This window comes from Chenopodium quinoa, unplaced genomic scaffold (genome assembly GCF_001683475.1).
Source record: "Chenopodium quinoa cultivar QQ74 unplaced genomic scaffold, ASM168347v1, whole genome shotgun sequence".
NCBI classification, from domain to species: Eukaryota; Viridiplantae; Streptophyta; class Magnoliopsida; order Caryophyllales; family Amaranthaceae; genus Chenopodium; species Chenopodium quinoa.
In genome coordinates this window covers 574,933-719,111 of record NW_018745120.1, presented here as the reverse complement: position 1 = coordinate 719,111, position 144,179 = coordinate 574,933, and the positions used below count along the sequence as shown (strand labels likewise).

General features: G+C 39.0%; 5 protein-coding genes and 1 long non-coding RNA gene across 15 annotated transcripts in view; 3 read left to right on the top strand and 3 right to left on the bottom strand.

Annotated features, from left to right (window-relative positions):
• The window catches only part of LOC110710089, a 5,233-nt gene extending 3,499 nt beyond the window's left edge, over positions 1–1,734 (bottom strand). The window contains exons 1-2 of one of the 4 annotated variants that reach the window (XR_002509118.1): positions 1,256–1,734; positions 1–89 (exon numbers count right to left, since the gene is read on the bottom strand). The exon at positions 1–89 is cut by the window's left edge and continues 86 nt beyond it. This is a non-coding gene — a long non-coding RNA (uncharacterized LOC110710089). The other 3 variants (XR_002509119.1, XR_002509120.1, XR_002509117.1) reach the window with 3 other exon arrangements.
• Positions 1,735–1,845: 111 nt separating this feature from the next.
• Positions 1,846–2,520, top strand: LOC110710091. Its single transcript, XM_021888357.1, has 2 exons — positions 1,846–2,041; positions 2,119–2,520. Exons 1-2 carry the CDS (start codon positions 1,967–1,969, stop codon positions 2,413–2,415), a joined length of 372 nt encoding a protein of 123 aa, XP_021744049.1. The 5' UTR covers positions 1,846–1,966; the 3' UTR covers positions 2,416–2,520.
• A 38,816-nt stretch (positions 2,521–41,336) lies between these two features.
• Positions 41,337–44,933, top strand: LOC110710077. The gene is made up of 4 exons (XM_021888332.1): positions 41,337–41,758; positions 41,846–42,312; positions 42,475–43,529; positions 44,673–44,933. Exons 1-4 carry the CDS (start codon positions 41,337–41,339, stop codon positions 44,931–44,933), a joined length of 2,205 nt encoding a protein of 734 aa, XP_021744024.1.
• Positions 44,934–49,544: 4,611 nt separating this feature from the next.
• On the top strand, positions 49,545–87,836 carry LOC110710078 (ATP-dependent DNA helicase SRS2-like protein At4g25120). 6 transcript variants are annotated; one of them, XM_021888334.1, is made up of 30 exons: positions 49,556–49,818; positions 50,560–51,238; positions 52,221–52,262; positions 52,383–52,546; positions 54,023–54,218; positions 56,229–56,285; positions 56,393–56,498; positions 56,582–56,715; positions 56,933–57,007; positions 57,143–57,268; positions 57,396–57,527; positions 57,616–57,699; positions 62,214–62,327; positions 62,465–62,565; positions 62,665–62,743; positions 63,051–63,101; positions 64,103–64,180; positions 64,303–64,512; positions 64,722–64,760; positions 70,383–70,454; positions 70,562–70,648; positions 70,726–70,782; positions 72,679–72,875; positions 73,110–73,203; positions 74,495–74,545; positions 76,803–76,865; positions 77,009–77,068; positions 80,730–80,792; positions 86,997–87,121; positions 87,266–87,836. In XM_021888334.1, the coding sequence occupies exons 1-29, from the start codon at positions 49,682–49,684 to the stop codon at positions 87,084–87,086; spliced, it is 3,438 nt and encodes a 1,145-aa protein (XP_021744026.1). In that variant the 5' UTR covers positions 49,556–49,681; the 3' UTR covers positions 87,087–87,121; positions 87,266–87,836. The 6 variants fall into 6 exon arrangements, 5 of the variants coding, with proteins under 5 accessions (XP_021744030.1, XP_021744029.1, XP_021744026.1 ...); XM_021888333.1 differs by having other exon boundaries at positions 86,997–87,836; XM_021888336.1 differs by having other exon boundaries at positions 49,557–49,818; positions 62,677–62,743; positions 86,997–87,835.
• Positions 87,837–89,686: 1,850 nt separating this feature from the next.
• On the bottom strand, positions 89,687–100,269 carry LOC110710092 (probable WRKY transcription factor 49). Its single transcript, XM_021888358.1, has 3 exons — positions 99,523–100,269; positions 93,545–93,685; positions 89,687–90,328 (listed from the first exon to the last, which is right to left on the bottom strand). The coding sequence occupies exons 1-3, from the start codon at positions 99,870–99,872 to the stop codon at positions 89,878–89,880; spliced, it is 942 nt and encodes a 313-aa protein (XP_021744050.1). The 5' UTR covers positions 99,873–100,269; the 3' UTR covers positions 89,687–89,877.
• Positions 100,270–105,911: 5,642 nt separating this feature from the next.
• On the bottom strand, positions 105,912–108,766 carry LOC110710087 (protein FAR-RED ELONGATED HYPOCOTYL 1-like). Of its 2 annotated transcripts, none has more exons than XM_021888352.1 (3): positions 108,539–108,766; positions 106,772–107,530; positions 105,912–106,439 (listed from the first exon to the last, which is right to left on the bottom strand). In XM_021888352.1, exons 2-3 carry the CDS (start codon positions 107,316–107,318, stop codon positions 106,366–106,368), a joined length of 621 nt encoding a protein of 206 aa, XP_021744044.1. In that variant the 5' UTR covers positions 107,319–107,530; positions 108,539–108,766; the 3' UTR covers positions 105,912–106,365. The 2 variants fall into 2 exon arrangements, with proteins under 2 accessions (XP_021744044.1, XP_021744045.1); XM_021888353.1 differs by having other exon boundaries at positions 106,772–107,338.
• Between the last annotated feature and the right edge of the window lie 35,413 nt (positions 108,767–144,179).

The following is a 144,179-nucleotide window of genomic DNA, read 5'->3' as shown; positions in this document are numbered from 1 at the left end:
CGAGTCTATTCCCCAATTCCCACCATTATTCTGTGTTATGTTAATTGAGTAGAAGTATAGATACAGTTCATATCATGACTTGTCGCTAGCTGCAGCGGCATTATGTTATAATGGCTGCATTATAATCTAATGACAACAATGAACTTTGAATAATGTATGCACTAGAAACTAACAAGATTGATCTTAATCTCTTTTCAGGTTTATTTTGTACTGTTCTTTGATAAAATATACAATGTTTGGTTGACTTCAGACATGTGCTTAGATAAGTTTGTATTGCTAGAGTTACTCTGAAGTTGACATTGAGCAAGTTGGCATTAAGCTGCTAAGAGGAAATATGTATAAGCAAGTGTTGAAAAGTCTTAAGTTGAACTTAATTTGTTAGCCAATAATAACATAGGTTCATCATTGTGTTATCTTGTATTTCTTCTTGCACCCTTCTGCTCTCTTTATATGAAATCAGTAATATGTAAGAATGTAACTGGTTTGAGGTATTGGATTTCAACAAACACAGTATAAGGCATTATACACATTCATTGACTTCTGTTCTAATCACTTTTAAACATAAAACTGCTATTTATTTACTTTGGTAAAGATTTAATCTACTTTTAAAAAGGTTTGGTTTACTTCTACCTAATTCAAGGTCAATTTGAATTTATAGGAATGATATTCTTAAGCAATATCTATTAAAGATATCAATCTACCAGAAACTACAACCAAAAGCCATTGTGCCTTAAACTCAAAATCCAATCACAACATCTTTACAAAAATCACAAGTATTTGAAGCTCCAAATTATTTCAATAATCATCATTTTAGGAATTTTGTATATAATTTTAAAAGCAACATAGCTACTACTCAACTGCCAATGAAAACTTAAAACTCTAAGCCTAATTGATTTACTTTTAGGAATTTTGTATATAATTTTAAAAGCAACATAGCTAAATTAAACAATGAGGCAAGCAATATTCAATAATCATCATCACACACAAAATTATCAGAATGTAGATAATTCTCATAGCAAATTACCACATACTCGTTTTATTGCAATATTCAATAATCATCATCATACACAAAATTTTCAGATTATAGATAAATCATCAAATATCGCGTATACATGAGCGGAAAAAAAAAATAAAAAAAAAAAAAAAAAAACCACAAATTTCATCAAACAAAACAAAATTTACAAGCATAAATTGCGATTTATTGTAGCGAACTGTTAAACAACATCAAATTATTAGCTGAATATTACTTTAATACCTGAGAAATTTCAAGAGTAGCTTTTGAATCTCCAATTAAATCGTACCGGAATCCAAAATTGAAGCAAAAAAAACTGCAAACTACAACTATTATTGAAAAATTATACCTAATTCAAGCACAATAAACTTCAAACATTATCAAATTTTATAAATCCAGATAAAAAGAACCCTAAATTGACAAAAACAATTAACGATAAAAACAATGAAAGTGTAATTTTTTAAGAAAAATAAAGAAAAAAACAAACATCTTACCTCAGAAGCTGCTTCATTGGAGTAGAGAAAGCTCGAAAGCCGCTTCAATGGAGAATTCAGAGGACTCGTTGCAATGGAGGAGAGAGAAAATGTTTGAGGAGAGAGAAAGTGCGCTAGTTGGTTGGGAAATGAATGGAATATGTTTGAATTAATCTGGGCCGCTAATCAAGCGCGTATCTAAGTTAGATCCAACGGCCCTAATTAGTTCCTAGTTACTATTATACAAGAGGTTCTCATTATAACTCGATCATATATATATATATATATATATGTATATATATATATATATATATTAGTCAAATTGCATTATCTTAACATTTCATTGTTTCATACGTAAATAGCTATTTAAAGCATTTACCTATAAAAAACCTTTGCCTATATATAGAGCTTGTGTCTATCTATACTTATTGTTCTTCTTCAAAAAAAGAAAAAAAAAAAAAAAAAAACCTTCCTCTTTGAAATGGAGAATGAGAATTTTTATGAAAACATGGAAATCTGCACTGTGAAATGGAGATCGACTTGCAGGATTTCGCTTGTAAGATTATATTTTTATCTAATATAATAGTGTTTATATCTTACTAGTAATTGGTTTTTTTGTTAATGTGTTTTTAGCTTCTTCCTGCCAAATGGAAGTTATTACTGCTTTCATTTAAAGATACATCAAGAGTGTATCAAGGGAACAATGGACGTGCTTGGAACGTCAAGGTGTTGAGTGTGGAGGAGATACAGGCAATTCTGGAGGATTTTTCATTGATCAAGAGTGGCAGGACTTTGTGGATAGAAATAATTTGGTTGTTGGTGAAAATCTGCATGTGTATTATAAGAATAAAACTTTTTACAATAGAGTTTTTGATAATGATGGTAATGAAAGGCTTCCTACCGAAGCCGAAAATGGTATTTAAGATGTAGTACTATTAGTTTGTTTCGGTCTTGAAATGTTATGTATTATGTATTATTATCACTACTTTATTAATATAATAAAATAAATAAAATGATGTATTATGTATTTTATAACCTGCTTTATCAGAAATATCATATCCTCATCATATCCGCAAACTAATATATCATATCCTCAAAAATACATATCATATCCACAAACTAATATATGATATCCTCAATTGAGAAAAAAATACTCCTATCATTAAAAGGCTAGTATATCATATCCTCAAACAAATATATATCATATCCTCAAACAAATATATCATATCCTCAAAGACACATATGATATCCTCAAACAAATATATCATATCCTCAAAGACACATATGATATCCTCAAACAAATATATCATATCCTCAAACACACTTATGATATCCTCAAACAAATACATCATATCCTCAAACAAATATATGATATCCTCAAACACACATATGATATCCTCAAACACACATATCATATCCTCAAACAAATACATCATATCCTCAATGAAGAAAAACAAATCCTCAAAAACATACTTCCTCCGTTCTTTTTTACTTGACCCGCTTTGACTTTGACACTATTCACCACCCCTCCTTTTACCGTCTTTAGTGAATAATATGTAAGGAAAAAAATATTCATGTAGGATCTTTTTGAATTCGTCTCAATAAGTACTATCATAATATATAATTTTTACTTTTGGAGAATTAAAGTTATTGATCGTTAAAGTTTTGCATTGGCAAGCGTGATAAAAGAAACAAGTCAAGTAAAAAAATAGAGGAAGTATATGACATCCTGAATGAGGAAAAAAATTCTCAAACACACATATCATATCCTCAAACACACATATTGTTTCGGGGGTTTTTGATGTGTCCTACGGGAGAGTTACAATCCCTAGTATGTGCAACCGACGCCTGTACCTGCAAAACCACGAAGACTCCGGTTGGTGGGAGCTCCGCCTCCGACGATCAAGTCAGTAATGTACAGGAGGTAATAAGTGCGGAAACAGTAAATACTCCTCGCTAATACAGGAGGATTCTGCAATTAATATTTCTCGGGATTCGTGTTTGTATTTATGGAAGTTTGTGAATGCCCAATAAATGAGGTCTGACCCACTATTTATAGTGGGGAGACCAGTACCCCATCTATGGTTCAAAGGACACGTGTCAACAAGGGATTGGTATCCTGTTGACCTATGGCTGGCTGCCACGTGTCGCGAGGCCATTGGGCCACGTGTCTAGGGTAATTTTTACCCTAAATATTTGCCCCACTCAGGTGCTTACGTGGCGGTGCCACGTGGAGCCTGAGACATTTTTTTTTGTATTTTTTTTTGAATTCGAATTTTGGAAGTGCATAGGGCAGAAGGTGAAAAGGCGCGAGGGTGAAAAGGCGCAAAGGCCTGAGACGTTTTATTTTGTTTTTTTTTTTTTGAATTCGAATTTTGGAAGTGCTAAGGGAAGAAGGTGAAAACTTCTCCAAAAATCTTCCGAGTGCACATCCGGTATTTTCCGCCTCCTTCAAAGAATTTTCTGCCATCTGTGTGTCTTGTGAACAGCATCGCAAATTTGCAGCTGCTACTCAGAGAACACATCCAGCTACTCAGTCAAGCGGTTTTTTCTCCTTCTCAATTAACTTAGGTACCGCCTCTGCTCTTTTTAGCTCTTGCATGTATTTACGTTTGTGCTTTTGTCTTTATTAGTTCCATAAGTAGATGGACCCTTTATACCCACACCCGGAACATAGCTTTGAGACCAACCGGTCCCTCAGTATGGCTGAGTCTAGGACCGGGGATGCCGCCTCTGGGCATTGGAATCTTTCTTGTTCATCTCCCAATCCGACCGTCTCCGTGTCTGTGCATGACACAATGGCCAGAACCAGGAAGACGACTGTGGATCCCAATTATAGAGGCGGAAGCTCAGAAGAGTTGCCGCCTGAGGAGAGGATCCCGGATGAGATGACAAAGGGATCTCCAAGAGGCACCCCAAGCACCCCTAGCGATGGAATTCTAGGGTCCTACAGTGAAGACGGTGAGGAAGCCGCCTCTGCTTCTAGAGCTGAGGATCAAGAAACCTCAGCAAGAAACAAGAACCCCGCTTCCAGTTCCGGCTCTGAGTCCGGCTCTGATGGGGGCGACAGCAGCAGCAGCTATCTCACGACGTCTGTGGATAGCGAGGAATAGGAGAGGCCTACATGGAACACTAAAGGCGACCCTCTCATGATCTCCGTCTCTGCAAAAGACAGGGCTAGCATGCAGAGAAACTTAGCCAATTTCATACTCAAGCGGCCCTTAGGAGAAGGGTACAAATTAGTCGTCCCGCGTGAGATGGGGACCATTGCCTGGGAAGACAACCAGCGCAATGCAGACGGCTTCTTTGGCTGCTATGAGGCGGCTTTTTTAACGGGGCTCCGCTTCCCCCTTCATAACACAATAAAGGCCATACTCAGGGGTTATGGCCTAGGCGTCTGACAACTTACCCCCAATTCTTGGGTAAATATTCTGGGGTACATTGCCGCCTGCGAAATGCAGAACCTGAACCCCGGCTGGGAGGCTTTCGCCCACATGCACTGTCTGAGCCGGAGTCCAGGCGGTTGGAGGGCCTGGTATAAGTTAACAACATATCCCAAGTACTTAATGATGCTTGACAAGCCGTCAAAGTGGTCAGATCGGAAAAACCGCTTCTACTTGGTTAAAGCTCCAACCAATGAAGAAAATCGGGAGCTTCGGAGGTACAACCGGAAGCCTGAGCTGCTTGGGCAAAAATGTAAAATGCCCCCGATACCGGATGGGGATTACGAAGCAATCATAGAGTCTGGATTCTTCGAGCTCACCACTTCCACCATCTCAACCGGTGAAGTTATTAGTGTACCCAAGAATTGGGTACCTAAACATGAGTTCCTAAGGGATGAGGCGTTCTTGTCCGCCTGCGGGTTAAGCACCATGTTCAAAAATAAATGTAGGTTGAGAGCCTCAGCCGGCCAACTTGTGCCGGATGTATAATTTTGCTTTGCTCAGATGTGTTTTTGAACCTTTTCTAACCAGGCGTCTCTTGTTATTTTGCAGCTGAAGCCCAAGGTATGTTGCCAACATACAAGACGCTTGCTAAGAAGGCCTCGGATATCCGCAAGGAGAATGCCGAGAAGAAGGCTGCCCTTTCGGCCAAGAAAGTAAGTCCGCCTGACCTTATTGCGTATTGCTTGCCTGCTTTCTCTTCTATTCCCAGTTGTTTCAGATTTATCCGTCTGACCGCTTTTTGCCTTGTTTCAGGATGGGAGCAAGGTTCCTCGCTCTCTTTCCAAACAACCCCGGCCAAAGCCGGCTGGGGAGGAGCCTGCTCCTAAGGTCCAAAAGACCTCTCACGTTGACCGGTTGACTGTCGGCGACAAATCAGTGAAGAACACTGGGATAGGATTCGACCTTTCCCATGGAAGGACGGATGTCCCTCCTTCCCTACAAACTACAGGCGATACATCCGCCGGGAAAGGCCCACGCGGCACACAAGAGACCCAAGGTACGAATGACCCCTTCAATCTCACTCTACTTGGCCTGCCCATGCGGGTCAAGTCTTACTCCCAACTCCAGCCGGAGGATTCGTCATCCAGCCGACAATCTATTAGAGGGGCGTATGCTCCTTTCTCACCGTCTGTTTCTGGTGCAGATAAATCTTCTTGCTAGCCGGACGTGACACAATACGCTCGGGCCATGCTGAAAGCCGTCCCTAAGGACGAGAAGGAAGTGATCCCTGGGATCAACGCCTTCAATGTTGCCCGTGTGATGGTCAGCCTGGCTGAGGGAATACCTCCGTCTCTTCTTTACACTATAATCTCATACTCATCAGATATTTTCTAACACCGGCTGTGTCTTCGCAGTCCTTGCTTCGCATGGTAGGGCTAAAGAGAGCCTATGCACGCAAACAAGAGGAGGTAAGGAGAGCCAAACGGGACGCCAATGACGCCCATAATGTAGCTCAGTATTCAATGATTGTGCATGACTTAGAAACTAAATCTATAATCATGCAACAGGCGGACGAGATTAAGACCCTTCAAAAGGCCCTCAATGAGTCGAAGGTCAAGGCTGACAACCTTCAGGTGGCGCTGGACAACGCCAAGACGGAGCTGAAGAGCCATGAGGATTCTCTCGAGACCTTGAAGAAGGTACAGACGGAGAACTCCTCCCTGAAGAAGGAGAATGACCGCCTGAAGAAGGAGGCTGCCACTTCTTAGAAAAACTTCGAGGCAACCCTTCAGGCGAAGCAGAGCCGACTCATTGAGGAGAATGAGCAAGACTGCAAGAACCGCATGAGGATAGCGTTCTCCCTTATTCATCCAGATGCAGACTATACCGCCTGGGAGATCACCTATCGATACGCAGATCTTGTCATTTTGGCACAAGAGGAGGGTCAGCCGACACTAGAGCCCTATGAGCAATGGGCCAAAAAGGAGATTGAGAAGCTGCGGGCTGAGGCGGCTGAAGAGGAGGAGGATCATGCGGAAGTTGAGGAAACCGCCAACCTCCCTGGCCCTGAAGCTGATGCCAACCAGACCCAGCCGCAGCAGACTCAGGCACCCAATGCTCAAACACCAACAACCCAGCTGACCGTCGAAATTGAATGAGTGTAATTTTCGGCCTGCGTGCCGTGTATCTTTGTATCTATTTTCACCGGACGGGGGTCCCGTTAACAATTTCAACATTTTCAATTTTATTTTTATTGAATATATTTCGCCGACTACGTCTGCTTTGCCTTGATTCGATTCTCAGTTTATTTTTGCTTAGCGTTTTTCTAATTTTCGCAAATTTTTGCCAAGTATAATGACGTCTGACTTCCCATATATACTGGGTGGGGTTACTGAGTTTGACCCTGGATGGCTGGTTGTTAACTTCAAAAGGTTAACAGGCAGACGTCCACATGTGTACCCGATTAGACAGACAAGCGGTGCTTGATTGTTTGAAGGAAACTGATCGCATTACTAATCGGCTGGGGTGTGCTCGTAAAGCACCCCATTTTGCCATGTTTATATGCAGTCGGTTATTTGGCCGGCTGAGGTCAGTCATTTGTTACATGCCAAGGTTTGGACCTTGCTAGGTTCAGTGGCATAACTGTTTGAGGTGCCTTTGTATAAAAGCTGGTTATGGAATGACCAAGATTCCGTATGTCGTCTGTACTGTTTAGTAGTACGGGCGGCTGTATTTTCCTACTTGGGTACCGGCTGTATTACTTTGAAGTAAAGCCCTAGGGTACCACATTGCAGAAATGACCGGTTGTACTATTTGCAGTGAAGACTGGTCGCATCTTGGTTACAAAGGATCATTCAAACAGCCGGTTAGAGCCGTTTGATTCATGATCGCTAGAACAATATACCAACCGGAAGGGAGATGTTCTCTTCGACGAATTCACCCCAAAGGGCATCGCCGGATGTCTGCTCTGTTGGAGCAGACAATTTTTTTTTTTAGCTGGCCGATTGGCCCTTAATTTTATAGCTGCCGCCTGCGTGTTGCACATGACATGGAAAATGTATGCAAAAAGGGAAAATTTGAAAATAAAGCATTCTCATTAATACACTATTTACAAAAATTTACAAATTCTCATAAGTAGTACTTTTTCAAGTTGTCTACATTCCAAGTTCTGGCTAGCTGCCTACCGTCCGGGGTCTCCAGGCTGTAGGTGCCGCCTCTGACTTCTTCAAAAATCCGGTAGGGGCCCTCCCAATTATGAGTTAGCTTCCCTTGCTCATTTGCCCTACCGGTTGCCTCCATTTTTCGCAGCACAAAGTCCCCCACTTTGAGGGGCCGTTTGTGTACTCTTTTGTTGTAGGCCCTCGTCATTCTTAGACGGTATATCTCATGACGCAAGGTGGCGTTGCCACTGCGCTCCGGGAGTGAATCCAATGCTAGACGCATGGCCTCCCAATTAGCCTCTTCATCATATAGCATGACTCGGAGTGTTGGCTCATAAAGTTCAATGGGCAGGACGGCTTCAGTGCCATATGTCATGAGAAACGGGGTTTCGCCAGTTGCCCCTTTTCAGTTGTTTTGATGGCCTAAAGGACATGAGGTAACTCATCCGCCCAAAGACCGCCAGCTCTCTTAACTTTCTTTTTTATGCCGTCTGAGATGAGTTTGTTGAAGGCTTCAACTTGGCCGTTTGCCTGGGGCCGGCCAATGGACGCAAAACCGCCTGCTATAGTGAAGACTCTTGAGGGCAGGCGTTTCAAACTGAGGACCATTGTCAAAGACCATGGACATGGGAACCCCAAACCGGGTGACTATGTTTCTCCAGATGAAGGAAATCACATCCTTAGTCTTTATGCCTTTGACCGCCTCTGCTTCAACCCATTTGGTGAAATAATCCACAGCAACCAAGATGCAACGACGACCGCCTGAAGCAGGCGTGTATGGTCCCCAAATGTCCATGCCCCACTTTGCAAAGGGAACAGGACTGTGAATGGCTGTTAGGTCTATGGCCGGTCGGTGTATCAGCCGGTCAAACCGTTGACATTTGTCACATCTCTTCACCAAATTCATGGCATCTGCCTCAAGAGTGGGCCAAAAGAAGCCCTTCCGCCTGGCTCTCTTAGCCAGGGATATGTCGCCTATATGTGATGCACAAAAACCCGCATGCAGATCCTCTAGAATTTCTCTCCCCTTTTCTGGGATAACACATTTCAAAAACGGCTGCAGGTACCCCTTTTGGAGGAGTTCCCCTTGATGCATTACAAAGCTCATAGATCGTTTCTTTAGAGCAGCCGCTTCTAAAGGGACATCCGGCAGAGTGCCGTTTGTCAGATAAGCCCGAATGGGGTCCATCCAGGTAGAGCTTCGGTCAAGAACTCCAATGGGGTCATGTTCAATACTTCTTTTTTCCATGACCTCCCAAAATACTGACCTAGGAACATCACAGGAGGCGGATGATGCCAACTTGGAGAGTGAATTCCGCCTGATTGTTCTCGGACCGTGGCACTTGACGTATATTGAATTCGTCAAGTGTCGCAGCCTCTTCTCCGATCGCTTGCAGAAATTTGATCATAGCCGGATGGGTGGCTTCATAGTCCCCATGGAATTGGCTGAAGATCAATTGAGAATTAGAGTAGGCATCAACTTTTCATGCCCCTGCCGCCTTACACATGCGTATACCAGCCAGCAGGGCCTCGTACTCCGCCTCATTGTTTGAGGCTTGGAACTTAAACCGTAGTGCATATTCATATTTATGCCCTTCTGGAGAATGACAGATTACGCCTGCACCACAGCCGTTCATAGTAGAGCTTCCGTCTACAAATTACTTCCAAACCTGATCCGGATTTGTCGGCTATACCGGCCTAGTCATTTCGACAATGAAGTCGGCAAACGCCTGACCTTTCACTGCCCGCCTGGGTTCGAAAGTTATTTCCAGGCTTTGTTTTCAACAGCCCATTTGATCATTTTGCCAGATGACTCTATTGTAGTCATTGGCCGCTTGAGTGGCTGATCAGTATACACAATCACCGGATGTGCCAAAAACTAGGCTTCAACCGCTTGACTGCTTTGTAAAGAGCCAGCCCAAAATTTTCAACCGGAGTTCTGCATTTCTGAGAATGTGGCTGATGAAGTACACCAGGAGCTGATTGCCGTCTCTCTCAGCAAGGAGAACAGCATTAAGGGAGTGATCTGAGACGACTAGGTACATGTAGAGAACCTCCTGGGGCAGGGGGCTCACTAGCCTAGGCAAAGAGTGTAGATGTTTTTTTTAGCCTCTGAAATGCCGCCTCAGCCTCTTCACCCCACTCGAATCTTGACCTCTTCCTGATTGCTTGGAAGAAATAGAGGCATTTGTCGCCTGACCGGCTGAGGAACCTCCCCAATGCCACCAGGAAACCGATAAGTTTCTAGACTTCCTTGACAATGCGGGGTGACTGCATGTCAATAACCGCCTTTACTTTTTCCGGATTAGCCTCTATGCCTCTTTGATCAATCAGAAATCCGAGAAACATCCAAGACGCAACACTAAAGACACACTTCTTGGGGTTAAGCATGACCTTGTGCCACCTGAGGGTGGTGAAGGTTTCTCGGAGGTCAGCAAGGTAATCCGTCTGTAGCTTGGATTTGACTATCATGTCATCAATATACGCCACTACATTCTTTTCGATTTTATTGATGAAAACTGTGTTTATCATTCGTTGGAAAGTAGCAGGTGCATTCTTCAATCCAAACGGCATCACTGTGTAACAATATAACCCCTGATCAGTGACGAATGCCGTGTTCTCTTGATCTTTTTTCCACAGGGATATTTGATGGAAACCTGAGAAGGCGTCCATGAAACTCATCAGAGCATGACCGGCTGTAGAGTCGACTAGGCTGTTGATCTTTAACTATCCTTCGAACATGCCCTGTTCAAATTTGTGTAGTCTACACACATCCGCCAGGTGCCATTCGGCTTTTTAACAAGGACAACGTTTGCTACCCAATCCGGGTAGTAGCATTGCCGGATGAACCCAGCATCTAGCAAATTTTTGACCTCAGCGGCTGCCGCCTGAGATCTTTCCTCTCCGTGATTCCTCTTCTTTTGCCTAACTGGCTTCTTTTTGGGATCAACGACGAGTTTGTGGACAGCAAGATCCGGGCTGACGTCTGACATCTCTTCCACTTCAAAGGCAAAAATGTCTTTGAACTCTCTCAGTAGTTAGAGCGAGTCTGGCCCCTATTTCTTAAGAGCGACCGTCCAAACCTTCACGGTTTTGTCGGGCTGGCTGTCGTCCAGGACAACATCAACGCTCTCACCAGCCGGCTGGGGTCGGAGGTCATCCGACCGTTCACCGGTCAGTGATTGTTATTGTTTTTCTTTTTAAACGGATGCCAGTTGGTCCGCCTTTCTCTTTTTACTGGTTTCCCTTGGAGCCGCCACTGCATGATCGCAGTTATCCAGTTCTATGGGTTCTTTGCCATGACCGGCTGAAGTCATAGTTGGTTTGACGTCTGAGAGGTAACACTCTCTAGTCGTCTTTTGGTCCCCATTTAGGGCACCGACTGCCCCATCATCCTTCTGAAACTTGATCAGCATGGGAGAAGGGATGATGATAGCCTTGGACTCGTTGAGGGTGGGGTGACCAAAAATCATATTGTAGGCGGTCAGCTCCTCAACAACAAGGAACTTGACGACCATGTGCCGCCCTTGCCCCTTTTCTCCCAGCCGGATGGGTAGGTCAATCCTTCCCATCGGATGCACCACCCCTCCCCAAAACCGACTAAGGGGTGAGGAGCCTCATGCATGTTGCTGGGCTTGTACTTGAGCTTTATCAAGCACTGATAGCTTATCAGATCAGATGAGCTCCCGGTATCAATTAAGATCCGGCCAACTCGTTGGTTGGCAACCTTACATTCGATGACGATGGGGTCATCGTGAGGCCGTCTGACCTGGCCTCAGTCCTTTTAAAAAATAAGGACCTTAGGAAAGGTGTCTTTCGACGCCTGGCCCTCATCTACTGAGTTGACCAGCTTCCTGATATTGTCCTTGATACCCCAAATGGTAGGACCTCCACCCGCAAAACCGCCTGCTATAGTGAAGACTGTTTCTTTGTCTATTTCAGAGTTAGCAGCCATTTGTTTGGACAGGTGTCCCTTGTTTGTCTTGGGGGTACCCTTGGACTTGGGTAAGTAGGACTTCAGAGCCCCCTCCTCAGCTAGACGGTCCAACAGCCGCCTGAGGCTATAGCAACCGTTGGTGTCATGGATAACATCCTCATGGAATTGGCAGTATTTGCTCTTGTCCTGGCTGCTGACGGGACTTTTCATTGATGCCGGTTTTTCAAGAGACAACCGGTCTTTGATCTCCATGAGAATAGAGGAGCAATCCTTGGTGAACTCGTACTTTGGGACGTACGGTTCTGATTTTCTTCTGTTCTTCTACGCCGGCTGGCCAGATCGGTCTGCCGCCCAGACTTCTTTTCTTTTCCTTTCTTCTTTCTTTGCCGGCTGGGATGGCCGGCTCTCTCTCCGTCCGGACTTTTTGGGGTCCGACGGGTGCCTCACGGCACAAAACTCCGTCGCCTGTATATAGGCTTCAGCTTCCATTAATGCCTCTTGGAGGGTGGTGATGGGCGTTAGAACGGTCGTACATTCCACACTCAATCAAACACATTTATTAACAAACACCTTACAAACCAAGCATAATGACAAGTAAGAGTTCGGTCCACAAGGAACGGGATATGATTGCCAAAGATCTTTACACTTAAGCTAACTCGAAGTCAATTGGTGAATTGGGGTTCGTCAAGAAGACAAACAAACTATGGTTCTAAATCAATGAATTAAAGATACTAGGGAATGAGATCCACTCAACCAAGGCAAATAGGCAAACGGGGAGTAAAATAGACAAGATATAGCAAGGACTATATGTAAAATCAACCTCATGCAATTAGAAAACAACTCACACTACTAAACTTAGATTCCTCATTAGTTTAGCAATAGATGATACATAATCAAATTACAATAAGTAATGACGTACTCAATATACACTTCCATGTCAAATTAGGCATATCATACTATCAAGCTCCTTAGTCAAGGGTAGCTAAACCTATCATAAGGAACTAACAAGCAATCTCATATAATCAATTTAATTGCAATACAAACATCAATGCTTCTCCCACATTTGCATAGTTAACCCAAAAGGTCGAGCTTCACCCAACCCCTAACAAGAAGACTACTCACAACTCATGTTTATCAACATGCAATCAAGAATTAGGGTTCTAAATACTTCAATAATTTGGGAAAAGTGGTTAACAATTGAAATAACTATCATCCAATAACAAATTACCAAGAACTAAGAAGATTTAAATAACATGGAAATACCAAATAAAATCTGAAATTAAAAGGAAGAAGGTTGGAGAAATTACTAATTGAAGCTTCAAATGTTGAATACAAATTGCCAAACTTTGAGAATAATTCTTGAATTTCACTAATACAATGATTTGATTTGATGAAAACTAAGCTAAATTAATCCTAAGGAATGTTTCAAACTAAGAGAGGTTTCTGAAAACTAGGCTACTGTACCCCCTTTCTAAATGAGCTAAAGGGGAAGTATTTATACTCCCCGAAACACATAGGGAAATCCGTCAAAAGAAAACGGATTCCCAGCAAGGAGCGCCCGCTCCACAATGAGGAGCGCCCGCTCCTTTCGGCTGCACGCCCTCTCCAGAATGCTTCAATGAAGGATCAGATTTGAAAGTGTCAGGGAGGAGCGCCCGCTCCTCACATGATGCACGCCCGCTCCCCTGTTCCAGCAGCATGGGCAGATTCAATCTTCAAAGGGAGTAGCGCCCCCTCCTGGTGAGGAGCACACCCGCTCCTAACAGCACCTGAACTTGGGCAGAATATGGCTAGAGTCGAGGAGCGCCCGCTCCATGAGAGGTGCACGCTCGCTCCTAACAGCACCTGAACTTGGGCAGAATGTGGCTAGAGTCGAGGAGCGCCCGCTCCATGAGAGGTGCACGCCCGCTCCCCTGGAGCGCCCTCTCCAATCTTCAATCCTCTTGTCTTAAACACGATTCATGCACCGAAAGCCTGCCTAATTGAGTCCATAGACCTGCAAAACATGGACAAACACAAACCAAGAGGGGGGGAAAGCCGGGACAAAACATTTTCATTCAAAATTGGGTTAGAAAGAGGGGAAATGATCGCAAAATCGGGTTTAAATTTACACAATAAGTGGTCAAATAAACCACTTATCAAATCCCCCCAAGCTAGCCAAATGCTTGTCCTCAAGCAATTCACATTGCCCAAAAACAAACCCAAAGTTCAATTTTCTCAAAGAAAAGCACATGCATAGATATGAGAATCCTTAAGCAATAAAACTCGAGCATGAGGTATATGCCTAAGATCAACCACGGTCATGACTAGCCAAGGCCTAGCTAACCTTCCCGAATGTACTCAACTTTGGTCCATTCAACCAATCTTACCGCGTCCCCAACACAAAGTTCAAATTCCCCTTAATGGTAATGTCTCATGACTCCTCGAAGGAGCCGAAAGAAAAATAGACCAAAGAAGGTTTAGAGCACTCGACATCTCAATGATAAATACCCTCTCCATATGCTTGTGAACCAACTCCCTCCACCGTCTATGGCTTCAACTATTCTACTAACATTACAAGACTCAAGGAATATGGCACAAAGTTAAGGCATAGAGAAAACTAGAAGTGCTTTGCAATTAAAGTCAAGCTAAGATATATAGCACTAAGAGCAAACCTAAAGAGGTTTCTAACTTTGACCCAAAATACAAACTATGAATAAACTTGAAACAAAAACGCACCCCCAAGCTTGTTTAATCGCTAGGGTGGTGGCTATTCATCACTTCTTTCCTTTTTTTTTTTTTTTTTTTTTTTTTTTTGGACTTGGGCATTTACATCACAAACTATTATTTATAACAACTTAAAGATTGAACTAAGGAAACAAGAATGACATGCCTTAACTTTGTGCGAATGAACAATACATAACAACTTCATATTACTAAGAGTAGTTTAGGCCGCGATCTTGGGAGTCAGGACTCAAGTTCTCGATCTAGGTACTAAATCAAAGAGGATCCTCGCCACTCATTCAAAATGTAGTAGGCTTGAAAAAAAATATTACAACCTCACTTTTGGGAACAATGTGGGATCAATTACTACCTTTCGAGGTTCAAATTCCTTTGATATGGGCGACTCCATCTTATCACAAACCTAGACTTTAAGTTTCGCACATTCGGGAAAGTTATTCTCACACTAGCCTAAACTAACCAATTCTATGTTCCACCAAGGGCATCTAAACCATGCTCGAAGTTTTATTACGAAAAGAAAACAAACATCCACCACATACAATTCAATATCATCATTGCAAACCGATCAAAGGCAAACAAAATCCCTTTTTTTTTCTTTTTTTTTTGGAAAAAGGTTGAAAATGGGGGAAAGAGAAACTAATTAAAGAATTTGGATATTAGGGATTTGGATATTAGGGAATTTGGATATTAGGGAATCTGGATGTTAGAGGGGTTAGAGGATAAGAAAAAGAAATTTGGATATTAAGGGAAATCATCATCAAAATTCATCATCAAGCAAGACCAAGAACAATGCCAATCAACCATGATACCAACCAACAATCAAACCAACCAAAGCATGATCATATCAAAGCCATAGATAAGATGCTCCAAATAGCACACTCATAAAGAGAAGTGAGACAAAAACATCAATATGCAATTGTTCTAGCCTAGGCATGCCATAAAAACGTGAAAAGGGTAACAACCAACCTAATATAGGCATGCAAACTAGAACATAGTACCTTATGAATCCTACCACAAGCCCCAAAGGCTAGACTAAGCCTTTCATGCCAAACATTCCACATACAATCTCAAATTTCTCCATACATAGCACAAAAGGCATCACAAGAAAGCACATTTCCTATCAAAACCGAAAACTACCCTAGACACAAAGACCCCAAGACTTCCCCCAAGCTAGACATTTTATTACCGTTCCCACGATAGATGGACACAATGAGAAACATCTCCCCCCCAAGCCAGAACTCGACACGGGCCTCGGTGTTACACATGATGGGAAAAGAAGAGAAGGGAACGGTAAAAACAAATGTCTAAAGGCTACTCCCGATCATCCTCCCTAGGCGGTGATGGCATGTAGTTATAGTTGAGGTCTACATCGCCAGAAAAGGAAGGTTGATCCATGAATGGAGGAAGATCATAGTTGGGGCTACTACGATAGTGACCGTAGTCCGGTGCATTACTAATGCCCCACCCACCATCATACCCGGGTGGAAACCCGAAGTATCCCCTTAAGGGGTGATTATCGATTTCCTCGGGAGTCATATTACCACATGTCTCGGGGACGTGGTAATAAGAAGGGTCCCCCCTAAAATCACAACCCCCGGGTTGTGTATAATCGTAGGTAGGAAAGGATCGTAGCTCCGAAATGGAGCTACAAGGTCCTTGCCAATAAGAGTAGGTGGGTTGGTTGTTGTTCCAACCCGCAACCGGCCCCTCTTGAACGGGGCGGTTAGGATAGTTGACATAGGGGAGAAAGTCTCCCCTCTCAACTTGGCTTTGATATGTCATTTGAGACACATAACTTTGATATTCATTTTCTTGGAGGATTCTTTGGTTGGAAAGATTTAGGCGGTGAAAAGCCGATTCAAGGTCGAAGGAGGAAGAAGAAGAAGAAGAGGAGCCGCCGAAAAACCTAGGAGCGGTAGAAATACTATGGCGACGAGGTTGAGATGGTTGGTCAGGGTTGGGAACATTCGCGGGGAGTGGCTCAATTGACACTTGCCAAGTGTTCCCCACGGTGTTCATTACCGCCGCATTAGGGAGAAAGCAACGGTGCTTACCCTTGACCAACCAAGAGTATGTGGTGACATTTCCACAGATCTCTACAAGCATTTGCATTGAGGCAAGTCCGGCAAGGTCAAGGACATTGGACCCGTTCACCGGGGTTAATTGCTCAACCCAATTAGCGAAACCCAAAGCCTTGGCAATTATTGTGATCATGCCACCACATTTTATCTCCCCTCTAAACTCCGTACTTCTCTTAATCTCAAGGCACCTTTGGATAAACAAGTATCCCATGTTCACATTACCCTCAAGGTCCCCCTCAAATCGGGAAGCTATAAAGAGGCATTTGATCTCCTCTTTTGTTAGCTTCCCGAGATCTTGTTTCGAGAAACAAGCGTACCCCATAATTCTCATGAATATACGGAGTACGGGGTGGACAATGTGGCTAGCGTGGCTAGACCGGGTGGTGAAATTAGGATACTCCGCGATAGTATTCCACCAATTTTGCTCTTCGTAGCTAGAAAGGTAGAGACTATCGGGGTTGTCTATTTGATTATACACGGGCCACTCAAATATTTCATAGAGACGAGTTAAGGTTAGAGTCTTTTCTTGATTGAAAAGTCTAAACTTAATTTCGCACTCAAGAGGCTCTCCCTCACCATTGATTCGGCGCATGGTTAAGGTTGAAAGGAACTCGAGAGTGATCGATTCGTAGGTTAGCTCCCTCTTCTTGAGGTAGTTTAACCATCCGAAATTATCGGCCACTCGCCGAATTCCTTCATATATCCCTAAAAGATGGCAAGTTGATTGGTCGTAAAATCTTGTTGGAAGGATTTTTCGTTTTGAAAGCTCGGAGTGATACTTTTTAAATTTTTCGGGGATTCTAATGGGAGGAGGAGCATTGTCTTGGTTTTGAGTTTGGTTTTGGTTTTGGTTTTTGGATATTTGGATGCTGGAAGTCTTTCTTTTCTTTCCTCCCGCACCTCCAAATAATCTTAGCACCATCTTGACAAAATTTGGAAAAAGGAGTAAAAAGGGTTCACTCAAAACTCCTCACATAAGCACCAAAATTCAACAAACACAACCTCCTTAACTTCAAATCCCCCAAATTAAACCAAGGTACCTGCTCACAATTCAATAATAATTCCACACAACCAACCAACAATCTTAACACAACAATTCTCACACAAAAATTCACAAATTCACAAATTATAATTAATTTTTCATGCACAAGCCATTCCCTTACTCCACAATTATCCACAAAAACCAACAATTTAATTATCAAAGGCAAGAAAATTTGTTTAAATCACCTAATCATGAAACTAATTACACAACAATCATGAAATAAACAAATTGAGAGAAATATTGAAGAAAAACCCTTAGGTTTAAGAGGGAAAGTGAAGTAAGGAAGAAAATTATACCACTTTGAGTATGAAAATACTCTAAAATCCTCCAATTTCCTCAAATTCCTCCTTTACTAGCAAGCTTGCCCCTTTCCCTATTGATTTTCTTCAATTCCCACTTGTGGGTCTTCGAAATTTTGCCCAAATTTTTATGAAATTATGGTTTTTGGAGAGAGAATTTGATGTAGATTAAGAATTTGTGAATTTCGGTTGAAGAAAGTTGAGATTTGATAATGAAAATGAAGAGAGAAGTTGGAGAATATGAGGTTTTTAGAGAGGGAAGTAGATGGGAAGGAGGAGAGAGAGTATGAATGTTTTAATGAGAGGTGAGAAATGATGGGTAAAGTGATTAAAAGAGAGATAAGTTCCTCTTTTTTTTTTTTACCCGGACAGGTAGGAACGGGCGTGCAGAAGGGTAGGAGCGCCCGCTTCTAACTGAGAAAGAGATTCTTCCTGTTTTGAAACCGTGTTGGAGCGGGCGTGCAGAGATGTTGGAGCGCCCGCTCCAAGCCGAAGTTGAGAATCTGACTTTCTGACCCAGCAAGGAGCGGGCGTGCAGGTGAGTTGGAGCGCCCGCTCCTGAAATCAATTTTGGCTACGGCATTTGACAGGAGCGGGCGTGCAATAATAGTGGAGCGCCCGCTCTAATGCTATGTTGGAAACCTGTTTGCTAACCCAGACAGGAGCGGGCGTGCAGTTGAGTTGGAGCGCCCGCTCCTACCAGTCTTGAAGCCTACTGTTTCGTACATTGAGCTTGGAGCGGGCTTGCAGTTGTGTTGGAGCGCCCGCTCCTAGCTGTTGACAGCTTCCTGTTTTGTTTTCTTCGGCTCTTTTTGCTTCAAGTACCTATATCAAAACCACAAGAACAAAATTCAACAATATTGGCCAAAATCAGATATTCCCAACACTCATATTCTTTTCTTCTCTCATTCATTGTTTTATTTTTCACTCCTTTTATTTTCTTGACTCTCTCTTCTCTCTCTCTTTTTTTTTCTTTTTTTTTTTACTCGGGTTGCCTCCCGGAAGCGCTTCTTTAACGTCAATAGCTTGACAACCTCCACACTCAGGAGGTAAGATTACATTGAGTTGATTCTAAAACACCCACATGAGCACCCTCGTAGTAAAGCTTGAGGCGATGCCCATTCACCTTGAAAGATCTCTTGCCGTCCATATCCCAAACTTCCACGGCTCCATGAGGAAACAGTTCCTTGACAACAAAGGGTCCACTCCACCTTGATAAAAGTTTCCCGGGAAACAATTTCATCCTAGAATTGTAGAGGAGTACCTTATCGCCTTTTAGAAATGCTTTCTTTTCAATGTTCCGGTCGTGGCAATCCTTAGTGCGATTCTTATAGTTGCTAGCACACTCATAGGCTTCCAACCTTAGCTCTTCAAGCTCATGCAAATCAAGCCATCTTTGCTCTCCCGCGCTAGCCAAGTCGAAATTAATCTTCTTGGTCGCCCATTGGGTCCGGTGCTCAAGCTCCACCGGTAGATGACAAGATTTTCCATACACTAGAAGATATGGAGTTGTGCCTATTGGGGTCTTGTACGCCGTTCTATATGCCCATAGAGCGTCATCAAGATTTTCTGACCAATCCTTCCTGTTCTTAGCAACCGTCTTCTCGAGGATTAGCTTTATTTGACGGTTAGACACTTCCGCTTGTCCACTTGTTTGTGGATGATAGGTAAGGCCGAATCTTTGGTGGACCCCGTGCTTTCTTAGCATCTTTTGAAAAGCACTATGAACAAAATGTGAACCATTGTCACTCACCACCGCCCTTGGAATACCGAATCTTGGAAATATGACTTTTTTGAACATCTTCATGACAACCTTGTGGTCATTAGTTGGGGAGGCAATGGCTTCCACCCATTTTGATACATAGTCGACCGCCACAAGGATGTATTGATTCCCATGAGAATTTGGGAATGGCCCCATGAAATCCATACCCCATACATCAAATACCTCAAGCTCAAGAATCGGTTGTTGGGGCATCTCATTGCGCTTGGATATGTTGTTGGTTCGTTGACACCGGTCACAAGTCTTCACAAATCCCCAAGCGTCCTTGAAGATGTGAGGCCACCACAAACCGCTATGCAAGATTTTCAATGAAGTTTTGTTGGCTCCCATATGCCCTCCACATGGATCGGAATGGCACATCTTGAGCACTCCTTGCACTTGTTCATCCGGGACACACCTACGGAGCAAACCATCTACTCCTCGTTTGTAGAGAATGGGATCATCCCATACATAATGTCTTGCTTCCCTTTTTAGCTTCTTCCTTTGATTCTTGGAGAAATCGGGTGGGCATTCTCCACAAGCCAAGTAGTTTACCAAGTCGGCGAACCAAGGAAGCTCCTTTTCATTCAAGATGTAAAGCATATCATCTCTCAATTCATCACATATAGGGATTTCATCATCACTAGCTTGCACATTCTCTAGTCGGGAAAGATGGTCCGCAACCACATTCTCGGCCCCTTTTTTATCACGGATTTCAACATCAAATTGTTGGAGAGATAGGACCCAACGAAGAAGACGTGGCTTGGATTCTTTCTTTGCAATAAGGTACCTAATGGCTGCGTGATCGGTATAAACAATAGTTTTGGAACCAATGAGGTAGTTCCAAAACTTCTCAAAAGCATGAACCACGGCAAGAAACTCTTTCTCCGTTGTGGTGTAGTTCCGTTGAGCTTCATTCAAGGTCTTAGACATGTAGTAAATCACGTGAAGCCTCTTCTCTACCCTTTGCCCCAATACTCCTCCAATCGCAACATCACTTGCATCGCACATAAGTTCAAATGGAAAATCCCATCTTGGCCCTTGCACAATTGGAGTTAAGATTAAAGCCTCCTTTAATTTGTTGAAAGCTTGGAGACACTCTTCATCAAAAATAAAGATGGCATCTTTTTGAAGAAGAGCATTTAGGGGTCTAGCAATTTGTGAGAAATCCTTGATGAATCTCCTATAGAACCCGGCATGCCCCAAAAATGACCTTACTCCTCTCACATTGATTGGTGGCGGAAGCTTTTCTATCACTTCAACTTTGGCCTTGTTAACCTCAATCCCTTTGCTTGAAATCTTGTGACCAAGGACAATTCCCTCTTCCACCATAAAGTGGCGTTTCTCCCAATTCAAAACCAAATTGACCTTCTCACATCTTGTCAAGCACTTGCCCAAGTTGGACAAACAATCCTCGAACGAAAGTCCCCCTACCGAGAAATCATCCATGAAAACTTCCATTTCGGCTTCAAGCATGTCCCCAAAAATACTCATCATGCATCTTTGGAAGGTTGCCGGTGCGTTGCAAAGCCCGAAGGGCATCCTCCTATATGCAAAAGTTCCATAGGGACAAGTAAAAGTTGTTTTCTCTTGGTCATCCGGGTTTATAGGGATTTGAAAGAAACCCGAATAACCATCAAGAAAGCAATAATACTTGTGCTTGGTTAGTCTTTCAAGCATTTGGTCGATAAAAGGGAGAGGAAAATGATCCTTGTTGGTGGATGCATTTAGACGTCTATAGTCTATGCACATCCTCCAACCGGTCACCGTTCTAGTTGAAATGAGATTACCATTCTCATTTTCAACTACGGTCATTCCTCCCTTTTTAGGGACCACATGAACGGGGGAAACCCATATAGAACTCGAAATGGGGAAGATGATGCCGGCATCAAGGAGTTTGGTGATTTCTTTCTTCACCACCTCCCCCATTTGAGGATTGAGTTTCCTTTGCCTCTCAATGGAAGGCTTAGCACCCTCCTCAAGTGTTATGTGGTGCATACATAAAGCGGGGCTAATACCTTTGAGGTTATCTATGGTATATCCTAAAGCACCTTGGTGATCTCTCAAAACACCACATAACATTTGAGTTTGGCACTCGTTCAAAGAAGAATTCACAATAACCGGAAAAGTTGAATTGGGGCCCAAAAACTCATACCTTAGGTGTGATGGTAGAGGTTTCAACTCTACCATTGGAACACCCTTACCTTCTCTTGAGGTAGCTACTTCTAATGCATCATGTGTTGTGATTCCCATGCACACTTGCTCATTGCTTGATTCCGTACTTCCTTCAAGCATCTCTTCATACAATGCCATCTCTTTGCTTTGGTCACCTATCTTTTCCTTGTTCAAAAGGACATTCTCAAGGGCATCGTTAGTAGTGATCAAGTGCTCATGCATAGAAGTTACAATAGAATCAATAGTATCAATCATCATGCAATTATCAAGACTAGAGGTTGGATATTTCATGCTCTCATTCAAATCAAATTCTATCACCTCATCTCCTACTTTTAGTGAAATTTTAGCACTTTGAACATCTATTAAAGCACCCGAAGTAGCAAGAAAAGGTCTTCCTAGAATTATTGGAATGTTAACATCTTCATCCATCTCTAACACAACAAAATCCACCGGGATTACAAACTTCCCCACCCTTAGAGGAACATCCTCTACCTTACCCTTTGGGAATTTAATAGAGCGATCGGCCAATTGTAGGGTGATGTTGGTGGGTAGAAGTTCCCCTATCCCAAGTCTTTGGTATACCGAGTATGGCATTAGGCTAACACTAGCCCCTAGGTCACACAAAGCATTATCAATTTGCATCTTGTATATTGCACATGGGATAGAAAAGTTACCGGGGTCTTTTAATTTGGGTGGCATCTTGTTCATGATAATTGCACTACAATTCTCGGTGAGACTCACCATTTCAACCAATTCACACTTTCTCCTTCCACTCAAAATATCTTTCAAAAACCTAGCATAGTTAGGCATTTGCTTGATAGCATCGGTAAAAGGAATTGAAAGGTGAATTTGTTTCAATGTTTCAAGAAATTTTCCAAATTGCACATCTAATTTGTTTCTAACAAATTTGTGAGGATATGGTAGTTTTTGCAATTGTTTTGTTTCTCTCTCTTTTTCTCTTCTCTCTTCACTCTCTTTTTCAAAATCTTTCTCTTTCTCAAATTCTTTTTCTTTCTCACATTCTTTTTCTTTCTCACATTCTTTCTCCTTTTCATTCTCATGGTTTTGCTCTCTCTCTTGTTCAAAATCACTTTTAAAGGGAGGCTCACTCATGTTCATTCTCTCATTGCTTTTTTTAGGAACACTTTTCTTCCAAAACTTTACCACTCCTTGTTGATATAACATTTACGGGCCTCTTAGGATCTAGTCCTTGGGGTGGTAGTTTAGAAGTGCTAGTCCCTTCCTTCAAAGCATTGGCCAATTGTGAAATTTGTGTCTCTAGCATTTTATTATGGGTCATCACTTCACTAAATTTCTTTTCACTTGAGGCCATGAAAGAATTGAACATTTTAGTTTGATTTTCCATCATTTCCTCCAAGCTAGACCTACTATGTGGTGCTTGTGCATAGTGGTTGTCTTGGGAAGCCCTATTACCTCTAACATTCGAATTGGACGTATTTTGATTAGAAGAACCTCTATTATTATTGTTGTTCCAATTGTTCCGATTATTAGAGTTTCCCCCTTGGTGAAATTGCCCTTGATTCCCATAGTTTCCTTGATTATTATGATTATGGTTACCATAACCACCTTGTTGGTTGTAGTTACCTTGGGGATTTTGGTCCCTTTGGTTCCTACTTCCCCATTGATTTTGATTATGGTAATCGTAATCATTTCCTCTTTGGTTATAGGAATTCCCCCCTTGTTCTCTTCTATTTGGTGGTAAGTATCTTTGATTGTCATTCCTATGTCTATTATCATAAGACAAGGCATTGACTTGTTCATTTTCATTTTCATTACCATCTTCGTATTGGGGTTGGGGTTGGAAATCATAATTACAAGAAGAGGTATCATGGTCATAAGACCCACAATTTTCACAAAACAAACATCCATGAGGCATGTTATTAGAAGTAGAGGGAGAAGAGTTAGAATTCATACCTCTCCCCTTAGATTGGGAGGGATGCTCTTGTGTTGAACTAGAGGTCTCTAGTTTTGCCTTAATGGACGTCATCTCCTTTCCAAGGTTGGCGATTTGGGAGGTCAAATTGTTGATGGCATTAAGGTGATCAACGGAGTAAACCGCATTTCCTCCCTTGTTTAGAGAATCTCTCTCTCCTTCTTGCCAATCCATGTGGTGCCTCACCACATCCTCAATTATCTCTATGACTTGCTCCTCCGTCTTGTTCATAATCGGGCCACCCGCTCCTGCATCCAAGCTAGTCTTTCCTTGTGGGCTCAAGCCCCCATAGAAAATTTGAAGCACTTGATATGACGGAATGCCATGATGAAGGCACTCCCTTTGATATTCCTTGTATCGTTCCCATGCTTCATAAATGGTTTCACTAGCTTTTTGACGGAAACCTTGGATCAAAGCTCTTGCCTCGGCCGTCTTCTTTTGGGAATAGAATCTTCCTAAGAAAGCCGTGGTGACCTCGTCCCAAGTTCTCAAGGAGTTAGGCCTCACCTCCTTCTCAAGCCATTCAAAAGCTCTTCCTATCAAAGAAAAAGGAAACAACTTTAGTCTCACAAACTCTTGAGTTACCCCGTTTACCTTGATCGTGTTACAATATTTTTCGAACTCGTTCAAGTGTGCAAGAGGGCTCTCATGTTTTGCTCCACTATATTGCCTCCTTTCAATCAAATTAATCATTGCGGGCCGAATCTCGAAGTCATTGGCTTGAGTAACGGGTGGAGCAATGCCGCTTGAAGCTCTATAAGCTCCCGGAGTTCCCAACTCCTTTAAAGGTCTTTGAGGTGGTGGTTCCGCGTCACCCATTTGATCTCGACCCTCCTCGAAATTGGTCTCCCTAGCTGGGGGAGTTGTAAACGGCCTAGAACCGGCTCTTTTTCTCCTTCTATAAGTTTGCTCAATCTCGGGATCGTAAGGTACCAAGATCCTGTTATGAGTTCTGCGCATACACTCTCAACAAACGCAATTAGTACCAAGGCTACAAGTGTAGCCAAAAAGAAACAATCTTTTTGAAATTTTTTTTATGGTGAACTAGACTCAAGTAATCAATTAGCTATCAACAACACCGTTCCCCGGCAACGGCACCATTTTGATGGGCGTTAGAACGGTCGTACATTCCACACTCAATCAAACACATTTATTAACAAACACCTTACAAACCAAGCATAATGACAAGTAAGAGTTCGGTCCACAAGGAACGGGATATGATTGCCAAAGATCTTTACACTTAAGCTAACTCGAAGTCAATTGGTGAATTGGGGTTCGTCAAGAAGACAAACAAACTATGGTTCTAAATCAATGAATTAAAGATAATAGGGAATGAGATCCACTCAACCAAGGCAAATAGGCAAACGGGGAGTAAAATAGACAAGATATAGCAAGGACTATATGTAAAATCAACCTCATGCAATTAGAAAACAACTCACACTACTAAACTTAGATTCCTCATTAGTTTAGCAATAGATGATACATAATCAAATTACAATAAGTAATGACGTACTCAATTTACACTTCCATGTCAAATTAGGCATATCATACTATCAAGCTCCTTAGTCAAGGGTAGCTAAACCTATCATGAGGAACTAACAAGCAATCTCATATAATCAATTTAATTGCAATACAAACATCAATGCTTCTCCCACATTTGCATAGTTAACCCAAAAGGTCGAGCTTCACCCAACCCCTAGCAAGAAGACTACTCACAACTCATGTTTATCAACATGCAATCAAGAATTAGGGTTCTAAATACTTCAATAATTTGGGAAAAGTGGTTAACAATTGAAATAACTATCATCCAATAACAAATTACCAAGAACTAAGAAGATTTAAATAACATGCAAATACCAAATAAAATCTGAAATTAAAAGGAAGAAGGTTGGAGAAATTACTAATTGAAGCTTCAAATGTTGAATACAAATTGCCAAACTTTGAGAATAATTCTTGAATTTCACTAATACAATGATTTGATTTGATGAAAACTAAGCTAAATTAATCCTAAGGAATGTTTCAAACTAAGTGAGGTTTCTGAAAACTAGGCTACTGTACCCCCTTTCTAAATGAGCTAAAGGGGAAGTATTTATACTCCCCGAAACACATAGGGAAATCCGTCAAAAGAAAACGGATTCCCAGCGAGGAGTGCCCGCTCCACAATGAGGAGCGCCCGCTCCTAAGCTGGGAGCGCCCGCTCCTTTCGGCTGCACGCCCTCTCCAGAATGCTTCAATGAAGGATCAGATTTGAAAGTGTCAGGGAGGAGCGCCCGCTCCTCACATGATGCACGCCCGCTCCCCTGTTCCAGCAGCATGGGCAGATTCAATCTTCAAAGGGAGTAGCGCCCCCTCCTGGTGAGGAGCACGCCCGCTCCTAACAGCACCTGAACTTGGGCAGAATGTGGCTAGAGTCGAGGAGCGCCCGCTCCATGAGAGGTGCACGCCCGCTCCCCTGGAGCGCCCTCTCCAATCTTCAATCCTCTTGTCTTAAACACGATTCATGCACCGAAAGCCTGCCTAATTGAGTCCATAGACCTGCAAAACATGGACAAATACAAACCAAGAGGGGGGGAAAGCCGGGACAAAACATTTTCGTTCAAAATTGGGTTAGAAAGAGGGGAAATGATCGCAAAATCGGGTTTAAATTTACACAATAAGTGGTCAAATAAACCACTTATCAGGTGGCAACCCTCTTTCTGAACAAGTCGAACTTGAAGGTCGACCCGTCCTTCAGACCCTTGAAGAAGTCTGTGTAGGCAACGTCGTCAGACAGCCCTTGAATCTGAATTCTCATCATATTGAACCGCCTGACGTAGGACCTAAGTACTTCCTTCTCTCCCTGCTGTATGGCTCCAAGATCGAGGCTTGTTTTCTTGGCAGGGATGTTCATTGAGAAGTTTGACATAAACAAGTACGCCAAAGTTCTGAAGTTGTTGATGCATCCGGCTGGCAGGTTGCCAATCCATCGTTGAGTTATGCTCTTTAATGTGGCCGAGAAGCACCGACACAAGGCGGCATCGTCCAACCCCTGTATGTACATGAGGTTGGTATAGGCCATTAGGTGATCTTCTGGGTTGGCGGTACCGGCATAGGCACCGACCAACACGTTTTTCACCTTAGCTGGCTCTGCCGCCTTGATAATTTCCCTAGAGAATGTCGTTGGTTGTTCCCTAAGGTTAAGCAGCCGGAGCTGCCAGTCCATAGGCTGGACCAGTTGAGCCGCCTGGCCCCCGAAGAGGGCCGGCTGCATGTATGGAGATCCATATGGTATGTACGGTGACCCGTACTGTACCGGCTAGATAATTTTGGGACCAGAACGTGCGGACGGACCGCACGACTGAGTTCCTGCATTTGATTCCGAATGCTTTATGGAAGAATTTCGGAAGCTGTCTGGGTAGGTCGACGTTGAAGCCGACACGGACAGCTGTAAACCTCTCTTTTCCTGGATGAGCATCCGGGCATCAGAGTAAGTCTTCTTTGATTCATCCAGCTGCACTTGCCCGATGGGCTTCCTTTGCCCTGTCTCAGGGAAATGAAGCTTTGAGACGTCGATCGTGGACCCACCCGCCACCTTTGGTTTAGGGTGAGGGGTAGGCACACGGTCTTTGAGTTGCTTCTTCCGGGAGGGAGAAGGCTTCTTTGTCGTCTGACCCTTGTGAGGGTCGTTGGACTTGTTTAGAAGGCTCTTGATCTCGCCCTTGAAACTTGTCATGAATTTCATGAGTTCGTCTCTCGTGACGGGAGCAGCACCTTCTGCCGCCCGAGTTGTCCCAGTCGGTCTGCCGTTTAGGCTGACTGGAGTAGCCTGACTTTCGCCCCGCTCCTTTATTTCTTTGGAGCGGATGTGTTTTGTCTTGAAGGACCCATCTAGGGCCACATAGGTGTCGATTTCGTAATCGTCACCACTTTCTTGGTCCGTATGGACCTCAGGCTCGACCGTAGGCCGTTTGCCTTCATTAGTTGGTACAGTTTCAGAAGCCATTTAGGAAGTACTCTCCCCATAGACGGCGCCAAATGTTTCGGGGGGTTTTTTATGTGTCCTACGGGAGAGTTACAATCCCTAGTATGTGCAATCGACGCCTGTACCTGCAAAACCACGAAGACTCCGGTTGGTGGGAGCTCCGCCTCCGACGATCAAGTCAGTAACGTACAGGAGGTAATAAGTGCGGAAACAGTAAATACACCTCACTAATACAGGAGAATTCTGCAATTAATATTGCTCGGGATTCGTGTTTGTATTTATGGAAGTTTGTGAATGCCCAAAATCCTCTAGAACCTTTGTATCCTCAAACAATAACTATATATCCTCTATCGCTTTACCTATATCAGCTATTCTAGAGATGATTTCATCAACCAAACATAACATAACCAAATAATACATAATAATAAATCTAAGAAAATTAATCAATAATTGTTACCCAACAATAAGATCTAAAGAATTAAATGAACTTACCACAATCTAGGATAATTACATGTGAAATGACGGCTTTGAGTGACATGTCTTTTCTTCTTCCAAGACATTGCATATTTTCGCGTGCTGGAAACCCCTCCTCTTCTTCTCTGAATCTTATTTATTCAAGCAAAAAAAAAAAGAGGACATCATCAAGAGAATAGAGGACATCAGACAAAGCGTTAGAGGATATCATGTACAGCAATAGAGGACATCATCAAAGCAATATAGGATATCATCAAAACAATAAAAAAAATTCATTACAAAGTGAGACATCAATAAACAATAGAGGATATTATATACATAATACAACATATAATGAATTGAATACAGGATATCTATTAAAACAAAAATAAGATATTGTAGCATAATATTAATCAGGAAACAAAATATGATATCAAATAACCTAATAAATAATATTCTTTGACAAAGCATACATATCAACAAACAAAGCGTTTATATCCTCAATAATAAAATATGAATCATCTATTCCGGCAGAGAAATAACAAACCTAGTTTTGGTGTTTAATTTTCTCTTCGACGCTTGCTTCAGAGATTTTCTGCCAATTAATCAACAATCAAATTTTCAATACAAATTTTCAAACACAAGTTGTAATTGAATTAGAAAATGGAAAATTAACCTAAATAAGGTAAAATAAACACAGAAATTAAATTCAACAATAATAATCTACAATCGAAGAAGAAAATTGAAGTAAAACAAAAAAAAAACATAAAATAACTTCATCAATAAATACTTCATCAACAATCATCAATAATAACTTCATCAACAGAAAAATCAAAAAGCATTTTAGCAACAGAAAATTAAATTAAACAAAAACTGGAAAACCTAAAAAAAACAGAAATTCAAAAACAAAAAAGTTCAAATGTATACCTAGAAGTAGAATTGGACTTAACAGGAACATTATCATCGGAAGATAACGGAGGAAGAGTCGCGTTCTTCGACCTCATCGTTATTGATTTGCGACGATAATAAGTATGAACACTAGGCGAAAAACATAAATAGGCACCGGTTGAAACCACCCTATGGGCACCGGTTTTGAACCGTTGTGTATTTGAGGGATGCCAAAAGCTAAGTAAATTAGCACCGGTTCAAAACCGGTGGTAATATTTGTCAATAGCACCGGTTAACCGATGCCAATTTGTTGTTATTAGCACCGGTTAACCGGTGCTCATCATGCCATTAAAAAATAAAAAATAAAAATGGATTTTTTTCAATTCAGAACCAGCCACCACAACTTAACCCAAATGTCCAAACCCAACTGCCTTCCCCCAACCTTACTTAGCCACCGCCGTCATCCAACCAACACCACCACCACCTATGTCATCTAGCCACCATCGTACACCACCACCACCGTCATCCAACAAAAAAGGCAAAAACTCAGAATATTCAAAATTAGAAAATTAAAATTAAAAATCTAGATCTTTATACAATTTACAAAATAATTTACATAATTTACTCAAAAAATTACAATCTAAAATTACAAGTATAACATAAAAAACAACCTAAAATAGTTAAACAAACAAAAACCTAGATCTAAATTATAAACTAAATCAAAATCAAAAATTCAAAAAATAAAACCTTTTTCTTTGAACTCTAAAGAATCTCGTACACTACTTGCTTGAACTCGAACAAGATTCGAACAAAGACATCTTGCTTGAACTCCAAAGAATCCCGTTCACCACTTGCTTTAACTCGAACAAGATACGAATGAAATTCGAACGAAAATCGAAGATCTCACACTTTATATAACGTCTGACCGTACTGCGGCTCGGTGCTCGGCTGCTCGGAAAGAGATGGGAACGAAAGAGGAAGGAGAGATGAGAGCAGATAGAGATGGGAACGAAAGAGGAAGGAGAGATGAGAGCAGAACCATAGATGAGAGAGAAGGAGAGCAGAACCAGAGAGGGAGAGAAGAAAATAAGGAGGCGGCTGTCAGAGAGAGAGAGGGGGGGTAAAGGGTTTATAATTAAAATTGCAATTGGAACCGGTTAACCGGTGCCATTTTTTTTTTTTGGTTTTCCTTTTCTAAAACAAATAGCATCGGTTTTTAATAACCGGTGCTATTTCTTCGGTGCTAATTTCTATTTTTCTCCTAGTGGAATAAAATCATTCATAAAACAACAAAATCCAAGAAATAGAAAGAGAAACAAAGATGACGAAGAGTAAGTAAGAATGCAGAGAAGAAAAAACAAAGTGCGAGTGAAGAGAAGAAGAAGAAAAATGGAGGAAACTTGAAATTGAAGATGAATAAATGGCGGTTTATTTTGGAAAATGAAAAGGAAGAATAAACGTTGAGGGAGTTTGTTGGGCTAGAGTAATAGGCGAGGCATTGTTAGGCTGGACAAAGTTCTATTAAAAAGAAGTCGGGCCAACAAAATTTCCTTAAAAAAGAAGGCGGACCAAAAAACCCGCTGGACTGACGAAACGGTTGGTCAGGCTTGACTGACCCTATAGTTTGTGTTTCCTAAAACTCATCGGCAACTCTCTATTGGTTTCTAATAAAAAGGGTAATGATAGACACAATTCTAATTCAAAGTCCCCCAAATACACCTTAAAAAGTGTAAAGTCCTAGACTTTTAAAGGGTAATGAGTATAGAGGAAGTGGGATCCCCAACGACGGACTACCCTCCTCACAATGAACAATTTGTTTTTTTTTTTTTAAAAAAAAAATTCTGATATAAATGTGCATGGAGAATAACAAATAGATTTAAACTTAAAATTTTAAAGTTTTAAAATTTCATTTGAATTCAAATACAAAATTGAATTTTGGTGACATGACTGCCATGTTACGTTGTATTTAATTGATCTTCTACTTACGAATTTTCCAATTGTGTAAATAATTAATTAAGAAATTACAACGTTCGACTTATCTAATTTATTCCTTGAAATTGATATACTCATGTTTACTTTATTTCCCTCCAACTAAACAATATTTCAGTTTAATATTTTCTAGAACATTCTATTTCCATGGAAATTGACCTCCAAACAAACAACATCAGTTTTGGAAAAATTGTTATATACACCTGGGTGCACGGTGCACCTAAGGGTATTTATTTGCTCATTTGATAATAATATACTATAGAAATTGATTAGGGGATTTTTACCCTGCCACGTGGACCAATCCGATTCTTCCATGTGTCCTCCATATGGACCAGTCAGGACCCTCCACGTGTCGTCCACGTGGACCAACGTGTCACTCAGCGAAGAGTCCAAAGTGGACTAATCAGGGCATGACACGTGGCAGATAAATTGCCAACTTGGACAAGCAGCCTTCCAAGGCCCATACTCCAAGGAAGCCCAGTCAAACTAGGTTTCCCGTAAACCTAAGTCTGACACACGTTACGAGACCCTATAAAAGGGAGATGTTCCCCCTGAGGAACATCATTGAGAAATTATTAAACACACGTGTATATTAATTGTTGAGCATTAACTCTAGCTTTAATTTCACTTCTTGAGAGTTAAGGCTCGAATCTCGAGGCTATCTAAGATAGCCGGAAGATCACTCCTCTCCTAAGAGGAGCCTGATCCCATCTACATTCCGCACTTTTTTACATCCGAACACGTTCTAACTTGATCGTTGGAGGCGGAACTCCCACCCCCAGGAGTCTCCTTTGTTTTGTAGGTACAGGCACGTGGATCTAGTCTTGGTGTTGTAACTCTCCCGCAGGACACATAAAAAACCCCAAAACATTTGGCGCCGTCTGTGGGGAGAGTACTTCTAAGATGGCTTCACAAGAACCTGTACCGCCCTTTAATGAGAAACGGCCTATGGCCGACGCACAAGTCTATACTGACCAAGATACAGATGACGACCTTGAGGTCGACACATACGTGGCCCCTGATGGGTCACTAAGAACTAGGCGCATAAGTCCCGCCGAAAGGATGGAATGGGGAGACGAGCAGGCGGGTACAAGCGAACCAGCCGGCCAGCCGATTGGTCAACCCCAGGCGGCCGAAGGCTCCTCCTCTATCACCAGAAACGAGCTCTTGACACTCATGACAAGTTTCAAAGGGGAGATTAAGGACCAGATTGATAAACGGACGGCTGTCTCCACCAAGGAACAGTCGGCCAAAAAGCCCTCCTAGTCGGGGACCGAGAGGCTACTCCTTACCCTAAACCTAGGGAGGGACAGAGGCGATTGATTGATTTAGCCAAATTACGATTCCCTGAGCCAGAGAAGAGGAAGGCCATCTGGCATGTTCAGCCAGATGGTACAAAGAAAACTTATTCTGATGCCCAGATGTTAACCCAGCAGAAGAAGAACATGCAACTGTCAGAGTCGGCTTCAACGTCGAACTTTCAAGACAGCTTTCAGAATACCTCAATGAGGTATTCACAATCAAACCGACAGAACCAGACAGGCGGTATGTCCGCTCACTCTAGTCCTCAGATGCTCCATGCGGCCCCGTATGCGTCTCAACAGCCATACATGTCGTACGGACAACCTTACATGCAACCAACCCTCTTTGGGGGGCAGGCGACACATAACGTCCAACCTTTGGACTGGCAGCTCTAACTACTAAGACTGGGGGAACAGCCCTATGCGTTCTCCAAGGAAATAATTGAGGTCGCACAGCCGGCCAAGGTGAAAAATGTATTGGTAGGTACCTATGATGGTACCACCAATCCAGAAGATCACCTTATGGCATACACCAACCTCATGTATCTACAAGGGTTGGATGATACCGCATGGTGTCGATGCTTCCCGGCCACATTGAAGGGCGTCGCCCAACAATGGTTCGGCAACCTAACAGCCGGATGCATCAATAATTTCAAGACGCTTGCATACTTGTTTGCGTCCAACTTCTCAATGAACATCCCTGCTAAGAAAACAAGTCTCGACTTTGGTGCAATTCAGCAGGGAGAGAGAGAAGGCCTTCGGTCATATATTAGGCGGTTCAATCTGATGAAAATTCAGATTCAAGGGCTGTCTGATGAAGTGGCCTACACAGACTTTTTCAAAGTTCTAAAGGACGGTCGCCTTTAAGTTCGACCTTGTCAGAAAGAGGGTTGCTACCCTCCAAGAAGCACTGATGGAGGCGGACGCCTATATACAAGCGACCGAACTATGCAACATCAGTAAACAGTCGGACTCCAAGAAGTCTGACAAAAGTGAAAGTCGGTCATCACAACCAGCTAAGAAAGAAGAAAAGAAAAGAAAAGAAGTATGGGTGGCTGATACATCCGAACAACCGTCCCAGAAGAAAAAGAAAGAAACTAAAACGTACTCCCCAAAGTACGAGTTCAATAAAGACTGTTACTCCATCCTCATGGAGATAAAAGACCGGATGACTATTGAAAAGCCGGCTGCTATGAAAGGTTCTGCCAAAAATTGGAACAAAAATAAGTAATGTCATTTCCATGAGGACGTTGGCTATGATACCAACGACTGCAATAGTCTCAGGCGGCTGTTGGACCGCCTGACTAACAAAGGGGTGCTCAAGTCCTAAATTCTAAGGTTCAAAGTTACCCTGCAAACCAACCCTAGGCAGTCGTCCAAGAAAAAGTCTCAACCTGCTAATAGTTCTAATACTGATGAAGAACAGATCTATACAATAGCAGGTGGCTATGCTGGAGGCGGCCCTACCATTCGGGGAACTAAAGATTACATCAGGCAGTTAGATGTAAGCTCAGTTGATGAGGGGCAGGTGCCTAAGGACACTTTCCATGAAGTTTTCATCTCTGTGGGAGACAGGGGCAATGTCAGAGGGTCGCATGATGACCCCATTGTCATCGAATGCAAAGTGGCCAACCAAAAGGTGGGCCGAATCCTCATAGACACCGACAGTTCCTCTGATCTCATCAACCACAAGTGCTTGACCAAGCTCAAGTACAAGCCCGAGAGCATGCACAAGGTCTCTCATCCCTTAGTGGGATTTGGGGGCGGAGTTGTGCATCCGATAGGTCGAATAGACTTACCCATTCGGCTGGGAGAAAAGGGAGAGGGACGCCACTTGGTGGTCCGGTTCTTAGTTGTTGAAGAGCTGATCGCCTATAACATGATTTTGGGTCGTCCCACCCTAAATGAATCCAAAGCTATTATCATTCCTTCCCTTATGCTTCTCAAGTTTGAAAGGGATGATGGAACAGTCGGCTCCCTACGGGGAGACCAAAAGACGGCTAGGGAGTGCTATCTCTCTAACGTCAAACCCACTGCGGTCGCATCCGGCCTTAGTGGAGAAACTATAGACCTTGACAAAATCAAGGAAGCAGCGCTTGCTCCATAGCAAGCGGCAAAAAGAGAAAGGTCGACCAGTTGGTGGCCGTGAAAAAAGACAAGCAATAGCAATCACTGACTGGAGAACTGCCGGATGAACTCCGTCCCCAGCCGATTGGTGAGCACATTGATATTGTTCTAGATGACACTCGTCCAGAACGTACTATTAAGGTCGGGACGGCTGCTTTTGCTAAATTGGGTGCAGACCTGCACAACCTATTGAAAGAGTTCAAAGACATCTTTGCCTTTGAAGTGGACGAGATGTCAGGTATCAGCCCGGATCTAGCCGTCCACAACTTGCTGTGGATCCGAAAAAGAAGCCGGTTAGGCAAAAAAAAAAGGAACCATGGTGAAGAAAGAAGCTAGGCGGTAGCCGCCGAGGTGAAAAAACTGTTAGATGCTGGGTTCATTCGACAATGCTACTTCCCAGATTAGGTTGCCAATGTTGTGCTTGTGAAAAAGCCGAATGGTACCTGGCGCATGTGTGTTAACTACATAGACCTGAACAAGGCATGTCCGAAGGATAGTTATCCTCTTCCAAAGATCGACAGTCTGGTCAATTCTACTGTCGGCCATGCGTTGATGAGCTTTATGGACACCTATTCAGGCTTTCACCAGATACCCTTTTGGAAAAAAGATCAAGAAAAGACAGCATTTGTCACTGATCAGGGGTTATTCTGCTATACTGTGATGCCGTTTGGTTTGAAGAATGCGCCTGCTACCTTCCAGCGAATGATTAATAGTCTCTATTAATCAAATTGGAAGGAATGTGGAGGCATATATTGAAGACATGATAGTAAAATCCAAACTTCAGACGGATCATCTTACAGACCTCTGAGAAACATTCGCCACACTTAGGCGGCACCAGGTCATGCTCAATCCTAAAAAGTGTGTCTTTGGTGTTGAGTCTGGGAAGTTTCTCGGATTTTTAATTGATCAAAGGGGGATATAGGCTAACCCAGAAAAAATACAGGTGGTCATAACATGTAGAGGCCCTGCACTATAAAAGAAGTTCAGAAGTTGAGAGGTTGTTTGGCGGCATTGGGGAGGTTCCCCAGTCGCTCAGGCGACAAGTGCCTCTAATTCTTCCAAACCATTAAAAAGAAGACAATTTTTGAATGAGGGGCGGATGCAGAAGCGACCTTTCAAAAGTTGAAACAACACTTGCACTCTTTGCCAAGGCTGGTTAGTCCTTTGCCAAAGGAAGTTCTATACATGTACCTAGCCGTCTCTAACCATGCGCTCAGTGCTGTTCTCCTTGCTAAAAGAGGCGGCACCCAACTCCCGGTCTATTTCATCAGTCATGTTCTACGGAATGCAGAGTTGAGGTACCCCCTGGTTGAAAATTTTGGACTTGCCCTCTTTATGGTAGTCAAGAAGTTAAAACCTTACTTCCTGGCACATCCGGTAGTGGTTTACACAAACCAACCAATCAAGCGGCCAATGACAACCATGGAATCATCCGACCAAATGATCAAATGGGCGATTGAAATTCAAAGCCTTGAAATTTCTTTGAACCAAGAAAGGCAGTGAAGGAACAGGCGTTTGCCGACTTCATTGTCGAAATGACAAGGCCAGCTGATCATGAGAACCTTGAGCAGGTTTGGAAGGTATATGTGGACGGGAGCTCCACCCTGAACGGTTGAGGTGCAGGCGTCATATGTCAGTCTCCTGAAGGAGACAAGTATGAATATGCACTACGATTCAAGTTCCAAGCCTCAAATAATGAGGTAGAATATGAAGCCCTACTAGCTGGCATCCGCATGTGTAAGGCGGCTGGGGCAAGCAAAGTGGACGCCTGCTCTGATTTGCAGTTGATTGTAAGCCAATATCATGGGGACTATGAGGCCACCCATCCGGCTATGATTAAATATTTGAAGGCGGTCAAAGAAGAGGTTGGGACACTTGATGAATTTCATCTAAGTCAGGTGCCCAGGTCAGAGAACAATCAGGCGGATGCTCTTTCCAAACTTGAGTCATCCGCGTCCTGTGATACACCTAGGTCAGTCTTCTGGGAAGTTATGGAAAAAAGAAGCATTGAAGAAGATCCCATTGGAGTACTAGACCGAAGCTCAACCTGGATGGATGGCATCCAGGCTTACATAACAGACGGCACCCTGCCGGATACTTACTCAGAGATGGTTGCAATGAAAAAACGTGCGGCCAGTTTTGAAATTCATAATGGAGAACTCTTCAAAAAGGGTTATCTCCAACCTTTACTGAAATGTGTCACCCTAGAGAAGGGGCGAGAGGTTTTAGAAGACTTGCACTTAGGCTTCTGCGCCTCCCATATAAGCGGCAAGACCCTAGCAAAGAGAGCCAGGCGGCAGGGCTACTTTGGGCCCACTCTTGAAGCAGACGCCATAGAAATGGTGAAGAAATGTGACAAGTGTCAAAGGTTTGGCAAACTCATCCACCGTTCGGCTACTGAACTAACGGACATCCATAGCCCAGTACCATTCGCCAAGTGGGGCATGGATATTCTGGGACCTTATACTCCTGCTACAAGCAGACGGAGGTATATCCTGGTTGCTGTCGACTACTTCACCAAATGGGTCGAAGTAGAGGCAGTCAAAGGCATTAAGACCAAAGATGTTATCTCTTTCATCTAGAGAAATGTCATCACTCGGTATGGGCCAGGTTGAAGCCTACAACAAGTTAATCTCTGATGGCATCAAAAAGAAAATTGAAAGAGCTGGCGGCCTATGGGTTGACGAGCTACCGCATATTCTGTGGGCCATCAAGACGAGTGAAAAAGGGGCGACTGGTGAAAATCCATTTCTCATGGTTTATGGGGCAGAAGTTGTTTTGCCTATTGAGCACTATGAGCTGACTCTTCGAGTTATGTTATATGATGAGAAGGCTAACTAGGAGGCCATGCGACTAGCACAGGACTCACTTCCAGAACGCAGGGGCAATGCTGCCTTGCTCCATGAGATCTACCGTCTAAGAATGACGAGAGCCTACAATAAAAGAGTGCACAAGCGGCCCCTGAAAGTGGGGGACTTTGTGTTGCGAAAAATGGAGGCAACCGGTGGGGCCAATGAGCAAAGAAAGCTGACTCCCAATTGGGAAGACCCCTACCGGATCTATGAAAAAGTACGAGGCGGCACCTTCCGCCTGGAAACACCAGACGACCGGCAGCTAGGAAGAACTTGGAATGTAAACAACTTGAAAAAGTACTACTTCTGAGACTTGTAAATTTTTTGTGAATGAAAACACATCAATAAAAAGTTGCTATTTGTTTTCAATACTTTGTATTTTACGCATCCTCCCAAAAGGGAGGGACGCCTGCCTAATAAGTAGACGTCCTTTTTATTATTTTCCTTCTAATCCAACATGAGTAGAAATAAGCTAAGTCTAGCAAACTTAGCAACTATGTGTTGTTCCACTCAGAACAAATGAGGCCTATGGCCGGATGATCTAAGTCAGGCCTATGGCCTAACTATCAAAATGAGGCCTATGGCCGGATATTCTTAATTTATAAAACATTATGTTTGTCCCTAACATGAGCAGGCGTCCGGAGACATCCATTTGGGTGAATTCGTCGCAGAGAGCATCCCCCATTTGGGTGGCACATTGCTCTATAAACAAAAACAAACGACCCTACCGGTTGTCCATAAAGACAAGCTCGCAGTCGTTTGCATCGATCAAATGAGACAAGGATAAAAAAGACTACCGACTGTTCTACAAAACAAGTGATAGTCTATAATATCTGAGTCAGATAACCGTCTGTTGATTTCTTAGGGGCAACTCAGTCGGCTAAATTTGAGGATATAAGCTAAGTTCGACTCTTAGCAGCTAAATTGCAAAACAAGCTAAGTCCAACACTTAGCAGCTAAGCATGCAAAGCAATCAAGCGCCCTTTTGTCGTCTGCTTCCTTTATACATTTTAAAACCAAGAGACAAAGACTAATTTAACCCTAAGGGTTACCTCACAGTCGTTCAACCTGAAAAACCTAAAATGGAACCTAAAAGGCTCGAATAAAACCGCATGTCTTATTGACAACAGTCGGTATTCGAACACTATTCCTACTTAGGATGGTGAAACTAAGATAGTTGAAGCTAACGCCGGCAACATAACAGGCAGCTGCTATCCTGGTTAGATATTCCGTTTGACGCCTGTTATTTTCCAGATATCATACAAACGACATATTTGAAATATAGAAAATAAGCTAAGTATAAAAACTTGGCAACTATGCATAGTTCGTCTTATGAACTATAAATGAGGTCAAGAACCGGATCATGCTGAGCGTATAACCGTCTGTCCAATGGCCTGCTGTTCTCCTGGTTTGGGGCAATCACCATAGTGATTGATTGACTTAGAAATCAGCCATACTCTTTATAGTATCAAAAATTTCCAAGTCAATCGATCAACCTTTAAAAACCAGGCGCACAGCTGCCCAGGGTCAAAAACAGTCGGTATACCAAAACAATCGGCATATTAAAAAGTATTCAAAGCATTCATACAAAAAGGCAAGCTATACTTAGCAAAATTTATGAAATGTAAAAATTCAAAGCAAAGTGCAAATTGGAAAATTCGACAAAACCGCCGGATGATTCATATTAACAGTCGGCCAGAAGACCGAAAAAAATGTTAAAATTGTCAATAAACCCCGAACCCTTGGTCGGGTAATGATATAAAGCAAGCAGCACGCAGGCCGAAGAAAGTTGATATAAAAACAAGAAAAGCTTAAGTAGCAGGAGGGGGCTGTTCCACTACTAGAAATAGGCTTATTTCCGAGGGAATTGTTCCGACGGAATATAATTCCCTCGGAAAATTCAAAAATTCCGGCGGAAATTGAAGTTGTAGGAATAATCCGTCGGAAAAGTCCTCTACCGACAAAATATTCCCTCAGAAACTTTCCGACGGATTTTTTTTTCCGTCGCTATGTTTCGCTTACGACGGAATATTCCCTTGGAAAGGCTTCCGACGGAATTTATTCCCTCGGAAGTATCAGGTTCCGACGGATTTTTTCGTCTGAACCGGATATTTTCGAGGGAATAAATTCCGTCGGAAGCTGAGAACAATTAAAAAAATGCAACTTTTCTGAACAGAACACAGAACCAAAAAAAAAGAGAAAGGGGAAGAGAGAGAAAGGGAAGGTGACACAGGAAGAGGAAGAGGAAGAGAGAGAAAGGGAGAAGGAGAAAGAGGAAGAGAGAGAAAGGGAGGGAGACACAGGAAGAGAGAGGAAGAGGACGAGAGAGAAAGGGCCACGCCCACCTGTCGCCGCCGCCACCACGCCCCCCTCCGCTGCTGCACCGCCGCCGGTAAGTTTCCTTATTTTTTTTTTTAATTTTTTCCGGAAAACCCTAACCACCACCTTTCACCTAGGGCGTACCGGAGTTGTTACTAACAACGACCAACCCCAAAGCCTCACTCGCCGGCAGGTCTGCAACCACCACGACCACCAGCCGCCGCCGCCGCCAGCAGGTAGTTTCCGTTTCCTTTTTTTTTGGTTTTTTTTTTTATTTTTTTACATAAGTACACATATTTTATTTTTATTTTTTTATACAAAATGCAAGCATAAACTTAAAAGCTTAAATCATAAATGTAGTTTATACTTTAATTTTTTGTTAATTTTTTGTTTGGAATTTGAATATTTGTAGGTTTTGTATATTGAATTGTTTCTTTGGCAATAACAAACTCAGATCTACAGGTTAGATAGTATTTTAAAGCTAAATTTATAAATTTAGTTTATACTTGGCATGTTAGTTCCTAATGGTGTGTAGATATATGTTAGTTTATTATTGTTTTTAGTTATTGTATTTACAATTTGTTGTATTTATATTTTAATTTGTTGAAATATTTGAAATGAATGTGTTTGTGTTATAATATGTTAGATTAGTTTAGTTTATTTAAGTTTACTTTTTAATTACTGTATTATAACACGTTAGTTTAGTTTGGTTTAGTTTAGGGTAATAATGTATGTTAGTTTAGTCTATTTTAGTTTAGTTTAGTTTAGTTTAGTTTATTTTAATTTAGTTTAGTTTATTTAGATTTGGTTTAGTTTTGGTTAATAAAGTGTATGTTAGTGTATTTAGTTTACTATTTATGTTTGATATAATGTTTAATATAATATTTAATAAGCGTGCTTATTTATTTGCTTAGTTTAGTTTAATTATGATATGTCTCTGTTTAGTTTAATGCATATGTTCTTCACTTTATATATATATAATAAATGAATCATTTGCATAATCATATGCCTAGATACCCGTTCAAGGCATACACATTAGGAGTATGTCTTGGATAGTCCCCGGTTGGGACTGTCCTTGTACGCTTATTCTCACTTAGGTGGTGAATGTAAGCCTTGTTTTTTATTCTAGGGAAAATCCTGCCTTTTCATGCATTTCTCTACTGTGTTCTCTGGGTACATATGTAGGTGTGTTTAATCGCCTACATCGTGTACTTGGAGAACTGTAGGGAAATGCTGGCGGATTTTCCATAGAATTGAAAACTCGGGTTACATTCACTAGTGAGAATAAACGTACAAGGATGGGTTAGGTTGGAGTGATAAGGACCCTTTGGAAGTATTTCAAATCTCATTTGCATTTCCATAACACTTTGGTGGATAATGACTGGGAAATACCGTTCATGACTAATGTGATTGTACATATGCGTGAGCTGTGTAGAAGTTGTAATCATGAAACGAATAGAACGTAGCTGGATGTATAAAAGGACGATTGGGCAAAGTATTAATCCAGATTTCGTGAAAGGAGTTGATGAATCCATTCAGTACGTCACAGATCATCCCGAGAGTAGTAATCCGGATGAGGTTAGGTGTCCATGTGTTAAATGTAAGAACAAACGCCTTTGGAATGCGGATACGGTTAAAATTCATCTGTATGGCAAGGGCTTCGTACCTAACTACTATGAGTGGATGTGTCAAGGGGAAGGGTATCCGGGAGTTCCCGAACGGCGGTCCAATGAATATCGTGACATGGTTTTGGATGCTTTTGGTCATAGTCAAGATCAAGGGCACTCCGAGGAGGCTAGTGTTTCATCAGAAGAGGAGCCTAATGCAACTGCTAAGCATTTTCTGGATTTGTTGAAGGCTTCTGAAAGGCCATTATACGAAGGGAGTTCTTTGTCTTTGTTAGAGATGGCCGCTAGAATCACTAGTCTAAAATGTGAGTATAATTTGCCTCACAGATGTGTTGATGGGTTTGCTTCTTTGCTAAGTGAGGCGATTCCGAACAACAACCATATGGCCGACACTTTCTACGAGGTGAAGAAGATTGTGAAGGGGTTGGAACTGTCCCATCAAAAGATTCATGCATGCCCGAAAGGGTGTATGTTATTTTGGAAGGATGATGCTCAGTTGTCTGAATGTCGGGTTTGTGGCAGCGACCGATACAAGCAGACTTCCAAAGGTAGCCTTGTGCCTTTGAATGTTCTATTTTATTTCCCGATCACACCCAGGTTGCAAAGACTGTTTTCAACGAAGAACATTTTGGAGGAAATGACATGGCATTCGAAAAATCCCAGAGTTCAAGGCACAATGGCACACCCTAGTGACAGTGCAGCTTGGAAACACCTCGATTGTCGGTTTCCAGAGTTTGCTTCTGAGCCTCGTAATGTGAGACTTGGCTTGTGTACAGATGGTTTTGCTCCTCATGGTAAGTTTGGGGGACAATATTCTTGTTGGCCTGTCATTTTGACCCCTTATAACTTGCCTCCCTCAATGTGCATGAAAAGACAATTCATGTTCCTTTCGTTGCTCGTTCTTGGTCCTAAAAACCCTAAGGGCAACTTGGATGTTTACATGCAACCGCTGATAGAGGAGTTGAAACTATTGTGGGAAGTTGGCGCGACTACTTATGATATTTCGAAGAAACAGAATTTCAATCTTCGAGCAGCCATCCTATGGACCGTTAGTGACTTCCCGGCTTATGGCATGTTGTCTGGTTGGGCCACGGCTGGTAAGAAAGCGTGTCCACATTGCATGGAGAAGACCAAAGCATTTTGGCTTGAACATGGTGGTAAAGTTTCTTGGTTTGATTGCCACCGGCAATTCCTTCCGACAGATCACCCTTTTCGGAACAGTAAAACAACATTCTGTAAAAGCAAAGTAGAGAAAGGAGTCCCTCCACACATCATGTCAGGAGAGGAGCTGTGGGAATGTGTTAAGGACCTTCCGAAGGCTACAGATGGACCCGATTCCATTAAAAGGCTGAAAAATGAAAAGAAGGGGTGGTTCAAGAAAAGCACCTTGTGGGAGCTTTCATATTGGAAGCATCTCCTCATTCGTCACAACTTAGATGTCATGCACATTGAAAAGAACTTCTTTGATCAGTTAATTCACACTGTAATGGATGTGAAAAAGCATACGTGTGACACGCCTTCAGCTCGGAATGACATTGCTAAATATTGTAAACGTCCCCAGCTTCATCTTGAAAAGAATGATAGAGGAAAAGAGATAATTCCAAAGGCTCCATTCGCTCTTGACAAGGCTCAGAGAAACGTTTTGTGTGAGTGGGTTAAACAATTGCGGTTCCCTGATGGTTACGCCTCAAATTTGAGCAGATGCGTAGATTTCCAAGCGTATAAGCTCTATGGAATGAAAAGCCATGACTGTCACGTGTTCATGGAGAGGATGTTGCCCACAGCTTTGAGGGAATTGCTCCCTGGCCATATTTGGAATGCAATTATAGAGATCAGCCAATTCTTCCGCGACTTGTGTTGCTATACAACATCAGTTAGTGACATGGAGCGATTGGAGAAAAACATACCTGAGATCCTCTGTAAGCTTGAGAAGATCTTCCCCCCTACATTCTTTAAATCCATGGAGCATTTTCTTATACATTTGCCGTACGAGGGGAAGTTATGTGGTCCTGTACAATAATATTTCATATAGGCAAGTCTTTGTTCATTTTGGCTCCAAATGCATCCCAAAACGTAGGGAATTGTAGTTTTATGTGATTTCAAGTGTTATATCCCTTAGAATAACTACAATATACATGTTTAGAGAAAGAAATAGTTCATTTGGTAAAAAACTTAGAAAATGTGCAAATAATAGTTTATATAGGCAAGTCTTTGTTCATTTTGGCTCCAAATGCAACCCGAAACGTAGGGAGTTAGTTTTTTTTTTGGCATTTCAAGGCATGAACCCCTTAGAATACTTATAATATACATGTTTAGAAAAAGAAATAGTTCATTTGGTCGAAAACTTAGAAAATGGGCAAAGAATAAGTCATATAAGCCATAGTTGGTTCAATTTGGCTCAAAATGCGTCCCAAACCTTAGGGAGTTAGTTTTTTTTGGCATTTCAAGGCATGAACCCCTTAGAATACCTATAATAGACATGTTTAGAGAAAGAAATAGTTCATTTGGTCGAAAATGAAGAAAATGGGCAAAGAATAGGTCATATACGCCATACTTGGTTCATTTTGGCTCCAAATGCGACCCGAAACATAGGGAGTTATTTTTTTTGGCATTTCAAGGCATGAACCCCTTATAATACCTATATTAGACATGTTTAGAGAAAGAAATAGTTCATTTGGTCGAAAATGAAGAAAATGGGCAAAGAATAGGTCATATACGCCATACTTGGTTCAATTTGGCTCCAAATGCGACCCAAAACGTAGGGAGTTAGTTTTTTTTGGAATTTCAAGGCATGAACCCCTTAGAATACTTATAATACACATGTTTAGAAAAAGAAATAGTTCATTTGGTCGAAAACTTAGAAAATGGGCAAAGAATAGGTCATACAAGCCATAGTTGGTTCAATTTGGCTCAAAATGCGTCCCAAACCTTAGGAAGTTAGTTTTTTTTTTGGCATTTCAAGTCATTTACCCCTTAGAATACCTATAATATACATGTTTAGAAAAATAAATAGTTCATTTGGTCGAAAATGAAGAAAATGAAGTCACCTACGTCATATTACTTTGTTTATTTTTTCATGAATATGGTACCCTAAGCTTAGCTTATTTGTATACCTTACTAACTTGTTGTTCCTTTTCATATGTTTTTCTTATAGGAGGCCTACCGAAAGAGGGTTGAGGAGGCTAGCACTCAAAGGACTCAGAAGAGTCTGAATGAGCTGTACTGGGAGACCGTGGGTGGTCGAAACAAAAAAGGACGTGTGAAGGGACTTGGCGGAAGTGCTGACCTTTACTATGGCAGCCAGATGGGTCGAATTTCCACATTTTCCCTCCAATACACGCCCTCCCTTGTTTCTCAGATGCAGGATCAGGTGAAAACCAGGGTGCAGGCTCTTCGGCAAGAAATGGAACGCTAGATGGAAGCCCGAGTTCAAGCCTCAGTAAGATCCCAAATGGAAGAAATGGAGAAGAGGTTGGAAGAGAGGATGATGGGTCGTTACGCCAATGACCCATGTTCCACCGTGCGACCTCCATTTCGAGGTCCCAAAGACGACGACCCGGGTAGTGGTGGAGCTGGCCAGGGCACTCGCGCAGTTGATGCACATTGATTAACTTAGTGTTTGTTAGTTCTAATTTAAGATTAACTTAGTGTTTATTGTAGACATTGGAATTAGTATATATATATATATATATATAATTATTTTTGCACAAAAACCAATAATTTTATTCAATCGTTAATATAAGAAGCAGGAATTACAGGTGTGAAAGGGTATCCACGACCAAAAGAGGGAATAGTCAAACTAGTAAAAGCGCCCACGTTATTCCGTCGCAGCTTTCCGACGGAATTATATTCCGTCGCAATGGTGGAACCTTCCGACGAATTTTTACGTCGGTAGCTTGCGACGGATAATATTCCATAGGAACATTGCGACGGAAAAGTCCGTAGGAACATTGTGCGTTACCTACGGAAAAATCCGCCGGAAGATGGTAGCTACCGACGGAATATTCCGTCGGAAGGGGGCACGTATCGACGGAATATTCCGTCGGAAGGCGGGACAATTCCGAGGGGTTTATTTCCGTCGGAACCTTGCGACGGATTCCCAATTCTGGTCAAACGCAGGCTCCGACAAATTGTAATCCGTCGGAACTTCCGTCGGTAGGACATTTTCCGACGGAAAATCCCTCGTATGTGCCAAAATTCCTACAAAGGGTTTTCCGACAACGTGTTCCGACGGAAATCCGTCGGAAACAGCCTTTTTCGACGGATTTATAAGGAATACCGACGGATTTTTTCCGTCATAAATAAGGTGTTTTCTAGTAGTGTTCAGCATCAGCAGCCGCATCCTTTTGTTCCCCAGTCGGCTGCTGCTCTTTTTCGGCATCCGCTTCCTCCGCCTCCTGGTCCGACCCCCCGGATGCGGAATCAGACTACTCGCCCTCCCCCTACTTCTCCATCTTGGCCTTAGCCCATGATCTTCTCATTTTACTCTTGAGTAGAGGCGACAAACTGATTCTTCCAGCCCTCATAGCTGGCGTCCGGGAAAAGAGCCGCCCAGGTCATCTTCATGATGATGTTGCAGTCTTCCATCATGTCTTTGACCAAGGCTTGCTTTTCCTCCTCGACTCTAGAAGTGTATTTTTGGCGAGCTGGACTTCCTAGTTAGCCAACCGTTGTTTCAGTTTGTCAACGCGAGTACGAAGGTCGTCTGCTTCCCTCTCCGCCTCTTTGAGAGGCTCGAGCTTGGCCTTGAGGTCCTTGACCTGCTGCTCCAGCTCAGAGACCCGCTTCTGCGTAGCGTCCAAGTTAGCGTTGACCTGCAGGTTGGCAGTCGCCTGTGAATATAGTATGTCAGTTGTCAATATTTCATTTTGAGCTATTTGAAACATGGCCTTATCATGAGAAGAGGCGGAGCGAGCATTCGCAGCTTTTACCTCCTTGGTCTTCTCGTTGATGGGCCTGCGAAGACCGTGCACTCGCAGCATAGGCTGCATTCGGCAAAAGAGAACATTAGTAACAGACGGCTCTAAGAGTTGTGTAAAAAAAAAAAAAAGGAAGTAAAAAATTACAAGGATACCTCAGCTAAGAGGGCGAGGATGGCATCCAGGTTGAGGGTGCCGACTCCCTTGACCAACTTCCTGTCTTCAAGGGAGACGACTCTCATCATGGTCTTGCTCAGCTAGCTGTTGAAGATCTGGCCTTTGAGGGGTATCTGCAGAATCAACATTTTTTAAGTACTTGGTGTAAACTCGGCCAATAGACGGACTATTTTCAGAGGTACTAGACGACTGCTGATTGAACTTGACCCTATAGGGGTAAGGTAAGGGATTAAAATTTTTGATACCTTTAGCCACCACTTCCTTCTCCTTATGAGGCCGAAGGAGGACTGGAGACTTGGGAGGATGGCTTCTCCCTGGCCTACTAGCCACATGTTTCCTAGGTTTACCAGGAGTTGTCACGTCACCAGTCGTCTGTTTCCAAATCTTTGGATCCGGCTGTGAGTGAGGAGAGGGTTTGTTGGGGTCGCCCTGCAACAAAAACCACAGAGTGAGAAGCAGGCGACAACAAATCAATTTTGACTTAGACAAATGGAAGAGAAGTTCACCTTGGGCGCTTGTGAAGTAGGCGACTCTTCAGCAGGCCGCTTGCTCAGGATGGCCAAGCGGTATTGAGCAGCAACTTTCTTTGATGCCGAGAGCTTCTCCATAGCTTTATCTGCAAATGATGAATTAAAGGGTTAGTTCGACGCAAAATCAACCAAGTCTTACAAAATACTTGAACATGTGGTCAACTACCTCTCGGCATCTCTCCACTAAGGCCACAGGCGGCCAGATATGTCCCACCGTATAGCCAATTATACTTGGGAATATAATTTTGGGGAATGAACTCTCTCACCCCAGTCTCGGGGCTTGCTTGGATAACCACTTTGAAGAGGCCTTTGTCAAGGATATCCTCTCTAGCTCTACGAGGAACAAGCGGTAGCTCAGATCCGCCTGTTAGGAAAGGTGGGTTCCTGTTCCACCTGTTAAACTTTTTATTTCTGACTTTGTCAAGGCTGGAGACAATGTAGAAAGTGTTTCTCCAATCTTTCGATTTGTTCTCCTTCCCTAAAGTCATCATACTAGCCGGTCCCGCTTGTTTTTGAGGTTCGGTTGAGGTAGTGCATGTGGGCGAATGCTTCAAAGCTGGGGTCTACTTCGTGCATTTCGCAGTCGGCAACATAGCCTAAGATGTTGAACCAAGAGTTTGGGGTCAGTTGCCAGACACCCAGCTGGTATCCGTCCAAGATTTGCTCCACAGCCGGATGTAGAGGAAATCTTAGGCCAGCCTTAATAGCCGCCTCATAGCAGCCAAAAACATTCGTCCCCATAGCTGGACTCCTCTGCCCAGACTACAGTGTCCTCGGCATCCGGCGTGCATAAGATATAACCATGCCCCATGACATGGATAACTCTGAAGCTCCCTATTTTATCCACCATCATTTTCCGCCTGCCTGCGGGAACATGATGATAGTAGGCGGCATATTGCTCTCGGCGGGTAGCAGACGGCTCCGCCCAGTCTTCTCCCATTTCTACTAAAAAGGATTCTCTCGCTGTCTCCAGCCGAGAGTGCCTCTCTTCAAAGTCATTAGAGAATTTGCTTGAAGTACTTGGCTTAGAGTCACTGCCTGAGCTCTAGGACCTAGTGTCTGCCTAACGGGCTAGATCAACAAAGCCCGGAATGTCATTTTGAACCTCCTCCCATGATTCTTCCAAAATGGAATCGTTGGGGCACCAGGCGGCACGTTAGATATCTCACTGACAGGCGCATAGAAGGAGGAGCCATCTGAGTTTGTCACCCTTACAGTTCTTTTAGTTCTGGCCATGGTGTCCTGCACAGACACATAGACAGTCAGACTCGGGGCAGTTCGCAAAGGGTGGTCCAGCAAGGGGCAGTCGACACTCCTAGTTCTAGATTCAGCTGTCCCCGGTGACCGGCTGATCACTAACCTAGGCTGTGCCGTGTGCTTTTGGGATACCATTTTCAAAAAAGAAAACAAAGAGAAAGTACGAAAGAAAAACAGGTGGTTACCTTTAGACTGTAAAGTTGAAGGTGCTTGAAAAATCTTCGGCAGATGTAAGAGTAGGCGGTATGGTAGCAAGCGACAGTCGTTCTTTCTAGTTCTTAAATCAAGAGTTCTGTCTGAAATTTCTAGGAATTACCAACAAATGATTGGGACATCCCCTATTTATAAGGGGGTAATTCCAAGGGATACTTTAAAAAAAAAAAACGGTAAAAACTGTTAGCCAATCAGAGTGTGACATCTGTCACAGGCGCCACGTGGCAAGCCACGTCACCCCTGTGAGGGGCAGATGTTAGGGGATTTTTACCTCGCCATGTGGACCAATCCGTCTGCCACGTGTCCTCCATATGAACCAGTCAGGACCCTCCACGTGTCGTCCACGTGGACCGATGTGTCACTCAGCGAAGAGTCCAAAGTGGACCAATCATGGCATGACACGTGCCAGACAAATTGCCAACTTGGACAAGCAGCCTTCCAAGGCCCATACTCCAAGGAAACCTAGTCAAACCTAGGTTTCCCATAAACCTAGGAGTGACACACATTATGAGACCCTATAAAAGGGAGATGTTCCCCCTAGGAAAATCATTCAGAAATTATTACACACACGTGTACATTAATTGCTGAACATTAACTCCAACTTTAATTGCACTTCTTGAGAGCTAAGGCTCGGATTTCGAGACTGTCTGAGATAGCCGAAAGATCACTCCTCACTAAGAGAAGCCTGATCCCATCTACATTCCGCACTTTTTTACATCCGAACACGTTCTAACTTGATCGTCGGAGGCGGAACTCCCACCCCCGGGAGTCTCCGTTGTTTTGCAGGTATAGGCGCGTGGATCTATTCTTGATGTTGTAATTCTCCCGCAAGACACATAAAAAACCTCGAAATAGAAATAATCATCGAAATGATCAAATAATACCATTGGACACACCGTGTATTGGGTGAGCGAGTATATAACAATTTCTACCAGTTTTGGGAATGTCACATAGGTTGGCGTTGGCGCTATGTTTTTTTTTAAACTCTCAAACCAAACAAACCACCACCACCTTCCTCCATTGCCGATTTTTTCTCTTCCTCAGTGTTATGTTCTCAGACCATCGCCATGAACAAAGAAAACTCGCAAGAAGATTCACTAACACCCGAACAACGAGCTCGAATTTCTCTCAGGTTCAGAGCTGCCAAAGCCCTTCTTGCTCGCAAAAAGCCTCGCTTTTCCTCTCCTCTTTCTGTCCCACTCAAGTAAGCTTTTTCTTCCCTCTTTTTGCATCTTACCCTTTTTCTGTTTTCCGTCAATTGCTGTAATTCAGTTTTAATTTCATCATTTCTTTATTCTGTTAGGTTTTATAGTCGGTTTCGAAGAACAATTGTATTAATTTTAATTAATGGGATTAAGGTCATTACTCAGTGAATTTGATGACGACTTCTTAATTCACTTATATTAATTCAAAAGAGCCCATGTTAATTTGTTAATCGATTCTAATTGTTGTATCAATTCATAATTAGCGGTACGAGAGAGTGAGGGATAGCTCAAGTGGTTAGAGCTTTTCTCCCAGTTTCAGGAGATTCTCACCCCCGCCCTTGTGCCTCTCTAAACACCAACAAAAAAAAAAAAAAAAAAAAAAAACAAAAGAAAACAAATCATAATTAGCAGTATTTAAGTCGAGATATTAAAGTAGGAGGTTATGTATCTCGTTTATAATTGTGATTGGGGTCGGATGTATTTTATTTTGTGATACCGAGCAACACGAATGATGATGAATAGCATGATAAGGAAAATACTATGAATTGGTTGAGATTATAGGAAGCTTTTACTTTGCTATTGGTTTTCATTTAGTCCCTGTGGCATTGCAGTCTGAGCGTGCTGTATTTGTGATTTTTTGTTCCTGAGAAGAATGGTTCTATATACTTGTATGTGATAGTTGCCAGTTTAATGTGTATCAGTGTATATATCATACATGTGAATTTGTGCAATTCTTGTAGGACTACTACTAAACTTGGTAGTAGCTGTTCGACTTGGGTTCCTAAGACTGAGAGAGTCCCACTGAAGGAGTTGCAGAAACCTTTGGAGTCTTTATCTGCATCAAGGGTATCCAACCAAAGTGACAGCAGATATGTTGAGGTATCTTCGCCAATGCGTAGTTTTGCAGATAGGTTATTGGATAGTTCGACAAGTGAGAGCAATGGATGCTCCAGGGATGGGAGTCTATCTACTCCAATCAATGCACAAGTGCAACGATCTAAATCCTTTAGTATAAATCACTGCTCACCAGTTTCCAGTGTTCTTGATGAAGAGTTTGACTCGTCAATTTTTGAAGAAATCGATTTATTGCTTGATGGGACTCATGGGAGTTCAGCTAAACAATCTGAGAGGGAAGTAGATACCAGACAGGATCATATGCCAAAAACTGAACCTGATGATGGGAACCACTCCAATACGAGGACCTTCTTTCATACCGAGATTGATAATCTACATGATGTTCAAGGTGATGTTTCATCACCTCTCATTGGGAAAGTAAACATAACACTATCAAAAGAGTGTTCAGGCATGCCAGAATCTTATTCTAAGTATTTGGAGTCACTTAATGAGGATCAACTGGATGCTGCTTCTACTGATGCCTCAACCCCATTGATGGTTGTAGCTGGTCCAGGAAGTGGAAAGGTCAGCCACAATCTTCTACTTTTTACATCTTCAAAGTTATTAATTCTCTTTAGGTGTTCTTTCTTGCAGTTATGCTGATAATACACTATTATGTCTTATCCTACATATTATATAATCCCTCTTTTTTTTTTTTTTTTTTTTTTTTTTTTGAGTGACTATTATAAGTCTGAAGTGTGAGGAGTTTTGATGTTTAAGCTACAACGAAGAAATGCTTGAACTGTTATGTACCACAGATGAATAATTGATTGTCTATTCATCCCAAAAATAAAAAAAAAGAAAAAAAATCAGTTACTTTTAACTATATCATTCCTTGAGTAATGGCCATGTGGATCCAAAACCTATGTTACATGGACTCTTCATTTCACCTCAAGTACCCATGTCGGACCCTCGACACTCGGACACGGGTATGACACTTGGAAACTTCACTTTTGGTTCAAAACCATGGATTTTTTTTCACAAAATAGCTGAGTCGGACGCTTGGACACATACCCATGTCAGACATGGGTATTTGAGTCCATATAAGATAGTCCAAAACTGTAATGTGTTAGTGTCTACTCACCTACTTTTAATAGCTCTACTTTTTAAAATTGAACTATATGTTTATATGAACTAGACAGAGAATATGATTATGTTTTGTTGGCTCTTTGCAAATGGTCTGGTACTAATTTGATAAAGTAGAGGTTGTAGTTTTGATGATCTCTTTTATCTTCGCCATGTCGGAAGAAAAGTTTCCTATTGTTCAATGTTTTCTTGCCTATCATGTAATGTCTTGAAATGATACTCCCATAACTATTATCCTTTGTTGTCTTTAAACTTTCTTGATTTCGTTCTTTGAGAATAGGTTCCTTCAAATCCTCTTCCATCAAAGATGAGGACTTATATAGAATGTGGGAAGTGTAGTTTTGCATCCATGTTAGCTACACCGCATACACGCTTTGTCTTTACAAATTACTAGTAATTTTTTCCTGTTTTTATGTATCAGACATCGACAATGGTTGGGCGTATTTTGATGCTGTTAAATCAGGTAATGCTCTCTTATTCCTAATCTAATACTGATGACTTGTAACAGAACCAGGTCTCAGAGAACTGTTAGGCTGCTGAAAAAGTTTTTATTTCTTGCTTACTTCTTGGAGGATTTGTTTAGGGCATTGGTCCATCCCACATACTGGCAATGACTTTCACAACAGCAGCAGCTTCTGAAATGAGAGATCGGGTTGGAGTAGTAGCTGGAAAGGAAGTAGGCAAAGCATTAACCATCAGCACCTTCCATTCATTTTCTCTGCAACTCTGTCGTGCTCATGCAGATAAGTATGTCAGAACTGTGTTTTGCTTGCATATTTAAATTGAAGGATTTCAAAGTAATTGAATAAAGTTGACTGGTTATTGAGTTGGATACATGATAGAAATTGTTTGAATTTGAAACACTCAACTATCATTTGTTTTTGCAAAAAAGTGTTGTTGCAAGCATCTATAGTATCCTTACCATTTCATAATGATGGTTATTTTGGATTACTTATAACTTGAAAGGAAAATATTCATGCTTTATGAAAATTAAAATATTTTTGATAAGACATTGATCTTGTCCATACAGAAGCAGCCTGACTGACTTATTTTCATATGGTAAACTACTGTTGGTTTTACCTAGGTTTTTTTAACTACCTCCATGTCTCCATCTAATTTAGTTGTTACATTGCTAGTTCATATAAAAATTTATGCTGCCATAGTGATATATGACATCATAGGAGCTAGCCTAGTTTGTGGTTGAATAGTGACATGACATTTAACTTTGGAAATATGTGGCTGATTTGTAGGGTTTAGGAGCATTCAGGTTTATAGTATCCCCTAACTTGTTATTCTGGCGCATCTGGTAAATTTCTTGAAATTAGAAGAACCACTATTTGTAATATTGATTTTAAGTTCAATCAAGGAGCTTTAATTTGTGGTAGAAGTTTCAAGGGGATAAATTAATACTATTTTGGTGATTCTTGTTGTAATAGTATGTACTCCTACGTTCTTGAATGTTCAACTCACTTTCCAACGTTCCTGTTTCGGATGTTTCCATAAGTTTTATTCACTTTTCATTTATTCAATTTTGGCAAACCCTTTAACTATCTTACCCCTCTTGCTCCTGTCCCACACTATTTATACTTTTCCTCTCACTATCTCCCACTTTATTCACTTTTTTCTTGTACCACCTGCCTTTTTCTTTATCCAGCCTTTTCTTACACTCATTCATTTATCCATACATTCCTAGATACAAGAGTCAACCAACGTAAGTCAAACTTTGAGAATTAAGGTAGTAGCTAAAAAAAATGTATAGAACTTTCAAAAATTTGAAATTAAGTTACACAACAAATTTTTTTATGAGCTATAGTATTCAATCGCGTAAAAGGTTGAGTGCACAAAGTCAGATAAGTTTTCAAACTCCAAATGCTGATATTGACTTGTGAAGCTGTTAATTGGAATTGAAGTAATAGGGCTGAGTATTTTGTTTATTTTAAAATAAGATAGATTCAACAGTTATGTTTAAAGGTTAAATTGTGTGGTTAAAAATTTTGTCGCAGACTTTCTATATTTTTTAATCAATTTCAACTGCTAGTGATGTATCCTATGTCAAACTTGCTGTCTGTGAAGACTTAGTTTTTGTTGGCTTCTTAGGTTATTTGGCTGTCTTAATAAGATTGCTTTGACCTTATAATCATAACTCTAATTACCGTCGATAGTGCTTATATTTTAGTGTGCTCTCATTAGAATTTCTTCTCTATCCATGTGAAACAACTCTAGGTTGGGTCGAACATCAGAATTCTTGATTTATGGGCATGGGCAACAAAGGAGAGCAGTTATTGAGGCAGTCCGTTTAACTGAAAGCAATAGCGGAATACAAAGTCTTGATAATTGTGAGAAAAATATTTCTGCCGATGATATTAAGATCCAAGATTTCAAGGAGAAGTCCCAAAAATGGCAGAAATTTGTGACTAAGGTGTGTAAAATGTTAGCTTCTTCTTCCTTCCTTTCAATATTTAGCTACCTTGAAATTTTGAAAGCTTTAAAGCTTTGCATCATACTTAGTTTTGAAATGAGTATGGTGCAAATGGTCTTCGGAGCTTATGGGCATGACAAAGGTGCATGCTTTTTAGATATGAGATGCTCCTTAAGTGCCATAAACCCTATTAAACACATTAATAGTATGTTCTCAAATCAACTTATATACGAGATTATAAATTGACAGAAGGAAGCATAAGTGAATTTCATAACACATTATGCCTTTGGTGTCTTTTTTGCCTGTTAACTCCACCATATACTATTCTCTTTGCCACCATGTAAAGTTTTCATTTCTCTTAGGCACAATTTTATAGGAAAGAAAACTAATGGGGATTTATTGTTTAAAGGTGAATAAGAAAAGAGTTTTGTGGGTATAGTTTAATGTTTTATATGAGATTGATTTGTAGCCCAATGATTCCAATTATCTAGTAATTAATCTTACCTATCTATTTGTGACTTAAGGGCCTAGATTAATTGTTTATCAGGTAATAAATGGCCACATAGGCACTTATTCAAAAAGGCTTTGCTTGAAGAGAGCATTAGCTTTTGATGTATGAATATGTAAGATTTCGCTCTTTGGTTGAGTCCTTAGTGAACCTTCCATTGTAGTAAAGTACATTATTCGTGGAAACAATCATTTTTAAGACTTGGTATTTTGTTTAATGGCTAGTGCTTGGTTCAATAAAAACAACAACAAAGCCTTAGTCCCAAAATGATTTGGGGTCGGCTAACATGAATCGTCCGAAAAGAAAAGGACATAACAAGATAACCAATTGAAAAAGTTTGAGAAAAGGTATGTAAAGTGAGTAAAAGAAAGAGCATCCAAGTAGAATTTCAGAGTTTTAGAAGAGTACCAAGAATAAAATTTTATAAAAAGTTTTAAAGGAGCGGTAAAAATGTGTGAGTAAAAAACATAATGGTTTTAGAAAGCTTTAGCAAAGGAAGTCAATAAAGTTTATAAAACACCAATTAAGTAATATAATAAAAGTTGATGTTAAAATAAAATAAACAAAAGTATTCATATAATCATGACACGTTGTTGACGTGATTATTCTCCCTCCATATCACCCTATCCAACACCATATTTTCCTCAATTTCCAAAGCACTCATATCACTCTTGATCCCACTCGTCCAAGTTTTTTTAGGTCTTCCCCTACCCCTCGCGATCCCAACACTTTGCAACTCTTCAAGCTTCCTTATCGGAGCCTCACTTGGTCTCCTTCTTACATGGCTAAACTACCTTAAGCGATTCTCCATTATCTTGTATTCAGTGGATGTAACCCCTACTTTCTTCCTAATTATCTCATTCCTTAGCCACACATCCATCGCAACATACGCATCCCCTCCACATTCATCTTCTGCACGTGGCAATGCTTGTTTAACTGCTTTGTATCTTATATAAAACTTACAAAAAGCCTTACAAATCTGAAATTCAAGTTATTTCCTTACCATGTTCAATGGAAAATGAGGATGCAACATTAGAGTGTCCATAGGGGGTTTTGTATTGAAAATTGATAGTTTTGTCAATTAGAGAAGGGCATAAGCTAAAGAAAAGGCATGAAATGACTTTTGAAATTGCAAATGTTGAATGATGGATGATCTAAAATTCTAAATTATGATGACAACACAGAAAAATTCCTGTTTTTACTTGTTAGGGCTTGGGTTTTTGTAAGATAAGCAGCCATGTTCCATCAGTCAGCTATGATTAAAGGCATTAGATATTAACCTGCATACTCTGAATGATATGGTTATGAAGCTCTGTCTTTCATAAATGTTTGTTAATTGATTTTATCTTAAATTTAACTAATCATGCTATTTACTGAAGAGTAATACATGTATGCAAATGCCATAGTCTGCTATATTGGGAAGCCATTGAAACCATTTGTCCTAATCTATGTATGTAAAATTAGGTCATTGTACTTATTGTTTCCTTCAAATTTTGATGCAGGCTAAAGCATCTGGTAAGATGCCCGAAGAATGCCGTCAAATGGGTGATCAATTTGGAGTAGGTTCCCTCTTTTATCCTGAATTCGCATGATCATTTTCCTTTTACGTTTTCTCACGTCTTTCGTGTAAAATTTTCCTAAAACTTTTGTTCTGATTTTGCGTCAGGCTACAGTCTTGAGCAATTACAATGACATATTAAGATCTTGTAATGCTCTAGATTATTATGACTTGATCAGCTGCTCAGCGAAGCTGCTAACTGATTATCCTGAAGGTTCTCCTCTTGTCTACTAAAATGGGCAATATAATAAGAATTTCTTTTACAAACATAAATTCTTACTTTTGAACTTTTCTTAGTCCTGGAGGAATGTCAAGCATCATGGAAAGCTATCATTGTAGATGAGTTTCAGGACACAAGTTCTATGCAATATGACCTTTTAAGGCTGCTAGTATCCCATGGACATATAACTATTGTTGGTGATGATGATCAGGTTAATTCTCTGTAAACTCTTTTTGCATTTTGTCTTCCCCATTTATTTAGTGCTTTTTCCTTTGTGTGTGTGTGTGTGTGCATGTATTTCTGTATTTTAGTGTGAATTGATAGTAAAAATGGTGATGCTGTGAATAAGCTATGGTTCTCTGTAACTTTATCTTCCAATTTACTTCAGACAGAAATTGAATTGACACTTGTCAAATTTTCTACTGCAGTCCATATTCAGTTTTAATGGGGCAGACATATCTGGATTTGACTCATTTCGAAAAGATTTCCCCTGCCACAAAGAGGTTTGCCTTGCAATTTTGAATTTGTCTCATGTAGAGTGCATCTGCAGATAAGATTATAACTTCTACAAGATTTATTGATATTTCTGTTTCTCATCTTGGGATATACCTTACATAAGTATGCTGCTTTTACTTCAGGTACGGCTAAAGAAAAACTATCGATCTACTCGCTGTATCGTTGATGCTGCTGCTTCTTTAATTCGGCATAACGTAAAGCGAAGTCAATTGAAACAAGCATTTACGGATAATTCTTCTGGTTCTAAGGTAAATTATTCACCTAGTCACATTTGACATGGGCACGGTGAAGCCATTGCTTCACATCCTGTCTCTCTCTCTCTCTCTCTCTTTTTCCTGTTTCTGTTTAAACTCCTGAGGGTTTTCTTCTTTTCAGATAACATTAAAGGAGTGTTACACTGAGTATGCACAATGTGCATATGTCGTTGATAAAATACTGGAAACCGTGTCAAATTCCTCAGAAACTAATTGTTCGTTTGGCAATATTGCAATTCTTTACAGGAGGCAGGTTACGTTTATGCTATCCATAAATTTTTACTTATTTCACTATCTTCTTCGTTATCTATTGAGAAGCCTAACCCCATAAATTATAATAGGTGTCAGGCAGAGTTTTCCAAGCAACCTTCCGTGATAGGAAAATTCCTTTTAATGTCCATGGTGTGGCATTCTACAGAAAAAAGGTTCAACAAATTTATATATTAAATTACAGTTATTTTGGATGTTATCTTTTCTCCTTTTGTTAGTGTCGGAATTTACAACCTAAATGATATGGAAACATTGATGTCATCTTGAATATAAGTATTTTGGCCTCATGGATGTAAAAGTTAGGTTGTTGATGAGAAGGATAAAAAAAAAGCTAACACCTTTCCATGGTAGTTTTAGTGACATTATAACTGCTTGAACTCAACATAAGAAGCATGTCCTTATCATGCTGATGTCAGCATGGTATGACTTGAATTTGAATATGAACTCAGTTTATAGGTCAAATTTTAGAGAAAGAAACCAAATCAAACTTGACTCCTTTATCACACGAAGTTAATTTGAACCTCATTCCATTTATCTTATAAAAATGTGCACCAGCTTGACTTGACATGTTCACCAACACAACTTTGACAGTTGATGTAATTTTTCAAAGCAAACACCCCCCTATCCTTTGAGTGAGATGGGTCAATTCCACATTGGAATATGGAGAGACTTCTAGAACGTAGGATCTTAATTGATCAAGTGTGTCTTAGATTTTCATTATGGGTGGTTTACGTTATGTTCCCCCATTGTTATAATTTTCGTTATCAGCGGTGGTGGTTTTAGGTTTTGATTGTGATCTGGTGGTGTTTACTTGGGTGGCTGTGAGTTTGATGGGAAATAGGAGAAGGTTTGCTACTTGTGGTAAGGAGGAAGGTGGTAACAAAGGCTAGGCGGTGGTGGCTAAGTAGACTAAGGTTAGGGTGATAGCAGGGTGTGGCTAAGGAGAAGGGTATGTAGGATAAGGGTGGGTAAGGGTATATGTATTTCTTTTCCTTTCTCTTTCACCTCACCTTAATATACCTGCTATAGAATTGCATCAAGAGCAAGTATTTTTCTTTAGTAAAAATCAAGGGGTTTTCTCATGGTGGCCTTGTAGGTTTGTGTTTTAGTTTTGGTAGACAATTTCATATTATTCTATATATTTTTGAATTTAAATATCATTGGTGGCTGTGTTTATGACTTTACGTATTATGGACCTTAAAAACGTATATGTGGAGCTTTTAAAAACACCACTGTTGATTTAAATAATCCATGGTGTGTTTTTGAGAAATTCATTGGAGTATGCTTTTTATGGCACTCCCAATGGTGCTCCTTTGGTCTTCATTTTGCTCCTATATTTTAGAACTTTATTTCGCCCTAAAAGAAAGAAGGGAGGAAAAACAGAATATTGCGTGTGTAGAGCTCTTGTAGAAGCACACCCTTGTTTTTTGTTGATGAGAAGATAAGTTAGGTGAGAAAAGATCGACAATTTAGTTGCCAGGGTCACAAAAGGTAGTTTAATGCCATTAATCAACTCTTTGTAGAGGGTTCTTATAGATGGAGACTAGATTTCTAATATACTTCCTCCATTCTAAATGAGTTGACGTATTCCTTTTTGGGAAATTTCTTTTTAGTTAACAAGTTTCCATATAAGGTAAGTTTTATATGTTAAAATGTCAATTTAACCCTCATTGATTTTACTAACTCTTCTTCTCTCGCCGCCATTGTAGACCCATAGCTATCAATTCTCCTCACTCTATTACGACATTGATCTTCATCATCTTTCCCTCTCCATCTTCACCCTATCGCCATTGCTACTACCACCATCACCTAAAATTTGACAATAACCAACACTCTAATTGTTCCCCAACGATTATGTGACTCCCATTTTTCTTTTCTTATCTCTTAAAAAACAAGCAACCTTACTTTAGTGGCTAAAATCTTGAAAGATGCGAAGGATTTGTGCAAATTTATGGGTTGGAGTTCATTAACTTCATCACTTGCAAAGCTTCCGACAAGTTTCATTATTTGAGTCTTCGCATTAACTCGTGTTGCCGCTCTCATCTTCCTCAAATCTTTCTCTAGCATATATGGAGCTTTTTCGAAAAGAGATTTAGAAATCCCAGCCACCCCAAGATGACGGTAAAAAGGGAGTGGGTGGGTGGTGACCTAGGTGAAGGTGAGGTTGGGGTAGCTAAGGATTAGATGACAGTAGGGCGGTGCTGTTGATGGTTCTGTTAACCTGCAAAGTTGATTGGTGAAGGCTATGTTACATGGACTCGGGAACGAGTGTCGGACATGGACACGTGTCCAAGTATTCGATCCGCCAATTTTCAAAATTTTAGGACACGGGGACTCTGTCCGAAATTTGGACACGGGTGCAGGGACACGTCATTTTAATTTTTTTACAAATAATTTATTTATTACAAAATTGTAAATTTTCAGAATTTCATTAATATCCAAGTAAATTATGTTAAAAAGTACTCCTTCCGTCCCTTTATTAGATGCCTATTTCTAGCATTTATTTCTTACATAATAAAGAGAAGTAGGCATCTAATTAAGAGACGGAGGGAGTAATAACAAGTCCTTAATTAAAAAAACAATAACAAGGTGGAGAATGAGGTGTGGGTGGCCCAAAGAAGTAGATAGGAATAAAGGAGAAAATATCTCCTATCCTTCACGTGATATTATGGAGTATAATTTTTTTTTATAAAAAATGACACTAACAGCTATGACCCACACCCACCTACTATTCCTCCTTTCTCCTTCCTTTTTCTTTCACTTCCCCCATAAACCATAGCTCTGTACGCCATTTTTACTCATAATTCTCTACAAACATGGCATAAAACTTTAAATTTCAGGTCCGATTATGAGGGATTTTCCACGAATTAGTATCTGATTGGCAAGGTAGGACTTAATTTGTAGATTTATGGTCCTTTTCTTGTATTTTTTTTTTAAAAAAATTTAGATCTTTATCTTCTCTTTCACTCTCTTCTCTGAAGTGTCCGAGTGTAAAATGGAGGATCCGACACGGATTTCGTGTCGTGTCATGTCGTGTCGACACGGACACTCCACGATTTTTGCCGTGTCCGATTAACATAGTGTGAAGGGTTATTGATGAAGGGTAATTTTGTCATGACTTTTTCTCATACCTCGCCTAAATATGTGTGCCAAATCGAAATGTGTCAACTATTTTGAAACGGAGGAAGTATTTGCTTATATTAGAAATGTTTAAATTGATTTGATCACTTTATTTGCGTTTATTTATGGTTATATTGTTTTTATTTTGCGATTTAAGATTTTAAGAAACTTCATATTAGGTGAATTGAACATAGCCTCACTTATACTTCACATAAATTTTGCCAAACTCACTTTACTATCTTTACCTATCTTACCCCCACCATATTTAGACCTTTCTACACTCCTTTACCTACTCTTTTTTATTACACCTACACCACCCCTTTTTAACTCCATTTATCTTATTTTTGTAACCATTTTCTTTCACCTACTCACATTTTTAGAAGGTTTTTTATCAGTGTATTTAGAGTAAAATTTAGAGTAGATGAGTGGAACTAAAAAAGGAGGTAGTGTTACCATATTGATTAAATCTTGAAGAATACACTAATTTAAAACCCTTAATTTCAAATTCTAAATCATTTTAATCTTAACCTTTAAGTATTATATATTCACGGTTGTGTCCTTTTGCACAAGAAGTTAATGTGAGCCATTAATAATAAATAATAGGAAAAATGGTTTTTAATAATCCCAGCTTTGGTCGATTTTCTTTAAATAATTCCTACTTTTGATAATTTTGGAATAATCCCAACCTTTAAGGTGCATTTTCTTTGAGGTTAATATTTTTTAATAAAATATTATGCCACATTTCGAATGTTAATTGGTAAAAATAATAAATAAAAAAATACAAAAAAGAAAATAAAAAAAGCCACCCACCGCCACAGCCCCTCCCCACTCCCTCTCTTGCCCCACGAGAAACCACCACCCTTCCCCCAAAACTACCCGCAACCCCCTTAGTTGGCGGTTCGACCCCACCCATCCCTCACCCACCCCTAATTTTGAGCACAATTCAGCGAAAAACTAGAAAACCCACACTATCCCTCCTTAAAAACACTTAAAACCCCCCACCCCCGGTTTTTAGCTTCGGGGTGAACCAAGGGTTTAGTTTTTGGGGTTGAGTTTTGGGGTGGTAGGGTGGGGAGAGGTGGGTTTTGGGCTCTGGTTTCGGGGTGGGTTGAGGGGCGGCAACTGGTTAAGGGTCGGAGGGGCGGCAGGGGTGGGTTGGGGGAATGGGAAACGGCTAGGGAGGGGCTCTGTCTATTTCAGGCCCTGCCCATTAAAAGCCCTTTAAGCTTGGCCATGACCGATTATCATTGGCTACCCTACCCAATAACTAGGTCTACTGGCCACTAGATTCACGCTTGTTCCATTTGAATCAATTCATATGCTGTTTACTCTTATTTTGAAAGACCTGAATTGTAGATTCCTCTCTGTATACACGTGGCTATCAAGGCTGACCTAACAAGGTGGCATTAGTTTAATATCTCTGTATCCAAAAGATGTCTTTCATAGTCCTCAATGTAGGCTACGCCTGTATAAGCTTTATTATTTTGATAATTGTCAACTGATTGATTCCATTCAGTTTAGGAACTGAATATTTGTTGTTTTTGGATAGGTAATAAAAGCAATCTTAGCCATGGTTAAAACAGCTTTGCCTGGGTGTGATGATAACCCTTTTCGTCAAGCATTCAAAACTCTGTTGCTATATGAGAAGGAAGAAAAAAAGAAAGTAATGCTCTTCGTTTCTTTATTTAACATTTGTTGTTATTTTGAAGGACCTCACATAATTGTTGATTCTGATACTAGATATCTTGCCGTTATTATTGATACATGTTGTCCTTGATTGTTGCGGATATTCTTTTCTAGGTAATAGAACACATTGATAAAATATCAACCATAAGGAAGTGCAGCTTTATTTCAGCTGCGTCTGACATATTTAATGCAAAGATATCGGGTACCTTCAAGAGGTTATATTCACACCAACGCTCCATGCCTTTGTATCAAATTAGTTTGAAATCTACAAGTCCTTTCTATTACTTTATGCTATTTAACGCGATGGATTTTAGTTCTGTTTACAGAAGTCAACTCAGCCAAGGACGAAAAGTGCTTCAAACACTTGAGATGATATCAAAACTCGTCTGTCGGGTAATTCTATATCAGCAATGGAATGAGGATTATTCATTTTGCATAGAATATCAATGCAAAGTGGAATTTTGCAACCCATACAATATAATGACAGGATATGATCAAATTTGAACTTGATTTGTATAATACTCTCAATCCTTGTCACTGTAGTAAGAGGTCATATTGTATATATTTCTGTCACAAGTGTTAACCTTTTGTTTATGCAATAGCTTATGCTAAGCTTATCTTTTGGGAGAGTGTGTAGCCACTAGCACATTTTAAACTTATCGCTGCCCTCAATTCTTATTTGTTTGACCAATGCTTGCAGGAACAATCAATATCTTCTATCATTACATCTATTGCGAATCTCCTCCCTCAGGTTCTATGTTGTGAAACTTTTGGTTTATCTCTTGTGTTTATTTATTTATTAATTTTTCTTTGATAACTATCATATGCAAAGCTACAGCTAATATATCTTTGAGTAACTTATAATGAAAAACTAATGTTGGATGGAGTTTGGTGAAGTTGTCTTAAATTTTTTTGCAGCGGTTCTTGTTCTTGTATTAGTCTGCACACTTGTGCATTATTTTTGAGGCTTATGTTGTTGATATTAGTAACCATTGCTCCTTTGTTTTTCATTCGAAATAAGGGAATTAGCAAAAACTTGACTAAAACGTTGCAGAACTGCTAAATTTTCGTTTAATTATTGGCATTCCTTGTTTCTTGGAACATAAGTGTCAACGTTAGTATTTAGGCCATCCCATCAAAAGATTATTACTTTTCCATTTCATTGAACTTATTATGCACCAGTAAAGTTTTTATCTTAGGAATTACTAGCAAAATGTGAAAACAATTAGCATAGCAATAGCTTGAAGAGCTCTCCTTACATTTCCTAGCATGTTGAATAGATACAAATGAGAATTTCACCAATGTTAGGCATAACTACAAATATATTCTTTGTAATACGAGCTTTTGTTGGTCTAATGAGAGAAGAATTTAAGATCTTGTGACTTGCATTGCTTTATTGATATGTAATAACTCCGTTCTGTATTAATTGCACCAATTGGGTTGGGCTCAAAGATTAAGAAATCGGAAAAGGGTAGGCCCACCATATAGGTGGCCCAACCTTGTGGCCCAACTTTACTCTTGTGATTAGATAAAAAAAGAAGAGAGAGGCAAATAAACTAGGGCAAGGTCTAACTTTAGGTCTGAAATGCTTCCCATGAGAGGATTGTTACTATTAATGTGAATCTTCCATAAAGGCAATTGTTGTTATAAATAACGGAGGAAATATTATGTGTATTGACATGTAATTATGTATGAAAAGTATTTCCAAGCCTCACACTATTTGCTTATTGCTCTGATATTTTATTGTCACAGAAATACCTTCTTGAACAGCGGGCAGTAATTAGTGTTGATGGAGGGAAACTACTGAATGAAGACAATGATCTCAGATCTGTAAGCGTGTGCTTTATAAGGATCAGAGGAAACATATTGCATTTTAAACAGCAAACCTCTTTATACTTTGAAAATAGGTTACAAATATTAATTGCTGATTGTGTTTGTCTGCCATGTTGCAGGTGCTTCAATACTTACTAGATGATGTGAATGATTTTTTATCATCACAATCTGTTCCAAGAAAAACTGTACTGGATGATATTGTGAAAAACAAAGGTTGTATTCACGTACTTCAGGCTTTTGTGGACTATATATCTGAAAGGGAGAAGGAAAATTTTCGCTCAAGGAGACAAGATAATCTAGATTCAGTCACATTGACTACCATTCATCAGGTTATTTCCATGTTTTAATGATGAGAAAAGCACTCTGTTCTCTTTAAATTTCACACCGCCATTGGTGACAAAAGATGCAGATAAGAAAGAAGAATTTAGTTTGCATAGTCTGCTATCACCTCCTATATGTTTTGTGATTTGGTTCCATAGTGGTATATTGTGAAAACAGGAACCTCTTACAAATTATCTTATCCTTGTGTATTTTGCAGTCAAAAGGCTTGGAATGGGACATTGTGTTCATAGTCAAGGTAAGTTAGTATGTATATTTTGGCATAATCACCTACGGAGTGAGTGGTTGTATGTGCCTTCATTAAAAAGAATGTCTATGTTTAAATTATGAGTCTAGTCAGCTTCTTAGTATAGAATTTTGTCATTTGCAAAAGGTTATGCATATTATAGATTCACTTATGGTTTTGGAGCCCATCTATTAATTAAATTTTCTTTCCATTTTTTATAAGTGTTTTGCTTTCCTAAATCAGCTGTTTTTATTCAAGTGCATCACTTCCCCCCTTTTTTTCTTCATCTCTCTCCTTCGCATCACTGACCTATAAAGGTCATCAAGGGTTATCCATGTATCAGCTGACCCTTCACAAGGGTAATCCGCAATGTCCAGCAATGAGGATTATTTCCTCCTTTGCTCCAGACTCCACGTCTAGCATGGGTGCAACACACTAGTTGCTCGGATGCTTAATGCAGTCCCCTATATTCCAAGAGGTTCCCATGGTTCGATCGAGAACTATGACATTCAGATAGTCATGGTACAAACAACCAAGTGCCCAGCCGTTTGGGACTTGTGTTGCTTTACTTAGCTAGCTCCCCATGCGAAGCTAAGCGTGCAAAGTCAACACTTATGCTGTAAGGTAAGGTTCCATCGGGAAGGGTTTATTGCCTTTTATCAGCACAATTCCTTAGACATCCCCACTAAGCGCTTCAAGAACAAAATTCTCGAAATTTTGGTGTGATTCGCAAAAAACTATGCTTTAAGGACTTACGGCCCACATCCCGCATTATCACACTTGCATAGTTTTCAAGTCAGAATTATAAAGTGGAGTGGCACCTCATCGATAACCGTCGTCCACATATTCGGCTTAACTCGGCTTAAATTGGGTCGTTGATTAAGCTAGTAATTTAGTTATAACCAATGTTAAAAGGAACGTGGTACAGAGCCACGAATCGCGAACTGATTCGTGCGAACTGAAACGCAGAACAAACGCGACCTGGGTCGCTGGTGGTCGCGAACCAAAACGCTGAAGGAGGTGATCCCTAGTAACATTTTTTTAAAATTTGTGCACACTAGGGTGGCGGCTAGGGTTTTGTTTCAATGGGTGAATGGGCTTAAACCTCTATCAACAACTTTGGGCTTTTTTAAATGAACAACTTGGGCTTTTTATTTTATACTCTTTTTTTTAGCAATCCACTCACCTAGATATAAATTTTATGGAGTTAGTATATACTTGTATTTATTTTATTTTCCAATATAAAATCTATCAATAAAAATCACCTATATAATTTTTTTTATTAATTTACTTATTTTGTACCCAATCGTACCGGATTCACCACGGGTAGCGTTCCGCGTATTCGTTTCCGTACCACGTCTCGAATCGAATCCCGTCCCTTGTAACCTTGGTTATAACGCACTACGACTATGAAAACAAGCAATGTAATAAAATCAAAAGCTTAAATTCTCATTAATACAATATAATTTATAATGATGTGTATTCACAAAGAAGCAACAAATAAAACCCAGCGAAACATAAAAAAATAGATAAGCAACAACTAGACAATAAACATAAATCCACAAAGGATATCCTCAAACTTCAAGGGGCAAAGAAACCAAACTGAGGTTTCAGACGAGCATACTTTGGGGTAGTCGGGTTGTATTAAGGCGATGGAACCACCATGTTTCCCTCATAATCACTGAACAATAACCTTTCCAACTAGCCGAGTCAATCGAACATGAACATGGCCCCAGCAACACCCGCTCCTTCATCCTCAGAGTCGGAGAGGTTAATCACTTCCACAGCCTTGGTTGTTACCTTGATTACATTGATTGCCTTTGCCAACTCCCTTGTCCTCTTAACCGGCACCTCACTATCCCTGTTCACCTAGGAGACTCCTCGAGCCAACCACCTGCATTAGAAACGTTAGTATGGGTGCTTTGAGCGAAGGATTGGACAAAATGCTCCACTCCCACCCTAACGTGTGAGATGAAGTTGCTACTAACATCCTACACCCTATTGCACCACATTTCCATTACTTCGGCTTGTCAATCATCCAGCTCGAACATCTCGTCAGCCTTAACTTGGTTCCACGGTTCCACCACGAGGTCTAAGGGTCCTTAGGGTTGAACCTAAGTTTTCCACGGTTCTCCTTCACAATGGACTTCAAGTGGTTAAGAGACGACCAAGGATCATTGGAGTACATCACCTCACTAGCAAGATCCCCAAGGTAAGTCATCACCCTAACATACAAAGGATCATCATTAAGTAAATCTTCCAACTCCTTGGTAGGCTAAGGGGTGCTTGTCCTCGGAGGAGGCACGAAAGCACTTTGCTCACTAGCATTACAAGGGCGGGGAGGCTTGTTGGCACCGGCATTGCTCGACACTCCCTTAGGGATATCACGAGTGGACGTGAGCTTCCTAACAGTAGGGTTTGTAACAATCCATGACGACTTTCCTAAACGAGATGGTTGCCTCATCTTAGTGTGTAAACTTTGAGGGGATCTTTGCCTTTCTGGCAGGTCGGACCAAATTGTCACGGGATTTTTGTTGACTAACTTTTTTTTTTTTTTCTTTCTAAATTAGTGACCTTAGAGGTTCCCTTTATGGGGCCTAGACAAAGTCTAGACCAACCTAACAACACTCATAGAATAAGGAACGCGCACACAGGTAAGAGAGCACACAAACACAAGCACAAGTAGGATTACTTTTTTTAATGTATGGCACACCAATATAACAAGGAGTTTCTCTCTCTAAATTCTCTCTCTAAAGAGCTCCAAGAATTCTCTCTTTAGCAAATGAATGCCTTTGCCTATTTATTGGCACTGAAGTAGTCACTTAGAATAACTACCCACTACGCCCATTACACCCATGATCTAAGTAACTGCCCACTACTTGCATGGTTATTTGGATGCATCTTGACCTGTCCACGTACTAAGGGAAGTTATTCATGTTTAGCATGATTCCATAACCGTTAGGTAATCGTTGAGTCCCACTATGCCATGCTCCTACATTTTAGAAGGCATGTATCAGCTGTGCCTATGTGGCGCCAAGCTACTCAATCAGCATAACTACCCAATCCCCCTTAGTGCTCTTATTTTCTAGTTACACTAAGTGGCATAATTGCTAGATGTCGTGACATTCCTCCATCAAAATAACTACCCACGTTCTAGGCAATGCCCCACTACTTTGGTGCTCCTATTTTATAGGAAGCGCCTTAGTAATGGCTTAATCGTATTTCGAATTGACTTCGGTCAAGATTCTGATTAAGGTAACTGTTACTTAACCCACTAACATTATGACCCTATATATTTTAGGAACCATACTTAGTCACGTGCCACCTTAGCAAATCCGTACTTATATTTTAGGGAGTGTGGTGCAACGTGGGTGGTTACCATAACCGCCCACTATCCCCACACCTCGGCCCACCCTAGAATCAAGGCAACCGTTTGCTATTTCGATGCTTGAGGTAGCCATCAAGGAATCCCTACTATCGTGGTTTGCTAAAGTTGTTCATGGTTACACCATTCTATATTGCCAAGGCTCTTCTTTAGCAACCACCCCATGGCCACGTAAGTCCATGGTTCCACCATAGGGACCATAGTCATCGTTGACTAGGTCGTGCTTGCTCCTCCATGGGGGAGCCTCTGTAGTCTCCGCCATAGTAGTGACTGTAGAGACTTCCTTACATGATCCCAAACACATCCTTACATCAAAGCACGCTCGTCGAGCTAGCATGCATCGTACTAAGCCATTGGCTAGGCTAGTCCGCCCACGTGCCCCTTTGTCGAGACCATCAAGTCGGTTTGTCTTGTCGAGTGTTCACCTTAGCCATCCTTATGTGCTATAGTCCCCATAGGCCTTCCTATGTCCAAGACTATGCCTAAGACTCCTAGCCATAGGGCCACCCCTTGCTCAGCGTTTGAGTGAGCACTCGCCCCTATGGAGCTTTATTTTGTTTTGGCCTAGTAAACCTAGTGAACACCCAACTGACAATAACACAATAATGGGTTCCCGAGCCCAACCATGTATGATCTATTAGGGTCCTAATAAGTCCCTTCAATCTATACCAAAGGTTGTTATGGAGTTTTGCTCATCAAAACACTCTGAGGTTCCTTAAGTGCGCTCACGCGGGCTAGCCACAAGCCAAGGCCTAGTTGGCTAAGCACTTGCTAGCACCAAGATCTAAGCTCATGGGGTTATTCCTTATAACCTCACAAGCCTTAGACATGATTGTGAGTTGCTTTAGCCTCACTTGGCTTGTTCTTCTTGAATCGAGCATACACTTGCTCGCGTAGGCAAGTGAGTCCCAAAAGCCTTGCGTGCCTATGCGGGATGGTCATCGCCCTTGCTTAGGTCCACCAAAGTGACTGCGACATACCTCCCCCACTAAATGAGGTTGACGCCCTCGTCAACTATTAAGAAGGTAGATCCTCACTTGATCTATGTTTCCCCAAGCACAATGCCTTCACTTAATCCGGGCTCCACCGCTTTTCTCTTTAGCTTTGGACTATGATTTTCCATTACTCGGGAATTGTCGTGCCCATCACGACTTGCCTTATTGTCACGAAGTTGAGCCACCCCGTAGCTTCCAACGTGCACTAGGATGTCGAAGGAATTGTGCTGATAAAAGGCAATAAACCCTTCCCGATGGTACCCAACAGCACAAGCATTTGACTTTGCATGCTTAGCTTCGCATGGGGAGCAAGCTAAGTAAAGCAACACAAGTCTCATACGGCTGGGCACATTGTTGTTTGATACCATGACTATCTGAGTGTCATAGTTCTCGATTGAACTATGGGAACCTCTTGAGCTGGAAATTTGGTTGCTTCAAGCTTAACATTTGGTGCTAGCAAGTGTAACACTTATTTGTTTTTTTTATATATTATTAAATTAATCAAGTCAAAACCATTATTTGATAATGATAAAAGTCAAAGTGTAACACTTAATAAAACATGACGGAATATTAATTTTTTTATTCCCAACAAACTCCACTAATACAATGTTTTATTACATTTAAATGACCATACTAAAACTATTTCCCGGTCAAACTGATGCACAACAACAACACCACCACCTACAAAGCCTCAGTCCCAAGAAAAACCAATGCACTGAATTGGAAAAAAAAAAAACTGAAGGGAGTGCGAAATAAACTGATTCACTGATATTTCAAGAGACATGTACCTACAATCATCAAGCCCACATAACTTGGTGCTCTCCTGACTTTGACCATGAGCTCAACAACAGAATAGTGTTCAATTGAAGTCCAAGGAAGTTTTTTCACATATTAATGAAGTAACGAGCTATTAAATTGTAAAATCTTCAATGTTTGTGTTTTGTAAGCCTCAATATCATTAACAAGCATAAGTTGACATTTCTTAGATAATGTTATTGGCTTATTGCACTGGACTATTTAGAGAATAGTTTTATTTTCTACTTGAGCTTGAAATTTGGCTGCTTCAAGCTTAACTATATTAACAACCCGTTTGGCTGGATATTAAGGCTTCCGATCAATAGTTTGGCTCAACTGTTTAATTTAAAGTTTCTGTCAGTTCTTTGTTCTGCAAAATGTATTATATCTTGTATTTTTCCATATAGATATGCTATTTCTTTGGGAAAATCAGTATATAAATCTTGTTCTGCATTCCAGGCAAATGATTCGGAGATTCCACTGTTACATGAGCATAACGGTGTTGCTACGGAACGTGGAAATTCTCTTGAGGTGGGCACCCTTGTACTTCAAAGTTTTTGCAATGCTTATTGCCATGAATCAGTTGAGAACTATAAAATCCTAACTTGTAAGGTTCTGCTTTGATCTGCAAATTGCAGGAAGAACGGCGTCTATTGTATGTGGCTATGACTCGTGCTCGAAAAAAGCTTTTTATGTTGTATGTGACAATGGACTCAAACTGGCAGGTCATTATTTAGAAAAGTGCATTCTTACTTTGGAGTTTCATACTCCCAGATTTTGACAACATTGAAGTTAACTTCAGGTGCTTCACCCTTCTCGTTTTTTTCAAGAGATTCCAACGCATCTACTGGAGGTTCAGGTATATCAGTGTTTATTTCTGTGCTAGAGACAGATATGGAATGCTATATTAGTTCCTGCTGTTAGCTTGTTAAAATATCTAGTACCTCTGGTGGCTTGTGTGTTTGAAGGATGACAATATTACCAATGCTTAGCCCTCTAATGTGAGAGTTGTAAATAATACACTAGCAATGGTCTCTAATTCCACAGTCTGTTATACTGTTCTCCCCATTTTTAATTTTTTTTCGTTTTTCTTTTGTTGTAATTACTACCCTGTCCATCTGATGTTTCAATTACTCAATTAGCACAGCCCTTACAAAAGTATTATTATGTGGATACCTTCATTTCACAAAATTCCCATATTATGTTGTCTGTTTTGTCTATGATTTGATGCACGGTTCAGTTGAAACAGTAACTTAAAAAAATGCAGGGTGGTTTTGGCATGGGTATAAAGGTGCAAACTCATGTGATACACTGATATCCCTACCTTTTTAAAAGTATGAGATAACTCTTATGAATAGTGCTTAGACAATAATACCCTTTAAAATTGTTTACATATTTTCCCTCATTAATACTTCTAACAACTAAATTTGTGATGCAAAACTAAACCGAAAGAGCTTTCCGAATATTGCTAGCTATGGCGCGCGCATCGCGCGCGTTAGCTACCCTAGTATTTTAAAAGTTTTTAAACAGTCAAATTAGTCATTTTTATGAGATAGCAAGAGAGGGAGTCTATGTTATATTATTGTTTTTCGCTTCTTGATATGATTTTGTAATATATGATATGATGGAAGGTAGAGTCAGGAACAGCTTTTCTACTAAGCTGCAGGAGTTCCTAGTAGTGCCAACCCTTAAGAATAAATTGAGATACCAAGCTATCAATCGGGAGGCTTGAAATACTAAAGTTGTGTGTCCAGTCTCACGGTGTGATGATGTGATGTTATCTATGAAAGTGGCTTTTGTTTGTAAGGGAGTCAACTTTGTGGCTTTTGTTTGTGCAGCAGATTTCCTAAAAATTGTATAACTGGTATCATGGTGCTTTCTTGTATAAAATCTATAAACTGTGTCTTTTCCTCTGTGAGCATAGTTATTTGCTGTCCACCTATAGGATTTGGATGCCGCCTAGGAATTTTTTTTTTAGTCTTCAGCATGGGCATCACAAAGGGAAGGGCTTACAACTTCTGTTGGATCACCCTAAGATGATCATTTCATGGCTATTGAGAACTAATCAAATCAGATGGTTCTTTTTTTTCAATCTTCCTGACTTGCTCCTATGGAACCAAGACCGAAAAGATTGAAAAAATAAGTCATTCGCAACCACTGATGAAGGATTCCTCGAAAAGTTAAGGATTAGTAATCTTTTTTAGAAATTGAACAGATTCGGTCTTAAACATACGCTAGGAAGGGAAATCAAAAAAGAAAGAACTCATCTTCCTTCTCTTATCACTTAGGAGCCGAAGGGTCTGTGTTCAATAATTAAACTCTGCTACCTGTAGGAAATCTTCCTTTTAATTTGTCCAAAATATAGTGATAAGTGTTAAAGGTCCATACCCATTTTTGAGTATCAAATATTAATAATCTGACATGGGTAATTAAGGTGAAAGGAAGTGTCAGAGTAACTTGGCACACATTCATGGCTGCATGCCATTTGAACTAGAATAAATCAAGAACGTAAAGTATAATTTATTCTAATTTATTAATCAGCTCAACAATGTGACAGCTCTAGGAAAATAGAATAAGAAACAGTCAATAGCTGGTAACAAAAGCAAATTGTAATCACCAACAGGAACACAGTATATATCTCGGTTTATGTTTAAGCTTCTTGAAACTTACTATACTATTGCCGTGTTTCCAGTAACTTTTGCTTAATTGGAGATACGAAACTCAGAAGCTGCATGCAATGTTTCTGTTTTTGCAGGCAGACTTGAATTTATCTGTACATAAAGAACTATCTGTCAAAATCAAGTCTGAAGCTATGGAGCCATGGGAAGCTGTAATAGGAAATGATTCTCCTAGCTGCAAGATAGACAAAGCATCGGAAGATTCAAGAAATATAGAAGCCTCAGAAGATTTGATAAATATAGAAGCATTAAGTGGAAACAGTTTCTTGAAAAAGTAATTTCCCAATGGCACTTTTATGTCCCTTTTTCTATATCAGACGGTTTCTTATGACGATTCATGTTAGCTGATCCCAAATCATTTTGGGACTAAGGCTTTGTTATTGTTGTTGTTGTAGTAATTGTTCATATTATAATGGTGCATTTGATGTCTTGGTTTTTTTTTTTCTTTATTATTATTATTATTATTGAATTTATCTTTGTAATCTATTCTAATATTACTTGTTTACAGGTTCAATGTTGAAGACCGAGCACTGGTTTCACGAATATTTCATCAATGGGCCAAGAAAAAGGCTTTTCAAGATCCTAAGAGGCTACTTGACAAGGTAATGTTTTGAAACAAAGAATATTACTTTTTGGTCACTAGATATGACATCGACTAATTATAGCTCATCAAGGATAACAATCCTTGATACTTTGATAGTACACTTGGATGATTCAAGGTCCAAATTGTAAATTGGAACTAAATTGTGGGCTGTCTTCAAACATCAGTGTGCAATGAAAGGATCTGTTATTGCTGTTGCGTTTTTAATTTGTTTAGGTGTTTTTACCTCTATTTTCCCATTTATCATTACCCATTTATTGAAAATGTTTCCTTCCCAACTTTGCATAAGTGCTGGGATTTTGTTTAGGGTTTGTTGTTGTCATAGGATGTGCAATTTGTTGAGCTAAAAATACTTCAAAAAACAGCAACACTGGAAAATGGAAAATGTATGCAACGTTGTCAGCATCAATTTTGATTAAAAATGCGATATGTAATTTCATACAGTCTTTGTTATAGTGATTTGGTGTTGGAAATCACTGTGGGATAAATAATTTAGCTTGCCTAGTAAGATTCATTATATATGTGGATTCGGAATTAGTTCTCCTGTGTGCACATGACATGCCATGTCGACCTTTGGGATACAACCTTGCAAATTCATCAACCTGTTATATTCAATATATTTATTGGTTTTATACGAGATACCAATTTATAGAATAGCATTGATAAACTTTGTAAAATGAACATCCACATTTTTTTTTGTTGATGAATAATTTTGATGATAAAATAATTACATTTGCACCTTGAAGATATTTGTAGGTTGGGAAAGATACGCTAATACTAGGGAAGTTTCATCCAACACAATATATAAGCCTTTAATTTTGTACTTTGTACTCCTATACTTCAAGTTTCTCGTAATATTTTATTTTTTTTATGTATTTGGACTCTGGTAGATTGTGTTGTTTTTATATACGCAGTGATTTTTGTAAATAACCTAGTTCTTGAAAGTTATGTATGCCCTTAGTCTCCAAATAAAAGTCCCATTTCACCCAAAAAACCATTGTCTCTTAATGTCCCATTTCATCTTTTTTTTTTTTTATTTTTTTTTTTGACCAACCAAATCCCACTATCTTCTTTTTTTCAATACACTGTTAATCAATCAAACACCATTATCTTCCTTTCATCTTCACCAAACCCCACTATCTTATTTTATTTTGTCACTTTCCTAAAAAACTTGTGCTACAGACAAACGAGGCTTTTATTTGGGGACAACGTATTACATTTAATTTTTCTTCATTGAAAGTTGATATGCTAGCCTCAATGTTTATTGACTTAAGGTTTTTCATTGCTTGTAGGTGAACTTTGTTATCAATGAACGTTTGAATATCAAGAAAGGGAATAACAAGGTATGCTGATTATATAATCTTCTCATTTATTCCATGTAACCATCCTAAGATTGCCTTACTTTTCTTTTCCTTCAATTAAATTTCTATTCTAGCATTGTTGAGTGGCTTTTTTTGTCTGTATCTAGTTATGGCTGTTTAGAATTGGAGAATTAGGAAGCACCTATCATTGGGTAGTGAAGTTTAATGGCATCCAAGATGGAAAATGGGATTTCACTTTATTGAAGATAGAAATGTATGCCAGTTTGGTTGTAATGTGTATAAACTAATGGAAAATTTGCCTTTTGCTACTACTAAAATGCACCACTTTGATTTTTGCTACCCATCTAAAATTTTGTTTTATTTTACTACCACCCAAAACTTAAAAAAAAATAGGTTTTTCTACCACTTAACAGTTCCGTTACTATTTACGATTGTGGGGTCCCACTTATTCCTCCTTGCTGCTATCACCTTAACCTCCACCCCACATATTTATTAACCTTCACCACACCTTCACCCACACAAATCCACTAATAACTCCCTTGCTCCCTGCACACAGCCACCCCACAAACCTACAGCAGCATCATGTTGCAGCTCCCCCTACCAACTCTACCTTGCACCACCTATTCAAACCAAGCAGCAGCTAGTCACCGCAATCAGTGGCGCTGCCCCAATTCCAACCCCACAGCTCCGCTCCTCCCGCACATCCTCAAAAACAACACCACCCACATTGACCATGATCACCATCGCACCACATCTTATCGCTCAATCTCATTGCCGCCGGCAGCCATTAAACACCAACAATAATCGCCGAACCTCCAACACCAAGGAGCCAACAAGCCTTCATTTACAACTCAAAAATCCATTGGGATTTGAAACAAATGCTTCTTGTAATCAAGCGATCGCTCCACTATCATCGAATTATTTCAATTCGAGGCCGCGATTCCGTTAATTAATCTAATGGTTGAGATTACTTGGTGCTTGGTGAGGATGTTGCCCAATGATGGTAATGATTGGTGTTGATGATTGCGTGGTGGGGGTTGCCGGAGAGTGGGTGGTGTGGCCGGAGAATGGGTGGGAATTTGGGATGCTGTGTGGAGGTTCGTGGAGAGAGAAGAAGAAAATGGAAGGAGGTAAATGAGTGGGCCCCACAAATGGAAATAGTAACAAAATCGTTAAGTGGTAGCAAAACCTATATTTTTAGGTTTTGGTTGGTAGTAAATTAAAATAAAATTTTACTCCCTCCGTTTTTAAATACTTGCTCCATTTCTCCATGCGCGGAGTTTTAGGAGAAATTGGAGAAAATAATAAAATATGGAGGTAGTGGGGTTAGTTAAAGGTAAATTTGAGGAGAGAGAATCTAAAGGTAATAAAATATAATTATATTGGGTCCCACTAGTTGAGAGAAATGAATTGAATATTATAAAAACTTGTCAAATAAGGAAATGGAGCAACTATTTAAAAACGGCCGAAAATGGAAAGTGGAGCAAGTATGTTAAAACGGAGGAAGTAGATGGTTAGCAAAAATCAAAGTGGTGCATTTTAGTGGTAGCAAAAGTCAAATTTTTCTAAACTAATTATGAGGAATAAAATTCAGTGGCCAATATTTGCTTGTATTATCTTAAGTTTAGTATTCAATTAGTATGTGTTAGCTTTAATTTCTCGTGTGATTGGCCATAAGGGCTCCTATAATCATATTTAGGGAAGACACCCACTAGCTTGTGCCAAACAAAATATTTGTTGTGTTTAGATAGCCATTTTTTAATTTTTTTTTTTTTAAAAATCTTTGTACAAGATTTGTGCTATGACTCATCATTACTCTTCATTGAATAGTTATTGCATTAGTATTCTGTTAATCTATGCACAGTCATTAGCATACTTGAAATTTTTATTGACCCATTAGCAGATGACAATTGAATTTTGGATGCAGCTTATGTATGTTGAGTGTTAGTGTATGTGGGTGTGCATGATCATATTACAGCCTCAATTTACTGGTTTATTCTTATATATTTAAGTATCCTCTAATTCTCTATCCACAATTTATTGTTTCTTCTTGTGCTATTTATCATCTCAAAATTCTTGATCAATAGAAATTAATCTAATATATCCCTGTGTGCATTACTTGCCTGGTTTCTTATCCTGAAGAATTTCTGCATTTCCTAGCTCTTAATTTCCGTATGACAACTGCATGCCTTACTTGAATTACATGGGTGTTTGACTATGAATTGATCCACTATTGTTGGCCTTGGGGATCTGACTTTAAGTTTGTCACGTTTTGCAGGATATTTTGGTTGCATTGAAGTTGTTCCTGAAATGTGAAGAAGCATTTCAATTTGCTGACTATGTAAGCTCCTTTGTTTCTTTGTAGCTGGGTGGGGCTTCTGGGGGTATAAGAGGAGAGCTAAGCTGTTTTTATTTATAAAGATCCATTCTTTGTTACTTTGTTTTCTTTACACCTTTTTTTCTCTCTACAATGTTTGATACTAGGTTATAAAGTGGGAGCTGATACCATCTGAGAAACGTCTGCATTTGACAAGGGAAAGACAGGTAGAGCTTTCTTGTTGTAACTTTTATATGAGAGAACCTTTTCTGCATTTTGATTTAATCAATTGTAGCAATCGTTTGATGCTTTATGATGTGAACTAGGCTTGCTAAACCTGATCATTGTGACCAAGGTTCCATTATTGTGATAAATTGATCTAAACTGTAGATCACTACTAACCTAGATAAAGAATGACAGTGACTTTAGCGGATTGAACAGTTCACAAAGGAAGATTTTAACCTAGATATTTGATAGGCGGTCGCACACCTAGCAAAAATAACCTAACTATTCCTCCTAATTATGTAGCAGGGTAAGTCAGGGTCGATCCCACAGAGACTATGGTTCACCCAATTTATCTAGACTCAAGTAATTACCAAGCAAGAATCAATCAATGGTAGAATAACTAAGAGCTAAAGTATGGAAAACTAGAATAAATCAAACGAATATAATGAATCAATAAGCTAAAACATCCAAGATCAAGTATCACCACAATTACGATCGATGCAATTATATATCTACCCCTAACATACAATTCCAATTAACATGGGGAAAAGTAAACCCTAATCAATACCAAGGACCTCTCTCGAGTATCAATGGCTTCCCTAACCCACAATCAAGCCTATTCTCATGGTATCATGCAAATTAGAGACATTAAACACTTTACTTCACTTCCCAATTATCAATTCAACTACTCTCGTGATGAATTTCAAACCCTAAATTAATCTATTCCGTTAAAATCCAACTCTCGTTGTGATAGAAACAATGGAATAATAACAATACTAATTATCTCTAATATAGCATTGGCATAATCACAATCAATTTAGTATAAACAATTGCAATGGTTATTAGAGAATTTAAAGAATCAATTCATGCATCAATCATAATTGGGCTACCCTAGATCTTGGAATAAGAAAACTATTCACACATATTGAATGAAGCAATAACAATAATAATCAAGGAAAACATAATTGAAAACAAAAATAATTGAAAGAGAAAGGAATAGAGATGAATACCAATGATGCTTCAATTGAAATTACTCAAATTGTTAATCAACAATACTCAAATCTAACCTAAGAGTTAAATTGCTAAAAGGAATAAAACTGAAGTTCTAGAGAGAGAAAGAGGACTTAAGGAAAATCTGAATAATCCATTAATGAAAATTACACCGGGTATTTATACCCTTAATGACCTAAAAATAATAAAATTAGAATTCGGAGCTGCGCACAACTGTGCCCGGTTTGACCGGGATTGACATGCGCGATCGGGCACATGGTATAAACAACAGCGCTGCTTTCTTCTCTGAACTTCCTCTGCGCCTGATCCAACCGGGCAGGTAGCACCCGATCGGGCGCGAGTTACAACGTCTACCCTGGCTGCCTTGCTGATCTTCATAATCTTGAACGTCTCCAACCTCCACACGCCCGGTCCAACTGGGCGAGGACTGCCCGATCGGGCGCGTGGCATAAGAGCTTAGAATAGCTCCTTCGCTTCAACATTAGTGTCAGCCAACACTCCCTTCTGTGCCCGATCTGACCAGGCATGCTGAGCCCGATCGGGCACAGTTATAAAATCTGCTTTTCGCTTCTTGTTCTTCAAGGATCGATTCTTGTTCAGCTCGGTTTTACATCCTTGTTCACCAACATCTCCAATATCGCTTAAAACGTGTCCGAACGTAAAACTTATGAAAATGCACCGAACACACTAGAGGAGAATGTTAGCGGAAAGTGGCTCTAAAGAGCCTAAAAACTATACAAGAATGTAGTGAAAAGTCGGGAAAAACATATGTATAAAACGTGTATATCAATATTGTTTTTTGTATCCATCAATTTTATAATGTTTAGAATTATACTAATTTTGGACTTTTAGAAGAAACTCTGTTAGAAGAAGATTCATTTTGTTCTCGCATTGCCTTTCTACAATATGTAATGCTTCATTTTGGGAATTCTAAGTCAAAGGGTTTGATCTTTGTCAATGGAATCTTCACTTAAGGAATGCTTTGCTATGAAATTAGGTGAATTGACTAATCAATTATAGGTGATCCATAAGCTCTATTCTCTTTTAAAAATATCATATTTCTTGTAGCTTGCTGAATCCTAATTTTATTAGGGGTCGTTTGGTTCGCGCAGGGGAATCGGAATGGAATGAACAAAGGGAATGAAAGAGAATGGAATGAAAAACCATTCCATGTAGTGTGTTGTTTGTTTTAAAAATATAAATGAAATCACCCCCACCACAGCACCACCACCAACACCACCACAGCACCACCACCAACACCAACACACACGCCTTTTTCCTTCACTTTCTCACTTCTCCAACCACCCTACCGCCCAGCCATCACCTTGTCGGAATCCCCCGGAGCCCGTCGCACCACCCCTCCCTCGAAAATATCTCCCCCTCCCCGGAAAACCTTCCCCTAATCCCTTTCACCTTTCCTTCTCCTCTGAACCAGTCATTGCCGTCAATTCCAAGCTCATAAACCCTAATTATTCATCATCAATACCCTCCAAATCCCAGAAAACCCCAATTAAGAAATCCAACAAATTCTCGTTTTTCTTCTATTCGAACTTTGCTCAATCGAAACAGGGGATGCGATGGCCGACGAGTGGTCGGGGAAGGTTTTCGAGGGATGGGGGAGGTGCGACAACCTCCGACAAGGGGTGAGGGAGGTGCAAACAGGGGCAGTGAGTCCCGACGAGGGGTTGGGGAAGATTTTCGAGTGAGGTGCGAGCTTACTGGAGGTCGGCGAGTGGCGGAGAAGGGACGGCGTGGCCGGGGGAAAAGCGGTGAGGTGGTTGGGTGGTGGTTGTGCGGTGGGGGTAGGGTAGAAGGGTGGTGGCTGGTGTAGGCACGGTGGTGTAATGCTGGCTAAGGAAAGGGAATGGAAAAGGCTAGGGGGGTGGGGAATGAACTTAGAGGGATTTGGGGGAATGAAGAGGGTAAAGGGATTGGAAAAGTGGCCTAACAAACAACAACAAAGGGAATGATTCCCGTCGATTCCCATTCCCTTTGTTGAATACCCCCAACCAAACGGCCCCTTAATGTCTAGCTTGAGTTCAAAAAATTGGTTTTTTTGGCATGTTTGGCAAAAACTTATTGCAAAAAGGACCTGAACCAATGTTCTTTGTTCTTAATGGTTTCGTGTGTAGATCTTACTATTCTCAAGTATGTTGGTTTAGATGTGTTGGTGGTTAAGAGGAAAATCGTAGCTAGTATGCATGGGGTCGCTTGGTATTTAGATGGCAATATAAATCAACTCTTTTGAACTCTAAGGAGTATTAGTCAATGTAGGATTCCTCAGGGTCTCCTTCACACACCAACTTTTCACTGGATAAAGTATATAAGACAGATAGAACAGGATGGCTAAATAGGACCTGAGCCAAATCGCTTTTCTTGCAGTGCAAAGCCTGTGTGATTTTTTCTTGCAGTTCTTCTTTAGTTTTACAGCTATCGTCTACTTTTGTTTTAGACTTAGCACTGAGAGGAATAGAGGATTACCTGCTCCCCTTGCTTCACTAGCTCTTGATCTTTTGTGTCATCTTGTTTGGATATCTGAATCCCAGTGAGATATCTGGTTCTCTTGGGTTTTGTTGTATTAATTGTGCTTAGTTCTGCATCTTTTATTTTATAATTCCATCCTTTTCATTGATTTGTCCATTATTTAAACAGGAACATTTCCAGAAACAGCGGATGGAGACTGCAATGGGTTCATCATCCCCAACTTCTAAGCAGGTAAAAAATTATCGTGTTGACGCATAAGTTAGCTGTATAATGACATATACACCCTTAAATATATTTAGAACTTGCCTCCCACATTTTTACTAGGGGCTGAAGTGTGAGCCAAATAACATCTCTACTATAGTTGGATAGAAATATAGCTTTGATTTGTCATGTGAAGTGATGGGTATCATAGTAAAGATGTATTCTGCTCTTTTGGTCCTCCACCTTCTGATTGTTTTCTAGCATACTTTGATGCAATTCCAGCTTTGAATTCGACATATATTGTTATATAAATGTTGGATATTTAATTACTGTGCCAAGGGTAGTGCTTCTACTTTGGCAAGGAACACTACCTAAGCTTTGCCTAAGTGTCACGGTCCGAGTGGTTTGACACCAGATCGTGCGGCGCGCTCTTATCTTTTAGAAACAAGAACGCAAGCCTAGAGTGAGAGAGGTTCGTGGGCACACAGCAACACGGACCAAAGGTATCTCAATGAGGCAATCGTTAGTAACGAGTGCAGGGTCGGGGCTTGTGACGGCCGATACTTCGAAGCGGGCACAAGCGGAACCGACAAGGATGTAGGCGTCTTTGAGAGTCTCTTGGTTTGGTGGGGAGCTTTAAAACAAGGCAAGCACACTATCTATAAAGGCTTAAATCAACACACAAGTCTTAAAGCAAGGCAACCCGAATAGGAGCTTTTTCATTCATTCAACCATCGCTCCATATAGAGCTATATATTGTTTACATGGAGAAATACTAGTGAACACTGAAATGACAGTAACACAATAATCTCCTCTAGCGCCTAAACTACTTACACGAATACATTGAAAGTCTAACATAAACTAAGTAAAGACATAAGAAAGCAAAATACATAATGAAAGAGGTTGGATCCTAACATCCTCCCCCACTTAAGCTGTCGACGTCCTCGTCGACTTACAAAATATGACTAAGGAGACTAAAGTTCTTGATCCTTAGGTCTCTGTTGAAGAGGTGCTGCGCTGTCTGCTCCTGATGCTGGCTCGGTTGCTGATGTTGTGGCTTGAGTCTTCTTGATCTGGGTGGTAGGGCTTGAGGCGGCTGACGTGAAAGACTGGGTGTATCTTCATCCATGCTGGAGGTTCGACCTTGTACGCATTCTTCCCTATCCGTTTTATGATGCGGATGGGGCCTTCGTATTTTCTGATCAATCTTCGATCTCTTCCTCTCAAGAACTTCAGTTGTTCGGGTAACACTTTCACCATCACCATATCCCCAACATCAAACTCCAACGGTCTTCTGTTTTGATCAACCCACTTCTTCATTCTCCTAGCTGCTCGCTCCAAGTAGGCCCGAGCAATCTCTGTGTTTTGCTCCCACTCCCTTTTGAATTCTCGAGCTTAAGTACTTCGTCCGGCCTCGGTGTCTGCTACTGTGTGAGGCAAGAGAGGTTGTTGGCCCATGGTCAGCTCGAAAGGGCTCTTGTTTGATGGGGAGCTCTTTTGGGCGTTGAAACAAAGTTGAGCTACATCGAGGAGTCTCACCCAATCCTTCTGATTGGCACTGACGAAGTGGCGCAAATATTCTTCAAATAACCCATTGAATCTCTCCGTCTGTCCATCTGATTGTGGATGATGACTTGATGACATATTGAGTTCTAACCCCATCATCCGAAACAACTCTGACCAGAATATGCTTGTGAATCTCGTGTCTCTGTCGCTCACTATACTCTTGGGGAGTCCCTAATACTTCACAACGTGCTTGAAAAATAATGAGGCAGTTTCTTCAGCACCACATGCCTTTTGCATTGGAACGAAGGTAGCATATTTTGAGAATCTATCTACAACCACCATTACTGCGGAGAGCTGGTCCACCTTTGGGAGGCCACTGATGAAGTCCATGGATACACTCTCCCAAGGGCGAGTAGGGATTGGTAACGGTTCAAGGAGCCCATCGGATTTCTGTCGGTCGACCTTGTCTTGTTGACACACCAGACAAGTTCTTGTGTAGTTCATCACGTCCTCTTTCATCCCCAGCCAATAGTATCCTGTGCTCAGTAAGCTGAGTGTCCTTTGCCAACCCGGATGACCTGCCCATAGCGTGTCATGGCATTCCCTCAAGAGCATCTTTCTCAAACCACCTGCTCTAGGGATGAAGAGTTTCTTTCCTTTTGTGTAGATGAGTCCGTCTTCCATCCAGAAACGTCTAGTTTTCCCTTCTTCAATCAGTTTCTTGATGGTTCTTGTCATCGGATCATCTCCTAAGTAAGCTTTGACTTGATCACGCACAGAGGTAGCGACGTTGCTTGAAGTTAAAGGGGCTAATCTTTGTAGGTGTGCCAGGTCTGCTCGCCTGCTCAGCGCATCTGCTACCCTGTTGCTAGCCCCTGTCCTGTATGCAAACTCTACATCGAACTCAGCTAAGGATTCTTGCCATCGAGCCTGTCTTCCCGTCAACTTAGGCTGAGAGAGAAAGTGGGTTGCAGCAGTATTGTCGGTGCGGACGATGAACTTTGAGCCCAACAAGTAATGTCTCCAGCCCCTAAGGCAGTGCACAATAGCTAGGAGTTCCTTCTCTTGTGCTGCGTACTTCCTTTCCGCACTGTTCAACTTCCGACTCTCGAATGCAATGGGATGGCCATCTTGGAGTAATACTCCTCCCAAGGCAAAATCGGAAGCGTCTGTCTCTACTTCAAAGGGTTTGTTGGGGTTAGGGAGAGCGAGGACTGGCTCTCTCACTACTGAATCTTTCAATTTCTGAAAAGCTTTTTGTTGTTTCTCTGACCATTCCCAACGACGATCCTTCTGCAAGAGGTCGGTGAGGGGACTGGCTAACTCGGAGTATCCCTTGATAAATCTGCGGTAATAATTTGCCAAGCCTAGAAAGGACCGAAGCTCGGAAGTGTTCCTTGGATCTTTCCAATCCTGAATTGCTTGTATCTTCTTTGGATCCATCCTTATGCGGCCTTTACCTACAAAGTGTCCCAAGAACCCAACTTCTTCTTGGGCGAAAGCACATTTTTCTCGCTTGACGAACAGATGATGTTTTCGCAGCTTCTCAAACACCTTTCTCAAGTGGTCGAGGTGTTCTTCAAAGGTCTTGCTATAAATTACAATGTCATCCAGGTACACCACTACAAATTTGTCGAGAAATTCATGGAACACCTGATTCATTAAGGTGCAGAAGGTTGCGGGGGCATTGGTCAACCCAAACGGCATAACTAGCCACTCAAATGCTCCATATCTCGTCACACATGCGGTCTTCGGTTCATCTCCTTGAGCAATGCGAACCTGGTGGTAGCCAGATTTCAGATCCAACTTCGTGAAGAACACTGCATCCCCTAGTTGATCGAACAAGTCCGCCACCAACGGAATGGGGTAATGATTCCGCACTGTGACCTTGTTGAGGGCTCGGTAGTCTATGCACAATCGGAGGCTCCCATCTTGTTTCTTCTAGAAGAGCACGGGAGCTCCATAAGGAGCTTTCGAGGGGCGGATGAATCCTGACTCTAGTAAGTCTTCCAGTTGCTTTCTAAGTTCCGCTAGCTCGGGAGGGGCCATACGGTAAGGGCTTCGAGCAGGGGTCCTCGAACCAGGAACAAGTTCTATCTCGTGATCCACAACCCTCCTAGGAGGAAGCACCTTTAGGAGCTCCTTGGGGAGGAGGTCCTCAAATTCTGTGAGAAGCTTATCTAAAGCTGCGGGGATTTCCTGAGGGGCTTCATCTTCTTTCACTGATAGAGTAGCAAGGAATGTGGGTTCGTTCCTTTTCAACCCCTTTTTTAGTTGCATTGTCGAAAGGAGGGGGCCTTTAGACCCTTTTCTCATCTTGCAAGTCTTGAGGAGGCAAGGCTGTTGTCCAGCTACTAATACTGACCCCAGGTGGGGCATCGGGACAGCTTTACTTGCACGTAGGAAGTGCATACCGAGTACAAGGTTAAAGTCATCCATGGTGGCTACAGTGAAATCCAGGTTTCCGCTCCAGTCCCCCAGCTTTGTTGGGATGTTCCTTGCAACCCCATGAACTGGCTTGGCGGCTGAGTTAACAACTTTCATACTACCCCCTTCTTGAATCGGCTTCAGCCCCAATCTTCGAGCTTCTCCTTGGGATATGAAGTTATGGGTGGCCCCAGTGTCAATCATCGCATTGCCCCTCCTCCCATTCACCAACACTTCTACATACATCAACTCAGTGTTTTTGGACCTCTCCTCGGGCTCTTCCTTTCCCATGGCGTACAACATGTGCACCGCGCCCAGTCTTGAGGGCTCTTCCTCATCGGGCTCTACCTCGCATGCTTCTTCGGTCTGTTTTGACTCCACCGTCATCGCCGATAACCTCTTTTGGAGACTATCGATTTCTCCCTTATGACGGCATTCGAACCACTTGTGAGGGCCCCGACAGAGGATGCATGTTAGGGGTCTGTTCCCCGTTGAGAAGGTTGATGTGCTTCCCTTACTTGATGAAGAGGAAGCTCCACTCCTTCTAGAGTCGTCCCCCACAGTCTTGTTGTACCTACTCCCAACATTGTTTGAGCTAACTTGGGAGGCGGGGTGTTGGCTTCTAGGAGTGGTTGTTGCTTGTCCATTGTTCCCCTTCTTCTGATTAGGGCCCTTATCGGGTGAGTAATCCATTAACTTCTCAGCTGCTGCTATAGCACCAGCTAGAGTGTCTATCTTTTGGCGCCAAATCTCACGTTGCGCCCAATCCTTCAAACCTGGCACAAAGTTGAACAACCGATCCTTCTCTGACATATCTTGGATCTCTAACATGCACGCACAATATTCCTTCACATATTCTCGAATGGAAGTCTTGTGGTGTAGGGTGGTTAACTTTGTGCGAGCCACAAACTCGGTGTTATCCGGGCATAACTGGTTCTTGATCTCCTTCTTGAGATCCTCCCAACTATCAAGCGTGATTCCTTTTGCTTGAATGTCGGCATATTTGGTGCGCCACCACAACTTCGCGTCCTCCACTAAATACATGGTGGCAGTATCCACCTTGAAGGGATACTCTATTTGACAAATCCGGAAGTATTGTTCCATGTCAAAGATGAAGTTGTCGACTTGCTTCGAATCTCTTGCCCCATCAAAGGTTTGGGGCTTGGGCGGCTTTATCTTTGCACCCCCACTGCCCCCTTGAGGAGCATGCATAGTGGCACACTTGTCGAGTGCCTCATCAGCTAGTGCCTGGACACAATTCAGTTGCTCCAACAGTCCATCTACTGTCCATCTACTGTGGAACGTAGATTGCTGATTTCATTATCCTGCTTGATCACAATATCTTCGAGCTTGGGCACCCTTTCCTCTAGGAAGGCCCATTGTTCAGACTTGCCCTCAAGCCAGGCCAGCCGTTGTTCGAAGGTGTATTCGAGATTATCTTCCCTCACTGGCGTGCTACTTGAACACGAGTTTAGGCAACGATGCAGCGTTGGCTCTGATACCAACTGTCACGGTCCGAGTGGTTTGACACCAGATCGTGCGGCGCGCTCTTATCTTTTAGAAACAAGAACGCAAGCCTAGAGTGAGAGAGGTTCGTGGGCACACAGCAACACGGACCAAATGTATCTCAATGAGGCAATCGTTAGTAACGAGTGCAAGGTCGGGGCTTATGACGGCCGATACTTCGAAGCGGGCAGAAGCGGAACCGACAAGGATGTAGGCGTCTTTGAGAGTCTCTTGGTTTGGTGGGGAGCTTTAAAACAAGGCAAGCACACTATCTATAAAGGCTTAAATCAACACACAAGTCTTAAAGCAAGGCAACCCGAATAGGAGCTTTTTCATTCATTCAACCATCGCTCCATATAGAGTTTTATATTGTTTACATGGAGAAATACTAGTGAACACTGAAATGATAGTAACACAATAATCTCCTCTAGCGCCTAAACTACTTACACGAATACATTGAAAGTCTAACATAAACTAAGTAAAGACATAAGAAAGCAAAATACATGATGAAAGAGGTTGGATCCTAACACTAAGACTGGAGACATGCTTTTCAGTAATTGATTGATTTTATTTGTCATGCAAGTATTTGAGCTGCTGTGAATACATGATACCATAAACGCTATATTAAGGGAGACAAACGACATGGCTCACTTACCTTCTCATACTAGAAGTAATATGTCCTCTGCAAGTGCATCTTTGTTGATCCTAAACACTATTCTTTCTAATTATAGATTTGTTAAATTATTTGTTTCCTTGATTCTAAAATATTAATCATTTACTATAAACATATACCAGATTGGTTATCTGCGTAGCTTGGGCTGCACAATCGTCCCTGAATCAAAGCTGCATGCTTCTCGGTTAATAGAACAATACAAAACTCTTTAGGGACTATGAAAATTCACTCACTTATTTATTTACAGGTAAAAGTCCTAATCTTTGCAGCATTTACGTTTATTTATTTATTTATTTTTAATTTTTAATTAAATTGTTTTCTTTTAGTGCTAGGAAGTTTAGCAAGAATTTTTTGTAATCTTTGATAACCTATTTTTGTTTTGTATGGATAGCCAATTCATTCATGCCTGTTTCTCGGATGTATCTTTTTGACTGGGAACTTTTCTGAAAATAAATTTTGATGTTTGCTGAAACTCTAATATGTATAGGGTCAAAATATACTTAGATTAGTATTCAAACTCTATGTACTTTAGCAAAATCCATAATTATGTGGTATTAAGTATGATTTATCTATCTCTTGGCATCTGATTAACTATCACGTGGAGCTCATAAAAGGAGTTTCTTGCTTCTGAGATGTTGAACTTCCTGTAATTTGAAGTCATAGTATCCTGCATCAAGGTTACCTATGACTATGAGGCTATAATTCTGTTCAGAGCTTTCTCAGTCTCCTTTGTAGAACTTCTTAGTCTCTAGTATTGTGAGACATTTAATGACTAGTAAAACCTAGTTGGTATTAAATTATGCTTATTTGGTACTAATGTAAGCGTCAAAAATATGTGTATTGGCTCCAAATAAAGTTCAATTGTATTGGGACTGTAATTTTTTATAGTACCCATGTCAGTGAATCTGTGATCTTATGAAGATTGAATAAATTTGGGGTTGACATCTTTGTTAGGGTTATAGATGCTCATTTATGTTAGTAACAAAGTACAAGTGTTTCTGCTTGGAATGATTATTACCAATGAGGAAGTATAAGCAGCTACAAAGTGGGCAAAAAATACTACCAAGTAAAGGTGATCATCAATAGCCTGGCCCGCTAGCTCAATATGACCCGGCTTGAAAAAAGTGTTGGTTTGGACAAGGCTACAAAGAGTACACGTGTATTTTTAATTCGAAACCCGAGCCTAGCCCGAAAAAGGTCAAAAAGGTCGTTTTGACCCGATAAACCCGATGCTATTTTGTTAGTTTGGACACATTTTATGTATAGGCTTGGCCTTACCCGATTTTTTATCACTCTAGTACTAAGACTAAAATTTATACTAAATATGGAGTAAAAGAGATACAAGGTTTGGGCTAATAGGGCAGTTACACTGTAGAAAGTTATTTTTGTTATTTGAAGAAAAAAAAAAAAACTTTTTTCAATTTTTTTGTCTACTGTATCTCTAATAGAAATAAAAGAAATTCGTCTCTAAAGCTTTCCTCCTTGTCTTATTCAAAACTCAAGTTTCTATAATATGTTGCTTCGTAGATGACTTTTACGAACGAAGGAAAAGACCACTCATGAAAGGCATTTCGAAAAATACAAGGCAATGGATACCAATGATGCAAAGGTCTTGTCAATGCCTACAAGGATGGTGAGTTCAACTTAGAGGCAATCATTAATAATCTAACATGCTAACCCAAACTTTTCCATCCCAACAAAAGTGCGGGTTTAAGCAAGCCTAAAAAGCCGACCTGTCCTGAATAGCCCGCTTTGGCCTAACAAGCCTACTCTTTTTTGCGAGTTTGGGTATAATGATTCATGCTAAGGCCTAGCATGACCTGAATTTCGATCACCTTTAGTTCAACTAAGATGAGATGTGACAAGAAGATCCACATGAAGGTCAAATCCTCATGTGACTTAGAGATGGTCAACCAAAAAGTGACCTTGAAAACCGTGCCACTAATTATTGAGGAGGAGTCTATGATTTCAAATCTAACTGATAACATTGAAGAAGACTTGAACGCTGAGAATAGGAGTGAGGTTTCTGTGATTGAAAAATCAAACAGCGATTTAGTTGAATTGGAATTCGTAAATTCTATGTTCTATCGAGGATGATTCCATGAATCTTGAATTTAATCAAATGCACCCTATTCTTATGTCCACTACCTTTAATTTTTCATCCAAGTTACTCCCTCCGTTCCTTATTTATATGCCTACTTTTCTCTTTAGGGGTTTCAAAATTACATGTCTATTTCTATTTAAAGAATGTACTTTTTGACTATTATATTCTCTCTTTTTGATGAATTGTCATCAATTTTCTTTTATATTTTTTGTACTTTTGACATCATTTTCCAACACTTTCTCTCTATCTTTTCAATAGTTATCAACTACATTTTCTTTCTCTCTACCTCTCTTTAACCCCACATGCATATTTATACTTCCCAATCATGGGTTTTAAGGAATCTCTAAGTTTTTTAATTCCCGTGAAAAATAGGAAATAAACATGTAAATAAGGGACGGAGAGAGTAAAAAGTTATGGTCGGTTGCACATGTCAAAGAAGTGCAAAGGAGCAAGCCTCCATCATCTAAAATCATGTATCCACGAAGGAAATGATCAAACCCCCTTTGTGTACTAGTTAGCCGGTCATGAATGTTGTACCACCACTCCCTAATTAAGTACTTGTATAGGTCAAGAGAGTAAAGCTTAACCCCTCATAAAATAAAATAAAAAATAAATAAATTCTTTACATATGTACAATATCTTATCATAATTTAATAATTTTTAACAAAATATGTAATTTTCTTAAAGAAATAGGAATTTTAAGCCACATTTCATTGCGCGCACTAACATTGTAAACTCCTTGTATTAAAGGTGTGTATGAAAAACCTAATCCTTTAAAATTCATTCATGACTCTACTCAATTATGAATTGTTTGTAACTAGAGAGAAAGGTTGTATTACTATTATTTAGATACAAATGGAGTACTTAAATTAAGCGCAAAACTTCAATTGACAAAGTCCCTAAAGCAATGGAAAATAAGGAGGTGAGGTAAGAGAAGCGGATGAGGCAACCGCCGAAGGATAAAAACTAGAACAAGAAGAAGGAATATCAAACATGCTTCCATTCGACGGGTTCCGTACTTGTAGAGGCACAACATCTTCAAGCAAACCTTGAGATCGCCCAATCGTTTGTTGAGAATGACCTTTAGAACTTTGATGTGGATTCTTTGTTTCTCCATTTGCTTCAGGCACAACTTCATTCTTTATGTCTTGTTGATGAACATCTAACATTGTTTTCTTAGCCTTCTTTAAAGGAGGATATGCTTGTTCAATTTGAGTATTGCTAAAGTATGGGTATGCAAAATGAAGGTGAAGACCTTCGTATGTAATAATAAGTGTGTCTGGCTCATCTGTAGACTTCTCTACTTGCTTCTTTGCCCCACATCTTGGATTTGTGCACTTGTAGTAGCTTCTGCATTTTAAACAAAAGCATACATTAAACAGTAACACTTCTTTTGGTACTTTGAGGACAGAGGACACAACTATGTTAATAATTTTGTACCTTTATCACACGATATTTCAGAAAAATTATGATGAAATTTTGTGACAACTTGATTCAATTTGTAATAAAACTACAAAGGTTGATTTAATCTACTTTTGATTGTAGTTGGAACATCATTGTGAAATAGGGTAAACCAACTTCTTTGGGAGTCATCAGTGCTCATATACGAGTATTACAAATTTACATATTTGTCTTTACTTATTAATCACACCTTTTCAATCTGTAAATGATCTTGAATGGAATGTCAAAGAAGCGTTAAAAGAAGTATTCATCAATAATAATAATATTATTATTATTATTATTATTATTTTATATATATATATATATATATTTTTTTTTTTTTTTTTGCTGATGTTATAAATTTAAATATATATAGTTGATTATTGAGAAAGAAAAATAAAGTGCATGTAATAATTCGAGGTATCGCCCGAACCTAAAACTAGAAAGTAATTTAAAACATAAGAAACTATCACATAGAGTTAGAGATTACCTAAATCAATAAATTAAGCCTTGGAGCTGAGGAAGAGGAAGGCAATCTCTATTGTTACAAATTATTGCGTTATTGGTATTATTGGAATTAAAAATTGCTTATTTGGAACTCAGCTAATTAAACCATTACACTTCTTTAATTAGTGGTACTAGTTAGAGTTTAGAGGTTGTTGTTATTCACTAATACCAACTATAATACATACACTATCTAGTATTAAGAATCGTCGTCACTTTTGTCCTATTTAGACCCAATCCATTATTACATAATAGTATGGTTGGTAGTAAAACCTAATCCATCCATTTGAACAGGTTAAACCAATCCTCTGGCATATCTCTTTATGATCAACCACAATAAAAGCACAAAAAGGTGAGGAACTTCAAATATGAACAGCTTATTATTCAGTCGACCTCAAGTAGTGTTTTACTAAGGCATAAAGGACAACAACAATAATAAAAGAGCCTTCTTTATGACAATTAATATAGCTTCTTAGCATGGACTTCCTCCTTCCCCACCTCCCCTTCATTATATGTTTGATGGTTTCTTGTGAACTTATATAACTTGATGTACATAACACTTCGTGTCTTAAGTCTATCCATGCAACACTATTATTAATAACTGTATGTTCATCTTTTATTTAACATGGATGAGGGTCCCATTTGCCTCTTGGAAAAGAGTGTTAAATTTGAGTGAAAATTGGAAACGAGTCTTAGATAATTCAAAAAAATCAAGTTATATCTCAAAATCAGTTCAAGTGAAGAATGGAAACGAGTCTCCCTTAAATGTAGTTTACACATTTTCGTCTCTATCCTCTAATGTGGAATAACCCACAATCTGTATTATAGTGTATTCTGCTTATTCGTTAAAGTTTTCCCTAGGGAAAACAATGTGGGAAAGGAGGAATATACCTCGCATTGTTTCTCATTTATGACGGGTTTCTCCGCATTTGTTCCTCATTTCTACTTTGTTTTTTTATATTATTGTTTGTTATATTGTTTACTTTTTTGTATAAAAAATTAACTCAATCTCACAACGGCACAATTGTAATTGCCAAACAAATATCAAATGCACAATATTTTTATTTATTTAACCCACCTTCCTAACATAATTCTGATAAAAATAAAGGCTTAGATAAGATGGAGGTAGTAGTTATACCACATATATGAAGTATTTATTACCATGAATTCAAATGTTTTAAGGGAAGGAAAACTTTCATGGACCAATAAAAGAGTGGACAAGTGATTTAGGGAGAATAGTCAAGGGACCAAGTGATGGGCCAACGACGAACGAATGAAGCTAAGGAGCACATGAAATTATGAGTAGGTGGTGCTAGCGAGCAACATAAAATTATCGGGGCGTTTGGCAGGTGGAAATGAAAATTAGATGATAGCAATGGGGATTGAGAATTAAAAGTAATTCCCATGTTTGGCTAGTCATGGAATAAGTTGGAAATATATAACAAATTTACTGATATAGTCTTACAAATACTTTTTTTTTTCTTTCTTATCATTAAAAATAAATTTGTCATTTCATACTTAAAATCAATTCCCAACCTTAATACCTGGCCCCTGGTATTATTTTTTTGGGACGTAAAATCCCATTACCACCCAAAGTCCCTCCTACCAAAATAGTGAGCTTTTGTAAATTGGGATAAAAATTATCATTCCCACCCAAACTCCTCCTACCAAACGCCCCCTTTGGGAGTAAGTTGGGAAAACAAATAACGGTGGCCGTTATGTTAGATGAGCAATAAAAGCACTCTTGTAAACATTGATTTTATTTACTAACTAGTGTGTGATACGCGCTTTGCTCCGAGTGATAATTTGAATAATAAAATTTATTTTTAGGCGCTTTAAAGACTTATTAATTTTCTAACATGGGTAAATAAGAATACAATGACAACAATAACTTAGTGGATTAATAGAGCATGATTTAATTCTAACTAAGATGGTAATACATGTGGTTTCCATTGAATGAGGTTTGGGGTCCAAATCTCTTTGTATGCATTTTTATTTAAGATCATTGAATGAGGATGTGGCATGATGCTAAAGGTTGTTAAATGATGAAGTGACGTCATACTGGTGTAAGAAAGGATACATGTGGCACATACACGATTTTATAAACGCCTTTTAATATATAGTGTAGATTTTAAAAGCGATTTTCCTATATAAAGCTGTTTTTACCATATCTAGCTTGGTGCAATAGAAGAATAATCATTTTATGTATTTTCAGGGATCTCATCTCTTGCTAAGGCACGATTTTATAAACGCCTTTTAATATATAGTGTAGATTTTAAAAGCGATTTTCCTATATAAAGCTGTTTTTACCATATCTAGCTTGGTGCAATAGAAGAATAATCATTTTATGTATTTTCAGGGATCTCATCTCTTGCTAAGGGTGAGAATGAAATCGTTCAATCTCACTCTTTTTACAGACTTGGAAGGAGGGCTTTCAAGACTTAACCACTAAGTAATTTATATTTTGAATCCGATACCGATCAAATTGTAAATAAATTAATGTGATCTCTATACGTAATTTATTAAATAAAAATACGGAATATGACTTATATAAACATGTATATAATAGTAAAAAAACAAAAGAAAATTCACGGAATTGTAGATTGATTGAGAGTAACATACCTTGGATTAGGGCTGTTCTTAAAAAATTTTTGCCCATACTTTCTCCATTTGTAACCATCATCAGCCATTCCAGAGCTAGTGCTTTTGATTTTTAAGGTGTATTTATTCTCAGTTTTGCTCAACTCTTTCTCTAACACAATACTGTACAAAAATTAGACATTATCATGTTAATTATTGCTAACACAAAACTTAAAAGACTTTATCCAGACATGCATAATAATTTGTAAAAATTAATACATCATAAATAATAAAGAAATTAATTAATTGCATTGGTTAATTAATATTTCACCCTTCAAATGTTAAAGGGAATATTAAATTCTAATATTGATTTATGCACTATGAATTTCATTTCGTGGATAATCAACTAGATTAATTGAATATAATTTTACGATAGATAATCAAGAACTGAAATTTAATTTTATCTTCATCATTACGGTGGATAATCAACCTTGCATATGGTTGTTATATACTTCATATTACTGAACAAAGTTGTTGCTAGTGTTGAAATCCTCTTGATCACGCAATGTTAATGTAGGGTAGTCACGATAATATTTGATGTTAGGTCCTCGTCACAGTTAAGAAGAAAAAGGGGAAAGATTTTTCTATAGTTTTTGTCTTGAATACATTGTTTTAATGGTTAACTTTTTCAGATTGTAATAAGCTTTTGGTCCTACCATGTTAATTTATATGAATGGTTAGAAAATAGAACTAATTTATTATATATATATATATATATATATATATATATATATATATATATTTTGGTTGTTGTTGTTGTTGTTTAGAGAGCCACAAGGGCGAGGGTGAGAATCGATCCCAGGATATTTTGGAATCGGGAGAGAACTCTAACCACTTGAGCTATCTCTCACTCTCTATTGTAGCATATATAATTCTTCACGAGTCAACTTTTTCACTTCATTTTTAGCTCTTCCTTAAAATAAACACCTAATTGGAAATTTAGAAGTTGGCATAGAATGCATATTGATACACTTCCTTGCATTGGTTAAGGTTTGTTTTTGGTTTTTATTTTTATTTATTTTATATATATATATATATATATATATATATATATATATATATATATATATATATATACAAGAATATTTTTACACATACACGTATTAGATATCTTTACGTATCTTACGTATCTTGTTGCTTACTTGGTACAATGTATAATTACAAATTTCAAAGTTTCGTTGGGAAATCACTCCAATTTATATTAATTTATAACTTACACAATAAACATTGATATTGATTATGACGACAACAAGACATGCATGTTTTTGCAACTTATCATACAAATATTATCTCCATCCTAATTTGAAATAATTGCTACATATAGATGAAGTGTGTAAATTAATTAATTAAAAAGTCGAAACATTGTAAATAAGTAAAACGTTATGAATATCAAAACGTTTTACTTATGTAAATACCAATGGGAGTATTTTTTTAAAATGGTACTCCGTAATATATTTTATAAACAGAGTAATTTATCAATAAAAATTAAGATCACTTTATATTATTGTAAAAATAAATTTATACTCCCTCCGTCACATAATACTTGACACAGTTACTATTTTTCGTCCGTCCTAAAATACTTGACACGTTACTAAATATGGAATGAAATTACTAATAAAAAAAAATATTTTCCTATACTCTCTTTGGGACCACAAACCCCAAAACCCAATCAAATCTTACATTTTCTCTCTCCTCACAACCCCCACCTCCCTCACTTTTTGTTTTCTTACAATATAAAAATAGAAAAGAGAATCTTTTATGTAATAAACAAACGTTTTAAATGGATCCACTTGTAGTTTTTTTAAACTACGTGTCCACCATAACGTCCCAAGTATTATGGGACGGAGGGAGTACTACAATATTAATAAAACACCTGTCTTATTTTTTGCTTTTAAATACAAATTTTTATATGCGTTTGGCCACACAGTATGGTCGAGATTACTTATTCAGGATTACTCAGTCGGTGAGGAATTACTTGATCAAGGGTTAATATTTTATTCAAATCACGTCACATAGGTACTGAATAAAGGTTACTAATTAAAGAACTTTAAACAACAACAATAAGAGTGGTATATACTTGGTCAGGGGTGGACTTGTGGCTTGGTAAACCTAACAAATTCGAGAACATGTGTTGACTTTTTACTCTATTTAATACTCTGTACAAGAAGTGCCTATTAATTTTACAATTATAATCAATAACAGCAGTAAATATTGAATTTAGTAATGAATTAAATGTAGCTATCTTGTAGAAATTTAGTGCTACTTCCATCTGTAATTTTGTACTCCGTATGATTTTATTTTTATTTATTTATTTTTTTATTTTTTTTTATTTTTTGGACTTAAATGAGTTCAAAGACACTATAATTAAATTACAAATGAAGAATGGAGGTATGTGGATTCAAACTTGTTAGCTTTCTTATACATGCATGGCTCAATCTTTACTACCAAGCCAATGATACCTCTTTTGTATGTTTTCAAGAATATTTTGCAACGGAAAGAACTTTAACTTTGTTTCTCTGACTTGTTTACGCTTTACACATGCTTGCTAATGTAAAATTTCGACTATTAATATCTTTACTATAATTGTACTACCTCAATTCTCTTTTTTTTTTTGAACATAATTTCCATTTTAATGTATTTTATTTCTATTTTTTGCTTTTGTTTTAATTTTTTTTTAGCAAAGTATGTCACTTTTATTTCTCATAATCCATTACATGATCCACATTATAATATATTATACTTTGTACAATAATAAATAATACAGAGTATCAATGTTTCTAATTTTATTTTTCTTATAAAAAGTCATAACTTTAAGAATTCAAACTAAGGAGGTCGTAAAATAGAAAACAATAATCTGTATAATAGATATGGAAAAGTGATGTCTATTTTTACTTACTTACCATTTTCAATGTTGATATATACTTCACAGTTAAGTGGTAATCAAATGTATAATTGCAGATTCAACCTATAATTATGGCTATTGACGGAAATTGGTCAAAGAATGAATGTCGATTGTGAATTTCAGCGTTTTCAGACAAGTCGACAACAATTTTGTTTTTAGGCCTACGTACATGTGTTGACTTGTTGAGCTTTTATTCTCTCTGTCCTATTCCTGATTGTTGGTTAATCCGTACAGTTTCAATATTTGTTTAGGAAAAGTTTTGTTCCTACTTTAATTACCTCAAATGTATGCAATTTTTCCTTATTAAACAAACCCTACTTGCTCAATCTTATTGTTTTCTTACATATTTCCACATATAACAATTTCTGTTTTACCAATGTTTACATAATTGGCACACTATATTTACTTTCTTTTTTGGTTAATGATTCTAGAAATTAAAAAACAGTCATGAATAAATGACGAAATTAGAATAGCTTTGTTTAATTTTTCATGTACCTTTTCACCTTTAGCTATATATAAGTGCTTTTGTTCTACCATTTATAGAGTACATTTCTTCGATATTCAAAAACATCATTTATCTTATTAACCCTTTTTCGATCCTCACCATCCAAGTTCCATTTACTTTCTCTTCAAATATTTAACTTTAGAAGAGAAATTGTTATTTGATTGCTTAACCTATCAGGAGGGTAGTGAATGATTGGTAATGGTTACTCGTAAAAATAAAATAAAGTATATTCCTCTAAAAAGAGAAAGTAATGCACTTAAAAAAATTCATTCGATTATGAAAACTGGTATACTTTGTTAATAAAAAGTATGAGAAGTACATTTAATAAAACAAATGGGTATGTGTCATAGATGTTCTTATTTTATACTTCCACTTTCATATATTTGTAGTTTGTGTATCTACACTTTGTGAGGAGAGAGAAAAATTTAAGCAAAACAAAACAGAATAAAAGTGTATTTGCAACAAATTTGGAGAAAGAAAGTAAATAAATGTAAATCGATACCAAATCAATACCAAAAGTTGTGGACCTATTTTAAAATTGTATGTTCCATTGTGTTGATCAATAAACTGTGGTCCAATCGATATAAAAAATTCTGCATATATAATAAAATTGGCAAAATTTTGTTATAAATTAGATCACTATAGCAAATTCTACAAAACGTTTTCTTTTAAAAATGTAGGGTGACCCACAACCAGAGGGTTAATGGCACTATTTGATAGTAGTTGGGAGCTAACTAATAGAAGGCCGTTGGGATATATTAACCGAATGTTAAAAATAAATAAATTCATAAAGACATACGAAGTATATACAACCTTTCCCCCTTTTTAAATTTCTTCTAACTATTTATTTGGATTTAGAAATAATACAAGTGATTGAAATAAAACACTAGTTATATCGATCAATGTAACTTTTTCTTGCATTATTCCTAAAAAATAATTTAATTTAGAAAATATATTAATTATATACTTATAGTCTTAACAATTAAATGTTTGTTACCCTATTTTCTTTTCTTTTTTTTAACAGAGTATTGTTAAAAAAAATCTCCACACTGTACCATAAAATGAGGCTATTTTTTTTAATACAAAATAACATTATGGTTATACAATAAAACCACAACCATATACTTCCCCATTTCTTATTAGTTGATACTCCGTATATTTGATTTTAACATTATTTACATAAACTTAAATTGACTTTATATCGTGGTTATTAAATGAGAAAAAACATGGTCATATAGGCCATATTAATTAGTTTCAATATATTTTTTTAAATATCAATTTTTTATAATATTTGTTTTCTAATAAGGAGATATTGATGTTTAAAACATGCATTAGAAAATCTGGCTACAAAAATGTGTCTAACTAAAATGAAATGTATCAGAGTAATTATATTAACTATAATTGCAGTGGTAAAATTCTTTAGCACAAGTACATTGGTACCAAGCTCTATAAAGGGTTCTCTATACCTTTCTCTCTAGAAAAAACCAAATAATGCTAAGAGTTTCTCTTTACAGATACACACAATTGTGGGCCAGGTAATTTGAAAAGTCGTTGACACATATTATATTAGTAATGAAGAAAAAATGTTAAAGAAAATTGTGACATGGTTGTTGGTGTAGTGGTGATTGAGACTATACTTGATAGGGATTGTCGCGTGTTTGGTCCCCCCGTAACAATAGTTGGGAGGGGAATGGAACCTAACCACCCAAAATTGATTTCCAAATCCGAATTAGCTTAAAGGGTGAACCGGGTGGTAAAAAAAACATAAATAAAAAATAAAAAATAAAATAAAAAAATTATGACACTTGATCGTAACAAAGATCTTTCTAAAATGTCTTTACATGTTGAGTCATCCTAGATTAACCTAGGAAATCTGATCTAGTTGTCGCTAGAGTAGCACTAAACTAGCTCTTCAATAATGCCTCTCACCTTGGAGAACTCCTCCAATAAACCTATGCCCTTATGCTACTACATTAACAGATGACCATGACCACCACCTCAAGCGCGACCACGACACTTGCACTAGCCTTCAGTATTATACTTGGGATTCTAGTCCATAATTAGATTAATTACTATATAGCATGGCCAATCTTTGTTGGTGACATGGTAATCATATCATCGTGGTCGAGCTCTTAGTTAGCGCGCACAAGGTGAGCGTGGCTAGGGGAAATGGCTGCCTAGTGGTACCCCTCTCCCATGATTAGTCTCCTATATTAGACATAATAATAGTCACATATTACATATTATTATGTCTAACATCCTATTCAAACAGCATTAATTGAAAATAGACATAGTCGCTATTTCATATTAACATATTATGCTTGGTTTGGCTTCAAGTAATAATACAATCAACACACAAAAATTGGTGTAGTATTCACAAGGTGTAGTGCGACAAGGAGTACAGGGCCCATTTACTTGCTACTACAGCAAACAATAGTTTATCGTCATTTAATATTTCTCGTAGTTTCTTGCTTAAGCTCATATAAATAAATAAATAAACACACAAAAATGGTACGATCACATTTGAGTAAATAGCAAAACAGAAAATCGAACCTGGAATGTGAGAGATGGTTACGAAGGGAAGTAGCCGTGGTAATCGAAAGAGCTTTTTCAATATCAACAAGTGTAGGCCCGGAATAAACTTTAGAGACTTGATGTTGGTACACCGGAACTTGTTCATTATTATTATTACTTTGATCAGATGACGACGTTGACGACGATGAGTTGACGAATAGTGGTTCATCAGTTGACGGACTTACGGCGGTATCATCCAACGCTGGCGGCGGAGCAGGCAGCCAGTTGCTGGTTGTGGTTGGTTGGTCGGCGTGCTTTAAAACATCTTTGAGTAAATCAATATCTTCCCACGGGTGATTAGGCCATGTTAAGCAAACCTTATTATCCATTCTAAATTTGTATTATCAAATACAAGTATATGATATAAATATGCTGAAAGAATAAATAATGAATTTTAGTAGTTGATGAATGAATTGTGCTAATAACTTTTCACGTGGACATGAAATATAAAGTATATATTATGTGTAGCTGTATAGTTGAAGAGTAATAAGGGAAAGAGAGAGGAGTTAGTAGAGAGAATTAATAAGGGTAATGAAAGAGAAAGATATATAAGATCCGAAATGTGAAGTTCGTGGAGCAGATATATATGTGTTATTCAACTAGAATATATTGTGTTGATGGCTTTAAAACAAGGTTTTATTTCCATAACTATTCATCAATGATGAATCTATCCGGCCATTTGGTAGTAGTTAGCATTATTATTAATTAGTGCCGTAGTCAGTTTAAATGGTGTAGTCAACTTTTTTATTACGGAATAGAAGATAAAAAAATAAAAATAAAGATGAAAGCAGTCAACTTTGTTGGTTGTTAGTTTGTTGCATAGTAAGTTCAAATTTTGGGGAGGCTTTCCATTTTTTTTTATCAAAAATGTTTGATTTTTAATCCAGATAAAATTATGGTGATTAAATAACAAATATTTTTTAATTATTACTGTATTTATTATACTACTCCTACTTCCGATATGAAATTTGGACTCACTTTATATTTGTGAAATCTCCAATGTGTGCATCTTTGACCATTAATATTTTCAGCTATATAAGTGAAAATTATAAAAAGTTGATATTTGAAAAACTTACACTTAGAGGGAATCTAATAAGACAAAATGCTAATTTATTTCTATTATATAAACCATAAAATATTGTCAAAGTTATTTATTTTAATCATATAAATAATAAACTAAGTAAATCGAACTTTATAAACTGAGATATTAAATTATTTATTGATTTAAGTACTATGCCCCATGTATGAATATATACCAGTAATACCACTATGTCACATTATATCAAACAAAAAATGTAAAAATACTCCACCAACTTCATTTAATATTTTAAAAACTCAATACATATCCCTTATCATATCTTTCTAAAATCATTTTTTGTAAATAAAAAGATACACACATGTATTAAACTGTTCTCTCAAAACTATTAGTTAACTTATCAAGAAAAAAAAAATAATAAACTTTTTATGTACGTACAAATGGGTCAATATAGATTATGTCTTATGAGCTCAAATGTAGTGCCCTAACGAGACAATTTGTGTTAAATCATATACAACACCCTGAGTTGTGATTAATATGAGTTGGAGAGAGGGAAAAACTTGGGAGTTAATTAACGTAACCATTCTCTTAAGGACTTGAACTTTAATCAAAGTTCCATTTTTATTGTTTGAATAGTACGTAGTTGCCATTTACTTTATTGGACTTCAAAAGTTTAAGACCACTAATTTTAACCCTGTTACAATTTTCATTAAACATTATTATTGAAATGTTTTTGAACTAAATATTATTTAATATTGTAAGTGTAACTAATCCGGATCATAATCTTATCCGAACTTATTAAACTTGTACTGTAATATTTAACAACAATGTTTATATAAGCCAAATAAAACATAACCTGGCTCACAAGTTAAAACCCTTTTAATATTAAATTACCACATTAAAGTAAATTTAGTATAGGAATATGTCATTGGTAGTATATGCATTTGACTTTACATATGAGTACAAAAGCTGGAGTAATGTGTTAGATACCCGTACGCAATCAATCTATCTACCATAATAATGTTAATGTATATTGAGTATTTGAGTATTGACAAATGAGACAGTTGAATATATATGCGAGTTAGTGAGTAAGTGTGGATTTTTTTTTTTTTTTTTTTTTTTTTTTTTTTTTTTTTGACGAGAAGTGTGGATTTTGGGGTTAGTATTGTTGCAAAACAAATAAGAGTGGACGTCGTTGAACCTGCGCCTGACCATAATTTAATGGACTTTTGTGAAATGTCAACCCTTTAATTCATATTCCATATTTGGACCTTATCCAACATTGTCACGTGAGGATCATTTTCTAGAGTCACTTGGTTTCTCAAAATCTCAACACTCTCCCAATATTTTTAGACAGGCTTACGCGTAATCACAAGATTTTTAGACAGGTAGTGTTGTCTTCTAGTGCAATTTTTCATTTGGTGCAAGAATGGATATGTAAGAGTGTTTCGGCGCAAGGGTTCAGGTCCCTCATTTGCTCGTTAGGGAGACCTTCTCCCCCTACTTTGATAGCTTCTGATTCTTGCTATCTGTAGGGTGATTCCTCCTCTACATTTGATGTTTGTATTCTGTTTGATGGGGCATGGAGTGCTTTCGATCTCAGCGCGGGAGCAGGTTGGATTTTTAGGGATGTTTTTTCAGAATCTGTTTTGGGTGGATGCTCGAGAGCTTGTCACTCCTCTTCGGCCCTTCAGTGTGAGTTACAGGCTTGTTTGTGGGCTCTTCGGACTGCCGATCGTCGAGGCTTTCGTCGTCTCCTTATCTACTCCGAATGTTCCAATCTTTTTTCCCTTCTGAGGGATGGCCTTGATGACGATATTTTATCTCTGGTTGCTTCAGGATATTTGGCTGTCTCTCTTGTGGTTCTCTGTTTGCAAGCTTCGCAAGGTTCCTCGTTAGTGGATTGCCCCGGCTCACTGGTTGGCTGTTCAAGCTCGTCATCGACAATTGCTTTGTTGGTCCTTTTAATTTCATGTGTGTGTTTTTTTTTTGTTAGGGCTTCTTGTCACCTAAAAAAAAAAAAAAAAAAAACAATTGTTACTATTTATTAAGGAAAAAAAAAAGCAACTACTGTTACAATTTTATACCCCTATATATCTTCTTTATGTGTTACACTAGTCTAAATTATTCGGTTCTAATGATATTTATTTTAGCAAATTACTATAAAGTATTTTGTAAGGTTATATCTCTTTATTAATTTTCCTTTTTACACCTCTTAGTTTTCTATGAAATATTAATTTAATTATCATTTGTAACAATTTTTAAATATCTAAATGATGCATGAAATTGGATAATTTACGCAAGATTGTGGACGAAAGTTGTATGAACTAATTTGGATATTTTAAGTGACAGATTTTTGAGAAAATAAACGAAAAATTATACGATAGATAAACTCTAGGGTTTTGAGGATTTTTTGAAGTCACGGTTCTTGATGCACAAATGTCTCGATTTGTGTTTAGATTTATAACAAACCTAAATAGAAAAGCTCAAGATTTTTATAAAAACTCAAATCCAATTCTATTGAATAAGCGCGTGTGCCTTTTACAGGCATTACAAAGCATTGATGACTAATTCTTCTATGCCTTGAGTTATAAGAATTTAGGTTTCTTTATAAATCTGGAGTTATACTGTGGTAGGGTACATAAGGAATTCTTCTCATGTCTTTTCTACCTCAATGTCAATAGTGTTTACTATACCTTAATTGGTGTAATCTTCTTCTAAGGATCCTTATTCATATTTTTGAGCATTTACTACTCTTTTTCTTAAGGATGAATCTACCATTTCTACCACTTTGTCGCTAACTTTCCATCTTAATTGTATACGTCGACTTTAGACTTATTATGTTATAATTTTATAGTGTTCTCAATCTAGCTTTCATGGTACACCGGAGAGTTAGAGTCGTGATCCCTGGAGGTCAGTTGCTATGAGTCATGTTAGGAATCGGGGGAGAGACAAGGAGGAGAGAAAAGCCCACACATAAGCAGTGACGGAGCCAGAATTTTCAACTTGAGGGGATAAATTTGGGACGTTTAATAATCTGAAAAAAATCATTACAAAAATTGAATACATAAATTGTTTAATACTGAAAAAAAAGTAAAAACCTTATATGACAAATTATTGCTATGTACCAAGAGAAGAGTTGTACAAAAGTTGGTTACATTTTTAGCAAATTATCTAACAAAGAACTAAAGCCTATTTTGTAAAACCCAAATTTCGTGTTATGTAATCTACAAAATGACTAATATGAAACAATTTTTAAACCATGCGGTCAAGTAGTTGGCCGCTAAACAACTTATCATACAAAATTATGAAAAGTTTTGTATAACATTGGAAAAAGAAATTAAAAAAAGTCATAACTTTCTAACTAATCAAATTATTTTCTAAGAAAAAAGTTTAATCAAATTAAAGTATTACAATTCATTCCATATTAATAAAATTTGAAATATACTACTAGTCTACTACGTATAATATTTTTACAAAGAGTAATAATTTATGGATGCAAGCTAAAAAAGTACATTGATGCATGAAGGCAATTCATTAATTAATTTTATCAAGTAACCATTTATTTGATTCGAACCTGTGATCAAGGTGAAAGGAAGAAAGCACTATAAAAAACGCATTGCCTCAACCAGTGAGCCAAATGAATCTAATGGTTATTTCATTTATTTGTAACACTTATATTCTATTTTAAAGAAAAACCTGAATTTTTTTTTTTAAAAAAGGAGGGACACCTGTTCCCCCATGTTCCAACGTGGCTCCGCCACTTTACATAAGTCCAAGTGAGGTTCTATTCCAAAACCATATGGCAATGGTATCAGAGCCGATGGTTCGGCTGGGCCTCTCGCACCCGTTTCTTAAACGCCGTTGTGTAGGGTTTGTGAGGTCAAGACCTGTTTACTGGTGATCTCCTCAGAGGTTCTTGTCTACACCTCATTTTCCTCCATACAAGCTTCTCACTGGGAGTATTCTGAGGGTTTCGGTGCATGGTTTCCGCTCAAGATTGTTAGGTTGCAAGTGTGAGTTGTTGTTCCACATGGAAAAATTAAATAAAGAACCACTAGTTTATAAGCTAAGTGAGCTACTCTTTCTATTGCCATATAATTTTGAAATGGAACCTCACTTGGACTTATGTGTGGGCTTTTCTCTCCTCCTTGTCTCTCCCCCGATTCCTAACAAGTCCATGTGTAATGTGCGAGGTAAATTCAACTTTAGGGCAGTGATCTATTGTCACGCCACAACATTTTTCAAATAAGTCATTTAATTATTTTAATTGCTTTCCATCAATCTTAAGTCGAATTTGCCCCACACAGTACACAAGGGGACTCATAGCTACCGACCTCTAGGGATACACGACTCTAACTCTTTGATGCTCTAACTCTCCGGTATACTACGAAGAGCTAGATTGAGAACACTATGATATCTTTTTTGTGTGTCTTCATGAAATGGAGGAGAGTCAATATATAGTGCCATAGTGGAGCACTCAACCCCAAAGAAGCAACACTCTCATGTTTATTATGCAACCCCCAAAATCAAGGAGTATCAATAATCCATTACCTCCCTTAAAATGAGTGATCAAATCATCAAATATTATGAACCTAGACTACTCAATACTCACGGCAAACATGCATACCCCAAAGTCAAGGAGTATCAAATTACCTCCCTTTAATTATGCATGTCTATCAATTAGCTTCCAACTATGTAGAGTATCAATAAGCAAACGGTTAGTGAAGAAATGGTGATAACAAAAGTCAAGTAATTGATATGTGATACTAATTAAGGCAATCAACCAAATTTGAGTTTAGAATTTTTGAAGCAAATGTACCTAGACTTGGAGTTTTACTATGGGGAATATCTAAAAACTCCAACAAAGTCGACAACTTAAAAGCCAAAAACTTTGGAATATATAAATCTATATGTTTGATTGCATATGATACCACTAATTATTTGATCTAAAATTTCTCCAAAATACTTAACTGGGTGTGCACGGATTTCTACCGCATCACCGTGTTGATATTAGATTTAACCGAGAAAGAGAAGTATCTCAATACTCAAGCTATTGTATGCAATTGGATCAATCAACAATTGAGTTATCTCAAATTATTGCTACTTTTAATAAGTACTCCGTGATGACAATGTCCTCATCGCAGAGATACCCAACGCCAAGTTTAGGGAGATCGATTGATGTTAGAGATTAAATATATTTCAGTGTACACAAATTATAATAACTTTGGCAAATTTACGTAACATTGCAGACCTACTTTTAAATTTTCATTGTGTTAGTATTTGAATGTTTACTGGGGATTAATTCTCCCTTTTTTCAGCTGTCAAAAAAAAAAAACATAATTATATCCTTACATATTTACTTGTAAAAATTTGAAGTATGCATAAGTTTATCGATCTTGTATCTAATTGTATATCATTGATCCTTTTATCCACTAATACCCACCTCAATCCGCGGATTTACTCACTGCTATAAGTTCATACAAGTTTCTGTTACCAATCATCTACAGAGTAATAGCTAATCACCAGCAAGCACGACCAATATCCGAAAGTTAACGCATGTGAGGAAGGTGATAGGAAATTTTCATACGGACAAATACTTTATATGTAGTAGTAACTAGTAATCAATTTGAAATCCAGCACGGCAGCACGTAAGAGATGAGGTTTCGACCCAAAATAAAAGCAATTTGAAATGAGAAGTATATGAATGCATTATTGATATATACACAAGTTCAAGCACTTGTCACATACAACAGGAACGTGAACGTGAGGATGGAATACATCTCTTACAACATAAGCGTTGAAAAATACTGCTCGAATTCTTGATCAATTGTTGGCTTCTGTCTACCCCTATGCGCCTCTGCATCCAAACGAAATAATGTTGTTAGAAAGAAATTTCGATGTTCATCACACTAAAAGTAGTAACCAAACGTCTACCAGCTTTGAAATAAAATTCAGTTAGTTATAAGATTCCAGAACATCTATCATAAAGAGTAAAGGCTAAACAGCAAATATATTCTTTCTTCTGAACCCAGATAATATATTATGTTATTTTGGGTGGTGAGAAACCCAAATCAAAATTCTACTAAATTATGATCAAGGATTTAAGCACATATGTCAATTTACTAGGTGTTGAATAACGAACATGTGAAATCTTTCAAGTTTTTCTCTTAAAAAGCAGGACTACATTACCTCGATCAACAGTCCACCTATCCGACGATGGGATCCCGCTGGAGGAAAGTAACCCTTCAAGCTGTCCAGAAACATGTTGCATGCTGTCCATGTAGTAATGTGTGCCGATGCACTCCTCCAGACAGTCAACATCATGCCACGAAGTATTATTCAGATGAGGAAGATGGTATTCTTCCATACCTTCGCCTTTGGTATTGATAAGTGTACTCTCCAGTGAAATGGAATCATTTTCGGATGTGATTGGCCTTGAATTAACCCAGGAAGTAGAAGCCTCATCATACGAATCTGTCTTTTGAATACCTGCATCAATAATGACTTCTGTAGATGAATGTGAACCCCCAGCAAAACTATTGCTATCTTGAGTTGATTCAACTAGCATGTCAAGTACTTCTACATCTTCTTCATTCACAGTTTGTAATGATGATCCACATTCAGATCTGCTGTCAGCTACCTCACAACATACATGCTTCGGTGCAGGCAGCCCCAAGTCATCAGCAGCGACAGCTAACTGCTTTCTTTTCTTCAAATTGGAAGCAACAAGTTTCATTTTTTCAATTTAATAAAGCTCTGGATAAACAACCAAGAAAATTTAATAACCGAGCAGTATTTAGCTTTCCCGTCCTATTCTTCACACACACACACACACGCACACACAAAAGTGAGGAAAGAACCTGCTGCTAGCCTTAAAAACAGAACGGACTATGCTACTGTGAACGTCCATGACACCCTAACATGGGTATGAGGCTATGACTATGAGCCCTGGACAGTTCAACAGATATGTTAGGACAAAAAAAAAAGTTTTAAAAAGTTTTATGTCATCAAAATATAGCTGTGCTTGACACTTAGACACATAACAATGTCTGACATGAAGTTGCAAGTTCAGAATATAGTAATGGATGTATAGCATCCACCTACAAGGAGCATTATTTTTAGAAGTACACCAAGAAGCTTGATTCAAACTATTATTACATCAAACTTCACAAAAAAACTATTATGACATTAAACTTCACAAGATTAAATGCAAATTAACTTGCTAAAACTGGTTTTTACTCTTTTAGAATTTACAACTGGTTCAATAATTAGGACAAGTTCTAAGAAGAATTTGAAATTGGAGTATCTAAGATTTAAAATGAGGAATCTTTAATTGGTCATTTGAAATTGGAGTATCTAAGATTTTCAAAGTATTATAGTAAGAAAAGTTATTTTGAAACAGCAAAGCTAAAGCAGCTCCCTTAATAATAATTTATACATCAATCGTACCAGCCTACCAGGTAAAACCAATGGCAATCAGCCAGCATTAACCTGCAGCCAGGATGACATACCCACATCCTGCAGCAGCAAGCCGTGAGCGGGCATTCAGCCAGCTTGAATAATTCCATTATAGGGGTTATTCTAACAACTATGACTAAGTTTCTAAACTGCAATTCATGATAAAACTAGTCCATGACTTCTTATTTTTATCATTGGGACTTGTTACTTGTTAGAACAAAAACAATGAGTCACTGAAAAATATGATCTAACACTACAATAGGTCAGAGGGTATCTTCCAAATTCACAAAAGCATCCACAAATTATAGCAATTTTGATTGAAATGTTATTTTTTGCAACGGCAAGAATATTCTGAACCCATCAACTTAAACAATAATACAATACAAGTCAACAACAAAAACTACTCCGTATCAAATAAAAAAAAAATGAAGAAACAAGCAAACAGATATAAAATTAAAAACCCCAAATAAAGTAAAGTTTATTGAAAGTTTATTGAACCTGTATGACTTTGACTCTGCTTCCTCCGAACAAAATGACCAAAAGGTAGAGAAGAAAAGTTGCGATTTGATCTAGTAGCACACTGAAAAGGGGAAAATCAGAGAGGTGTGAGCTGGTTTGTTCATGGTTGGAGAAAATAGAAAGAAGTGTTAGCGAAGTGAGAGGAAAAAGGAAAGTGGGTATTTAAAGGATGAATATAATAATAATATAAGTTAAGTGTGACAGATAGACATAACTTCCATAAGACAACTCTATCATAGTAAGGGAAAGGGAATGTGACTTTTTCGGATGATTCCTTCAATACATCGGATTTTTTTAAGAAAGTAAGCTTAATTGACAAACAATTTACCAATCTAGACGCGTGGCTAAACTATTTACGAAACTTAACTTTTGACATAAAACGCTGCCTCGGTCAGCGTTTTACCTTTGGCTATTATTTTTTTTATAAAATTTCGTATTATGTGAAATACAAATTTAAAAAAAAAAATTGGAAATACAGTAAAACGCTGACTCAGTCAGCGTTTTTCTTGTATCCATAACAGAGAAAAACGCTGACTGAGTCAGCGTTTTACACCTAAGCATAAAACGCTGCCACAGTCAGCGTTTTATCTGCTGGCTGAAGTCAGCAACAGCAGGCCCCCAACAGCAGCCAGTGCAGCCCCCTTCCACATCCACCACCCTCTCCACATCCACCAACACCACCACCCACCTCCTCCACCACCCTCCTCCTCCACATCCACCACCACCATCACCCTCCTCCTCCACATCCACCACCACCACCCTCCTCCTCCACATCCACCACCACCATCACCCTCCTCCTCCACATCCTCCAACACCTCCACCACCCTCCTCCTCCACATCCACCACCTCCACCACCCATCCTCCTCCACATCCACCACCTCCACCACCCATCTTCCTCCACATCCACCACCTCCACATCCACAATTTATTTTGAACGAAATGAGTCAAACGTGGACAAATAAGGAATTTGAAATTCAAACAAGACATAAATTCATTCAAATAATTATTCAAATAATAATGTAATTTAAGTGTTATGTATAACAAACTAGAGAAGGTCATTACAGCAAATAAATCAGATAATTCTATCCTATTCTGACTCATCAATTTGGTGTAACGGCTCTCTATCCTGTATGTCCACTCTCGGCCTTTGACGACGGCTGTAGTGACGGACCGTGGTAAATGGGTTCGGGCGTACTGGCGGAGTCAGCTGGCTGGAAGATGGGTCATCAGGATGACGTAGGGGCGCGGAACTGCGAATGTCGTACTCCTCTACGCCCGTGAATGACGAAGGATCACCCCCACAGCTACTCTACTCTGGCCAGCCTCGAACTGTGAGTGACCTGAGTGGCCGCCATGATCGTCCCGGGGGTGGACGAGATAGGCGTGACCATATCTCTGCAAGGTAGCCATGCCCATATCTTGCACCCGCTCGACCTGTGCTCTGGGCGGCTCAGGTATGCCTGGAAGGACATCCGACAGTGCGTCAACCATCGCCGTCATATCCAACGCCTGCAGTAATTAAGGATGAGTTAGTTGAATGATATACAAATTTAAAATTGATAAAAATAAGTTAATCAAATACACTTACATATCCCCTGATCACGTCAAAGGATGGATGGTAATGTGCGGATAACACATAAAAAGTAACATAATAAACAGGTTAGTTCATATTAAATATGTTAATAGTATACATAATAAATAACAATTTCATAAACAAATTAAAGATTTCGCCTGCAAGTCAACGCTACGATGTGTGTCCTGTAGTGTAAGGACATAAGGGTCGGTGGGTCCGGGTGTCCTATCTCGGGTGTCCATGGTATCTGTTCATAAACAGTTATAATCCAACAATTAAAAAGTAAAAATTACATATAAGCAGTCTGCTGAAGGACCCCATCCCATATTCAGTTGATGGAATGTCTTGTGAGGGCATTCGGAAGGACTCTGTGTAACCGGAAAAATAGGTAGCTTGTTGATCTGGTCGAGTACTTTGTTGCGTACACGTAGACACTATTTCTACATATATCTCATGTGGATAACCCCTCATTAAAACAGCGCTCCTCAAAGCTTTCAAATGTCTATCGTTAGAACAAGGTAACACTTGAACCGCATTATTAGTCTCAAACCTCATTTGAATGTTAAGTTGTACATTCATTGGGTTTAAGTCAATAATGCTATGAACCTCGTTCATCAGATCGTTGAAAGTCATGTCCGGTCCAAGTGGCAATGGTTCCATATTTCCACCACTATACTGGACATTCGGTCCATCAGACACAAATTCACCCCCCCATCGGCATAACAAAGCTGAGTTTTGTGCAGCCATATTCTATACAACAACCAAAAGCACATCTTAATTGCATGCAATCTCCACCAATTCGCACAAAAACAACCAAGATATTCACACTATAAACATAATTAACCAACATTGTTCCAATTCACATTACAACCACAACAAAGTACACAACGAACATATTCACACTATAACAACCAACATATTCTACATAACAAAATTTTCGTAATTAAACAACAATGTAGGCTACTTTATCAAACTAAAACAACAATTTCATCAACATTATCAACAATTTCATCAACATTTTCAACAATTTTATCAAACATTTCCACAATTTCATCATAAACTTTCTTACTAAACTAACATCAATTTAGGGCTTTTATACTAGACAATTATCAAATTACAACAAACCAACTTAGAATTATCAACATAATTGTCAATTTACATCAAACTAACTTAGAATAAACAACAACATTATCAAACTAAAACAATGTAGTATATAATTATCAAACTAACCTAGGTTTTTAAATTTTAAAAACAAATAAGTGAGAAGTACTAACAATGTGATTATAAAGAAGAGGAGAGGCGCGGCGGCAGCAGGCATTAGGCGGCGGCGACGGCGGCGACGACAGAGCTTTGAGGAAGATAGGCTATTGCGTGAGGAAGAGTGAGTTTGAGTTTTTAGTTTTGAGGAAGAGTGAGTGCGCGAAAAATATACCAGGCAAAACCGCTGACTCAGTCAGCGTTTTAAGGGCTGTTACAGCCTGAGACAAAAACGCTGACTGAGGCAGCGTTTTTATGTATTTTCATATTTTTTTTTTTTAAAAAAATTTGTATTTCACTAAATAAGAAATTTAAAAAAAAATAATAACAGAGGTAAAACGCTGACCGAGGCAGCGTTTTACCTCAGAACCTCAATTTCGTAAATAGTTTGGCCACACGTCTATATTCGTAAATAGTTTGCTAATAGGGCTCAGTTTCGTAAAAAATCCTACATCATGGGAATACTGATACGGATAACTAGTCTATTCATCTCCCAATTTACGAGGATTTTTTTATTTTTTTTATTTTTTTATTTTTTTTGGGATTTATCTCATGGCTTGATGGGTGTCCCTATAATAAGTCTATTATAAGGTGGGTGTGCGTTAATTTTATTATAATACGGTCACTTTGAGGGTAACTTTAACTATTTTTATGGTAACTTTAACCACTTAAAGGGTAACTTTTAATTTGTCGTTGGTTAGAATTTAATTTTAATGTGTAATTTCTTATAGATTCATGATTACACACTATAACGGCTAATATGATTAATCTAAAACATTATAAGTTTTTTGTAAGATAAATTTATTATTAGAAAAATAATAACTTTTGTAGTATAAAGGGTAACTTTAAATACTTTTAACTTAACTTTAAACCGTCTTAAAATAAATTTGAAAGGAATGGTGTCCTTCAACAAGTGTATTATTCCGATAGAGGGTTCAAAATTAATTAGGAAAACTAATTATTCAGTGAGGTCAAGTGATCGGAATGCCTAGCTGGAGGCCTCTTCCGATTAGTATTATTAATGTATAATTAATATTACAGCTTGCTCTGAACTGAACCCTTCGGGTCACACCTACTCGGGTAACCGAACCAAAGTGACGAATTAATCCGAAGGATTAAATGAGTCAATAGAGATTTTACGAACTAAGGCGTCGGATTCCGAGCTTAGAGCGTCGAAAATCGAGTCGAATTTATGCAATCGACAAGACGGAAAAATTAGTCAACAACAAGTCACAACGTATAGCCCTAGCCTCGGAATGGCCTAGCCATGCGAGGCTAGGGCAATGCGGCTAGCAAGGGCTGCTAGCACGCAAGGCATAGCCGCATGCCCAGCAGCAGCTAGCATACGCGCGCTAGCTAGCAATCGTGCCATGCTAAGCTAGATAGCAGCGCTAACAAGGCCAGCAGCTAGCAAGCTTGCTGGGCCTTACTAGCTGCTACTAGCACCAGCCGCTTAGCAGCCCGCAAGCGCGCAATGCTTGCTGGGCGTGCGAGCAGCGCATGGGCCTTATTGGCTGGCCCACCCGAGCATAAGGGGCTGCCAACGTGGCGCACCTTGTTGCTCAAGGATGAGCGGCCAGCTGGCCGGTTTCTATTGGGGTCGGTCAAATGGTGAAGGTTGCCTTGGGGAGCAAAGGAAGGGTGGTCCTTACCTACTCCCTTACTCTCCTTGAAACACTTGTTGTTTGATGATTGTTTTGTCTTTTTAATTTAATTTAGAATTAAATTAATTTTTTCTTTTAGCATTTTACCAACTATCATACATTGAAATATGATGGGAATTCTTGGGAACAATTCCCTATAAATACCAATCATTGGGTTTTGGGATTTTCATTTGAGCTGGTGAACTCTAAGGGATCTCCAAAAGCGAGAAAATCTTAGTCCGTAAACTCTAAGTAATTTTGGTCTAGCCCCGTCTAAGCTACGGGGTAGGGGCCGATTCCGGTTCGGTGATCGAGGGTGTGAGCCGTTGAAGGTTTCGCACTTGCGGGGCTTAAAGTTTTCCAAGTCCGAGCTCGATAAGTGAGTGAAGCACGCATCTAGGGTGAGCTTCTTTCTCTCTTCTTCTCTTTATATGTTTGTGTTTTTGTTTATTTGCATGCTTTTGTTTATGTTGTAATTATTATGCATGCGATCCGGTTATTGGGTTTTGTTTCCGCGTGGTGTTGGGCACAACAAAACCCAACAGAGGTATAAGAGCCTCTTGCATTTAATTTTTACAACTAAAAAATTAATTAAGGTGATTTAAATGGATTTAAATTTCTGGTTTAGCATCCTAATTAGATTAGAACCTCGTTTTAAATTAGATTAAAATCGTATTTATGCTAATTTTTGGCCTACGAACCCCGATTTCGACTGAAAAATAGTGAATTTTGGGTGGAATCGACGTTCTAAATCATTCTTTACACACAAAGTATTTAAAAATGATCTTCCAGAAGCCAAAATCCACCCAGAAAGTGATTTTTCGAGGGGTTTTTCGTTTGGAACGAAATTTTTTAAATCTTTAAACCTTGATTAATTATGGCATGCAATTGTTGGATTATGTGTTTGATTGTACCAATATTCTGCAATTTTAACCCTTATTAGGCATGTTTATGAAGTCATATTGGTGCTTAATGTGGTGAGCTCTTAATTTCACATAAACTTGAAATTTCACATTCTTGCAAATAAATTGCTTGTAGTGTGAAAGTTTATGGTGAAGATGATTTTTGAAGCCCTTAAAATGTTAAAGATTCAATCTTTAATGGTTTAAATAGTTGAATCTTAACTTTCTAAAATCCATAATGAACTAATTTTTGGAAGTTGATTAAAATCTTAAATGTTCATACTTGTGCTTGAAATATTATTATTCTTCATATTGGAAGGTTACAATATTCAAATGTGCGTAAGTAAATATCGGATAAATTATGTCATTGGATGATTGATTATTTATTCAACTATTTTGTCAAATCTCATTATTAATTTATGTTAGTTAAATTAATTGTGAGAATAGCCCTTAATTTTTGTAACATCAAGTTGAGCCAAAAATAATATAAAGAATGGTTCTTGAATTAATTTTGGTTTGTGCACTAAAATTGAATTTATTTAAGTTGAACTTGTTTTATTTTTAATATTGCTCAATTTTAGTTCTAAAATCAATTTAAAATTAATTTTAAAGTCATACACAAAAATCGAAATGAAATTCCGAAGCATGAGTATGTGAAACGAGGCCCCGAGCCTCGAGCACCACCCTCGGCTAGCATGGCTACTTGCGCAACCCACATATTGCTGTCGAGGGAGTGCGGGTGTGCGAGCATGTGATGCGCGTTGCGTGAGTGCAAGTGCTAGGCAGCGCCCAGCCCGCAAGGCAAGGCTGCCTAGCAACGCTTACGACTAGCACACGCATGCGCACCAGCGAGCTGCTAGCACTAGTGACACGCAAGCATGCTGCAATGCTGCCAGTGCTGGCAGGCGCATGGCGCGTTGCTGTGGTTGTGCGAGCAGCACCCGCACGCACGGTTTTGTGGCTAGGGTGCCTAGCCATCCTAGCCCCTTGGCTTGGATGCTAGGCAGTCGGCCATTGAGGGGTTGCTATTTTGCTAAGTTTTGCGGTTTTGTTTATGAATTAAAACAAGGCTAGGAATCGGTTTTTCCCGGCACTTGCAAAATTATTTGGCAAAATTTTGGGTTAACCGGCTTAATTGACTTTAATTGGATTAATTTTAATTAAGTTGGATGTGGAATTTAGTGGGAGCTTTATTAATCGTTTGAGCTTAAATTAGCCTTGTTTGTGCTATTATTATTGCGTTATTTTACATAATCGGATAATTACTTTGATTAGTTTTAATTAGACGCGTTAATCGGATTAACCACCTAAGTTAGTAACTAGTTTTGCGCTCGTTTTGAATTGTTGCTTGAATTATTTGTAAAATGCATGGGTCATTCACTTTAGAAGTGAATAGATGAATGGAATAGATATTCTAATGCATGTTTTACAAAATGGTAACTAGTAGGGTACGACTAGGGTAGTTAATACGGACTGCGTTCTGTTTTGTATTTTTGTAAATCTAAATAGGGACTGCGTGCCGTTAAGTATTTTTGTATTTAAATTATTTAGATTAGTCCTATCTTTTCTATTAGCTGCGTAATTGGTGGTGATGTTGGGAAGACGGCGTTTCTAAGAAGATGAAGCCAAGAAGATGCAATGAAGGCCCTTGAAGATTTGAAGATTCAAGTTTCAAGGGGTCATGCTAGTTGCCAAATGCATCTTTATTTATGCCTTATATATTTTGCTTATATATAATTGCGATATTAGATGCATGTTTAGGATTTCGAATGTTGAATGGTTAATTTAGTTCACTTAAATCAACCAACATAGAAACCTTAAGTCCCTATAAAATTGAGTTAAAATTTTGCCATTCCAAAATGACAATTACCGAACTAATGAGAATAGTAATTGGCTATGCCAAAGCAAGGCATTACTACTTTCCTAGGGACGTAAGGTATACTAGGTATATGCGTTAGTTTTGGTTAAACTCAACGATATCGGTAAGGAGTCCTTAGATGTCGTGGCAATGGAGATTAACGTCAAGAAAGCATTAGATGTGACGTTTTATCGAACAAAGAATAGCTTAGAGCTATCAGCAATTGGATTGCTTACCTTAAACTATTAAGTGTTAAGACAAGGCAAAACATGCTTATTCACTTTTTAATTTTTGGGGTTTTGGAATCATTTTATTTCCGCTTAATAAGATTGAAAGTTTGCATGTACGCTTTAAATTTCAAACTTATTAGTTTTATGAATGGTTTTTCATTGCAAATTCTTTCATTTGTAATAACATGTTTGCAACTAACACCGACAACAACATGTGCCCGAAACTCCATGAGAAGTTGGCATTTTGCCTAAATTTTGGTTAACTTCAAGGAATGGGAGGAGGAACTCCGGAAAACTCTACGGAATTTTTCCATGGAGTACATTTTGGATACTCCCATTCCAAGCTTCTACTCGAAGGGACACATGAGTGATGAAACTCATGAAGCATGGTCTTCCAATTGCAAGAAGGTCTCACGACTAATGGCTAATTCCATCCCGGAAGAATGGAAGGAAAATTTCTCCTCCTATTTTTCAGACATGTTCCTCCAAGCCCTTGAGGACATTGTCAATGTGAGAGTCACCAAGAGTCTCAATGGAAACTATGATGGACTTGTGTTTGATGTGACTAGGTCACTCTCAAACATGAAGATATAGCCACCGGAAGAGGGTTGCCTTGCCAAGGAGAGGTATCGACTTTGGTTTAGGGTCTACAATACCAAATTGAGACCTGGTATACCCCTCCAACCTCATGTGCTTAGAATGACTAGGCTCTTCAAGCATATGAAGCTTATTGGATTCCCATTAGATAATGAGATGGCGGGCCATATCTTTCTTAGCTCACTACACTCGGGTTATGATGCACTTAAGGTGCACATTGTAGCTAGGAAGGAGTCACACTCATTGAGTGAGGTAGTGCAATTGCTACGCAAGGCCGAGTCCTATGGAACAACCAAGATGCCCTTGAGAGTTTAGTAGAAGGCGAAGATACGAAGCTTCTATTGTGGTGGGCAAGGCTACTACAAGAGGGAATGCAACGTCTTTCAAGAAGATGAGGAAAAGGGGAATGTACCTTCCACCTCAGGTATCTTCATTATAACCTAACACTTGGGTATAAGAAACTCATAGGTATTGGATACCAAATATGACTCACTCTATGTTCCTATTTCAGGGACCAAGTGAGAAGGCTTCACAAGTGGATGTGCAACTACGAGCGGACAATGAAGATGGTCTTTCCATCGTGTTTGTATGCACATTAATTGTCCTTGGCTTATAATAGAACTAATTCTCGTTTTATTATGTTTTGCTTACCATCAAACATATTTTGATCTATGGCATTGGACGCCGGGTTGTTTTGATCACAAGACTATAACAATGGTTGTTTTGAATGTCTTGCTTATATGTTTTTTAGAATTACACATTTTTAAATGTGACTAGACAAACAGGTTTATAATGTTAATGATACCACCAAAAGAGCTAAGACCACCGAGTTGAATCAAACCTACCTGTGGCATTGTCATCTTGGCCACATAAAAATCAAACGCATCAAGAAACTTCTTCATGAAGGGATTCTTGATTCATTCGACTTAGAGTCGTTCAAAAACTATGAAGGATGCTTACTTGGCAAGATGATAAAACAACCATTCTCCAAGTTGAGAAAAAGGGCTAGTGACTTATTGGGTCTTATACACACGGGTGTATGTGGACTAATGAGCATAACCGCAAGAAATGGTTATCGCTATTTTATCATATTCACGGACGATTAGAGTGAAGTGAAAAATCAGATTGGCAAGAGAATCAAAGCCCTTCGATCGGATCGAGGTGGCAACTATTTGAGCTACGAATTTGACGATCATCTGAAAGAACATGGTATTTTTTTTCAGAATTAACACCTCCCGGAACTCCATAATGGAACGGAGTATCCGAGAGGAGAAATCGAACTCTGCTAGACATGGTTTGATCAATGATGGGTCATAGTGATCTTCCTATCTCTTTTTGGGGACACACACTTCTAACCGCGGCACTAACATTGAACCGTGCTCCGTCAAAAGTTGTCGAAAAAACTCCATATGAATTATTGACGAAGAAATCTCCACTATTGTCTTTTCATAAGATTTAGGGTTGCGAAGCATATGTCAAAAGACTCATGTCCGACAAGCTTGCACCAAAATCGGACAAATGTTTCTTTGTAGGGTATTTAAAACAAACAAAGGGGTATTACTTCTACAACCAATCTGAGAACAAAGTATTTGTTGCTCAAGATGGTGTCTTTTTGGAAAAGAGCATCTTTCCAAAATGACAAGTGGGAGGAAAATCAAACTCGATGAAGTTCGAGAAGATGAGCAACAAAGACAACCTGACAAAATTGACAATTAAAGTGCTTTGGAAGCAGCTGTTGAAAATGGTCAGAGTCAAACCGACAATGTTCAAAGTCAAAATGACAAAGCAAATTCTCAATCTATTACCCTACGTAGGTCGCAAAGGCCAAGATCTGAACCACATAGATACCTCAGTGTTGTCTTAACTGAGAATCAAGACATCCTATTTATGGATGCTAATGAGCCAGTAACATACAACCAAGCTATGGCGAGCCCCGACTCTGCAAAATGGCAAGAAGCCTTGAAATCCGAGATGAACTCCATGTTTAAAAATCAAGTTTGGGACTTGGTTGATTGATTTGCCCGAAGGTTACAAACCTATAGGTTGCAAATGGATTTTAAAGTTGAAAACCAACAAAGATGGAAATGTATATGTATACAAAGCTAGACTGGTGGCAAAAGGTTATAGGAAGATTCACGATGTTGATTATGATGAAACCTTTTTGCCGGTCACCATGCTTAAGTCCGTCCGGATTATCCTAGCAATTGCCGCATATTTATGGTTACGAAATACGGCAAATGGATGTCAAAACCGTCTTCCTCAATGGGATTCTGGAAGAAACCGTGTTTATGACTTAGCCGAAAGGTTTTGTAGATCCAAATAATGCTGGGAAGGTATGCAAGCTTAAGAAGTCTATTTATGGATTAAAACAGGCAAGCAGAAGTTGGAATATGCGATTCGATGAGGCTATTAGCAAGTTCGCTTATTGGATCGATCATGTACGCCATGATATATACATGGCCGGAAGTATTGTATGCCTTGAGCGCTACGAGCTGATACCAATCAGACCAGGAGAGGCGCATTGGACTGCGGCCAAAAATATCCTAAAGTACCTGAAAAGGAACAAGGATAAATTTCTGGTCTATGGTGGGAGTAACGATTTGGTTGTTGAAGGTTATACCGACGCAAGCTTCCAAACTAACAGAGACGACTTCAAGTCGCAATCAGGATATGTGTTCTGTTTTAATGGAGGAGCGTTCAGTTGGAAGAGTGTTAAGCAAAGCACGACTGCAGATTCTACAACTGAAGCCGAATACTTGGCAGCTTTAGAAGCAGCTAAGGAGGCCGTTTGAATTCGTAAGTTTGTTGGTGAACTTGGTGTTGTACCCTCAATAAAGGGACCAATAGACCTCTATTGTGATAATAGTGGGGCTATTGCTCACGCCAGAGAGCCAAGGGAGCATCAGAAAGTCAAACATGTCATGAGGCGATTTCACATGATAAGGGAATGGAAGTCCGAGGGTGAAATAAGAATTTACAAGATTGAATGGACGAAAATGTAGGCGATCCATTCACTAAACCTTTTGCCTCAAGTGAAACACAACAAGCACATTGAGGCGATGGGAATTAAGCATGTCGGAGATTGGCTTAAATTCCCTGTTTATGTGTTTTAATTTGAGTTTTGGAGACTTTAATACGGCCTATTCGTGCCGCTTAGACGTCGGCCATGAAATCCATCACTATACTGAGCAGATCACGGGCAAAGGTATCCAATTTTCGAGAGGACATTAGAGTGGGGTTGTAAAACATTATGTTGAACCATTCATTTATGGAGTAATTTATTTTTTCTGTAAATTATTATTCCATTTCTATTTAATTTTGGTTTAGAATTAAATAATGAGTCCATTCGATTTGAGAAATATTCAAAATAGGGTATCAAGACAATGTCTTGAATAAGGAAATACCTATTAAGTAGTGAACGTTGAATATCATATCGAAATCATCCCTAATCAAGGCCATTTGAAAGTTGGACGACTAAAGACAACGTGAGATTAGTGTGTAATATGATTTATAGCACCGTTTCTTGTGCTATAAGGACAAAAATGTCATAAATCATTTGCACAGGTATTGGTTTGGAACTATACCGGATCGACTTATGAGATAACTTTAAGAGATTAACAATCGTCATAAGTATATTACTCATTATGGCTATTGCAACCACTTTTCTCGACCATGAGTATTGTTAGTTCTCTTGTTTGAGTACTAGTCCGTTTTGATGTTGTCTAACGTCTGCCGTACAAGGGGATTATAAAGGCAACACTCGGGGGCTAGGGCCTCTTAGTAAGGGAAGCTAACAATGCAAGACTGGGAATGTACCCTATTGACAAGTAGGGAATATGTCTTTGTTGTTTACAAGGCCTCTCAAAGAGCGAGACTATGAAAATGCATGGCCGTGCTCAGATGGATTTTTAAAATTATCTGCTTATTGATAGTCGAACTCGGAAATCGAGAAACACTTCTGGACGTAATAAGGATGACGAAGAATCTTACCTTATAGTTCATGAAGAGGCATTAAGTGACATAGGAAACAGGCTATGCACAAACAGCACACTTGTCCAAAAGGACAAGGGAGAGATTGAAAGGGATGGTGTCCTTCGAATAAGTGTATTATTCCGATAGAGGGTTTGGAATTAATTAGGAAAACTAATTATTTAGTGATGTCAAGTGATCGGAATGCCTAGCTAGAGGCCGCTTTCGATCAGTAATATTAATGTATAATTAATATTATAGCTTGCTCTTGACTGAACCCTTCGGGTCACTCCCAATCTTATAACCGAACCAAAGTGACGATCTAATCCGAAGGATTAAATTATTTAATAGAGATTTTATGAACTAAGACGTCAGATTCCGAGCTTAGAGCGTCAAAGCCGAGCGTCGAAATTCGATTAAAATTTATGCAATCGACGAGACGGAAAAATTAGTCAAACAACAAGTCACAACGTATAACCCTAGCCTTAAAATGGCCTATCCATGCGAGAGCTAGGGCAATGCGGTTAGCAAGGGCTGCTAGCACGCAAGGAATGGCCGAAAGCCTAGAAGCAGCATGCACATGCTAGCTGGGCAGTCGCGCCATGCCTAGCTCGCTAGCACAACAAGCTAGCAGAGTTAGCGTGCCAGTAAGCTAGCAGTGCTAGCAAGGCCAGCAGTTAGCAAGCTTGCTAGGCCTCGCTAACTGCTGTTAGGAGCAGCTGCTTAGCAGCCCGCAAGCGCGTAATGCTTGCTAGGCGTGTAAGAAGCGCATGGGCCTCGCTCGCCGGCCCACCCAAGCACAAGGGGCTACCAGCGTGGCACGCCTTGTTGCTCAAGGATGAGCGACCAGCTGGGCGGTACCTATTGGGGCAAGTCAAATGGTGAGGGTTGCCCTTGGGGTGCAAGAGAAGGGTGGTCCTTCCCTTGTGGTCCTTACCTACTCCCTTGCTCTCCTTGTGACACTTGTTGTTTGATGATTGTTTTGTCTTTTTAATTTAATTTAGAATTAAATTAATTCTTTCTTTTGGCATTTTACCAACTATCCCACATTGAAAGATTATGGGACTTCTTGGGAAAAATTCCCTATAAATACTAATCATTGGGTATTGGGATTTTCACTTGAAGTGGTGAACTCTAAGGGATCTCCAAAAGCGAGAAAACCTTAGTTCTTAAACTCTAAGTAAATTTGATCTAGCACCGTCTAAGCTACGTGGTAGGGGCCGGTTCCAGTTCGGTGATCGAGGGTGTGAGCCGTTGGAGGTTTCGCATTTGCGGGGCTTAAAGTTTTCCAAGTCCAAGCTCGATAAGTGAGCGAAGCATGCGTCTAGGGTGAGCTTCTTTCTCTCTTCTTCTCTTTATGTGTTTGTGTTTTTGTTTATTTGCATGCTTTTGTTTATGTTGTAATTATTATACATGCGATCCGGTTATTAGGTTTTGTTTCCACGCTGTGTCCGACATCGCAAAACCCAACAATATTAACGTACACCCGCCTTTTTGGAGAATTTGTGATGTCATGTTATAAAAAATCTGCCACGTGAGGAAATGAGGATAATCTTTCATGTAGGGGTGTCATAAACTTACCCGACCCGAAAGATTTACTTGAAAGGGAACTGTTTTCGGACTGGTTGGATTTGAGAAATTTTTTTCAACGAAGTTAGATTTGGAATCAATTTGATGTTAACTTGAAATCGATTTTACCCCGTAATTTACAATCCAAATCCAGCATATCGACTAATTGTTTATCCAAACTAATAAAACCCAATGATTCAAGATCTGAATTTGATCTAACCCAAAAAGAAATCTACAAGAAATCATTTATACCCGAAAAAATATCTTATTTTACTCAACCTTTATTTACCTGACACGGAAACACCCACGGCCCAATTAAACCTGACCCAAAATTAATTAATTAATTAGTTGATGTGGATCAAAGGCATCAAGATCGAAATTATAAAATAGAATTAGGATTACTGTTGTTTTTAGGTTTTCTAGATGCGATGTACCTGCAAAATAATGAAAGTTCCTGTTTATCGGAGTTTCGTCTCCGACGGTCAAGTTAGTACCGAGGGTTGTAATAACTAGAAAGTAAAATATCAGAGTAATTTCCTTTATTTTTTTGTGAATATAATAAGTGTGTAATGAATGCTCCATACTGTTCATTTATGACCAGTATTTATAGTGTACGAGAGTGCGTGCCGCATAGGTTATTTAACCTTGGTAATTAAGTTGGCTGCGCCATTTTTACAGCTCCTTGGGAATCTGGCTTGAAGGCCTATTTACCCTTATAATTACTGGTGCCACATGTCATGTCTTGGTTGGCTCTTTGAGCGCTGGCCTATGGGACACGTGCCACTAGTTCATTAGATCAGAGAATGCCACTAGAAAGTAAAAGATCTAAGCAATTTCCTCTGTTTTTGTGTGAATGTAAAAAGTGAGCAATGTTAGGCATAAGTTATTGGATACAAGGGAAGAATGTAAATATCACACTTATCAAAGTTTGATGATTTGTTTTCCTCTGTTTGAACTTCTCCACAAGGACTTTGCTCAATAGCAGTACTATCAAGAACTTCCCCACAAGAATTTCCTTCCTAAGAGACATTAGCAGATACTGTCGTTGATACAAAGGTCTTTGATGATGGTGGCTTAGTATGATGAAGCTCTGATATGTCACCCACATTTTCACTACTCACTATTACCTTGAACAGTAGGGTCACTAGCGTTGTCAAATGAAGAAATGTCTACTGTTTGCTCTCCATGAAGAACAAGTTACACATCTTGATTCTTAGAAGAATCACTTTTATGCTTCCTTTTCTTATCAAATCTATGATATGTTTGGGAAGAAACTAGAAGATCACATGGAGGTGACTTTGAAGAATTTATATCTTTGTCAAGTGCAATTACTGTATATATTATTGGATCAATATTATGGAGATAATTAGTTCATTCTTTTGGTTGTCATTATCTGTTGCTAGACGTGATCAATGATCTTTAGGCTACTCAAATAGTCCATAGCCTAATAGAATGGATCCTATAAGGTCATACTTTGTGGTGATGGATTAAACAAAAGAAAGAAGGCCCAATGTTAGGCCTTTTACTAGAGTGGCCGGCCATTTGGAGTAATAGAGAGGTGTTTGGGCTTGCTTAGGAATCTATTATAATATGATATATAATAGAGGCTTGCCTAGGTTTTCACATACAACCAATCATTAGTTGATTGAAGACCAAGAAACCCAAAACCCTAACCTCTCTTTCTCTCCTCTCCTCCCCTTACCCGTCCGTGCGTGTGTGTGCTTGTGGTGCACGGTGGTGTACAGTGGTGTGTGGTGGTACTCGTGGCAGGTTTTCTCTTCATCCTCTTTCTAGAAGGTGGTGGGAAGGTGTTCGTTCCCGATTAATTAGGATTAGTGGAGGTTCAATCCTAGCCCGTGGACCAAGTAAAGGAATCGCACATGAGGTTCCCATTCTCCTAAAGTACGTTCGTGGTCTATTGCACGTGGAAATCATGCATCAAAGGTATAAATTATGTGTTTCAATATGTGTTATGTTTGTTGATCCTAATTAGGTGCGAACAAATATAATTCGTGAAATTCTGCAATATAGTACCTAATTCTCTAGAGTGGTGTCACTTAGCCTCTTGCATGAACACATATTAATCATAAATTTTGATGTCCATAATTTTGATTCCATTAAGAGGGAGAATGAGTTAACTATGGGTCAATTATTATTTTAAATGGTGATTTAACATGTGGAATATACCCCTAACCATAATTTTAAAAAAAATTCGAAAACATAAACCCTAAATAATGGATTTTGTTGATTTTGTTTTGATTAATTTCGATTGATATATGTTTCTTGAATTTAATATAATTGATTTGATGTATAAATTGTGAATTTTGCATGATGAATGATTTAAAATTAATTTCAAACCCTGATTATTTAGATAAATTTAGCATAAGTGTTTATTAAAAAAAATTAGCATAATTGTTGTGTTTAAATTAATCATGGACCACTTTAATTTAATTTAACAAGTGTTGTTTTATTAAATTAAATCTAAAAAAAAAAAAAATTGTTATGTGCGGCAGGCATGGTTGGGTGGCACAACCATGGTGGCTGCTGCAGGTGGTGGTCTGAGAGGGAGGTTCGAGGTAGGGCTGGGGCACCTGGTTCGGTGTGCAAGGGAGCAACAACAACGTGCAACCGTTACATGGCTGCTGCCGTTGTTGCCGTCGCCGCAGTAGCAGCGCACACCGTGGCTGGCTTCGGCTGGCCACACCACGGTGGCTGGCGGATTCTTAAAAAAAAATTATTCATTTTATTTAAAATAAATTAGATTTTATTTTAAGGTATATTAAAATTTTAAATTGTTTTATGTTTTGAAAGTTTGTTAGGATATTTTGAGCAAGATTCCATATGGATAATAATTGATTTATTAATGGTGATTATCCCATGATTAATTTAGGAAATAATTGAATTAAAATTATGTGATTGGCTAATAATTATGGTAGAATCCCCTAAGTTTGTTATGATAATTTTAGAGAATAAATATGATTTATCCTTTGAGATTAAAATAAGATTTGATTCTATCTTATGCCTAATATAAAATATATGATATTATCTAATTATATAATAAAATATGAGATATTTTAGGAATTATGTTTCCTTAATTATGAATATTTGATACTTTAATTTAGGTAAGCATGTTTATGTGATTTATTATGTGAAATTTATAATATATGATATTATATTGCTATATATAATAACTAGTATGGCCCACTAGATTATAAAATATGATCCGCGCATTGTGATGTATTTTTGTAATCTAAATACGGTCTGCGTACCGTTAAGTTTTTTTGTAATATTTTATTTAAGTAGTAGATAAAATAGAATTACAGGTTGTAGTTAATCCAAGAAGACCTTGAAGTGGAGGCCCAAAAGATGATTCAAGGATGGTAATCCATGAAGATTCGAGTGGGAGTTTTTCCTTTTATTAGTTTTCATAGGATTAGAGGCCATACTACGGCTTGTTTATTTATGCATTAGTAGATTATGCATGCTAGTTTTTATTGATGTTGATGATGATGCGCTAGAGTTCACTAAATTAATCACAACATAATAAATCTAGGTCTCGGTAATATTGAGATTGCTTTTTCAATTAAATACTCAACAACCCTTTGATCATATGATAATTAATTATTCAACCAAGAGTTGCAATTAGTAAAGAGTTTACTTACCTTGAAAATGTAATGCTTGATGGTAAGGCAAAAGTCCGATCAACTATTACACGAATAAAGGATCTTGAAATCACTTAATTCAAATGGAAAAATTAATTTTGAATAAAGTGCTTTAAATTTATGTACTTAGTTTATTTGTGGTGCTTTAAAGTTTATTAAACATAAGTATTGAACTTTCCCTTATTTTGTTTGTAGATGAATAACAATAACGACAACAATAATTCACTTCTTAAAATGAAAACAAGGCTCAATTTCATGAATTTCAGGAATTGGGAAAACAAGCTTAGAAATGTTCTAAAGAGCCAAAAGCTCGAAGCTCGTTTATACATCCTAATCAATAGCAGATTTATTAAAGGCATGACTATTGAAAAGCATTTGAAAGATGTTTCAGACAGCGATAAAGTCAAGTCACTTATCTTATCTTCTATTCCAAAGTGTTGGGCTAGAAGGTTTGAGTACTATGAGCCGATTACGTGATGTATGTAGAGAGGAAATGAACGCCCCTATGGCAATGGTAGTATTGATGGGAACGTCAAGGCAATCATTAATATGATTCCCAAGCCAGAATCGACTACTCTTGAAGTGACAATTTGAGGTATATGAAACTTATGTAACTAATGGTAAGATTCTTGTAAAGAAGCTCATACCAGGTCATTGAGTTACGATTCATGTGGGAGAAATGATCAAATTGTTCAATCAAATGGACCTTTTAGGGAGGCCCTTCGATGATAATATGGCTCATGATACTATTATGTATTCACTCCATGGTGGTTATGACATTACCAAGCTTATTCATGATGACGAAGACTAGACTGTCAAACTTGTTGTTTGTCTTGTTAATCAGTCCGAGGAGTACTTGAAGAAATATTTGAGCAAGTGTTACTATTGCGGAAAATGGGTTAACCATGCACAAATGTGTCCCCACTACTAGGACATAAAGATGGAAGGTAAGGAGTTACCTAACATACTTGTTGCAAAAATTAACCTTGCTTCCTCTTCCGCTTGGGTATATGATACCAGTTGTGGTGCTCACATTTTGAATGATGTGCAGGGTTTACGAGTAATTAAGAAGCTAGCTAAGGGAGAGATTACGCTTCGATAGGAAATGGAGCAATAGTTGCTGCACTTGCTATTGGAAGTTATCACTTGAAACTCCTGTCTGGTCTCGTTTTCGTGCTTAATAACTATTATTACGTTCCAACTAAAAACCAAAAACATTCGTTTCATTTCCTGTTTTAGATATTGAAGAGTTATCTTTTGAAATTAAAGACAAGTGTTGTTTTATTTTGAAGAATAATATGTTATATGCGAGCGCGAAGTTGATTAATGGTTTGTATGTTTTAGATTATACAACTCATGTCTACAATATAGATTATAAGAAGAAAAGAAACAACGATTTAAACCCAACCTACCTATGGAATTGTATGTTAGGTCATAAATGCGCATCCAAAAATTACAAAAGGATGGACTCCTATCATCATTTGATTATGAATCATTTGAGAATTGTGAGTCATGCTTGTTGGGGAAAATGACCAAGTCACCTTTTACAGGAAAAGGTGAATTGAAAGAGCTAATTATCTTTTGGAGCTCATACATACAGATGTTTGTGGGCCAATGAGTTCAAAGTCTAGAGGTGGGTTTAGTTACTTCATAATTTTTTACTGACGATTTGAGTACATTTAATTAGGATATGTCTACTTGATGAAGCAGAAGTCGAAATCTTTTGAAAAGTTCAAAGAATTCCAGAATGAAGTTCAAAATCAATTTGTTAAAACAATTAAAGCACTACAATACAGTCGTGGTGGAGAGTATTTGAGCCAAGAATTTAATGATCATCTAAGGGATTGTGGAATTCTTCACAATTAACTCTTGAAACACCACAATTAAACGCTGTGTCAGAAAGGAGAAATCAAACATTGTTAGATATGGTTCGACCCATGATGAGCTTTACAAATCTTCATATATCGTTCTAAGGATATGCTTTAGAAACAGCTGCAAAAGTACTAAACAAAAGCTTGTCTGAAGCTGTAGAAAAGACTCCATATGAGTTATGGAATGGAAAAGTTCCAAAGCTATCATTTCTTAAGATTTGGGGTTGTGAAGCTTATGTAAAGCGTTGACAATGCGACAAGCTAAGTTCCTAGATAGATAAATGTTTCTTTTTGGGTTATCCCAAGGAAACAAAAGGGTATTACTTCTACAATTGCGAAGAAAACAAAGTGTTTATTGCTCGCAATGGTGTCTTTCTTGAAAAGGAATTTCTTTCTAAAAAGCCAAGTAAGAGTAAAGTTGTTCCCAAAGAGATTCGAGACGGGCAAAAAATGGATGTGGATAACACCATGTCAGAGGGGAGGGTACATGAGTAAACTTAAATGACAAATCATGCGTCGAAGCAAGCTAATTCAACTAGCAAAACTCATGTCGTTCCACTTGAATCTAATTCATGCGAAAATCTTCAAAGAGTTAAAGAAAATATTTGTGTTGTTTCTCCAACCCCACGTAAGTCAACCAGAATTAGAAATAAATAGTTTGTTGATGTTTCGTTAACTACAGATTCCAAAATATTCCTTTTTGAATTCCCGGAGCCTACAACCTTTAAGCAAGCTTTGACGAGCCCTGACTCTAAAAAAATGGCTTGAGGCCATGAAATCCAAAATGGACTCTATGTTTGAGAATGATGTTTGGAACCTAGTACACTTGCCTGATGGAGTAAAACCCATTGGTTGCAAGTGGGTATACAAGATCAAAACAGACAAAGATGAGAATGTCTACATCTATAAAGAGAGACTGGTTGTAAAAGGGTTCAGACAAATTCATAGTATTGACTATGATGAAACCTCTTCCCCAGTAGCAATGCTTAAGTTAATTCAGATCCTTTTGGTGATTGCTGCCTACTTCGATTATGAAATATGACAGATGGATGTTAAAACCGCCTTCTAAAATGGGTTCTTAACGGAGGATGTGTATATGACACAACTTGAGGGTTTAAAAGATCCAGAAAATCCTAGAAAGGTTTGCAAGCTTCAAAAATCCATTTAAGGATTGAAGCAAGCATCTCGGAGTTGGAACATTCATTTCGACGAGGCGATCAAGCAATTTGGTTTCCTCAAGAGCAAAGAAGAACCTTGTGTTTACAAGTAGTTTAGTGGGAGTAGCTTGGTTTTCTTAGTCTTGTATGTAGATTACATACTTCTCATATGAAACGACATACCAATGCTTGAGTCAGTCAAGTAGTGGTTGAAGAGTTTTTTCTTTATGAAAGACTTAGGAGATTCTGAATAAATATTGAGAATAAAAATCCTTCAAGACAGATCTCGAAGGATGGTTGGACTAAGTTAAGAGACTTATATTGATAAGATTCTTAACAAGTTCGAAATGCAAGACTCTAAGAGAGGATTTGTTCCCATGTCTCATGACATTACGCTTAGTAAAACTCAGTACCCTCAAAAGCTAGAAGAGTTGCAGCATATGAGTAATATTCCTTATGCCTTAGCGATAAGGTCTATTAAATTATGTATGTCATGATATGTACAAGGCCGGATATTTCATATGCCGTGAGCATGTGTAGCAGATTTCAAGCAAATCCAGGGGAAGCACACTAGACGGCTGCTAAGAATATCCTTAAGTACTTGAGAAGGACTAAAGGAATGTTCCTAGTGTATGGCGGTGAAAACGAACTAGTTGTCAAAGGCTATACGGATGCAAGCTTCCAAACAGACAGATGATAGTCGATCTCCAGCAGGGTACATCTTTTGTCATAATGGAGGAGCAGTGAGCTGGAAGAGTTCAAAGCAAAGCACTACTATTGAATACTTTACGACAGAATATGAGTATTTGGTTGTGGTTGTGGCAGGAAAGGAAGTCGTTTGGAACAAGAAGTTCCTCACAGAGCTAGACCTTGCACCTAATGCTCAATAAAAAAATTGAGTTGTTTTGTGACAACAATGGTGCCATTGCCCAATCAAAGGAACCAAGGTCACATTACAAGTCCAAACATGTAAAGAGAAAGTACCATCTCATTCGAGAGATCGTTGACAGGCGGGATGTCAAGATCTGCAAAATTCATATGGATGAGAATATTACTGATCCGCTTACTAAACCTCTTTCATAGCCCAAGCATGAGAGTCACACTAGGGCTGCATGATTAAAGAAAGTGTTGTAATGAATTTAATATGTTTTTAGAAACTTATTGCAATTGTAATACATTAACTTGCAGTTTTATTTTTAATAGAAATGTTCATTTCTCTTATTTAATCGTGGTTTGATATTAAATAAAATGTCCAAAAATAATTGTAAGTTTCAATGGGGTTATCAAATACGTTATTTGGTAAATGAAACCCTATAAGTGAACTGAATTCATAAATTATTTATAATTTCCTAGTTCAAAGTCATTAAATCAGACATAAATTATTTCAAAAAATGGATTAGCATGTAAGATTGATTGATAGTGCAATTTCATGGGCTATAGGGACATAGAGATGTTCAGTTAATCACATGGATAATGTATGAATGATACATGATCGAGCTTTGACCTACTTTGAAGTTCAAGTAATCGACTTCCGGATATATTAGTGGATTCCTTAGACATAGGTGGAACAATAATGTTGTCGCTCAATGATTGTTTTAACTATGGGGCACCACAACGTCATGCCATAAAAGGGGACTATAAAGGGTGTTTCCTGTTTACTTTAAAATTGATTGAAAGCTTTTTTGCCACAATATTGGATCAAGTCTACCTATATAACAGGAATTGTGCTTTTGAAGCGTATAAATTAACACATAATTATACCTTTAAAGCAAAATTCCACAAGTGATTGGCCATGAACTTTAGGAGAATAGGACCTGAAGCGTGATTCCTCTATTTGATCCACGAGCTAGGATTGAACCTCCACTAATGTCAAAAGAATCCACTTATATATTTGGATGTTCAATACCTGAACTTCAAGGTAGGTCAAAGTTTGATCATATATCATTCATACATATCCATGTGATTGACTGAAAATCTCTATGTCTCTATGGCCCGTGAAACTACGCTATCAATCAATCTTACAAGCTAGTTCAATTATTGAAATCATTTATGTCAAATTTAATGATTTCGAACTAGAAACTTAAAATAATTTATGAATTCAGTTCATTTGTGGGGTTTCATTCACCAAATCACGTATTTGATGATCCCAACAATTCAAATTATTTTGGAAATTTTATTTAATATCAAACCACAATTAAATAAGTGAAATAGAAAATTTCATATTAAACATAAACTGTAAGTCAACAATGTATTACATTTGTAATGATTTTTCTAAAACATATACAACTTTAATTCCATTCAAGCACTTGCTTCAATCCTATAGTCCTAGTGTGACTCTCATGCTTAGACTGTGGAAGGAGTTTGGTGAGAGGATTAGTGATATTCTCATCCGTATGAACTTTACAAATCTTTACATCCCGTCTGTCAACAATCTCTCGAATGAGATGATACTTTCTCATTACATGTTTGTATTTGTAGTGTGACCTTGGTTCCTTTGATTGGGCAATGGCACCATTGTTGTCACAAAATAACTCAATTCCTTCCAGAGCACTAGGTACAATATCTAGTTCTGTTAGGAACTTCTTGATCCAAACGACTTCCTTTGCTGCTACAATTGTAGCCAAATACTCAGATTATGTCGTAGAGTATGCAATAGTGCTTTGTTTCGAACTCTTCCAGCTCACTGCTCCTCCATTCAAACAAAAGATGTACCCTGATTGAGATTAGTAATCATATTTGCCTGTTTTGAAGTTCGCATCTGTATAGCCCTTGACAATCAATTCTCTTTCACCACCAAATACTAGGAACATACCCTTAGTCCTTCTCAAGTACTTTAGTATATTCTTAGCTACAGTCCAGTGTGCTTCACCAGGATTTTTCTAAAATCTGCTACACATGCTTAAGGCATATGAGACATCTGGCCTTGTACATATCATGGCATACATAATAGACCCTATTGCCGAGGCATAAGGTATATTAGCCATACGCTTCAACTCTTCTGGCTTTTGAGGGCACTAAGTTTTATTAAGCGTAATACCATGAGACATGAGAAGAAATCCTCTCTTAGAATCTTTCATGTCAAGTTTTTCAAGATGCTTATAAATATAAGTCTCTTGACTTAGTCTAATCATTCTTCAAGATTTGTCTTGATGGATTTTAATTCCCATAATGTACTCGGCATTTCCTAAGTCCTTCATCGAGAAACAACATCTCAACCACTCCTTGACTGATTCATGCATTGGTATGTTGTTTCCCATGAGAAGTATGTTATCCACATACAAGACTAGGATGACAAGGCTTCTCCCACTAAACTTCTTGTAAACACAAGGTTCATCTTCGCTCTTGAGAAAACCAAAATGTTTGATTATGTTGAACCTTAAGTAGTTTTGATGATGATGGAAAGGCAAACTTCAACTAATGCGATTTCTCTAAGTATTGAATTAGAACAGATGAAGTTGACTCATGGAGTGGAAGAGTAATTTATCTATGAAGATCCAAGGAGAAATAAAGGAAAGATAAAGAGAATAGAAGAAGAGTTCCTCATTGGTACTAGAAGTGGTCCCTAACGGGAACACATAGAGAACTTCCCTAACAAGAGCTGGACAGAAAGCTAAGAAGACTAGCTTGGACTGCGATGAAGAGAGCAAGTTTCATAAGAACTTGGTCTGCGAGTTCCAGCAAGGTGCTAGAGAGTTGAAGAAAGTAGGAACTCAGTCTTGGTCTACGAAGAGCCCAAGTATTCATACAATGCAATGCTTGAGGAGGCAATTCGGTAATTAACTTGGAAGACTTTTAATAAGGTTTTGTTATGTTTATTTTTATTAGAATTGTTGTAAATATGAGTTAGTTAATTTTCCATGAGATCTATTAGAAATGTGACAAAGCTTGACATGCTTAGTAAAAATGGAATGTTTTAAAAAGATAAGCTTTAATTTATGGAAAAGATCTTTGAGATTTTTATCTTATAAAATCTAATTTGCAAAATAATAATCTTTTTCTAAATTTTATCTTTGTTTGATTTTCCAAAATATTTTCATAAAAAGATTCATTTCACGTTGGGTTTTATAAAACGGCAATTTTGATATTTTATCTTTTTGAAAACCCTACTTTACATACAAGTGTTTCTTGTATATGAAGGAGTGATCATAATTGATACAACTTGAGAGTTTATGCATGAAAATCAGATTGTGCGTAAGAGTAAGTTTGCTAAGTTTAAAGCTTTATCATATTAGTTTTGGGTTTCATGTGTAGCTTTCCAATCTCATATTAGAATCAAACGTTTATATTGTTTTGGGATTTAGGTGAGTGTTTAATCATTGCATACAGTTTTTAGGCTTCTATTATGAACCTGATTTGTAAGTACTCTCGGAGTGCCGAGTGAGCTTAGGCCAGGGACTTAAGTTGGGTAGAATAGGATTCTACTGTGTAGTAAGTTCAGCCTGGAACTTGTGAGTAATGGTCTGTGCGTAATAGGTTGTAACTAGGGGTGTTGGGCTATTATAGTGGATTCGTTTGGTATAAAATCCCTTCGAGGGTCGAGGTTTTACTTCCAGTTGGGCCCTGGAAGGTGTCATCGTAAAATTCCTGTGTGTATTGCAAGATCCTACTTTTATTTGTTTTATTATTCCGCAAAAATTAGTCACTAGGAGCTCACTACAATTCACCCCCCTCTTGTAGTAGTTCGTCTCAACTAATAATTGGTATCAGAGTAGGTTCTCACGTATAACAAATAATTTTGTTGAGGAGAGATAAATTTTCAAGAGAAGCTTGAAGAAGGGTACTCTACCCAATGTCCACCTATGTTCAATGACAAGTTTTACCGACTGGAAGAACAAGAAGGAGATCTTCATTAAGGCTGGAAAGTATCAGGTTTGGTGTGTCATCGAATCTGGTGATTCTGAGGTAACCGAACCGGTAATATCCTAGAAATTTCCTTTTCTTAAAATATCTTTTTACTCTAAATAAAACTCATTTTAGGAAATAACCGAAATATTATCGCCACCGAGATAACGGCTAAGGTTATTTTGAAAGTAACACAGCGGAAGACTAAAACTAAAAATCAACTTTTCAAAATAATTAACTTGAGTTCACAACCTCAAAACATAAGTTAAATAAAAACATCCACAAATTAGAACCAATATAAATATGGCCCTTCAAAAACAAACTTAAAATAAAACATAACAATGTTAGTCAATAAATAATAATCAACAGTTCATAAATATAAAACTAAGAAATCATAACAAGTAACTCTCTGCACTTATTCCCTTCATGCTCGTCATGCTTCAAGTACCTGTTACTTCCTCTTTATTTCAACCTCTCTACTGACCATATAAATGGGTCACAGTAAGGCCAATCCAAAGGAAAGCCAAACACAACACAAAGTACGACTCAGCAAGAGCTGAGTACATATGCACCACACTAACATGAATATCCTAGCAATAATAATTAAAACATGCTCGCCATACAATTCACAAGTCAACTTACCTTTGATTCATAACTAACAATGTTAATTATTAATTAATAGGTTTGGATTACGCATGAAACGAGATTCTTTCCTTAAAAATATCCCATTAAAATATTGAGCTTCCAATTAGGGAGCTACCCCAATTGGCACCTACTTTGTTACTTTGTGATGGAATTCCAGCGCATTAATAATAAAAGAAAGTACAGCGTTCTGTACCCTTATAAAAGCAATGATCAAATATAAAGTCACATAACTCCCCCCCATGTGTTCATACTCAAGGTTTATACATTCCAAGAGTTTTGGTGCGTAACCTCTTACACTTTACGTGATTTATCAATTTAATTTGTGGTGACTCTAACCAATCAATCAAGAACAAACATAACAATCATCAACACACACTTCCATTTCATTCTTGAATTAATTAGTGAGCACATACAATTTATTTTAATTAAGGTTCTTTTCCTAGGTCTGTGCACAAAATTGCACTATTACTACCTTGGTGCATAAGATGCACTGATAAATTTCTTTGACTCAATCTCAACTTACATGAGTGAGTAAAATAAATAAACTAACTTCTTGACTCAACTCCAATAATATATGGGTGAGAATAAAATCATGAATCATGCTCAATATTCTAACTTTAGCTCTTTTAAACATACATAAGCAAGGCTTATTAATTTCATGCTTTCTTGATACTTGAAAATAAAACATACTTCCATGATTCATAAACATACAACTTGTTCATGGCTCAAATAACATATTCACATGCTTACATAATAATTCATGATCAACCAACATCCAATTCAAGCATATAATCAACCAAACATGCTACTATCCATCACTTAAAATATACTTTATTACATTTCTAGCATGATACTACTCATACATAAATATTTCTATGCGCATACGTACGTTGAATAATGCCTAAACTCGGCCACACTTGTTAGAAATCACTTAGCTCAAATCTTCTTACAAATAACAATATATAACCATAATTAATCCTTTATTCTTACAAATTTCGAGCAACTATAATATAGTTTAAACCTTAATAATTAACCCAATTTCATTGTTTACAAGCCTTAAAACCTTTCTTTAAGTGGGTACTTAAAATCCTTTAAAAAATACTTAATTTTTATAACTTAAATGAAATTCCTACATACATAATTAATAGAAAACATCACTAATAGACTAAGAAATCATATTTAAATCATTAATAACCTATTCCCTTTTATGGGTAATCAAACCCTAACATTAATAACCTATTCTTTCAATTGTAGAAACATGTCTGCAAGTAACTCAAACAACCAGTTTTCATTACGCTCAATTCTCGACAAGGAGAAGTTGAGTGGGCCAAATTTTCTTTATTGGCAAAGGAATTTTCGTATTATTCTCATGCAAGAGCAAAAGGAATACGTCCTTGATGAGGAAATGCCCGACACTCCCAATGAGGAGGTCACCCAGGCTGCCCTTAACCGATGGCAAAGTGCCAATCGCGATGTCAAATGCATCATGTTGGCTACTATGTCTCCGGACCTTCAAAAGACTTTCTTTGAAAAGGAGACGGCTTTTGAGATCATTTCTGAGCTTCAGAATGTGTTTCAAGAGCAGGCCCGAACTGAAAGGTTCGAAACCCACAGGCAGATCCTTGAGAGCAAGCTCAAGAAAGGAGAGCCGGTAAGCTCGCATGTTCTTAAAATGATTGGATTGTTTAAGAACATGGAAAGGCTCGATGCTGGGTATTCAACCGAGATGGCAATTGACATCATTCTCCACTCGCTGCACAAAGGCTATGATCAGTTCAAAATAAACTATAATATGCACAGCATGGAGAAAACTCTCACCGAGCTTCATGGTATTTTGAAGCAGGCCGAGCAAACCCTCGAAGATGAGGGAAAGCATGATATGCTCATGGTGAGAAAGGGCAAGCCATTTAAGCGCTCGGGCAAGAAGAAGAGCTTTAAAAGGAAAAAGAAGAATTTTCCGCCTAAGTCAAACATTACCAAGAGCAGCAAGGACAAAAAGTTAGCCTCTTCCAACTTCGACTCCGAATGTTTCTACTGCAAGAAGAAGGGACATTGGAAACGGGACTGCCTCAAATTCAAGGAAGATAAGAAGAACAACACCGTTACTTTTTCATCAGGTATTTTTGTTATAGACTTAAACTTCGCTAGCAAAACATCATGGTTATTAGATACCGGATGTGGCTCACACCTTTGTTCCAATGCTCAGGGACTAAGGATAAATAGGAGGCTAGAGAAGGGAGAGGTCGAGCTTCGGGTCTGCAATGGAGCCAAGATCTCTGCCGTTTCCGTTGGAACTCTCGGTTTTTCTTTGCTCTCTTGGCTTATTTTAGAACTTGACAATTGCTATCACGTTTCTAGAGTTACCAAAAACATTATTTCAATTTCGGGTTGGACGCCAAGGGTTTTAAATTTCGAATTAAGAACAATAGTTGTTCATTTTATTTCGATAATGTTTTATATGGTAAGGCATATTTAGAAAATGGTCTTTATGTGCTTTCTCTAGACAAACAAGTTTATAACATTAATGATACCGCCAAAAGGGCTAAGACCATCGAGTCGAATCAAACCTACTTGTGGCATTGTCATCTTGGCCACATTAACGTCAAACGTATCAAGAAACTTCTACAAGAAGGTGTTCTAGACTCATTCGACTTGGGGTCGTAAGAAAATTGCGAAGGATGTCTATTAAGCAAGATGAAAAAGCAGCTATTCTCCAAGTTGGGAGAAAAGGCAAGTGGCTTATTGGGTATAATACATACGGACGTATGTGGACCAATGAGTACTCCCGCAAGGCAAGGTTATCGATATTTCATTACCTTCACCAACGATTATAGTAGATATGGTTATGTCTACCTTATGTCGAATAAATCTGAATCCTTTGAGAAATTCAAAGAATTTCAGAGTGAAGTTGAAAATCAACTTGGCAAGAAAATAAAAGCACTTCGATCGGATCGAGGTGGCGAATATTTGAGCCATGAATTCAACGATCACTTGAAAGAAAATAGTATTCTTTCAAAGCTGACACCTCTTGGAACTCCTCAGTGGAACGGAGTATCCAAAATGATAAATCGAACCTTGTTAGACATGGTTTGATCAATGATGGGTCTTAGTGAACTTCCTATCTATTTCTGGGGACACGCGCTACTAACTGCGGCACTAACACTGAACCGTGCTCCGTCAAAAGCTGTCGAAAAGACTCCATATGAATTATGGACTGAGAAACCTCAAGGTTGTCTTTTCTTAAGATTTGGGGTTGCGAAGCATGTGTCAAGCGATTAATTTCTAAACAAGCTTCACCCGAAATCAGATAAGTGTTTCTTTGTGGGCTACCCAAAAGAAACCAAGGGGTATTACTTCTACAACAAATCCGAGAACAAAGTCTTTGTTGCTAGAGATGGTGTCTTTTTGGAGAAGGGACACCTTTCCAAAATGACAAGTGGGAGGAAAATCGAACTCGACGAAGTTCGAGAGGACGAGCAACAATGTCAACCTGATAAAAATGACAATCATAATGCTTTAGAAGCAATAGATAAGATTGGTTAGAATCAAACAGACAATGTAAATGCTTAACCTATTACCCTTCGTAGGTCGCAACGGCCAAGATCTCAACCAGACAGATACCTTGGTATTGTCTTAACCGAAGATCAGGACATCCTAGTCATGGATGGAGATGAGCCAACGACATACAAACAAGCTTTGACGAGCCCCGAATTTGCTAAATGGCAAGAGGCCATGAAATCTGAGATGGACTCCATGTCTGAAAATCAAGTCTGGGACTTGGTAAATTTGCCCGAAGGTTACACACCCATCGGTTGTAAATGGATTTTCAAATTGAAAACAGACAAAGATAGAAATGTATCAATATACAAAGCTAGACTTGTGGCAAAAGGTTACAGGCAAATCCACGGGATTGATTATGATGAAACCTTTTCACCAGTCGCAATGCTTAAGTCCGTCCGGATCAATCTAGCGATTGCTGCATATTATGATTACGTAATATGGCAAATGGACGTCAAAACCGCCTTCCTTAATGGGATTTTGGAAGAAACTGTGTATATGACACAGCCGGAAGGTTTTGTTGATCCAAGCAATGCTGGAAAAGTATGCAAGCTTAAAAAGTCCATTTATGGACTGAAGCAGGAAAGCAGAAGTTGGAATCTGCGATTTGATGAAGCCATCAGTAAGTTTGGTTTTATCAAGAATCAAGATGAGTCTTGTGCTTACAAGAAGGTCAGTGGGAGTGACATCGCACTCCTAGTCCTATATGTCGATGACATATTACTCATTGGAAACAGCACAAAATTATTAGAGTCCGTAAAGGGCTGGCTGGGAAAATGCTTTTCAATGAAGGACTTAGGAGAGGCACAGTACATATTGGGCATCAAGATCTATAGGGATAGATCTAATAGGATGATTGGATTGAGCCAGAGTACTTACATTGATAAAGTACTGGCACGATTCAGCATGGAGAATGCCAAGCGAGGGCACCTACCCATGTCCCATGGCGTAACTCTCAGCAAGAAACATTGTCCACAGAGACCTGGTGAGCGGGGGAGAATGAATCAGATTCCATATACTTCGCTAATTGGATCGATCATGTATGCCATGATATGTACTAGGCCTGATGTATCGTACGCTTTAAGTGTTACGAGCCGATACCAATCAGACCCAGGAGAGGCGCATTGGACTGTGGCCAAGAATATCCTAAAGTACCTGAAAAGGAACAAGGATAAATTCCTGGTATATGGTGCCCACGAAGATTTGATTGTTGAAGGTTACACCGACTCTAGCTTCCAGACTGACAAAGACGACTTCAAGTCACAGTCAGGGTACATATTTGGCCTAAATGGAGGAGTGTTTAGTTGGAAGAGTGCCAAGCAAAGCACCACTGCAGATTCTACAATTGAAGTCGAATACTTGGCAGCTTCGGAATCAGCTAAGGAGGCAGTTTGGATTTGTAAGTTCGTCAGTGAACTTGGTGTTGTACCCTCCATCAAGGGTCCAATAGTTCTCTATTGTGACAACAATGGAGCTATTGCTAAGGCCAGAGAGCCAAGAGAGCACTAGAAGGTCAAACATGTTCAAAGGCGATTTCACATGATAAGGGAATGGAAATCCGAAGGTGAAATCAGAATTTGTAAGATCGGGACGGATGACAATGTGGCCGATCCTTTGACTAAACCTCTGCCTAAAGTGAAGCACAACAAACACGTCAAGGCAATGGGAATCAAGCACGTTGGAGATTGGCTTTGAATTCCCTATACTTGTGTTTTAATTAAACTAGACGTTTTAATGTAAAACACTATGTTGAAACCATTCATTTATGGAGTAATCAATTTTATATAAAATTACTATTCACTCCATTGCTATTTAATTGTGGTTTAGAATTAAATAACGAGTCCATTCGATTTATGAGAATATTCAAAACAGGGTATCAAGACCATGTCTTGGATAAAGAAACACCTGTTAAGTGAACATTGAATATTTAAATAAAATATTATCCCTAATCGAAGTCATTTAACTGATGGACGATCAATGACCACCAGAGAATAGTGTGTAGTATGATTTACAGCACCGTTTCTTGTGCTGCAAGGACATAGCAGTCATAAATCATTTGCACAGGTGCTAGTTTAGAACTACACCGGATCGACCTATGTGAGTATTTTAAGAGATTTAAAATCTTCATAAGTACCTTTCTCATTATAACTATCGGAACCTGTTTCCTCAACCATGAGTATTGTGAAGTTCTCTTGTTTGAATACTAGTCTCTTTGATGTTGTCAAACGTCTGCCGTAACAGGGGATTATAACGGGAACACTCGGGAGATTAGGTCCTCTTAGTAAGGGAGGCTTACAGTACAAGACTGGGAATGTCCCCCTACTAACAATAGGGAATATGTCTTTGTTGTTGACAAGGCCGCTCGAAGAGATCAAGAATTTTAGAAATCATCTGCTTATTGACAGTCGAACTCGGAGATCAAGAAACACTTTTGAACGTAATAAGGATGACGAAGATTCTTACCTTATAGTTCATTAAGAGACATTAAGCGACATAGGAAATGGGATATACACTATATGAACACTTGTCCGGAAGGACAAGTAAGAGATTGAAAAGAATGGTGTCCTTCCAACAGGTGTATTATTCTGATAGAGGGTTCAGAATTAACAGGAAGCTAATTCTTCAGTGAGATCAAGTGACCGGAATGCCTCGGTGGAGGCCGCTTCCGATCAGTAATATTAGTGAACAATTATTATTACAGCTTTATCTTGACTGAACCTTCGGGTCGTACCCAAACGAACTGCCGATCCGAACCGACGAATCAATCCGAGGGATTTGATGAGTCACTAGAGTATTACGAACACAGATGTCGGATATCGAGCTTAGAGCGTCGAGACCGAGTGTCGCAAAATCAACAAGCAACAAGTTTGAGCAAAGTCGTAGCATCACATTGGCCTAGCCATGTGGTTTCTAGGCTAGCTCGAGCTAGCATGCACCTCGCATTGCTAGGCGCAAGTGCCCAGCTTCTGTCGCAAGTCTAGACCTTGCTAGCATTGGCGCACAGCACGCCCAGCTGCTATCGCAAGGCTAGGCCTTGCTAGCACTAGCGCGCAACATGCCTCGCATTGCTAGGCGCTTGCGTGTGGCAGCATAAAACATCGCTACGCACCAGCCAGCAAGCATGCTGGGCTGTGTGTGCGTGCATGTGCTTAGGCCTAGAGCTAGCAGCCCAGCAATGCACAGTGCTACGTACCAGCTAGCAAGCACGCTGGGCTGTGCGTATGTGCGTGTGCCTTCGCATGGCACCACCAAGCAGCAGTGAGCTAGGGGCCTCGCCTAGCAGCAGAAAGCTAGGGCCTCGCCCAGTAGCAGCAGCAACATGCGTGGCTCGGTAGCAGCACGCATGCGATGGTGCTTGCTGTGCTGGCTGGCTGGCAAGGCAGGCTGCCTAGCCTTGGTGCCAGGCGCCAGCTGGCAGCCTTGGCAACCAAGGCAGGCTGCCAGCTTGCCAAGGCCTTGATGCCGGTTTGGAGTTGTGGGGACCAAAGCTTGGAGCCATCCCTTGGGGAGCAAGGCAATGGTCCCCCCTGGTGCTGGTGAAAGGAATGGTGTTCTCCCAACAAGTGTATTATTCCGATAAAGGGTTTAGAATTATTACAGAGTCAATTCTTTAGTAAGATCAAATGATCGGAATGCCTAGGTGTAGGCCGCTTCCGATAAGTAATATCGAGGTACAATTGATATTACAGCTTAATCTTAACTGAACCCTTCGGGTCGAACCCAATCGAATCACCGATCCGAGACGACGAATTAATCCGAAAGGATTTAATAAGTCGAAAAAGTTTTACGAATACAGACGTCTGATATCGAGCCTAGGGCGTCGAGACCGAGCGTCGCAAAATCACAAAGCGACAAGTATGAACATAGCCTTAGCACCACACTAGCCTAGCCATGTGGATGCTAGGCTAGTTCGAGCTAGCATGCACCTAGCATGGCTAGGCGCAGCCTAGGCGCACCATCGCAGCGTAGGTGCACCATCGCAGCCTAAATGCACCATCGCAGCCTAGGCGTGCCATAGCAGCCTATCGCAAGTACCACAAGCACCAGGCAACCCATCGTAGCTAGCAGCGTGCTAGCCTGGATGCCTAGGTGCGCATGGCAGGGCCACACACGCACCAAGCACAGCCATCGCAGTGCTAGGCACTAGCGCATGTGCATGTGCGTGTGTGCGTGCCTCGCACCAAGCATAGCAGTGCTAGGCACTGGCTGATGTGTGCTAGTGTGAGGGCACCTAGCAGCATCGCCCAGCACGCATGCAAGGCCCTTGAGACGTAGGTGCACTAGCTGGGCTAGCAATGCGTGTGGCGCATGTGCGTGGGGTGCATGGCTGATGCGTGTGCGAGTAAGTGCGTGGTACGATGCATGGTGCGTGGCTAGTGCATGTGCTGCGAGGCTGATGCGCATAGTGCGAGGCAAAGGGGGCCAGCATGCGTGGCTCGCTAGCAGCGCTCATGCTGGCTATGCTAGCAATGGTGTGCGAGAGGTGCTGCGAGAGATGCGAAGGCCAGCACCAGCGCCTAGCACTGGGGAGCACCAACGCCTAGCATCGCCCAGCACCAAGCATGCGAGGCTGCTGGGCAGGCTGGTGCTAGCTGGCTCGGCTGGCTGGCACTGCTAGCTGGCGTGCTAGCTGGCAGCAGCCTAGCAGCCCTTGTTTGAGCCGGTTTTGCATGTGGGGACCATTGCTTGGAGCAATGGCTTGGGGATCAAGGCAATGGTCCCCCCAAGCCTTTGGTCCTCACTTGGCTTTCTCTATTATTGTGCCATGTGTCGATTTGTGATTGAATTGATTAATCATTTAATTTTGGAATTAAATAATTATCATTTCACCAACTCTCCCACATTGATGGGAGATTGAAAACCAAGGATTCATTTCCTTATAAATACCCTTCAAGGGTGTTGGGAAATTAACAACCTTGAGTGGAATTAATAAGGCAACTCTAATTAAGAGTAAACCTTTGATTCGTAAAACTCATAGTTTTGTTTTGTCCGGGTCTTGACTAACCTTCAAGACTTAGGATGCTCGGGTCGGGTCGAGGGTACGATCCGTCGGAGATCTCGTGGTTTCGGGATTTTGAAGTAAGAGCTCTTTGGGAGCGAAGCACGCAACAAAGGTATAATTCTTGTTCTTAGTCTTGTTTGATTAAGTTTATTATGCTTGTTAATTGCTTTAATTAAGGGGCAGGTCTTGGGGGGTTTCCTTTCGCGTAGTGTCGGGTCACTATGAAACCTTACAGCGGTATCGGAGCCACGCTCCTTTTAATTATTGCAATTAATTTTTAATTAAGGTGTTTTAAAAGAATTTATTTTTCTGGTTCATGTTCTTTTAATTAGATTAGATGCTCGTTTTAATTATTTTTAAAACTCGATTTTATTCTCGATTTGGCTGTTGAACCCAGATTTTGGCTCAAAAATAGTGATTTTTCGGTGGAATCGACATTCTGGAACAGATTCAACTCTTTCAGAACTGTCCAGAAGCCAAATTCGAACTAGAAACCCATTTTTTCTGGGGTTTTTCGTTTTTCAACGAAAATTTTAATTCTTTTTAAGCCTTGATTAATGCAAGCATTTTACTTTGCTGATGTCAAAAAAAAAAAAAAAAAAAGATTAATGCAAGCATTACAAGGTTAGATTAAAAGCATATTTGCATCACTAATCTACTGGTTTTAAAATATCCTTAAGCATAATAATGAAGTTTTTATTAGTGCTTAAGTTGATATGCCATTTTTCACATAATCTTGTTTTTCACAAATTTTGCAAATAAATTGCAATAAAATGTGAAAGCTTGTTGTGATCTTGTAATTTTAAGTTCCTATAATGTTAAAGTTCTAATCTTTAAAGGTTTAAATGATTGGAACCCTAACCCTAAATTCCATGTTGAACAAAGTTTGGATTTTTCATGTTTGGTTGATTAAAATCCATCAAGTTCAATTACTTGTGAGTAAAATTTGATTAATCTTCATATTGGAAGATGTAATCTTGGTATCCTACACAAGTATGAAAGTTGGAAAATTTTTATCATTGGATGGTTAATTTATTTTTCCAACTCCCATTTGTCAAACCCATTGTTAATTTTCATATTGGAAAAATTAATTATGGACATAGCTCATTTTATTTTAAGCATAAAGTAAGACCTAACTTTGTTCAAAATAAATTTTTTGAATAATTTAGGCTTGTGCACCAATAAAATTAATTTTATTTAAGTGGGGCTTATTTTATTTTATTTTATTTTTCCTCAAATTGATTCTAAAATGTAATTTAGAATTAATTATTGTCACACACAAATC

What these genes read in the sequence shown, in the direction of transcription:
- LOC110710091 (XM_021888357.1), top strand. Translation starts at nt 1,967, where the DNA reads ATGGAGAATGAGAATTTTTATGAAAACATGGAAATCTGCACTGTGAAA. An exon ending in CGACTTGCAGGATTTCGCTT is followed by an intron (nt 2,042 to 2,118) that starts GTAAGATTATAT and finishes ATGTGTTTTTAG; the next exon opens with CTTCTTCCTGCCAAATGGAA.
- LOC110710077 (XM_021888332.1), top strand. Translation starts at nt 41,337, where the DNA reads ATGAAACGAATAGAACGTAGCTGGATGTATAAAAGGACGATTGGGCAA. An exon ending in AGATGGTTTTGCTCCTCATG is followed by an intron (nt 42,313 to 42,474) that starts GTAAGTTTGGGG and finishes AACCGCTGATAG; the next exon opens with AGGAGTTGAAACTATTGTGG. An exon ending in AGGGGAAGTTATGTGGTCCT is followed by an intron (nt 43,530 to 44,672) that starts GTACAATAATAT and finishes TTTTTCTTATAG; the next exon opens with GAGGCCTACCGAAAGAGGGT.
- LOC110710078 (XM_021888334.1), top strand. Translation starts at nt 49,682, where the DNA reads ATGAACAAAGAAAACTCGCAAGAAGATTCACTAACACCCGAACAACGA. An exon ending in GGCAGAAATTTGTGACTAAG is followed by an intron (nt 54,219 to 56,228) that starts GTGTGTAAAATG and finishes ATTTTGATGCAG; the next exon opens with GCTAAAGCATCTGGTAAGAT. An exon ending in CTAAGAGGCTACTTGACAAG is followed by an intron (nt 73,204 to 74,494) that starts GTAATGTTTTGA and finishes CATTGCTTGTAG; the next exon opens with GTGAACTTTGTTATCAATGA.
- LOC110710092 (XM_021888358.1), bottom strand. Translation starts at nt 99,872, where the DNA reads ATGGATAATAAGGTTTGCTTAACATGGCCTAATCACCCGTGGGAAGAT. An exon ending in AACCATCTCTCACATTCCAG is followed by an intron (nt 93,686 to 99,522) that starts GTTCGATTTTCT and finishes ATTTTTGTACAG; the next exon opens with TATTGTGTTAGAGAAAGAGT. An exon ending in AAGAACAGCCCTAATCCAAG is followed by an intron (nt 90,329 to 93,544) that starts GTATGTTACTCT and finishes TTTAAAATGCAG; the next exon opens with AAGCTACTACAAGTGCACAA.
- LOC110710087 (XM_021888352.1), bottom strand. Translation starts at nt 107,318, where the DNA reads ATGAAACTTGTTGCTTCCAATTTGAAGAAAAGAAAGCAGTTAGCTGTC. An exon ending in TAGGTGGACTGTTGATCGAG is followed by an intron (nt 106,440 to 106,771) that starts GTAATGTAGTCC and finishes GTTTGGATGCAG; the next exon opens with AGGCGCATAGGGGTAGACAG.